At 35.0% G+C, this 144,179-nt stretch overlaps 2 protein-coding genes across 2 annotated transcripts; one reads left to right on the top strand and one right to left on the bottom strand.

Moving 5' to 3' along the window:
* Positions 1-68,379: 68,379 nt before the first annotated feature.
* Positions 68,380-135,528, bottom strand: LOC149532140 (uncharacterized). The gene is made up of 14 exons (XM_089810411.1): positions 135,276-135,528; positions 134,403-134,627; positions 132,873-134,092; positions 107,690-107,785; positions 89,223-89,458; positions 88,912-88,999; positions 88,661-88,796; positions 88,063-88,118; positions 87,931-87,987; positions 87,696-87,848; positions 69,612-69,671; positions 69,361-69,487; positions 69,138-69,251; positions 68,380-68,984 (listed from the first exon to the last, which is right to left on the bottom strand). The coding sequence occupies exons 1-14, from the start codon at positions 135,283-135,285 to the stop codon at positions 68,770-68,772; spliced, it is 2,793 nt and encodes a 930-aa protein (XP_089666537.1). The 5' UTR covers positions 135,286-135,528; the 3' UTR covers positions 68,380-68,769.
* Positions 98,309-99,101, top strand: LOC149532141 (uncharacterized). Its single transcript, XM_089810412.1, has 2 exons — positions 98,309-98,756; positions 98,891-99,101. Exons 1-2 carry the CDS (start codon positions 98,405-98,407, stop codon positions 99,073-99,075), a joined length of 537 nt encoding a protein of 178 aa, XP_089666538.1. The 5' UTR covers positions 98,309-98,404; the 3' UTR covers positions 99,076-99,101.
* Positions 135,529-144,179: the final 8,651 nt, after the last annotated feature.

The following is a 144,179-nucleotide window of genomic DNA, read 5'->3' as shown; positions in this document are numbered from 1 at the left end:
CCATCAGGTACATTATCAGTCAATGACATTGCTATAAAGAAGACTCATAACATTATGATGATTGATATGGCATCTGCCTTGAGTTATGAAGAGTTTGATGAAGTCAAGGACTGCACTACTTCCTATGAAATGTGGGAAAGACTGAAAGAGATCTATGGTGGAGATGACAATATCAGAAGAGCCAAAGCTGAAAGTCTGAGAGAACAGTTCGATCAGATGAAAATGAAAGAAGATGAAAATATTGCCAAATATGTTGAAAGAATTAAAGCATGTGTCAGTGCTATCAAAGCTTCTGGAGGAAGTATCCATGAAGAGACAGTCATAAGTAAAGTTCTTAGAACTCTACTTCCAATTTATGCCATTAGGGTATCAGCCATTCAAGAAAGAAGGTGTGAGGCCAATCACAAGATAAACCTAGAGGCCATAGTTGGAAGATTGACAGCATTTGAATTGGATAATTTTGATAATTATGTTCCAGCTGCAAAGAACATTGAGTCTGCATTTGAAGCCAAGCTTTCACTCAAGGACAAAGGCAAAAAGAAGAAGGAATCTCAGTTAGAGAGTGAAGATCAATCAGATTAGAGCTCTGACAGCGACCTCGAAGTAATTGAAGCCCTACTTGCAAAGAAATATTCAAGAGGAAGAGGTAAATACAGAGGTAAAGTACCCCTAATTTGCTTTTCATGTGAAGAAGTCGGTCATATTGCTGCAAGGTGTCCAAACAAGAAAGATAAAGATGAAAAGAAAGATAATAAATGGAACAGTAAGAAAGATTTCAAATCATTTAAGGATAAAAGTAAGAAATCATGTTTTATGGCTAAAGATTCTAATGATTCTAATGATGAAGAAGAGGATGGGATTGTTTACATTGTTGTAAAAGATGAATCTGACAATGAAGAAATGGAACTCATCTCTCACATAAGTAAGAATGATACATGGATCATTGATAGTGGCTGCTCACATCATATGACTGGAGATAAAACAAAGTTTGATCAATTTGAAGAGTATGATGGTGGCAGTGTAAGATTTGGAAACAATGAACCTTGTTGCATCAAAGGAAAAGGAAGAATCACTCTAACCCAGGAACTTGTATGTGATTATGCTTATTGGGTAGAAGGACTAAAGCATAATTTATTGAGTGTGGCACAGTTACTCAACAATGGACTCAAAGTAGAATTCATCCAAGGCAAAGCAAGACTGCTGAACGGTAAAGGAAAGCTGATTAGATCTGGTATTCAAACTAAAGGTAACTTGTTCTATCTTGAACTTGATGAACATTCATGTTTTATTGTTCAAATAGAAGAGAGTTGGTTATGGAATAAAATATTATGTCATGTGAATTTTGACAATCTGGTAAAGATAAGAAAATTCAAGAAAGTGAGAGGCATTCCTGATTTAAAGAAACCAGAGGTCGGTTTATGCAAGAATTGTCAAATTGGAAAGATGGGTAAGTCTAGTTTCAAAAGCAAAAATTATCAGTCTGAAGATTTATTAGAAATTGTGCATACTGACTTATGTGGACCTATTGAAACTGAAAGCTATACTGGTGAAAAATATTTTATTCTTTTTGTTGATGATTATTCAAGAATGATGACCATCATGTAACTAAGGAACAAATCAGAAGCATTTGAAAAGTTCAAATGGTATTTGGCAAGAGTAGAAAAAGAAACAGGGAAAAGATTGAAATGCCTAAGGTCAGACAGAGGTGGTGAATTTATTTCACATGAATTTAATAACTTTTTTATTGAAAGAGGAATCAAAAGACAGGTTTCAGCACTAGGTACACCTGAACAAAATGGCATAGCTGAAAGAAGGAACAGATCCATCATGGATTGTGCAAGAACCTTGATGATAGAAAAGAATGTTGCTATCAAATACTGGAAGGAGGCTATCAGTACAGCAGTTCATACCTTAAATCAAGTATAGTTAAAAAAGGACTCATTCAAAACTCCCTACGAAATATGGTATGGCTATAAACCCAATGTAAGTTATCTGAAAGTATTTGGAAGCAAATGTTATATCTTGAAAGAATCTAGAAAAGGTAAATTTGATGTAAAAGGTGATGAAGGTATATTTCTTGGATACTCATGCAAGAGTAAAGCATATAGATGCTTGAACTTATCTACTCACAAAGTCATAGAAAGTATACATGTGAAAGCTGATGAATTTGCAGAAAAGACTGAAGAAGAAAGTAGAAAAGAACCAGAAGATTACAAAAGATTCATCTTCAGTGATTCAGATATAATATCAACTGCATCTGAGAATCAAAAATCTTCTTCTACCGAGTCATCACTAACCGAGTTGCAGGAAACATCTACCGAGACAACGTCTACCGAGTCAGAAAATACCGAGTTAGAGATTACCGAGCCTGAGGTCACCGAGCAAGTACATATCGTGCCAGTTGATACCGAGGCAGACCAAACCAAGCAAGGAGGAGAAATGCAAGAAGATAACGACAAAATTCATCCAAAAGAAAAAGAACCTGTTCTAGCCAAATATGTCAGGAGACATCATTCAGCAGATCAGATCATTGGAAATAAATCTGATGGAACCATCACAAGAAGTAAGTTGAAAGGTACTTGTTTACTTGCTGATTTTGAACCTAGAACTGTCAAAGATGCATTAGAAAATGATAATTGGATTGAAGCAATGAATGAAGAAATAGAGCAGATAGAGAAAAACAAAACATGGACTCTTATACCCAGGCCTAAAGACAAAAATGTAATCGATACAAAGTGGGTTTTCAGAAATAAGTTGGATGAAAATGGTAAAGTATCAAGAAACAAAGCTAGATTAGTGTGCAAAGGATATTCTCAAGAAGAAGGCATAGATTATGGAGAAACTTTTGCTCCCGTTGCTAGATTGGAAGGTGTTAGAACCTTATTAGTATATGCTGCCTACAAAGGATTTAAAGTTTATCAGATGGATGTCAAGTCAGCATTTCTAAATGGTATACTGGATGAAGAGGTCTACATTGAACAACCTGAAGGTTTTATTGATCCAAATAAAAAGAACATGGTTTGCAAATTGCACAAGGCATTGTATGGTCTAAAACAAGCCCCTAGAGCATGGTATGAAAGATTGCATAGCTATCTTATTCAAATTGGATTTCAAAGAAATAATGATAACAGTAGTTTGTATATCAAGGAAGGACCAGAAAATAAGATTGTCCTGGCAGAAATATTTGTAGATGATACTATTTTTACAGGGAATGATGATCTTTGCAAAGAATTTTTAGAACAAATGAGCAAGGAATTTGAAATGTCAATGTTCAGTGAAATCAAATTCTTTGTGAGACTTCAAATTCAGCAGAACAAGAATGGCATCTACATCACTCAAGCAAAATATATCAAAGAGATATTGAAAAAGTTTGGTATGGAAGACTGTAAACCAGTTGGAACTCCCATGTGTACTGGACTAAAACTTACCAAAGAAGATGATTCAAAGGAAATAGATCAGACATTGTACAGATCTATGATTGGAAAGTTGCAATATGTAGTTCATACTAGGCCAGATATTGCTCTTGTAGTTGGAATTGTGGCAAGATTTTCAGCCAAACCAAGAGAAAATCACATGATGGAAATCAAGAGAATAATGAGATATCTGAAAGGAACTGAAGATTATGGATTATGGTATAAACTTGGAGGAAACCTAGACTTAAAAGTGTTTACTGATGGTGATTGGGTAGGAAACTTTGACGACAGAAAAAGCACAAGTGGAGGTGCATTCTTTCTTGGAAAGAGGTTGGTTTCTTGGATAAGCAAAAAGTAAAACTATATAGCTCAATCAACAGCAGAGGCAGAGTATGTTGCTGCAGCAGTAAACTGTTCTAATATTGTTTGGTTCAAGCAATTGCTACAAGGCATGAAGATGGAAATCAAGGAATCAGTCGTCATGTTTTGTGATAACACAAGTGCAATCAATATATCTAAAAATCCAGTAATGCATTCTAAGACTAAGCACATTGCAATCAAGTATCACTTTGTCAGAGAATTGGTGCAGGACAAGGAAATCAGATTGGAATATGTACATACAAAGGAACAGATTGCTGACATATTCACAAAGCCTTTACCTAAGGATGCATTTTTGTATCTCAGAGGTAAGTTAGGGGTTATTCCCCTATCTGAAGTTCACTAAAATAAGTTTTAGTGATGCATCAGCTCTTACAAAATTGAACATTCATCAGTTGATGCAGCAAATCAAGGAAATATTGCATATGAATCAGTACTAAAGGTACAATGAAATTCATTTGAAATTAGATGGTCTTTGGCATGTGTTGTCAAAGAGGGAGAGTTTTACTGTCATATCTTTTCCGAAATCCAAAATTTGATTAAGTAATTTCTTCACAGAGGGAGATTACTGTAAGAGGGAGAGTTCTCTATCTTAGAGGGAGAATTGTTAATTGTGTTGTGTTGCAGTAGACTTGCTTTCAAATTTCATTTCTGCTATGACATGTTGTGTTGCCATCAATGCCAAAGAGGGAGATTGTTGGATGCAATTAAATAATTGTGTATTGTCTTTGATGTTACACAAATGTCATATCAGTTATCAGACAGAGTCTACCGAGTTCTATCAACCAGGAAAATAGTTTACAGAGTCTATCAAGCTCAGTCGGTCAGTAAAAGCCTTTTGCAGTGTATACCGAGCGTTCCTGTATGTCACACGGTGAGTTAGTGTTAACCGAGTTCACTCGGTAAGCTAACGAAAGTTTAGTTCTTACCGAGATCACTCGGGTATCAAAGGATTTTGTAGCGAACGGTTAGTGTTAACCGAGTTTGCACGGTAAGCTAAGGAAAGCTGAGTTTTCACCGAGCTCACTCGGTAGTCGAAGACAGCTTTCACCGAGTCTAGTCAGTTTCCAAAGGAAGTGGCAGGTTTATCGAATTCCTCGGTAATTGTAGTTTTTATCGAGTTCTGCCGGTTAACACAGGAAGGAATTTTTTGTTCTGTATTGACCGAGCAGCGTCGGCCAGTGAAGAATTTTGTTTTTTAGTTCAAGCCGACTTTGGAATATGTTTCGTCAAGTTGGTTGGGCAAGCCGACTTTGGAATTATTTTGACAAGTTGGTTGGGCCGACTTGGTATTATGAATAATATATAAAGAGGTGCTCAAGATGCGAAAAAAAAAGAGGATAGAAAGTATATACGAATAGAGCAAGGAAGTGCAAGAAAGAGACTTGCGTGTGCCTAAGTAGAATTGAGCATAGGGAAATCTTGGAGCTGCAGAGTTATATTTGATCAGTAAGGATCTTGTGGAGCTAAACTGAGATCTGTATTCAGCAAGATAAGGTGCATGTATTTTTAGATCATTCATTGTTGCTTTCTAACCATTGTAACAGTGATTCCAAAATCTCCTAACAGAGTTGGTTTAACAGTCATTTCATAAATCCTTTAACAGGGTGGCAATTTAGTTGAATTGTTCAAAAGACCTCTTACAAGGCCACTCCTAACAGGGTGATTAAATCCTCTAACAGGGTCACACCTAACAGTGTGTTTTGTAACCTTTAACAGGGTTGGCTCCTAACAGGGCTCACTTCAGAAGAGTGAAAATTGGTGACTAGTTGCTGGTGGTTTTTCCCATATTGGGTTTCCACGTAAATCTGGTGTCTACTGTGTTAATGATTACTTTCTTTTGCATAGTCACTTATTTCAGTAAATGCTTCATAAATTAACTAAACATCTATCAAGTTTTAAGCAGTAATTTTTGTGTTTATCGAGTAGCAGCAGCAACTAAGTTTAAGGCATCTTTGGGACTTTTGAAAATGTTTTTGTGGTAACTGATTCACCCCTCCCCTCTCAGTTACCCCATCTTCATTTTCCAACAATAACAACTTCATATTTCCCTAAATGATATGTACACACTTTTCCTCAAAACTTTCTCACCATTTCTGACAAGCTCTCAAAAATGGGTCCAACTGTATCACCCCCTTATCTCTTCTTTCAATTACTATGATCAAAGTGTCCTTTGGGCTTGTGGGATCCAAGGGGCCAACAACTTCACTCAAATATCCCTTTCGGATTTCATTTTTCTGCCGAAGTGTTATTAGTTCCACCCCATCTTGTCCTAAGCTACAAAATACTTCCTTCATCTCTCTTGTTACCATTAACTTAGCGGTATCCAAGGTAGGCTTCCCAAGCATGACCTCCCCAATTTGATAATCTCATGGCATCATTTCTTTGATATTTGAATGTGGAGGAGGGATAGCCACATGTGCAAATAAGTCTTGGCTCTCATCACTCATGATAAAGGGTAAACCTATGCATCTTTTGGAGGTGATTCAGGCTTTGTCAGCATTTTAATCAATTCCATTCTATCCTTCTCCTTAGTGGTGAATTGTTGTTTCTTATTTCTTATTACTTCTTTTCTTAACCACCTTGGGATATGCTCCAATGGAGACTTACCTTTCAAGAATGCATTCTTCTCAACTATACTCTTCCCCTTATCATACCTTTTTGGATTCTTCTCCTTCTATGAAAGATTTGCATCAAGAATCTCTATATCTATAGAGTCCACAGTCCTCACCTTGATTTCTTGGGAAGTTTTTTGAGGATGTTCACTTATCTACCCTTCTTCTAAAACTTCCTCGATGGATACTTGTTGTGGCTCTTCTTCTTGTTTTTCTTGAATATGTTCTTCTTCATTATTAGGAGGAAAAGGAGTAGCAGATCCCTTGTCTCCATAGAGTGTGACTTGTACTAAGGATGATGGAACCACCTTAGGTCCTTTTGGTTTGGGTGTCAATTGACTCCAATCCTCCTATTGAGGTTATTTGGTTGGAGTGTTCCTTATCTTATCCCCAACCAATTTAGTACCCACAAGCATGAAATCAAAATCTATCTAAAAGACATTAGTGCCCTCTATATCCTGCTCATCTATCCATTGTTGCATTTCATCTTGTAACATTGTAGTCTAGATAGGTTGCTTAGGAATAAATGGAGGTGTGATGGTGGAGCTTCTTCTTCTTTTTGACTCTATAGATCTTATGAGATGAGTCCTCTGATTCAAAGGTATATTATCCTCTTCATCCTCATCATCCTCTTCTTCCACTTCTTCTAGAATAGGTTCAGGGACTGATGGGAAGGAAATCACTTTCTTGATCACCTTTTGCCTCCTCTTTACTAGAGTCTTAATCTTTCTTCTCCTATTAGGCATGGAGGGGAAGGATTATACCTATACTGAGGTATTTCCTATATTTCCACTTCATCTCCTCCTTTTCCTTGCTCAGCTAGTGGTACTTAAGGATTGTCTTTGGGTCTTTGTAGTTTCAAAATTTTCTAACCCTTGTAAATTTTTTTCTCCCTGTTATAGAGGTACCTAAATTTATCCCTCTTCTAGCTCAGCTTGTTGAGGAGAATTCCTCTTCCTTTTTCCTTTACCTTTTCCTTTCTGATCCTAATAATACCCAACTTGTCTATCAAGTTGGTGCACCATTTCTGGTCTTACTGGTGACTGGGCTGTAAATGTAGGCACTATGATCTTTGCTCCTTGGGCTTTAGCTAGGTGGGCTTGAGCATGGAAGATCACTATTTTAGGCTAGATCAAGTTTGAAAGGTCTCTTGATCAAATCATTTGTCAACTTAGTGATGTTCCTTTCCCTGTGATTGATATCTAAGTTCTCTTATTTGTCAATCTTAGCATTCATTATACATCAGTCACCAATCGTATCCCTATAAAACAATGGGTCAAGAAGATCCTCTATATCTTGTTGCACAATCTTTGATTCAATATTTATCTTCAAAGCCTTCTTTGACAGATACAAAGTCATCCTACTATAAGCCCTTATGAGAACATCATAGTCCTTTTTTGCATTCATCCAGTGATCTTCAATGGCATCTTCATGGTTAAATATTTTACCTGCTAAGTATTGCACTCTCCCGATGTTATCAAAATAGGGCCAAGGGGAATTATATTTATCCAAGGGATACTGATCCCATTCACACTCAAAAGATGGAATATCTTGTCTTTGATCTACCCTAAAAGGTCCTATAGTCATAGGCCATGTCCAACATATTTTATGTTACTTTCTAACTCTATCATATGTAGATAATAGTTGTCAAGAGATCTCCAGGAGAATAAGTTTGTCACTAGGATACCTCGAGAGCTTCTTAGGGTTGAGAGCTATACCTGCTACCCTTAAATATGTAAATGTTTGGAACTCGATATAATAAGCTCTGACTTCTTATATCTATACAGCTGCCTCTTTGGGTATCTTCTTCACAAAATACCCCTCTATAAACCAGATTATCTTGAATATGAAAGCATCATTTACAATCCTATATTCTTTTCTTTGCTCTGAAAGGTTCTTCTTTACTAGCTAAGGATATACAATGTAAGGCCATGCATTTTCATCCTACATTCTACCTTTCTTATATAGCCCAGGATAATCTGTCACCCTTGCAGCTAATAAGTACACCAAGTATGATGTCATGTAGAATTTTTTGTTATTCTTCATAGCTATTAGCTAATCTCCCAAGTTCTCATTGAGAATGGAGGCCTATTCAATTAATATCTTTGTTGTCTTAATAGTATCAATGAAATTGACCATCTATATGTTCAAATGCCCTAATACTAGCAAACCCATGACTCTTCTCAAAAGAATGATTGAATATCCCATATCATCATTTATATAGCCTGATTGAATATCCCATATCATCATTTATATAGCCTTATGTCATATCCACTTTTCCTAATTTTTTCCCAAGAGGAGTCTTCTCAATCAGGTATGAAGAATATATAATGTCACAAGCTTCCTCCACATGTTCCCTATACCATCTCTCAGCTTGGTGTTAAGTCAATCAAATAAACTGATCCACCCTTAGTAGATGGCATACCTTCTATAGTGTTACGTGAGAGATCTAGGACAATCTCTTTGGTTATGCTCTTAACGACCCTTTCCTTGGGAACATATTTCTTTTCTAGCATCATGATTAACTATGATGACTACATTGAAACTAGATGTGACACTGCATTGACAAGCCCTGATTGGATCAATGCAAAAATCATCAAAGACCTTTCTGTTGGTTTTTTGGACAGTGTTAAGAATGTTTCCAAATTGATGTGACCTAGTTTGGTGTCTCAGATCTCTGAATGATCATCTTAAAATCATGGTTTGGTTAGAATACCTAGGAACTTGAATACCACAGGCTTAGGAACCATCTTCTTAGAGAGGACAGACGATGAGGAAGCCATTAAATCTACACAATATGATGTCCATTAGTTTGGAGTTGAATAAATATCAATTAATTAAAACCCTACTATTGACATGAGAAAAATACAAAACCCTAATCTTCCCAACAACACAAGATAAACCTAGTCTGACTCTAGAATACAAAAAAAGGGCACACCAGCCGCACATCACAGGTGCACCTAGTGTGCCATTTTCTTAGCACAATTTTTTTAAAATAGGGTGTGTATTAGCACACCTCATGGGGTGCATTAATGCACACCCTTCTTTTACTTGGGCATTTTGTTGTATTTTTTAGGGTGGTGGACAGTAGCACACCTAATTAGGTGTGCCACTATGTACCCTAATTAGGTCATTGTTTATTTGTTTTAATAAAAACAAGTATGTATTAGCTCACTAGGGTAGGTGTAATGATGTGCACCTATTTTGGTGTTTTTTGACTTGTGTTTTGGTGAAGAAAAATAGGGAGCATAGTAGTGCATGTAGTGCACCAATATTACAGTCAAAGGAACCAGCAAATATAAATATTTTTTTTTTTTTCAATTAAAGCATTTTTATTTTATTTTATTTGTTATATTTATTTTCCTTGATCTACAATATTGATGTACATTCCTACAATACATTTAACTAACTTCACTAACCACTTTAGTTCCTTCCAACCAAAACATTATTTGAAATTATAACAAAATGTCTTTATAACCAAATGTATCAATTTCAAATGGAGACACACATTTTCTCTTAGAATCATTTTAGAAACAAAAACATAACAACTTTACTCATTTCTATATACTATAGGATAGTGCATGATATATATAAATTCCTTTAATCACTGAATGTAGCAACATATCAACAAGTACAGTCCACTTATACAATTTTCTAGCTTACAAGCTATCATAAAACACAAGATTGGGAGTTACCCAAGGGTGACTCTCCCTAATACAATAAGAATTCACTTGGAAGTATGTTTTTGTTGCACATGAAAATAAGACAACATCCTTCTTCTCTTCAAGTCTTCAATCCATAGATCACAACCTGCAGTACAACACACACAAACAAGCCCATGGTACTCTCCTCCCAACCTTAGGCCTTTTAAAGGCCACCCCCGAGCAGGGAGAACCTTGACTAGGTGGACATACATTACTAACAACCATTTACAACACAATGCTCACATTACAAAACTGTTCTCACATTTTACAGTTGACAAATAAACCACAAAAATTCTCAACCAAGGTAGACCACTTAGGATCACATGTAGATCCATCTCAAGGGGTAAGGGTGGAAAATGAATGTTGAGGAGACTCCACCTGCAACTATGCCTTCATTAGGCTATACACTTTATACACATGCCTTCACAAGGCAACCCAACACCACATACATGCCCTCACATGGCATCTTTACAATACTTATAACTCCAGCAAGGTGGCATATGGGGCCCATAACACCCATATGGCATCCCTCTCCTACTCTAGGAGAGACTCTCACCCAACACATTCCCTATGCACCCCTTACCCTCACAAGGCTCTCTTTCCCTCCCAAGAGATGAGACTCACCTTGTCACACCCAAAATAGAAAATTGCAACAAGAACATATGAATTCACAACACAAAGTAAATCACAATACACACATACACCAAAACTGAAACATGATCCCTCAAACTTACACAACACAACATTACAACACACCATATTACAACTACATTACAAAAAACTCACATGCATAACACAATAAAAATAATCTACTTGACAACAAGCTTTCATAGCAAGGGTACATAAGGTTACCAACCTGGTTTCCAAGCAAATTTGAGCTCCCTCTCTTTTTACCAGCAATCCTCCTCCTAAGCTATCTTCTTCTCCTTGTTTTTTTTTCCCTTTTCCAAAATTTTACCCCACTTAGATTCTTTTTCCAGATCTATCCAAAAATTCTCCCCCCAAGAACTCTCCAACCAACTCTCTCTAAAGAATGTTTTCTTTTGATGCTTAAGTTTCCAAATTCGGCCAACTTGGGAATCCACAATTTTTGGGTGCTCTTTTCAATGCCTAGGGAAGCTTATAATACTTAAAAATGCCCCTACCCCCTAGGTATATCATATGGGCTTTAAAATAAGACCTCAAACTACCCCTAGGGATGGTGTAAACCTCCTAAAAATTCACAAAAGGTGGGCATTCGACCTAGCATGGAAAGAATCCCTCTTGGACCCATAAATACACCTAGGGAAAAGAAATCCTACCAAACCACTCCTTGGTTCACTCAACCACCTACCATCCCACTAAGCATGCTACAAAGGAGAACATGTGTCAAGTGACACCACAATACACACAACACACTTGGCAAGCCATCAAGAAAAACAAATTTACTTTTATAGAATCACAATAATACACACAAATTGGTTTTACAAATAAAATACAAGGGTAAAAAGGTTATACCCTCCTTAGGGTTAACCTTGGTTTTTCCAAACACCTAGAAAGGTTCTCCATAAATCCATGGGCTTCTTTCCTGCACACTTATTGCAAATATCAGTAGTCCAAGAATAAGGTGATAAAATGATAATGTAAATATAAATCACATAGATTCTATCATCAATGAATAACATAACTAATATGAAATATGTATTTCCATTCATATCACATTACACACTTCACATTTCTAGCAATTCTCTAATCTAGATAGTAAAACATTATGATCATTTATTCTTACAGAAAATTATGGAAATAATCTACCTTAAGCAATGCATCAAATATAATATAAGTGTACAATTCTAGTTTATTCAAATGATACATGAATTCTTAATGTTACTCTAAATATGCTAAGACATGATAATCTAGCACCATATGGAGACCACAATTCAAAAATCAAACATTCACTTGAGTATAACATAAGCTTTAATCATGACATATGGATCATCAAGAAGGTAAGTAAGCATATCTGAATAACATCATAAAAACTACTTAGAATATTAGTGTCCTAGTAACATCATAAGGAATCATCATATAGCCTAATGATATAGGTATCAATGTCTCAATAACATAACATGAAATCAAATAGTCTAAGGATCAAAATGTCAATGTCCATAGTGGGTAATAATGTGTCATCTAGAGTCTAACTATCAAAGTCCAAAAGAAACAAAATGTCAATAGTGCTATGATGGTCGGGGCGGGACATGACAGTGCACCTAGACAGGTGTGCTGCTACACACCTTATTTGTGTTTCTTAACTTTACATTTTTTACATTTACTATGCAAGTGGGGAGATGCGAGGAGCAAACCTTGACTGATGTGTAGTTGTGGTGTGCTAGCTTGGAGGTGAGAGAGTATAGGTGAGAAAGAGAAGAGGGCCCTAATTTTTATAGACCCAAGGACCCCAAACCCCTCTTGTGTTGTGCAGGTGTGCAGCTGCACATTTGCACATAGAAAAATGCCTCTTTCTTTTGGTAGTATAGCGCACTAGCACACCTATTAAGGTGTGTTGGTGCACCTTTTGATTTTTTCAAAAGACTTATTTTATTTGAGAACTTTGATTCCATAATCCTGGTCTTCAAAGTAGGACCTGGGCATGAACTGAGACACTAGATAAAACCCTGAACAAGACTCAAACCTTGGACTATGGTTTTGGGAAGCTAAAAAATAAAGTAGGGGGTCCCCATTTCTGCTAGAAATAGAGTGTGCATTGTGGAACCACAACAAGTAGCTTCCTATTCCTATTACTCATCATCTATATTGTCATAATGTGTTTCTTCTCCATCATTATTTCCTTCTTCATCCTTGTCATCTTCCTTGTCACTGACATTAACAACAAAATCACTTTTCATATGAAGATTGAAGATGTTTTTCCATGTTTTTTTGGCATTCCTTACCACATTTTCAATATCAATAATCAATATCAAGTAAGTGTAAACTTCAAGGTAAGTTTCTCTTCATTCTATTTGATGGATTCTTTGACTCCTTTATCACTCAAGCTTGGCATAAGTTTCCTCAAAGTTTTTTCTTAAATATCTTTAGAAGTTTTCATAGCATGCTCCCATCTTGGCTTGATTTTCTCCATTAAATCACTGGGAATGTTTTGTGCAAGTTGGTTAGGAGAATATTTCCGTTTACCCATTTTAGACATAACCATGTCTTCAACTTGCTTCTTTTCCTCTATATTTCTTATCTCATATCTTAATGATTTGAAATTTTCCATGTCATCTCCTAAATTAATTTTTTTCAACTTTTCTTGGAATGTGGGTGGTGGCCATTTGAAGATCACATCTCCTCCTTGTTTCTTTCTTGATGCCCTCCTTTTAAATGCTAGAGTGGATGGCTTGGTAGGTTTGGTTATAATAACCTTACTTTTATTCTTTATAGGATCTTCTTCTTCTTACTTCTCTTCTTCTTTTGCATCATCTTCTTCTATGTCATCACCTTTACCTTCAGTCAACAGGAGAGTGGAGCTAGTTTATTTCAATTTAGCTATTCTTTTCTTCCCTTTATTGACCACCTAATGGAGTTTTATTTCAAGTTCAATTCTTGCTTTAGCTTCAACATAGGTGCTAAAATATGTAGCTTTTGTATCAACTAGCTCATTTAACAATGATTCAATGATATCTTTGGTTTCATCAATATTAACCTCATAACCTAGAGGCTTGACCCATACAATTCTTGGTCTTACTGTTTCTATATACACTTTATCACAATCAATGATGAAATAAATATCATCTTTGTAGTCTTGTACAATTTTCTTAGGGATCCTAAACATATTATTCATCTTGTCCTTAAATACATCAAAATAGTTGTCCATAATACTAACATAGTTTTCTCCTATTTATGCTATATACTCATTGATTTGGTAAAGAACAAGTACATCTTTTCTCCACACAACTGTACCTTTTGATGGGAAGAACCTTTGCACAAATAAAAATAGACAAGTTAAGAGTGAACCAAACTTACAAGGATTATTCTTTGAAGTTTTGATGCTTTTCATATTTTTGTTGAACTGATTCAACATTAACTCAGCTAGGTCAAATGACATATTATTCATGACCACTTTGTATGTGAGATCCACAACTTCACATGATACACTATTGAGTCTGATCAAGTTGTATATCTTATGTACAATGACATGTATCCCAAATTTAAATTCCATATCCATAACATAGCTTATTTTGATTCCCCTTCCATACCATTTGGCAAGGGTTTTCTTTTCTAGCTCAATCTGACTTAGGGTTTTAGTCATTTTTTCCTTGGTTAGCATTGGGATACATATGATCCTATGGATCATTTTATTTGTTATTACAATAGTTTTTCCCAACCACAATTGTCCATTATGCACATGGATGAGGGTAAATCTCATCCATTTAATTTGAAAGTCTCATGGCATGTGAGGAATGTGAGTCAAACCCTTTGCTTCAAGGTGTTGATGCTCCAGTTTTAACACACCATTCATACACAATTCTCTCAAAGATTCATTCATTATTAGAGATCCTATGTCTTGAATCTAACATCAAAAATGCATATGGATATCATTAATCAATAGTACCTTGGATGGAATTTGAGATTGTGCTCCACTTGGATCTAGGGTTTCAGAAACTGTTGCACTAAGCTTGAAATCTGATGCTTTCCATTCCACACCTTGAACCAACATTTCTAACCCTTTCTTAGCCTTGCTGCTAGAGGATGCCATTTTCTTAGTAGGGTTTGAGAGAACACAAAAATATTCAATATTAATTTTCACAAATCACTCAGATGCACTAAAAGTCACTCTGCACAAATAGCGCTCAAAAATTCACTGTAACAAATGACTTCAATTTTGACCTTTTAATCAACTTTCACCATAAATTCCTAGTATGATTGCTTCACTAGTGATAGAATATCTTCCACTTAACTTTCATTAAATACCTCAATAAGAACATCCATGACTCGATGTCCACATAACACTAAGTTACTCTCAACCTTGCTCGGTAGGATCTTACAACCCAATTTCACTTGGTAATGACTATCTTTTCTTAAATGCTCAGTGACCCCTTTGCATCTTGAATGCTGATATGGATCTTTCCATTCTACTTACTAGAACTAATGTAAGATGTCTACTTAAAAATCCTAGTTATAGTTCTCCTTGTGGAAGATCAAGTAGAAATGCTTGAGTCACCCAATCCTTGAGTGACATTTGCTTCATTACGCAAACTTGCATTCTCAAAAGATTTTGGAATCCATCATTGACTCATCTACTTTTTGATGTTATCAACTTTTGTCTTTTTTTCATCTTCAATTCTTCCAATATTCATAAATTCTTGGAAAGATGACCAAGTTTTGTACAAATGAAACATCTTATGGTAGTGTCTCTTGTCCTCATGTGATGTTTAATACAATTCATTCCAATGTGTCCATATTCTCCACAGTAATGACGTCTACACCAGGTGTTATAGTCCCAACCAAATATAGCTTTTACAGTCTATTTTGTTTGGTTCAATATCTTAGTTTTGTATTTAGAAGATTTGTGCCCATACTTTTTTCATTTATGACATTTTTCTTCAAACTTAGGTTTCTCTTTGCATTCATTACCTCTATGACCATGTTGACTACAATTGTAGCATTTTCCATTGAATTTTGCTTTACCATTGCTCCATTTTTTTAATGTATGACCTATCATACCACAGTGATTCTAAGTAGATCTTTGATTCTTTTGAGCTCCTTTCTTAGATGATTTACCTTCTTCTATATATCCAATTCCTACTTTTCCTTTCTGTCTATATTGGATTTGCTCATTTAGTTAATCCATGTCTACTGGAGATTTCATCATCCTCTCATTGGTTTTCCTTTTAGTGTTTAGGTCATTTTTCAATCTTTCATTCTCTAATCTTAGGTTCATGAGTTCTTCATTTGCATTAGTGAGTCAATTAATGAAGTCTATTGATAAAGTCTACCTATTGTAGGATAGACGTTGAATTTCATTACTCTTTTCGTCTATCTCTTCTTTTATCCTTTTTTCTCTTCCATCCCTTCATACAATCTTACTAATTGAATTTATTATTCTCTTTTTAGTTTCCTAACTTCTTCTTGAAGTGTACCATTATTTTATAATAGTTCTTTGATTGCCTCATTAGCTTCATTCAAATTACTTTCTAAATGGATGTCTTCAATTCTTTCTTCAATGTAGATTTGGTCATTCATTTGAATTGCAAGATCTTTTCTTCTTTTCAAGGATTGAGAGAGTTTCTTTTTTTCCTTATTGAGTTTCCCAATAGCCAATTCCAAATCTAGATTTTTATTGTTAATAGCCTTATCAAGTCTAAATACCTCCATAGTTTCTTGATCTTTTTTCAAGATGTTAAGCTTTTCTTTTAGAACCACAAAGCTCTAATACCAATTGTTGGAAATATATATGATAGGATCAGTTACTTAGAGGGGAGGGGTGAATCGATAACCAATAAAACTTAATCTTATTTCACCAATTAATCCTTTATATGTATTATGAACAAATTGCATGCATGAAAAACTAAAAGCATTAAAAAAATTCATAACACTTTTGAAACGCAATATGGTGACCCATAGACCTTCCAAATAAAAAGTAAAACTAGGGTGGGGATGATACTAGTGCAGAAGCACCTAGTCTTAAAGATATTGGAGATGATCCCTAGAAATATTTTAATTATCTAATGTATTTCCATATGTTTTTATGTGATATACCATGTCTTATACAGACATGTACAGCCTAGAAACCATGTAAAATCTATATATTTGGATAGAATGATGAATCCTTCTTCTCATGATTTTTTTTTGGTTCAATTTTATAAATAAATGAGTAAGTTATGAGCATTTTGGTGAAAGTGGGTATTTGCATATTTGAGATTCCTTGAATACAGTCATGTTGCAGCATGTAGTACGAACACATTTTGGAGACTCAGGACCTCTAATAATATTAGTTGGAACCTAGAGATCACTATGAGATATATAAGGATTTTTAGTCATTTAAATTCAATTATATTATGTATTGATTCATTTTGAATCCATTTGTGAAGGTGTTGACAAGAAATGTAAGTATGTGCACAATATTGCTCAAGTTGTCAAATAGGTCATGTTTAGGTTTACATGGTCAAATTTGTGTAAAAGACCCATGGAAGGGTAAAAGAATTATAAAAGGTCTTAAATATTACATTTGGATATTTATAGAGAGGTTTGACAAAGTTTTGAAGTCATTTTTCCAAAAATGTAAAAGTTGCATGAAAAGATGTAAAATGCAACATTGAGAAAGCTGCTAACATTACAAAAATGATGTAAAAAGTTATATGGTTGATCTTGGTTGTATTTAGGAAGGTTTCTAACTATCAAATGCATATGAATATCATTATATGGTTGAACCAAATCAGATTTGAGAAGAAGAATTCATCATTCTATCCAAATATATAGATTTTTTACATGGTTTTCAGGCTGTACATGTCTATACAAGAACTGGAACCAACACAAAAATTGAAAAAACAATCAAAAAAATAACTTAGATTCACTCCAAATTTGTTTAAAATGTGAATTTTTTCTTCCCCTCTTATTTTTTTTTACCATAAATAAGGTTTTATAGGCTCATTGGTGGTTTATAACTTTCCAACCAACTTTTGAACCAACTTATTACAATCTTCTAAAAGTGATGCATTTTCATGACAACATTTTATGCATTTTGCATTATAACTTTATAGTTTTGTACTTTCTTGAAAACTTTACATTTATTGCCTTTAGGAATTACCATTGATTCCATTACATGGAATATCAAATAAAAACATATGGAAATACATTAAATAATTAAAATATTTATAGGGATCATCTCCAATATCTTTAAGACTAGGTGCTTCTACACTAGATACCCACAACCTTTAGTACTACAGTATAAAGTTGGCCTATTAAGGCTTACAATGATCACTTCTGATGATCTACCCTATTAGGAGAAATAAGGGCTGCTAGGTCCACCTTGCAAAAGGATTTGCAAATATATGATGAAGTATGCACTCGGTAAAGAGATTTATAGAAGACTGTTAATTCTACCTTATGAAATGATTTAACTGATCCACTTTTTAGGATGAAGCAGCAACTAATATTTGATCAAAAACTTGATTTTCTAAATGAGATTCCTTTGAGTGTAATGATAACCTTGATGTGATAAATAAATCCTTGCTGCTCCTTATATCGTTGTAGCCTTTTTTTACTTCACACTTGTGCTCTTCATATTAACATTATACTCATGTTATATATTATTCATACATTTGGATATGATACAAAAAAATACATTTATACCAATCCAATTTACAAATCAATAAAGTCAACTATAATACAAGTTTACACAAAATACACAAAGTCGGCCCAACTGTAGGAACTTAGGTTCTAAAGACTAGCTCGGTGAGGTTCTAATACTCGGCATCCACTATCACTACTCAACATCACCATGCATTTGGTAGAAATAGAAGATAAATTCATACTAATCACTTCCAAGTAGTGTGAACTCAGTCTGCATTGGTGACTTAGTGAATACTACGAAACTTGGCATATAAATTGAGTCACTTGATTCACACTACATAGCTCATTTCATGCTATTACTACGAGCTTGGCAACCACTGCATAACTTAGTTTGCACTGAGAAACTTGGTAAACCTTATGAATCTTAGCTTACACTGATGATCACCAACATGGTAGAAACTACTCAAAGCAAACTAAATACTATTCCTTGAACTCAGTAGCAATTGTAGCACTCAGTGGAGTCTAAATTACTTGGTTAACATTGTACAATAAGCTCTATAGATAATATCTATCTAAATAAGTGTGTTTCATTAATAATAAACTTGACTAAAATGTCAACAAGCTCTATATGGTCTAAAACAAGCTCCAAGAACCTGGTATGCAAGGTTGGACAGTTACTTGGCAAAGCTTGGATTTTCTAAAGGTACGACAGACAGTAACTTGTATCTAAAAGAAATTGAAGATGGTTTATTGATCATTGTATTATTTATAGGTGACATCATTTTTGGAGGCAATGATGAAGCTAGTGATAAATTTTCTAAAGTATGAAGAATGAATTTAAAATGAGCATTATAGGAGAAATGGAGTTTTTCTTAGGATTGCAGATTGCACAAAATAGTGATGGTATATTCATCTCACAAACTAAGTACCCAAAAGACTTTTTGAAAATGTTTGGTTTGGAAAGTTTTAAACTTGTTGGTGCACCCATGATAACTGGTCATAAGTTATCTAGCAAAGATGAGACACCTGCACTAAAACAAAAGAAGTATAGATCAATGATTGGAGGTTTGTAGTATCTGACTTACACAAGATTAGATATAGCAAATGAAGTTGGGCTAGTAGCTAGATTTCAAGTTGATCCTAAAAAATATCATTTTGCAATAGTAAAAAGGCTATTTAGATATCTAAAAGGGACATTTGACTATGAAATTTGGTTTGACAAATCAAATAATTGCAAACTTTGCACATATACTTATGTTGATTGGGTAGGAAGTATGGATGAAAGAAATAGAACCAGTGGTGAAGAATTCTTTCTTGGAGGAAGATTAATTTATTGCTTAAGAAAAAAGCAAGATTTTATTTCACAAAGTACAATTGAGGAAGAGTATATTGCAACAGCAAATAACTATAATCAAGTTATGTGGATAAAGAAAATGTTGAAGGATATCAAAATTGAGATTGAAGAGCCTATTATCATATATTTTGATAACTAAACTATAGTGATTATTTCTAAGAATCCTATATTTTATTCTAAGACTAAACATATATTAATTAAGTATAATGTCCTTAGAGAAAAAGCAGTAGAAAAGGAGATCAAATTAGAGTATGTAAGTTCCAAAGATTAGATTGTAGATATCTTTACAAAACTTTTTCCTAAAGATGTTTTTGAACTTAAGAGGTATGTTTGGGGTTATTCCCTTGCCTATTTCTAAGTAGGAGATGTAGAGAGTACATTAGTCCAGTGGCGTAGAGCACTATTATTTGACTGGACTATTTGTTGATGCTTCATGAATGGGGGAGTATCTAGTATGTACTAATTCATTGATGATTCTTGGTATTTAGTATATGGTATTGAATAGTTTCTTTGGACACTCGAGCTAGTTTATGAGTTGAGCAATTGATTAATAATTGGTATTTATCAATTGGGATTGTGGTTGACACCTTTGACATTGATGTCAATGGGGGAGAGATAGGCATCAAAAACATCTCCTAGGTCATAGAGGAAAGTGTGCATAAGAATTAATCCTAAGAAATGGGGGAGAGATATCTTTTTAGAAAGATTTAGAAAGATTTATGTAAGATGCAGGAATACACAACACCAAAATTTTACTTGGTATTCTGGGAACTTAGTTTTTTATCTATGTTGTCATCAATGCCAAAGGGGGAGATTGTTAGCATGAATTCTAATGATACTACATTGGGGGAGTATCCCAAGCATTGGAGAGTATTCATATGTTGTAGTCAAGATTATGTTTATCATTGATGTCAACATAGTAGTGATTCTGTAGAGACTAGAAGAATAGCAATGAAAGATATTATGTTGCATAGTAACTGAGTAAGGGTTAAGCGATGTGAAATTATGGACATGTTCCTAAGAGCTTCTTGATGACATGGTTAAGAGGAGAAAGTTTGAATTGAAAGATGTATGATAGTTGTATATGATTTACTATGAGCAGCATAGAAACAGAGCATATGTTTGGTAGTTTTTGATGTTTGCATTATATCTTTCAGCCAAGATATAATGAGGTGGTGTGAAATCATCCAACAATAGAGGAAAATAAGGTGATGATGTTAGTGAGTGCACAAGACCTAGAGTTTTACATGTAAATTTTTTCATAAACTATGAGCCAACAATGCCATTATAGTTGTAATAAATTATATATCTTATTTTATTAATTGGGAAAGCCTTAAGGTTGCTCAAGGAATTATTATGAAGATATTTTATAAAGGAAAGATGTTTTCATTAATTGTAATGTGTGTTCAAGTATTGAGATCATTTTTGAAGTGATAATTGTGAAAAGGATTAGCGTATTGATTGAATGCATGTAAGAGATCCAAGGGATTATTGGATGTACAATTTGTGGTCTAGTACAAGATTAGAAGGAGTAGAAGTTTGGTTATGGGACATAGACAAAGGAAGGAAGTACAATTCAGTTCTATTATTTTACAAGGAATAATATAGAGATCATTTGGATAGTGAGTTCATTGGTCTTGCCCTCAAAGCTATTGGTGTAGTGGGTCCATCTATCTTCCACAACTCCTAACAGGGTTGGCACAACTCCTGATAGGGTTGGAATCTCCTAACAAGGATTCAATGTCTCCTAACAGGGACTCATATGTATTGAATATTGTAATAGACTCCTAATAGGGTCTATCCTCTAATAAGGAATATTTATATTAGTGCATCATCTTGTGGGTACCATCCCCACTGAAGTTTTACCTTTGATTAAGGGTTTCCCTAGTTAACATATATGTTGTTATTATGTATGAGTATCTTTTTGTGGTTTCAGTTTACATTACTCATATGGTTAAAATTGTTTAAATTATTTATTGGTAATATTATTGATATAATTTATTCATCAACCCCCTCTCAATTATATTAGTGGACTATATATATTATAGCAATCCTATTTATGGCCCTTGAGTCCATACATAGTCTCCATTTTCCTCCCTTTTTGGATGCCAGTACAACAAGGACTGCACATGGAATTGTGCTCTTTTTTATCAGACCTTGGTCTATTAGCTCTTGCACTTGTCTTACCACTTCCAAGTTTTGGTCTAGAATGAGCTTTTATGTTTCTTTGTTTGGTAAGGAGGCACCAGGAAAAAAGTACATTTGATGGGTTATGACTCTTCTAGGTGGTAGGGTAGTAGGAGTGTCATCACTCACAATGTCTTTATACTTCTCAAGCAATGCTTGAAATTCTATAGGTAAAGGGTCCTTGACTATCTTGTCTTCTCTCTTGGACATCAACACCATTGTACAACCTTGGCTCTCTTCATCTTTAAGATCCTTAAAAAAATCCTTCCCACTACATAATAAAACACTAGGTACCTTAGATTATGGCTCTTCTCCCTCCAACAAAGATTGAATTTTAAAAATTTTGCCTCCCTTCTTGAAAGATATTGAGTTTGCCTTGTCATCATAAACTTCCTCTCTATCATACTACCAAGGTCTACCTGAGAGTACATGGAAAGAATCCATGGGAAAAACATCACACAATAATCTATCCTTGTACCCTTCTATGGAGAACTCCACTCAGGTCTACTCATTCACTAGTGTGCTTTGACCTTTGTTGAGCCAAGTTACCTTGTATGGGTTCTCATGTGATATTGTAGTTAGCTTAAGCTTTTCAACTACCTCCTCTAATATTATATTATCAGTAGAACCTAAATCCACCACAACCTTGCAAACTTTTCCAAAGATCTTGCATCTGATCCTAAATAGAGCCCTCCTATGCTTAGATTCATCAAGATTAGGTTTTTTGATAAATACCCTTCTAAACATAAGATTCTCTCCTTTTTCTTACTCTACGTGATCCATTTATTCTCCTTGTAGCTAGATTTATCTTCTTGTGCATATTCCACTCTCTTCTCATGATTTGAAGAAGATGGCTTTTTAGGGAATCTATATGTGTGATGGCCAAGTTGACCACAATTATAACATTTCATACTAGAAAAGTATGAGTTACTCCTACCTGATCCTCTACCCCTATTTGTACCTCCTTGGTTTCCTATTCCTCTTCTATATCCTCCTCTAGGAGTGCTTTCAGTGGCTTGCTCTATCAATTGATACTCTTTTTATTTCCTCTATCTTGGTAACCTCCTCTTTATCCTCTATGATTTATGCCCTTACCTCTATCCTTGAAATTGGAATCCTGATTCATCTTATTATTTTTCTCCACCTTTAGGGCTAGTTGATGGCACATTTGAACTATAGTAGGTGTCCATAAACTAAGCTCCTCTTGGATGTTCCACTTTAAACCACCCAAGTACCTAGCCATCTTTATTGGCTCCTCCTCTTGCTTCTTGGATATAAGGCATAACCTTTAAAAATCCTATGTATAAGAGGCCACATCCAATTCCTTTTGTCTCATTCCTTGTCTCCTTTTGTGAAGTTGGATTTCAAAGTCCTTTGGTAGGAAGTTCTCTTTCAACTTGGTAACCATGGCATTCCAATTGTCTATAGGCTTCTTGCCCATGCCAATCCTCTCATCTTGGACATATTTTCACCAAGTTAAGGCTAAACCTCTGAATCTTGACTTTGCCACCTTGACCTTTTGTGCTTCTTACCAAGTCAAGGTTTAATAGGTTGTTTGAAAGAAAAGATGTTTTTCTCACCATGGAACTTCCACCAGTGCCTCCTATCAAATTTGGGGCTTCATTACACATCCTCCTAACACTTTCCAAGATTTTATTGAAGTATCATGCACAATCAATCACTCTAACACTTATGCACTTGACTGTGATCGCTAGCCATCATCTCTGCCTCACCTAGGGCATCACCATAAAATCACTTGCCTTTCTTTCCAAGGGCCTTCCTTTTCTATATAGTATGTACAAGGATTCATCTCCCAAATCCCAAGAGGTTGTATAGATCCTACAGTGGGAGAGGGAGTTATGACCCCATCTTGCTCCAAGATTGGACTTAGAACGACGAGCACACAAAAACCAAAATAATTTATACAAGCAACTAAAAATTCACAAAACAAAACTAGCACTTTACAGAATCTCACATCAACCTCTTCTAACACTTTAAGCACTAATAGTTCTCAATCTAATCCATTAAAGTTCCAAAAACTTCAAAAGCATAAAACTGTGATTATAAACTTGTTCAGTTCATACATACATAATCTTCTCAAAATCCCAACCCCACAATAAGGTCAAGGATGGTCCTATAAACACATCCCAAGTCTTCCCCTAATTATTTCAGTATTTTTAAAATAGAAACCCTATAAAGGGAAAAAAAACACTTGGGACTAACAACCCAAATATTTTACTCTTCTAAAGTGAGCTATGTTAGGATCCAACCTTGTTAAAGGTTTACATACACATTTTTAATGTGACCTAGTTAGAGGATTTATACCAAAATATCATCTAGACATTATCACTCCTTGATCCTATCTAAAGAGTGGTATTCTCTAAATGACTTACACACATCACTAATCGATGTTACCATATAGGATTTCACATACTTATTAGGTCCACTCAATTAAGATATTTTTCAGCTACAATGGTAAGAAAGTAACAATTCAAAAGATATGTTAGGTTTAGCTCTATCTTGCTTGTTTAGATATTTGTTCTTCTAGGTCTCTTTATGATATCTTCCCTCTTGCTAATTCACTCCATTTATCTTTAACTTTGCACTTAACTCTACTCTAGTCTTCCTTCTACTCTTCTTAGTTCTTCTTTCTTCTTTTAACTTCAACAAATTTGCACTTTTATTTTCTTTCTCCAACAATCAACAACCAAAAATGGTCTCATACATCTCCTTAAATAGTTGTCTCTTTGCTTCCAGATTTGGTCTCTTAACCACAATTGTCAATCTCAAATTCGTACCAACTATAATGAATCTAAACACTTAAAAAATATAACTTTTATAGATCTTTGTGTACATCCTTTTCCTTCTTCAATCTCCATCATCAAATTTTCATTGTATTTTTTGATCCATAGATCTTGTAACAAACTTTGACTTTAACCTTCTAACTTTTTCAACTTTCTTTATTTTCATCAAAAATCAGCCTCATATTTCATCTGTGTTTACTTGTTCTTCCAGTTATTACCTAATGAACATAAAATTTTACTCATTTAATACATCACTTAGTTAATTATAAACTTTCTCAGTTAACAGTAATCTTTAACTTGCTTTGTCAACTACTTGGTGACAACTATAGTCACCAAGTGAACATTGTATTCCTTCTTTTACCTTGTCACTTGGTGTAGCTTGTATAGCTCATTACATTATAAGAATACATGATTATAAAATAATCAAATCAGTATTAAATTATCACTATCCAACTTATTCAAGTGCCCATTGAATACCATACAACTCAATACTTTGTCATAAACATACTTTCTTCAAATCCTCTTCATCAACCAAATGATATGGCACTCTACTAAATTAGAATAATGTCTAATCAACTAAGACTTAACATTAATGACAACATAAAAACTAATATGACTTAAAAACATCCATAGAATTCTCAATTACATCATTAGATGGGGCTAATAGTCTTATGCTCTTCATCCATCACTTTTTCATGTTTGATATATTTTCTCTCTTTAAGATAAGATTTTTAACCTGCTAGGTTTTCTTTATTTCTTTTTAATTTGTGAGAGATACAATTTTTTAACAAGTACCTAACATATCCTAGTAGCCAAGACTCATTATAATCATTTTTTTTCATTTTTTTCTTCCTTCTTAAGTTAATGAGAGATTGGGTGAGAGGTGTCGGAATTGGCGTAGATAATGAATTTTTCCTAACCAATTTTATCCACAAGTGGTATGATTTGGTATCTATGACAATTACTTAATTGAATTCTCAATGAATACATTAATTTAAAAGTTTGAATTAAATGTATAACATTAATAAAATACTTGTACAAAACACAAATAACTATTGTGATGTAGAGCCTAATCAAACTCAAAGGTTTATTTGGCATGATTTCCCTCCTGATTATTTCTATGGGGGTTTGGGGGCAGCACCCATGTGAGGTCCTTGAGCAACACCCCAGGTGCACTCCCTATCACAATACAGGGTGGGGTTGAGGGGTAACACCCTTGAGGGGGGGAAGCCAAAAATGACCTTATATTATAAAAGGCATCGACTAGTATTTTTCTATTATTCTAGCCCTAATTTTGTAAGTAGAAAAAGCTTGTATAAAAAGTTTTAGGGTTAGGGATTTCATGATGAATGGTGATATTGTAGTTTCTTGCGGTGATATTGAGTTGTAAGAGATTATGGATTGCAATCAGGTTGTAATCACTAGATAATAATAATATTGGACTTGTTGGTGGATGTAGCCAAGGGATTGGGTGAACCACATTAAATCTTGGTGTCTTGTGTTTTCTTTTATGCGATCTACTATTTTTTGGTAATGGTTATATTTGCATGTAACTATTATTTCTATCTAAGGTTAATTCTAACAATAACATGATGAACAAAATAGAAATGGAGAAAGGAGACAGAAGAAAAAACAATTGATAATGAAGTTTGCCAATGTGGCTATGTCTCTAGGCCCTTCTCCAATGGAGTGATTGATCTAGTTATGCTGCAAAAATTAGTTACAATTTAATCAATCTATTACAAGAGTGACATATTATTGGACAATAATGAATTAAATAATAAGATCACCTTTACACATGCAAAAATCTTGACTACAAGATCTAAAAGTACAAGGATTAAACATCACTTTCAAAGTCCTTCAAAATAAATTATCTCAACATTTTTCCTCTCCAATCACCACTAAAATACTGCTACTTCAAGCTCATAACTTAGTCCCCTAAATATAATTAGATTTACATATTATGGTTATAACTAAAAGGTTTGCAAATATTTGAAAATATTCCCATATCTCCTAGAAACAACTTAATCATCCTATAAAAACCTTCATATCCTTTTTTTATAACAATGAAAATTCACTACCCATCTTATCAATTTTTAGAAGTGGATTCCACAAATATATGGCTATTAAAGACCAAGCCTTAATTATATATCCTTTAGATCAATATACTTAGGTAGTTTGTTTAAGCAAAACTCTAATTATGACTCAAAAAATAAAGGGTGTGATGATGCATTGATAGAGGGATTTAGTATGAGAGTATGTGGATTGTTAAAAATTTCATCCCAACCTTTTCTTTTGCCCTAAATATGTAAGAGGAATAATTTAAATAGAAACAATGCTAATATATAATAATAGCAATAGTCAGTGCTTTAGGAAAGATGCAAGTTTGTAAAGGAGGATACATGAGGAGATTTGAGATGTGCAATAGGCAATAGAAAGTTCCCAAAGAGGGTTGCAAGGAAAGATCATCTAACTTTTGCAACAAATATATGGTTGAAAAAAAGTAGCATTTTGAAAAATGTGCAAGTTATGAAGTTATTTATAGGCAATACGATGAAAAATTATAGGTGAACAATGAACTTTTTGAAGAGATGAGTTTGCACAAAGTGACTACTTTCTTAATGCAGATCCACCATGGAAAGGTCAACTTGGAGAAATTATAGAAGAAAAACTAATTATTTTTCTCATAGCCTCTTTCATTGTTGGCCTTGTGGATGCCATTATAATTCTGTCATTAATTAAAAGTGAATTGCTTTATTTAAATATAACATATGTCACTCATGCCTTAAATAATGTGTGTAGCACATCAGTGAGAGGAACATGTGATAAGTAGGAGCTTACAATTTTGACCCCCCACTACTCACATTTTTTTTTGAAGACCAACTAAACTAGCTACTAACTATTGACTTGTTGTCACATAAGTGTCATGTGACACACCATTTACTTTCATAGTGTCAAATGACATGTCTCGATTGAGCTACATCAAACACAAGAATGAAACATGTCATTTTTCCATTGGTAGAGTTTGACTATGCCTTCCATGTCAACATGAATGTTATATTTTGTCGATGCCATCATTTGACTTGGTCAACCTATTCTTTCTTGAAATGTTAACCAACTATAAATTTCACATACAAAGTCCATTTTCAAAACTGAACAAAATCAATGGGATGAGTACTTTCATTTTAAGCTAATTTCAAGAGCATTTGGAACACTTTTTTTTTAGTAAATATCTACTTAGATCAATGTGTTAACTTATTTAGGTTTTAGAGAATCCTTCTAAATGTCTTATTTGTCAATTAGATCTTATCTTTTGGTATTTATTACATATCTTTATGTCACTTAAAATTTATCGAGTTAGTCATCTCATTCTATAAGTTTGTGTTACATAATTTATCTCCTTTACTTAGAGGGATAATTGATTGCATACTTGTGATGGATATCATTAATAGGGGATTTTGTCTTCTCCAAATATCATTTGTTCATTTTTTCTATCTTTCTAAAGAGTTTTTGTCACATAAGGTTTCTTTTTCTTTTTTCCCTTTGTGAGACTTTTCATGTGCTAAAAAGTACCTAATGTAGCCTTGTAGTCAAGCCCCATAATAATCATCATTTTTTACATTCATTTACTTCTTCTAATGTTAAGGTGGAAGGTTGGGAGATACATGGTGCAAGAGTTCATTCAAATAATATATTTTATTTATCTAGCTCACTAGTAAGTCTAATCCACATTTTAGCTTTATTCAAGTCCTTAAAAATACTCCTAAATGTCTTAGTAGTCAATTTTATCTTATCTTTTGGTATGTACTTTATGTCCTAGGTCATTCTAAATTTATCAAGTTAGTTGTCTCATTTTATAAACATACAACACGTCACAATTGCTAATCCTACCTATCGACTTTTCCTATATAAGGAAGGCACCATATGTAAATTTTATGATATGGTATATAATTTAGTTTATTTCATCATTACACAATATTTTGGTCTTGTCTCTCTCTTGTGGAAGGAATTTGTAATCATACAAAATATAGGATTTTAGTCCATTGATACATTAATGCATCTTATCATTGATACTAAGTTAAATTTTGTAAATATCAAATATTAGCTAAGACCTAATGCCATAGTAATATCCTCAACACCATTTGAGGCATCAATTATAGAAAAATAATGTTATTACCATTAATCAAGAGATCATATAAATGTAATCCAATGAATGTAAACAAAAATACATAAATGAAATATATATATATATATATATATATATATATATATATATATATATATATATATATGTATGTATGTATGTATATATGTATCTATGTATGTATGTATGTATGTATGTATGTATGTATGTATGTATACTATTTTCATGCTGTAATAAATGCGAATTAATAGTTATGTTAAGAGATATAACATAGTAAATGCAACAAATAAGGAGTGCAACTCATACAAAATATGACAACAATTCAACATTTTTGACTCACTCTAGCATAAGCTTACAAAACTAAATCTACATAACACCCTAAAAATGAACAAAAAAGTAAACTAGAATCAATGTGTATTTCTACTAATTACAATATTCATACAATTAAAGTTTTTATGTTCAAATTTTTTCCATTTTTGTAATCATGCAAAGTAATAGCTTACAATTGTTCATTGATAATACAAGGGAAAAAATACAACTTAAATATCTTAGCAATACCCTTACACGTGTGACACTAAGCTAGTACCCTCAATTCATAATCAACTTTCCAATCTCAAAAAACTTAATTTAATCCTAAGTACTTGCATTACATGATATGCCACTAAAACAACCCATTTAATGAGAATAAATTGATGTTTGATACATCTATGGACTTTGATGTAGGAGCATCCTAGGTGTAAGGGTAATCTTGCATCACCCAAAAATATTTCAATTTCTAGTTTTTATGTTTTTAATAAGGGTTATTCTTGTACAAATTTATTATTTGAGGGAGCTTTCTAATTTTAATAAGTTGGTATTATGTGCTCATATTTTTCTAATCGCCTATGTAGATGTTCATCTTAGACATATCAACCTACCAATTGAGTTTTATTGTTATATAATATATATTGGTGCAGTCATTATAGATTTTTAGTATGAATTTTGGCTATCCAAATTTCAAGTCCATCGGTGAAGGCCTAAATGGCTCTAAAATGAGGCAAACATATGGAAATTTTCACAATTGGTTGATGTAGATCGCTAGCCTAGGATTCTAGAATGGAGTTATAATAGGCTATTGGGTCAATGGTTTTTTGGTTATGGTCTCCAAAAGTGGACCATCTGAAAATGTAATTTATAAATTGCTTTGATTCAATCTTATGTAATAAATTGTAATGAAATAATATAATATGAGGTTGGTCGGCCTCAAGGTTTAGGGCTTAGTGTCTAGAACCTTCTCGGATGGAAAAAAAGTGCCTATATAAGGAAGGCCCATATGTTATCTAGGGAAGTTCTTGGTGATAGTCACAGTTTTCTTGTAAGCTCTTGTAAGGAAGGTTCCTATGTGGGTTTTCATAATGTAATTTTGTCCTTCTATATTTGTGGTACTACAACATTTGGGGTCAAATTGCAATGGTAATCTGTGGTAATGGTGTAATTTGTGGTGATTTTCTTTTCTTTTTTTTGCAATTGTCCCCGATGTTGTCACAATACTAATGTTGGCATCATAATTGCAATGTCAGCATGATTATATACAAAAAAGAAATAAATGTGACATTAATCATTCCCATTTGATTGATTGTTGAGAGTTGTGTATGAAAGATTGTAGAGATCTCTAAATGAATGTTTTAGAGAAGTTGTGAAAGAGTGTGGAGATCTACGATTGCCTAGCTATGCCCTTTCTCTATATTTTGTCGCCCTTTCTCTACATTTTCTTGTTGTGTTATTTTGAATATAATGCATTCTCCTCATTATTTAGTCTTTCTATTATTTCACACTAACTTTGAATATCTTCCTCTCTATATGAGATCTTAAACTTAATATAATGTTTTTTTAATTTTCCATGGCATCAAATGAGCTTGATTATATTGTAATAATCTCCACTCAATCTATGGTCATGCCCTAGCTCTTTAATTTCATTGTCATTCCATGCCCTTTCCCTTTCTCTTCTCTTGTTGCATACATATTCTACAATCCAAATAATAAAATAATAAAACTCACTCAACCTATGCTTACATATTCCTAGCTAGTAGGATCAAATATAGTTTTCCAAGGTGATAAAATTGCATATGAAGATACATCACTTTCATGTCATGCATGAAGTGCATTCCCCAATTTATAATGAATGGTTGGATAAAAAGGATCCATACACTAGCCCAACAATGGAATCCAAGGATGTAACTACGCATGTATTGGCACAGTCCCCTACAAGGACGCCAAAAATATACTATTGATGTAAATTTGGGCATCACTATATGATCCAAAATGTTATGAAGTATTGAAGCTGATAGTAATTTATCCCATGTTTCCAAAAAATCTAGCATAGGTTTAGGGTCCCTTGGCTCCTAGGAGTTTGTAGTAGTTATTCTCACTGCTAAAATAATAACTTAAGTAAAGATTTAAGTGTAACGATTTGAAGAAGTTTTTCTTCTATGTAAATTCCATAGTCATGAGTTGCAAAGCCTCTACCACAATGACATTACCTCTAAACCATGCAATGGATGTTGAAGTGATTCACAACCTTGAAACACTCTTAAAAGCAATGTATACTTGGGATCATCGTAGAGAGACTATGTCAACACTTGAAACACTCTTAGAAGAAAATGTTGATGTAATACATGACAAATTGTACAACTTGTAGTCATCCTGATATTTTGACTGTAAGTTCTCAAAGACACTTTTCAAGTGATTCCAATGTCATAGTACCTACCGCAACACTTTCCTAGATTCTATCTAGTGTCTCTCCCATAATATCCTCTGTGTTGTCTAGTTGTTGTTTTTGTCATCCATCTCTTGCATATACATCTATCTAGAGGTGTGTTTGGTGGTACTTCTAAAGCATGTGTGATTTCTCCATTTAGGGTTTTGAATGTCCATTTCTCATCAACCTTTAGCCCCAAAATGGATGTAGTATTTCTTTAGCAGTGGTCTAAAGTAGGATCATATACATTCATTCTATTGTCCATCACCATTATTGTGTAGATCATATAGACCATATTTCACATGTCATTCTTGTGTAGAAAAGAGTGTTATCAAAAGAATTCCAATAGAGGAGGACTAAACAACTACCTTACCTCACTTCTTGTCTTTCATGGCCTTAGTTTTACAGTACAACTCAAATTGATCCCTTTACTAATTTTTTTGATGTGTTTTTAGTTGTGAATGAGATTATTGTGAGAGAGGTGATTAGTTATTTTGTATTTTATTCTAAAGATTAGTTTGTCATTCATTATTACTAGGAAAATGAGGTTTTAGGGTTGTGTTAGTTGGTGTTCCATAAAGTATAGTTGCATCTATTTATTGTTTTAACAATCTAATGATATTGAAATATGTCTAGGCTAGTTTAGTTTTTGTGTGTTGTTACTATATGATTTTTTTCTCTTCATCAATTTAGATATAAATTCTCACTCAATTAGGAGATTGAACCTCAAGTTTGGAATCTTTCTTCGATTGCAGTCATTTCATTCTAATTTGATCTTCTTATGTTTTAGATTAATATTTTTGACAAAATTTCAATTATATTCCTTTTCTATATAATCATCTTGACTGTGAATTATAATATTTCATCTCAATAGGTGTTCAAGGAAAAAATAACTTGCATAATTCAATTTTAAAAATGTTCAATATAATGTGTTCACTGGTCACTCATAGATTTTATGCCAGGGAAGCTAATCATTGCCAATGGAGATATTTATGAACCTTATTGCAAAATACTTAACCTATTCACTATTATCTTATTGAATCAAGCTCAATTCTAAAACATTCGCATTACTATTGAAAGATGAGGTAATGTATTCATGAATACAAATTAGTAACAGACCTCAAAGACCTTAAAATTGGCAAATTCAATATATATCCAATTTTTTTACCATTTCAATGTTCATTATAGTGAAATTTTTCCCTTGGATTCATAATTATCTCACTAGCATGGCATCAATAATGCAAATGAATATTTGTTAAATAAATATAGTTCTTGAATTAGCTCTATTTCTTCTAAAAATCTATGTATAGGTTGGAATAAAAACTAGTCTAATCAAAATAAGATAGGATTCGTAATAATAGTTTTCTATGCTTTTCCAAACTATATAATTGTAAACTAAAGAATAACAATACTTCTTCTTTTTTACATTGAGAGCTTAGGGATTATTGCAATGTATTTTAGTTTTATTTGTTAGTCCCTAGACTATAGTTTTCAAGTCAATCTAGTATATAGTTTTTTTTTTTTTTGAAAATTTCATAAAACCATTCTTATCATATGTTAAATTTTTATTTTTCTATTTAAAGGAAAATTTTGATTTTTTATTTCTTATTTTTTATTGGTTGTACTTATTTTTCTAGGAATTCTTTTATATATATATATAAATTAATAGAAAGTAAGGCCACTACAAATATGGCAAGTTGTATGTGTTTCACATGTCTCCTCAAGCTTGCATAGATGACATTGCTACCAAACACATTCCTTTCATTCAAGAGCTTAAACCCTACCAAAATATCACTCTCTTAGCAAACCCATTAAAGCATCACTTGCATTAGAAACAAAGGAACCAACAATACCATTAAGGATAGAAGCACCCAAAAAGGTAGATACAAAGGCGAAGGACCAAGAAGCTATTCATTGTGTTGACTCAATACCATTAGAAGCTACTAATTTTGTTGACACCAATACCATTAGTAATTATCCTACAATGGATCAAGATGGAGAACATAAAGCAAAAGATCTTCCTTATGTTCAAATGTTGGCAACTATTCCAATAGAGGTTGAGTTTGATTGGGAAGAAGCAAAGACATTGGATTTATTTTACCTAATTCTAATAGTTTGATATGTTGGAAATCTGATTGAAAAGCTCATTGATAAAGATCAAAGAGGAATATTGTTGTTTTCAATCATTTTTTTTCATTGATGTCAAACCTTCTATTTGAAAGAATGACATTTTCTTATAAGATCCAAGTACTATCACTTGATTGATGAAGAGGATTTGATCAACAAGATGTAACAAGAGCACCTGAGGGAAAGGTTGAGTTATGATGTTGTAATGAAGTGCAAGGATCAGTTAAGACAATGGTTAAATGATGCATTGGTAACATACTCAAAGATACAAAGGTTGGTCACACTTAGAAACATTGGAGGAAGAAGTTGTAATAGGGATGACTGCAAAGCTTAAAATAAGTTCATCAGTGAGTGTTAAGAAAGCTAGTTGAAGTCAAGCAAGTTCTCAGTTGGAGCCAAGCAATAGGAATTTCTAGTGTGTGCCAAGTGATCTTCATGTGTTGAGTAAAGTATCAGGTGTCAAGCATTAGGAAAAACATAGTTGATGCCAAGTAACATAGTGTGTGTTGTGCACCAATACTTCAATAGTGTCAAGTTGTTTCATTATTTTAAATGATGAAGATTTTCCAAACCTGAGCTGACAGAGTTGTTGTCTTGAATTTTGTGAACTAGTTGGAGGATGAGGATGATGAGCTAGTGGCACAGAATTCTATGTAAATCATTTTTTAGCAAATTCAAAAGAATTATTCAAGAAGTTTCTAAAGGAAACAAAATATGGGGCAAATACAATGAATCCTACCTAATCCATATGAATTTAAATCAAAGGAAGGAAGAATTGATCAGGAAAGGAACTCCAACACTTGAATTTAATGAGTCATAGACCAAGAAGAAAAAGCTACTGTTGATGTTGCTGCTACAAAAGTGCCAAATTGAAAAGTGGTTAGAAGGGTGTCAAGAAGAAGGCATCTAGGAGAAGGAAGAGCATAGAGGCTCTGCTTCTACAAGTGGTCAAAAAGAGATGATTGCACTAGTACATTGAGCATGGAGACTCAAGAAGACTAAGCTTGAAAGGAGGGCAAGCTGTCAAGAGTTGCATTGATTGAAGGCCAAGCAATGAGAAGAGCTAAAGAGTGATCTGAGATCTGCAAGTTCAGTTGTATGTTGTAATCGGGTCAAAATCCTTGATTGTTACTCTCTAGCAATTGTATCAGTTAGGATAGAAGGAAAATCCTATGGACTTAGGTTGGCCTAGCAGCCATTTGTAAATCCTTTAATAGGGTGGCATTCCAAGTGAATGCTCTAAATTCCTCTAACTAGGCCCACTTCTAACAGGGTGGTTAAATCCACTAACAAGGTCACATTTAATAGTGTGTTATAAGCCTTTAATAGGGCAAGTCTTTCATAGGGCATCACTTCAGAAGAGTGAGAATTGAGTAGCATGTTACTGGTGGTTTTTCCCAAATTGGGTTTCCACGTAAATCACTGTGTTATGTATTGATTTCTTATGTGTTATGCTTGCATGTTGATTTACAATAACTTGTTGATTAGAAAAGTTAATGCTTGGATGAATGAATGGTTGAATGGGCTCACTATACTTAGTGAAAAGTTTGAATAGGACATTTGGACATTGAATAACTAATTCCCCCCCTCCCAATTATTCTAGAGCATTTCCAACAATTGGTATTAGAGCCATATGCTAATTTAGTTTCAAGGTACTAAAAGCAGAAAGATCAAGATGTCCAAGAGAGAAGTTCCCAAGCTCAACAAAGACAACTTTGCTACATGGAAGAGTCTAGTGAAATTGCACCTTGGATCAATAGGTGACTATGCACAAACCTCAATTGGAATAGAACATGTAAATCCAGCGGGGCCTCTTACTGCATATGATTTGAGAAAAAGGAAGGAGCACAATCAAGCAATGCTAGAGATTGCCTCTGCACTCAATTATGCAGAATATGATGATATCAAAGATTTTGACACTACATTAAAGATGTGGAAAACCCTATCAGATATCTATGGAGGAGATCAGAATGTCCAAAGAGAAAAGAGAGAAAGCCTAAAATGAAAGTTTGATGACATGAGAATGGACGAAGGAGAAAATGTTGCTCAATATGCTAATAGGATAAAAGAAGTGGTAAGTGTAATAAAAAGTCTAGGTGGTCAATTGGAAGAAGAAACTATCATCAGCAAGTACTTAAGAACTCTATTTCCTATCTATGTTATTAGAGTTTCAACCATCCAAGAGCTAAGGTGTGTACAAGGAAATGCACTAACCTTTCAAGGAATTGTGAGAAGACTTATTGCATTTGAGCTATCTAATTTTGACAACTACAGACTTGAGAACCTTGAATCTACTTTCAAGGCCAAGATGACAATAAAAGACACTGAAGAGGAGACATCAAGCAAGAAGAGAAGAAAAGGAACACATGCATCTAGTGATAGTAGCACAGATGAGGAAGATGTGGAACAATTGGAAGCACTACCGACTAGGAGATTTCATAGAGGCAAAGGTAAATTCAAAGGTAAGCTCCCTATCATATGTTTCAATTGCAATGAAGTAAGTCATATTGCAACAAGGTGTACACAGAAGAAGCACTACAAAGAAGGAAACAAGTACAGGAACAAGAGGGAAGATGATAGCAAAGATTACAAGGAAAAAGGCAAAAGATGTTACATTGTTGAAGAAGATTCTGATGAGAATGATGATGAAGTAGTCTATGTGGCCATGAAGGATGAATTAGATAAAGATGAAGACAAAGCAATAGAATTGGCTACCTATGTGAACAAGAATGACAAGTGTATCATAGACAGTGGATGCTCACATCACATGACAGGAGACAAAAGTAAGTTCATTACCTTTACTCAATGTGATGGAAATAGTGTTGGATTTGGTAATGATGCTCCATGTCAAATCAAAGGAAAAGTTTCTATTAAACTCATAGAGAAAACTTCATGTGATAATGTAAACTATGTTGAAGGATTGAACTACAACTTGTTGAGTGTATCATAGTTAGGCAATGTAGGTAGTAAAGTTGAATTTGGAAACAAAACTGCCAAGATCTATGACACTAATGGAAATCCAATAAGAAAAGGTGAACAAACTAGGAGTAACTTGTTTTACCTAGATATGGAAGATGCAACCTATCTTGTTGTCAGACTTGATGATGTGTGGTTGTGGCATAAAAGGTTGTGTCATGTTAACTTTGATAATTTGATTAGCATTAGAAAAAAGAACAAAGTCAGAGGGTTACCAAAATTGAAGAAACCTGAAAACATAATGTGCAAACAATGTCAACTAGGGAAGATGACTAAATCTAGTTTCAAAAGAAAAACATCACTTCCAAAGAAGTACTAGAGTTAGTCCATACAGACTTATGTGGTCCAATAGAAGTACAAAGCTACCTAGGAGACAGATACATAATGCTATTTGTAGATGACTATTAAAGGATGATGACTACTATGTTTTTAAAGCAAAAATCTGATGCATTTAAAATTTTTAAGTGGTATTTGGCCAAAGTTGAGAAGGAAACAGGAAAGAATCTAAGATGCTTAAGATCAGACAAAGGAGGTGAGTTTACATCAAAGGAGTTTGAAATATTCTACAATGACAAAGGTATCAAAAGGCAAACATCAGCACCAAGGACCCCACCTCAGAATGGTATTATTGAAAGAAGAAATAGATCAATGATTGACTATGCTAGAACCTTGATGATAGAGAAAAATGTTGCACTACAGTACTAAAGAGAAGTTGTAAGTACTGCAGTCTACACACTGAATAGAGTTCAAGTCAAGAAAGGTACAAATGCAACACCTTTTGAATCATGGTATGGTCATTCACCTAATGTAAAACATTTCAAAGTATTTGATTGTAAATGCTATATTCTTAAAGATACTGGAAATCGAAAGTTTGATGCAAAAAGTGATGAAAGAATATCCTTGGATACTCCACTAGAAGAAAATTATATAAGTGTTTGAACACTAACACTAACAAGACAGTGGAGAGTGAAAATGTAAATTTTGATGAGCATGCAGAAGTTCAAGTTGAAGAGTCCAAGCAATCAGAGGATTATAGATCCTTTGTATACTTCTATGAAGGAATGACTATTGAAGACAATGTTGCCAATCAAGCTGGAAATTAGCAACAAATTCCAATATCAGCTGAGTCGCAGCCAATGAATGTTAAGCTGCATTCAGAAGCCGAGTTGCAAAATGTAGAAAATACACATTTTGACTCTAAAATTAGTATACATGATAGGAATGATGAAGTACCAGATGAAGAAGAGCAAAATGACTCTAAAGTTGAAGAATCAAACATGGAAAGAAGGATAGAACCAAGGTTAGCCAAGTATGTAAGAAGACATCACCTTGTAGAACAAATCATTGGTGACAAGGATGCCAAACCAATGACAAGGAATAGACTGAGGAATGAGTCATGTATGTTAAGCAAGGTTGAGCCCAAAATAGTGAAAGATGCACTATAAGATGATGACTGGTATAAAGCTATGGAAGAGGAGATAGATCATATTTAGAAGAATAAGACATGGACCTTAGTTCCTAGACCAGCTGATAAGAATGTAATTGGTACAAAATGGGTGTTTAGAAACAAACTTCATGAGAATCGTGAGGTACAAGAAATAAAGCCAGATTAGTTTGTAAAGGCTATGCATAAGAAGAAGGATTGGTTTATGGGGAAACATTTGCCCCTGTTGCAAGAATGGAAGGTGTAAGAACACTGCTTGCATATGCTACTTACAAAGGTTTTAAAGTCTACCAAATGGATGTCAAGTCTACTTTTTTTAATGGTATATTGGAAGAGGAAATCTACATAGAACAACCTAAGGTATTTTTCAATGACAAGAACAAAGATATGGTTTACAAACTACACAAAGCACTTTATGGATTGAAACAAGCACCTAGAGCATGGTATGAGAGACTGCACAAATATCTTGTGAAGATAGGATTTGAGAGAATAGATGACAAAAGCAGCTTGTATATCAAAGTTGAAAAACGTAAAGACATTTTGATATCAGAAATCTTTGTTAATGATATAATATTTGGAGGAAAAGATGTTCTATGCAAAGATTTTGCTGATCAAATGAAGCATGAGTTTGAGATGTCAATGTTTGGAGAAATCAAATTATTTTTTGGCTTACAAGTACATCAGTTGAAGCATGGCATATTTTTGACCCAATCAAAATACATCAAGGAGATACTCAAGACATTTGGATTAGAAGATTCAAAACCAATTAGCACACCAATGGCAATAGGACATAAGTTATCTAAGAATGATGAGTCTACTAAAGTGAATCAAACATTGTATAGATCAATGATTGGAAAGTTGCAGTATGTTGTACACGGTAGGCCAGACATTGCACTAGCTATTGGAATAGTGGCAAGATTTTTTGCAAATCTAAGAGAAAATCACTTAATGGCAATAAAGAGAATACTAAAGTACCTAAAAGGAATGGATGACTTTGGTCTGTACTACACGAGGAGTGAAAAAATTGAGCTAAAAGCCTACACTGATGTAGATTAGGGAGGTAACGTTGATGATAGAAAAATCACTAGTGGAGGAGCACTTTTATTGGGAAAAATATTGATTACATGGACTAGCAAAAAGCAAAATTGTACCTCACGGTACACTATAGAACCTGAATATGTTGCAGCTACCATAAATTGCACCAATATTGTATGGATCAAACATTTATTGCAAGGTATGAAGGAAGAGGTAATTGAGCCTATGATACTTTATTGTAATAATACAAGTGTTATCAACATATCAAAGAACCCTATAATGCATACTAAAACCAAGCATATTGCAATCAAGTATAGTTGGTGGAAGACAAACAAGTGAAGACGAAATATGTTAGCTCGAAGGAACAAATTTTTGACATCTTCACAAAAGCACTACCTAAAGATGCTTTTGAGTATCTTAGAAGTAAGTTAGGGGTGATACCCCTAGCCAAGGCTACTTGAAGCAAAAACAAGACTACCTTGCATCAAATGAGTTGATTGTTGAAGATTTTACACATTGATGTAGAGCATGTTTACTTTAGGATTCATGCCTAAAGTAATTAAACTATTGAAGTTCCAAATCAATCACAAGCAAGGTGACAGAGGAAGAAATTGAATGAATCTGCAAAAGTTACACTTGCATATTAAGATGCTAATATGTCTTTGGCATTGTTGTCAAAGAGGGAGAAGTAACAAGAAATTGATCAACAGCATGTGATCAAATGAAGATAGAGGGAGAAGTAGACAAAAATAAATAGAAGTTGATCAGAATAGCACAAGATGAGCAATACAAAGGGAGAGAAGAAAAGAAAGGTTACAGCAACTAAGAGGGAGAAGCATAAATGAAGCAATTAGAATAGTAGAAGGAAATGTGAAAATTGATGATGATGGTAATACAATTACTTTTTGGCATTTGGCTTACTATTCTAACCTAGTTAACTTGTGGTTGAATAGTTTAGTCTGATGGTTGATCAGATTGGTTTTCCATCAATGCCAAAGAGGGAGATTATTGGAAATCTGATTGAGAATCTCATTGATTAAGATCAAAGAGGAAGATTGTTGTTTTCAATCATTGTTTTTTCATTGATGTCAAACCTGTTATTTGAAGGAATGAAATTTTCTTATAAGATCCAAGTAATATCACTTAGTTAATTGATGAAAAGGATCTGATCAACAAGATGTAACAAGAGCACCTAAGGGAAAGGTTGAGTTATGATGTAGTAATGAAGTGCAAGGATCAGTTAAGGAAATGGTTAAATGATGTATTGATAACATACTCAAAGATATAGAGGTTGTTCACACTTAGAAACATTAGAGGAAGAAGTTGCAATAGGGATGACTGCAAAGCTTAAACTAAGTTCATCAGTGGGTGTTGAGAAAGCTAGTTGAAGCCAAGCAAGTTCTCAGTTGGAGCCAAGCATCAGGAAATTCTAGTGTGTGCCGAGTGATCTTCATGTGCCGAGTAAAGTATCAGGTGTCGAGCATCAGGAATAACATAGTTGATGCCAAGTAACACAGTATGTGGCATGCACCAATACTTCAATAGTGTTGAGATGCTGCAATGTTTTAAATGACAAAGATTCACCAAATCTGAGCCGATAGAGTTGTTGTCTTGAATTTTGTGAACTAGTTGGAGGATAAGGATGATGAGTTGGTGGCACAAAATTCTATGTAAACCATTTTTGAGAGAATTTAAAAGAATTATTCAAGAAGTTTCTAGAGGAAAAAAATATGGGTCAGATACAATGAATCCTACCTAATCCATATGAATTGAAATCAAAGGAAGAAAGAATCGAGCAGGAAAGGAACTCCAAGAAGCTGTTGCTACTGCAGAAGTTCCAAATTGAAAAGTAGTTAGAAGGGTGTCAAGAAGAAGGCATCTAGGAGAAGGAAGAGCACAAAGGCTCTGCTTCTACAAGTGATCAAGAGGAGATGATTGCATTGGTACATTAAGCATGAAGACTCAAGGAGACTAAGCTTGAAAGGAGGGCAAGCTGTCAAGAGTTGCGATGATTGAAGGCTAGGTAATGAGAAGAGTTGAAGAGTGATTTGAGATCTGCAAGTTCAATTGTATGTTGTAATCAATTCAAAATCCCTAATTGTTACTCTCTAGCAATTGTATTAGTTAGGATAGAAGGAAAATCCTATGGACTTAGGTTGGCCTAACAGTCATTTGTAAATCCTTTAACAGGGTGGCATTCCAAGTGAATGTTCTAAACTCCTCTAATCAGGTCCACTTCTAATAGGGTGGTTAAATCCACTAATAAGGTCACATTTAGCAGTGTGTTGTAAGTCTTTAATAGGGAAAGCCTTTCACAGGGCATCACTTCAGAAGAGTGAGAATTGAGTAGCATGTTACTGGTGGTTTTTCCCAAATTGGGTTTCCACATAAATCACTGTGTTATGTGTTGATTTAGTATGTGTTATGATTGCATGTTGATTTACAGTAACTCGTTGATTAGAAAAGTTAATGATTGGATGAATGAATGGTTGAATGGGCTCACTATACTTAGTGAAAAGTTTGAATAGGACATTTAGACCTTGAATAACTAATTTACACCCCCCCCCGCTCCCCCCCTCAGAGTTATTCTAAAGAATTTCCAACATGATAGACATAATCCCTTTTCTCATGTCCATATTCACCAGTAGTAGAAAAGACACCTAAAACTAAGACAAGGTGATGCACATGACCTATTCAGTTTCAAGGGTGTTTGCATTTTTTAGAGATTATTTGTATGAACATTTAGAATTTGAATTGTATGTAGTCATAAAATAGTTGGAGGCAGTCTTGGATGTACATTTATGGTTGATCTCATTCAAAATTATGGCTCCTACAACTAGTCCCTGATGCTTGGGATATTTCTCTTGGGAAAGGTATAGTGTTGTTTTCAATTGAAATGAAAAGAGAATTTTTTAATAATTGTAATTATTTATAAATTTGTTCCTAGGATAAGGCACTATTGAAATTTATCTCTATTCATGACTAGGTTTTAATGTAAGTGAATGTGCCTCTTGGACTCTCAATGTGTAAATGTGATGAAAATTCTTTGAAATTGTAGAGATTTTTACTTCATATTCCTAAAAAAAATTCCTAAAACAAGAAACACCCTTGTTCTATGTTGGGGTTACAGTGCAATGTCTATTTAAGCATTTTAGATATGCAAAGACCAGGAAAAAATGTGGAATATTAGATATGGGGGGCACTAGGCATATCAGTGTGAACATTTACAAGGAACTTGGGCATCATTTGACTATTATAAGTGTTGGCATTAAGGTCAATTTGACTATTAATGACTCAAAACTTAGTCAAGTGGTTGCATTGCTACCAATCTTATCATTCATCCTATAGTGTTAACCAAGTTTGTCAGTTTCTCCTAAGCCAAGTAGTCAGAATGTAGTTTGAACCAAGCACTTGAGTTAGTTTACAGTGTTTACTAAGCTTCAAAGACTATGTACAATACAAACTGAACATAGAAAAGGTTACCAATATATTCATCAAAAGTGAAGAAGATTGTAGTGTTAAACAAGCTTCGGTATGTTAATCAAGTTCTATTGTATCTACTGAGCTCACTATGATAAAAATTTGATAAAAATTTGAATCTAGTGTTGACAGAGTCATGCAATGTCAACTGACTGATTCAGTAGCTACCGAGTTTCTCATTGTTCACCAAGTCACATAGTGTTGACAAAGTTTGAGTTGCTTGGAAGTGATTAGTATGGACCAATCTTCAAGTTCAACCAAGTGCCAAATCTTGCTGAGCATTGACAATGTTTTTCATGTATCAAAACATCACCGAGTTTGTCTCATGAACCTAAGTTATAGCAGTTGAGCCAACTTTGTGAGTTATGATGAAATTGGTATTGTAGTCAACTCCAGTAAGTTGTTATTTAGATTGGTATATATGTAATGCATTATATCATATCCAAACATTTCATTGAAGAAGATTACGAAGTGCATGAGTGTGAATTAAAGAAGGCTACAAGCAATATAAGGGACAATAGAGATTTATCTATCATAGCCTAGGTGATCATTGTAATACAAGGAATCTCATTCAGCAAATCAGAGTTGCAGATCAGAGATCAGCCACTAATTCATCCTAATAGGTGCATTAGTCAAATCCTTTAACAAGGTAGACTTAAAAATCTTTTGCTAAATCTCTTAACTGAGTGCATACTTCATTGTATGTTTGTAAATCCTTTAACAAGGTGGACCTCACAGTCCTTATTACTTCTAACAGGGAAGATCACCATAAGTGGTCAATTGTAAGCATTAACAAGTTAACTTTATACTATGGTACTAAAGCTTGTGGGTATCATCCCCACCCCAATTTTACTTTCTAATTGGAAGGTTTTTGTGTCACTATATCTTGTGTCAAAGTATTATAAGTGTTGTATTGCTTTCATTCTTTCATACATGTAATTAGATTAGAATATTATATGAAGGATTAATTGGTGAAGTAAGATAAAGATTTATTGGTTCCTGATTCAACCCTCCCCTCTCAATAACCTAGCCTACATTATATTTCCAACAATAAGCTCTTACAATAAGAAAAGAAAAGAAGCGTTGAATTTCCTTGGAGCAAATGAATACCTTTTTAGCAATGATGATACCCAAAATCAAGTTTTTTTTTAACAAAAGAAGCATACCAATAATTCTCTTTGAATGATCTAATTGAGGATCAAAGGTTATTGCCCTTATTTGCTAATTTTTTGCTTGTACAAGCTTTAAATTTTTTATTGATGGTAATGTTTTATTAAAATTATGATGCTAAATCATGAAGACCATGCAAATTTTCAATCACATAATTAGCAGTAGTTTTAGTCTTTTTTATGCATATATTAAGGAAAAGTTTTATGCTTTAGCTTGTAGTTTTGCAGTGGAATAAGTAGCTAAGACTCCAACAATAAATTCATGATTTCAAATGCATATCAAACTATTTTTTATGTCCAATAAACCATGTGCAGCATGCGTAGGAGTTTCTAAGATTTTTTTTTAGGAATTTGATCCGCAGTCTATTGTTGTTTTAATTTGGGCATCACTATATGATCCAAAATGTTATGAAGTACTAAAGCTAGTGCTAACATATCCCATGTCTCCAAAAAAGTTGCATAGGTTCAGGGTCCCTTGGCTCCCTGGAATTTGTAGCAGCTATTCTCACTGTTGGAAGAATAATTTTAGTGAAGAGTTGAGTATAAGGAGTTGAAGAAGCAAGTTTTGTTTCTGTGTAAATTCCATAATCATGAGGTTCATTCCCTTGTAGAATCCTCTAACACAATGAAATTACCTCTAAACCATGCAAAGGATGTTGAAGTGGTTCCCAACCTTGACACCCTCTCATAAGCAATGGAAAAGAAAATGCAGATGCAATACATGAAAAATTGCACAACTTTTAGTCCTCTCGATATTTGGACTATAAATTCTTGAAGACACTTGCAAGTGATTCCAATGTCATAGTACCTACTACAACACTTTCATGGATTCTGTCTAGTGATCCCATAATATCCTCTATGTTTTCTAGCTATTGTTTCTAGTGTACAATCTCTTTCTAAAGCCACTCCTTCTCCTTATGTTATATTGCCATAGACTCTCTCTCATTCAATTATGGTGCATCTCAACTAGCTTATCCAATGATGCAATCACCCATCTATCTCCAGATTGTGCAAGCATTTGTTATTTTACAAAGTCTAGATAGATATTGACAGTTCCAAAGCCATAAACCTAAAGACCATCATATGTGCATCCAACTTTAGAGAAAAATTGAATGTCATGTTCTTGTGCATATGTTTTAGTCATTTCCTTGATAGCTTTCATTAATTCAGATTCAAGTTTTCAAGATTGGTCAAGATCCTACACAAAAATAATGCAGACCAAGATAAATGGGCAAAGTTTGCAAGAAATTTTACAAAAACATATCATACTAGATATTTTTAGAAAGAAACAAGCCATATCCCAGTTAAATTGGTCTAGTTGTTGATTAGTTGGGTTGATTACAAATTCCTATAGAACTATCATCAGATTAGGTACAATAAAACAAACAATCAATTGTTCCGAGCTAATAGAATCAAATACATTTTTACAAGGTGATTAAATTGCATATGCAGATGTATGTATGTATGTATACAGAGAGATATTGTAGAGTGTGGATTATAAACAAAACAAAACAAATACAACATTAATCATTCCCCATTTGTTTTGATCGATTGTGGAGATCTGCGAATGAAAGAGGGTGGAGAGTTCTGAATAGGGGTGGAGATCTTTGAACGTTGGTGGAGATTAGTGGAGATCTTGGATTTCACTGTCTTTCCCTTGTGATCATTGCATTTTGTTCTTGTGTTCTTTTGATCTCTTCCTTTTGTTGTCGTGCCCTTGTGATCTTTGTATGTATGTATACATATGTATATGTATATATACATACACACATATGTGTGTCTCTATGTATGTATGTATGTATGTATGTACGTATATAGAGTGGTCTTTTTTAAGGTGCTTATTGATCCATCTATATAAATATTCCACAATCCAAATAATAAAATAATAAAACTCATTCAACACGTAGCATGGCCATAATTGCAATGGCACCACCTATTAGTAAGTAGATTCTTGTTTTTCTCTCTCATTTTTTATGTGTTTATTTCACTTGAACTATTATTTCTTACGGGGAATTTTTAATATTGGATTCATTTTATGCAGGAAGTGATGAGGAAATTCTAGGATGTACCTATGTTAGATGTATGGGAACACTAAAAAATTGTGATGAATTTCTCATGAGCAATGAAGATGGACTTCCTTTAAGAGTATCCCAACTTCTAGGTACTTTAAAGATTGATCATTTCTTAAAGATTTTAGATGTTAACGGGGAATTTAGATGTTCCGAGGGTGGGTGGGGAAAATGAGCTTCCACCTTCACATAGTTAGCCCTAATTAGTACTAAATATTAAACTATTCTCAAAACCAAGTGAAGCTTAACATTAACCTATGATTACATGACAACTAACTAGAATCTCTTGGTTTCGGGTAATGCAGAAGGAGGTCATGGTTCAATATGAAATCTCAATTCATATGCATACAACATCAGGTGAAGCTAAAAAAATGCAATAGGTTTTCATTTTTGTTAGAGGTATACTCATATAGACCTATTAAATAAATGTAAATGTGGTTTTTTTTTAGCTCCACCTATTGTTCATGCATATAGAATGCAACTAAATGTGCATTCTTGATTCAGAATCTAACAAGTAGGATGGGCACCTACAACTTGATAAATGACTCCTCTATAGGGGAGATGGTATTATTGATAGAACCCTATAGCTTGGAAACTATATGGTCTTTTTTCTTTGCAATATGGAGACATGGAGACCAATTTAAGGATGACGTAAAAAAGAAATGGTTAAGTGTATAAATTTTCTTGAAATTATGTCAATTATTTTAATCTGAAACTTATGTCTACTTTTTTAATTATGGTGGTTTTCTAACATTAGATTATGTTGCTCTGGTGCTTACTGATGGGGACAAATGGATTGTGCTTTCCAGATAGAATGAAAAGAAGCTTACTAGGATTGCATCAAAATATGAAGTGAGGTATGTAGTATTTTGATGTAGGATCATCCTAGGCTTTCTTACAATTCTATATGTTGGATGAGTTCTAGTTTGTGGTTGTGGACTCGGTCACCAAAGAAGTGGTTCTCATATGTTGTTGGGCATAGTTTATGCTCTAGGAGTTCAACATGCTCTATGGAGCTTGGCATGTTCTGGGAGCTTTGTGTGCAAAGTGGTGCTCAACATGGTCTATGGTGCTCAGTTTTCACTACAACCTTGGTATACTTATGGTTTTACTAGTGCTCGGCATGGTTTTGTTAATGGTCTTGGTTCATGTTGGTGTCAAGTTTCCTATGAGCCAAATTTTGGCATCAAATTTATGTATGGGTATTTAATTTGTGTTGTAGTCGACTTATGGATCAACATATATTTAATGTGATGGATTTAATTTAGTTTGTAATGAATTGGGCCAGCTTGTGGCTTAGTTGGGTATAAGTTGGGGGTCTTGTAGAGTCTTTAGGCAGATTAGGAGGAGGTGATCCATCTTGGAGAAGAGAATGTGAATTTTGAAGAACTAGGGATGTAGCTACATAACCAAATGATTACTTGGTGGACTTCAGGGTACAAGTGTGGATTATTCTTTTTATTCTTATCCAATTGTGAATCTGGATGAGTTGAGATTAGGATTGAGATTGTAAGTTGGATCTTGTGTGATATTGCCAAAATAATATTGTAATTATTGTTTGTATTTGGCCCTAATCCAGAAGGCCTTAAAGTTGGGCATATTACTATTGGAAGCATGAATGTTGATGATATTCCTATGGGGGAGTATTGTAGAAACATGATTATATTTTTATCATGATGATATGCTACATCCATGACCTTGTTTGTCACTAATGTCAACATAATAGTTTTTTGTGGTATCTGATAGAAGAATAGTAGAAAGATCAAGTTGGTATGGATGGATCATTGAGTATTTTCAGTAGTGAGGTTAAAGAGAGATACTACTATGTGTCTATTATATGTAGCTAACCTTAGAAGCATGAGATATCAAGTCTAGAATAAGTTATGCAAGTTTTGGTGAAGATTGTTCTAAGATAAAGTTTACAGAAGCATGTTCTGGTAAACTTGTTATATCTCTTAGAAAATTTGTTATTCTAAGAAGTCAAAGTTATGTTAGGAATAAGGTGTATCAACCTTGTATAATTCCTATTCTTATTATTTTTTTTGTAAAATATATTTCTTGCAAATAAAGTTGATGTGTTGACATCTTGAATTGTGTGTAAGGAGATCATGACTAAAATGGTTATGATGGATTCCTATGACACGTAAGAGCTATGTTAGGAAGATTCAATGATAGGTGAAGACATGTGGCAACTAAGATATTTGAGTATTGTACACTCTACCCCAATAGTGGGGTTCAGGGCATCGCCTCGAAAAAAATTTTGGGGTTCCTATTTTCTCGAAAAATGGTAAAACCCTAATATGGTTTACCTTTGGGAGTAGCCATAAAGTGAAGTGCATGTTATAAGCATTTTTAGGGTTGTGAAGAGAAGCGATGCGAAAAGGTGTATTGTTGGTATTGCGAGTAGCTACTGGAGTCTTCTGTTGTCGATGTTGAACTTGCATTGCAAGTGTATTGTAACCTTGTGTTGAAGATAATATATTGTTCAGGTTCTGAAGGGGTGGGATTGTTTTACCGAAAGGTTTTTTCCCACCGGAAAATCCTTGTGTTATGTGTTCCTTTTCTCTATCTATTTTATGTATGCATGGTTGGCTGCAATATTGTTGTTTACATGATTTTGAAACTGTAAGTGAAGAAGATTTTAATAGGATTTGCATCATACTTTTCTTATGAGATTAGTGTAGGAAGTTGTTTCTGCACCTGAGTTTCCTTACAAGTTAAATATGCAAGGAATACATGTTGTGATGACATGGTTAAGTTTTCTCATCATAATGTTACATTTACAAAAATTTATTCAAGTTGCAAGGTGAAAGATTAGTGTTATCGCTAAGTGTAACATGTTCTTAATTCGGTTCTATAATAATTAACTAAGAAGGTGTAATAGGTGACTCAAGGAGTGGTTTTATGGATTTTATATAAAGGAAGGACATTTTCCTTTATCATAAGTATGCAAGAGAAGTGATTGTAAGAAGCACGAAGAGCAGAATGCAAAGTTGATCAATGTAGAGTGAAAGTGAAGGAAACTTCATTGTCAAGATTTTATTGTGTGATCTAAAGTTGGATACTTGGATCTGAGGTTCATGACCTAATCTACAAGGTCTGGCAGTGATTAGTCTAGTTGATAGCATAGAGGAAAGAAGTTACATTATAGTACACACAATTATTCTACAAGGAATAGTTGAGAGATCAGTTGGACAATGAGTTCAGTGATCTTACCCTAGAAGCTATTTGAACAGTGGGTCCTTCTATCTTCTACAACTCCTAACAGCGTTGGAATCTTCTAAAAAGGATTCAAAGTCTCCTAACAAAGACTCAAATGTACCAAATGTTGTAATAGACTCCTAAAACAGGGTTCATCCTCTAACAAGGAATATTTATACTAGTACATCATCTTGTGGGCATCATTCCCACCAGGGTTTTCTCTCTGATCAAGGGTTTTCCTAGTTAACATATATGGTGTAATTGTCTATGTGCATCTTGTTATGGTTGTTGTTTACTTTGGTTGAATGGATAAGATTGTTTAAAGTTGAAAAAAAAAATTAATTATTCAATAACTAATTCACCCCTCCTCCCCCTCTCACTTATCTTGGTGGACTAGTATTTCTAATAATTGGTATCAGAACATTAGGTCCTTGAAGATAAAGTTTAACAACTTTGGGAGATCCATGTAGAGCATGTTTAGGAAAGATAGTTTGAAGTTTGATGGAAAAAATTTTGATAGCTAGAAGGAAAAAATAAAGATGCATTAGTTGTGTATGGGTCTAGGATATTGGATCTTGACAAAAACATCAAAGACAATCATTTCTGAAAAAGATTTGGAAACTTGTACTGAGGAAGAAAAAGATCTTTTTATGTGTAACGTGAGAGCTAGAGAAGCACTATTGACTGCACTTCTTGAAATGAATACAATCAGGTAAAATCACTTGTTACTTCAAATTTTATTTAGAAAGCTTTGGAAACTAGTTTTGAAGGTGATGAACATTCTAAGAAATTGAGGCTACAAAGTTATATTTGTGCATTTCAAGATGCTAAAATAATGGAAGATGAATCTATAAGAACATATGTAGTTAGAATATCAAAAATTATTGCATATATTAAATCTCAAGGAGGAACCAAAGAAGATGATGAGGTTATATGGAAGATATTGAAGACCTTAACACTACCATTTAAGTCAGTGGTTCAAATGATATAGTTATTGGTATCTTGTACCAAAGATTTCACAAAGGAGAACATAAATAGCCTTCAGTGCCTTTAATATTCGACCTAGTTTATCAAGGAGCACAAGTGCTAAAGGAGACTTTGCTAGCAGCAACAGATATAATGAGGACAAAAAGATTGAAGGAGTAGCCCTTATGGTAAGAAGAGAAAAATATGGTAATAGAATCTTTAAATGTTGAACTTGCAATGAATTTGGTCATTATGTATCTAAGTGTCCTAAAAAAGAGAAAAAGTATAAGGGAAATTTCAAACGTAGAAAAGATAGAGAATGTTTGTATGCAAATGAAAAAGATGAATCTGATGAACAAGTAAGTGCTAGTGATGATGAAATAGGATTTTTAGCAATCAAAGAAGAAAGCCCAAAGAAAGTAGCTTTGGTATCATAGGTTGCAAAGAAATTTGATTAAATTATTTATAGTGGTTGTTCACATCATATGACTAGTGATATGAACAAGTTTTTTAACTTCAAAAGTTAGGATGGAGGCATTGTTAGAGTTGGAAACAATGGAGCATTTCATTTTAAAGGTATTAGATCTATAACTCTTGATGGTAAAACTAACATTGAGGATGTGTATTTTGTTGATGGTTTGAAGCATAATCTTCCAAGTGTTGGACAACTAGTGGATAAAGGGTATCAGTTGTAGTTCATAGAAAAGGCATGCATGATCAGAGAATTGGAATAGGAACCAGATCTAAAGGTAATGTATTTCAGTTGAATCCTATTGAAATGACATGTTTGGTTGCAAAGGTATATGATAGTTGGTTATGGCATAAGATATTTTTTCATATAAACTTTGACGATATTCTCAAGACTAGTAGTATGTTTGTAATTATAAATTTTCCTAAGATTAAAAAACCTACTCACACAATTTGTAAAGAGTGTGTTTTGGCAAAGTATAATAGAACTTCTTTTTCCTGCAAGAAGTTTGCTACTGCAAAAAAATTGGAGATTGTACACATAGATCTCAATGGTCCTACAAAGACTAAAGGATTCTATGGTGAAAGGTATTTCTTGATTTTAGTTTATGACTTTTCAAGAATGATGTGGGTTGCATTTCTTAAAGAAAAATTTGAGGCATTTGATGAGTTCAAGATATTCAAGAATAGAGTCGAGAATGCATCAAGCATAAAAATTAAATATTTAAGATCAGATAGAGGAGGAGAGTTTACTTCAAATGAATTTAACATGTTTTATGAAGCTAATGGAATCAAAAGACAGTTATCATTTTTGAGAACCCCTGAACAGAATGGTATAGAAAAAAGAAGAAACAAGTCAGCAACAGAAGCAGTAAAAACTATGTTAGCTAAGCATGATGCATCCAAGATTTTTTGGAAAGAAGTTATGAATACATTAGTCTACACTATGAATGGAGTACAAGTCAGGAAAGACACAAACAAGACCCCTTATTAACTGTGGTTTTGTCACTCACCTACAGTTAAGTATTTCATAATTTTTGGCAGTAAATGTTATATCAAAAGAGATGATGATATTGGTAAGTTTGATGCTAGAAGTGATGAAGGTATGTTTCTATGTTATTCATTGAAAAGAAAGGCTTATAGATGTTATAATCTAAGAACTAAGACTGTTATGGAAAGTGCAAATATGAGATTTGATGAGAAATTTAGGATACAAGAAAGAATAGTTGATTACAATTCAAATGATGATGTTGTTACTAAACCAAGGAATAATGAAGTATTCCTTGAGACTAACAATGATTTGCAGAACAAAGGAGAACCAAGGTAGGAACAATGCTCAGAAACTTTAGTAGATCCAAGAGTTGAGATAACAACTCCTACTTCAGGTAAGAATATGAAAAAGAATCATCCACCTAAGCAAACCATCGAAAGCAAAGATAAAGGTGTGATGACAAGAAGCAAAGTCAATGAAGAACTATGTTTGATATCTCAAGTTAAACCTAAGAATGCAAATGAATCATGTAAAGATGACTATTGGAAGCAAGCTATGAAAGAGTAATTGGATCATATAGTAAATAATGAGACATGGGAATTGGTCCCCAAACCAACAGACAAGAATGTGATAGGAATAAAATAGGTATTCAAAAACAAGATGAATGAACAAGGCGAAGTTGTAAGGAACAAAGCAAGATTGGTATGTAAAGGTTAGTCACAGCAAGAAGGAATAGACTATGATGAGACCTATGCTCCTATGGCTAGAATAGAAGCAGTAAGGTTATTCTTAGCATATGCAACATATAAGAAATTCAAATTATATTAGATGGATGTCAAGTTTTCATTTCTGAATAGAGAACTTAAAGAAGAGGTATACATAGAATAGATTGAAGGTTATCCTTTAATAGATGAAAAGGACATAGTATGCATACTAAAGAAATCATTGTATAGCTTGAAGCAAGCACTCAGAACCCGATATGCAAGGTTGGACAAGCATTTGACAAAGCTTGGATATAGAAAAGGTATAGCAGATCTAGTAATCTATATTGGAAAGAAATTGATGATGGACTAATGATCTTGGTAATATTTATTGATGATATCATATTTGGAGGAAATGATGATGAAAGTGACAAGTTTATAGAAGAAATGAAGAAGGAATTTTAAATAAGTATGATAGGAGAAATGAAATATTTTCTAGGATTACATATTGTGCAGGATAAAGAAGGTATCTTTATTTCTCAGACTAAGTATTTGAAGGATTTACTGAAAAGGTTTGGTTTGGAAACATGTAAACCTATTGGAACACCTATGGTGATTGGACACAAGTTATCTATGAAGGATGAAACACCTACAGTTGAGTAGAAGAAGTATAGACCTACGATTGAAGGATTACAATATCTAACTCACACAAGGCTAGATATAGAAAATGCATTTGGAATTGTTGCAAGATTCCAAGCTAATCCCAAAGAAGCACATTATGTAGCAGTCAAAAGGATATTTAGATATCTAAAAGGACTACGAGAGTTTGGATTGTGGTATGATAAGTCTAATGATTTTACTTTATGTGCTTATATTGATGCTAATTGGGCAGGCAATATGGATGACAGAAAGAGCACCAGTGGTGAAGCCTTCTTTCTTGGAGGAAGATTGGTTTCTTAGCTAAGTAAGAAGTAGGATTGTACCTCACAAACTATAGTAGAAGCAGAATATGTTGTAACAGCAAACAATTGTAATCAAGGTGTTTGGATGAAGCAGATGTTGAAGGATATAAAGATAGAATTTAGTGAACCTATTTTCATACATTGTGACAATACAAGCACAATAAATATGTCTAAGAATCCAATGTTGCATTCTAAGACCAAGCATATTTCTATCAAGTATCACATGTTTAGAGAGAAAGTTGCAGAAAAGGAAATTGGATTGTAGTATGTGAGCACTAAAGAGCATATTTTAGATATTTTTACTAAGTCTCTTCCCAAAAAGACTTTTAAGTATTTGTGAGGTATGCTAGCTGTTATGTGCCTTCCTACATCATAGTAGAAGATACAAGAGTGCATTAGTCCAGTGTAACAAAGCACTTTGCTTGTCTGGACTGAATGTTGATGCTTCCTATATAGGGGAGTATTTATGATGGACAAATTCATCTAGGACTCTTGTTGGATGTTGTTTTTGAATGATATCTTTGGAAACTTGAGCTAAGTAAGAATCAGTTGTTGCAATTTTTTATGGTTGTTGAAACCTTTGACATTGATCTCAATGAGGATGAAGTTAGCATGAAAAATAGAAAAACAGCTCGAAGAGCATGGAAAACAAGTAAAGTTGGAGAAGTACAGCATGGAAAACTAATTTGATGTAAAGCACATTGAGGTATATCAATGGGGGAAAAGAATTGATGAAGAGTATTTGAAAAAAAAGGTTAACATTCTTTTGTAGTTTGTATTCTTGGAACTAGATGTTTTTCATCTGTGTTTCCATCAATGCCAAAGGGGGAGAATTTTGGAAGCATTAATGCTAATTATATTCCTATGGGGGAGTATTGTAGAAACATTATTAGGTTGTTATCAATATGATATGTTACATTCATGATTGTGTTTTTCATTGATGTCAATATAGCAATTTTTTGTGGTATCTTACAGAAGAACAGTAGAAAGATCAAATTGGTACAAACAAATTGTTGATTACTTTCAGTAGTGAGGTTAAACAAAGATACTACTATGTGTCTAGTATATGCAACTAACCTTGGAAGCATAAGATATTAAGTCTGGAAGAAGTTATGCTAGTTTTGGTGAAGATTGTTCTGAGATAGAGTTTACAAAGGCATGTTCTAGTAAACTTGTTATATCCCTTAGCAAAGTTGTTATTCTGAGAAGCCGAAGTTAAAGATGTGAAGAAGACATGTTTTTTATGACATGGTTAAGTTCACTCATCATAATGTTATGTGTACGGAAAGTTATTCAAGTTTCAAGGTGAAAGATTAATGTTATCACTAAGTGTAATGTGTTCTTAATGTGGTCCTATAACAATTAATTGAGGTGTTGTAACAAATGACCTAGGGAATTTTTTTATGGATTTGATATAAAGGAAGGACATTTTCCTTTATCATTAGTATGCAAGAGAAGTGATTGTAAGAAGCACGAAGAGTGGAATACAAAGTTGAGCAGTGCAGAGCCGAAGTGAAGGAAACTTCATTACTAAGGTTTTATTGTGTGATCCAAAGTTGGATACTTGGATCTGAGGTTTGTGACCTGGTCTAAAAGGTATGACAGTGATTGGTTTGGTTGATAGGATAGAGGAAATAATTTACAATACAGTACACACAATTATTCTGCAAGAAATAGTTGATAGATCAGTTGGATAGTGAATTCGGTGATCTTGCCCCATAAGCTATTTGGACAGTGGGTCCTTTTGTCTTCTACAACTCATGATAGGGTTGGAATCTTCTAACAAGGATTCAAAGTCTCCTAACATGGACTCATATGTACTAAATTTTTTAATAGACTCCTAACAAGGAATATTTATATTAGTACATCATCTTGTGGGCATCATTCCCACTAGATTTTTCCCTCTGATCAAGGGTTTCCCTATTTAACATATCTGGCATGTAATTGTCTATGTGAATCTTGTTATGGTTGTTGTTTACTTTGGTTGAATGGATGAGATTGTTTAAGGTTGATAAATATTTTGATTATTGGATAACTAATTCACCCCCCCCCCCCCCCCCTCTCAGTTATTTTGGTGGACTATCGTTTCTAACAATTGCATGTAATCAGTTGTTTTATGAATAAAGAAGTTGTGATTTTGTATCAAATTTGCATTATTTTTGCTTGTGTTTTTGTTGTGTGGTTATTTGTTGGGGGTTTGGACATTTCCTTTGGGGATTATCATTCCTTGCACTCCATCATATTTGGTACTTTTCTAATCTATATAAATAATGGTCATCAATTTTTTGAAATTTTGGATGAGTTAACTTTTTTTAAATTAATAGAATTGGGCATGTGAATTTTACTATCACATTCTCATTTCAACTTTTTATGCTGAGAAAAATGATTATTCACCAGGATTAATGATTTTGGATATTTATTTTTATGGTTTCAAATGTGAAAAACTATTTATCTTGTCTTCTTGATTTTGCAATCTAGTTTCTTCAAATTTGACTTAATAATTTTAGCTTCTTTCTTAAGAATGACCCAAGTCCCAAAGTATCATCATCATCTTGCCAAACCCATACGATATCTTTGAGAGCAGGTTTAAGTTGTTGATTACAAAAAATTTCATATTATATTGTATCTCCGTTGACTTTTCTCAACTCCACTACAAAGAATGAAGGTGTCACCTCAGAAATCTTTGCAAAAGATACCAAGTTACCTTTTCTTCCATTCTTATTTCCTTGCATCTTGATTATGAAATCTATTTTCTTCATATTTAAGAGTGTTCCTATTTATCCATACACAAAATAGCATTGGATTAAAATATCTACCATATTATACTTTGCATGCCACTGATTTCAATCTTGGAGGAGAAAGCTTCGACAGATACAACTTTCACTTTGAATCTCTTGGTTTTAGGCAATGTAGAAGGAGGCTCTAGAAGAACCAACTTATCAATGTTGTATTATTTGGTTTCTTTTTTTATGTATAATTTCATTATTTGATGTGATACAGGAAAGACAGACAATTTCTAGATACACATCATTTATTTTCACAATTTTAAAATGATTATAGGCATAAAAAAGTAAATGGGTTCTATTAGAGAGAAGATGTCATTAAAATAGCACCTGAATGAATATTTATATGTAAGAAAAAGTGGGAGCTCTAAGGGACACATGTTGATAACCCAAATGAATATTTATATGAAAAAAAACATGGGAGTTTTGAGATACCATCCATGGACTATCCATGGAAGATCATGAATCTACTCCTTTTTATGTTTTTAGCCTCCTAATGAATTTATTTTTTTTATCTTCAATTGTGTGATTTACAAGAAGATGTGAAACTAATGAAGGATGCAGACTTGGATTCATATAGGTTTTCCATATCTAGGTCATGGATATTACCATGTGAGCCAATTTTTTAACCCTTAAACAAAAGTGACTAGCAATCGACAGTGCCTTTCTTTAAAAAGTTTCTTGTTTTTGGTGAGAACATATGGCACAATCAAAGGTGGAATTAACAAAGTTGGAGTGGCCTACTACAACAACCTTATCAATGAACTCTTCAAACATGGTAAAAATTAATCTTGTTTTCTATTATTCAAATCATATTTGACAAGTTCTATTTGATCCTTGAGAAGTTTTTCTCCTCAATTAGATTATTTCTTTTTAATTTTGAACTAATTACATTTTTTTATATTGAGCACAAAGCAAACTTACAAACTTTTTATTTCAATAACAAACAATGTTACTTACATTTTTGTTGTAAAGATCTGTAGTCAATCGATTTCTTGGGTCCAAGAATAGCACTCCTTGGTCCAAATGTTGCTCAAAACCCAACTATTGCAACAGCATGGCTAACAGCAGCATTTAGTTTGAGTTCATTCAGCCAAGTTGGTTTTCTTCTAAATATGCACGTAGGTCTCTTGTCTTGATTGATATAATGGTGTCTTCATTTTCAAACATATTAAAGTTGGTCTTTGTATCTTACTGAAGTATATCATTCTTCCATAGATTCAAAACTCCTTCATTTGAATTCGATGTGTGTCAATAGCTTTAAGAAACTTGAACAATGATATCATGATTTTCTCTACTTAGAAAAAACACTTTCTCAATATTTGGATTCTTCTTTCTTTGTTGTATAATCAAGATATATCACCACAGTATGCAAGAGTTCTTCATGGTATGATTGTTGATCCCTTTTTATCTTCAAGTTTCAATGCAATGGATTGATGGTTGATCCCTTGAAAATATGATTTGTTGGCAATATTATTGTAGAGGGTAGAGAATTTACGGCTAAATTGGTTGTTTCTTTGAAGAAAGGCTCATTAGAAATATATTATGATTCTACTAAGCTTGAGAAATGGTATGGGAAAAGTGCATAGAATTTAATAGTGGAATCACAATGAGTAATCCAATTGTTATGGGGAACGGACAATTCTAGGCTAGCTAAAATTAAGGTGAGTGTAATGTTGACATTTTATAAAGTAAGAGAAATGGCTCACCAAGCACAAGGCTTGAACATGTAGCCATCTCATCACAACTATCCATTCCATTCATCAGTGCCTTGATATAATTGGTCACTTCTATAACTTCTTGTTGTTTCTTTATACTTCCACTTCTCCTCCCTCTTGGCTTTGAACAAGCTTCTAGAAGAGGCTTTCTACCTCTTTTCTTCACTAAGTTACTCATGGCCTTCATAGATTGAATAAAATGGCCACCACCAAATACTCCTAAACAAAACCCAATATTAGAAATATGGCACCAAAGATAAAGAGGTATTAGACCAACAATACATCACCACAGAAATGTGTTAGCTTGCACATTATAGCACACATTTGTACATCTGATACTAACCCATAATTTGGTTTGTTAAAACAAAATAAGAAATTTGAATTGCTATAAATAAATAAATAAAATGTTCTTTGTTCACCTACTTCGCAAACAAACTGAATTGTAACAAAAGGAATTAAACAAGTTCTATGTTTACCTATTTTCCAAGCAACACACTAAATAATAACAGAAAATATGTTCTAAAATTTTTTTCTACATCACCTATTTACCAAGTCATTGGTTGAATTGTTTTAAAAACTTATTTTGTGTAATTTATTTTCCAAATAAAATGCATTATATCATATTCAATACATTTCATGCAACTGTAGTACCATTTGCAGAGATATATGATGAAAGAAAATCAAATTAAATCTCTCCAAAAGTTTCAAGATTTCTACAATCTACTACAATGTCTAATTTTTTCTGTAGCTCTCTTGAATTCTAATGACGAAATAGTCCTTTACACAATTATATTCAAAAACATTGTAGCACATTTTCAAACCAATTGAAATAGTAGCAAATGCAGATGACCAAAAAAAAGGGTTTACAAAAAATGCAAATAAAATGGGCAGCCAAGCAACATAGAGAGAAAAATACCTGGGCTAGAAAACCCTAATAACTTCATCTGGTAATTATGAGTTGTTGTTATAAATCTATTCTGCAACTTAGCTTTTGCAGCGTGCAATGTTCAAGATGGCACATTATGCTTATTTCAATGGAACGACATCTAGTAATCAAATTGAGGGGTATAACATGAATTTACTATTTTTTAATAATTCATCTAGTCATCACAATTGTGACAGTACATTCCAATGGTTAGCCATCACTTGCATCGCACAGCTATTACAAAATTGTCTCAATAACAACAGCTAGTTCTAATGGATCAATGTTGATTCCACAGCACAGTTGTTGCATGGATGTGACAATCACGATGGTGTCAACATGAACTCTTGCCCTGTCCTCCTTTCTGATTATGATAATTTTATCCATCACAATTATGACGCATTCCCTTGTCATTGCAATTTGTGATAGCAAAAGTCTGACACACATCTGATGGGAGCCAATTCGTGGTTTTGTCTCTTGGGCGATGGGTGGCCATAGCAATTGCAATGGCCTACCATCACAATTCGAGTCCAAAAGTAGTAGTGTGGCGATAATAAGAAGGTTGTATTTTGTTCTCTCAATTTGAGTGCTTCTTTGTTTATGTTGTTTGTCAAGGTATTAAGGGGAGCACCCTTCATTAAGTGGTATTAGAGTGAAATTTTTTGAGTGTGTATACAAATTTCCAACTAGGAGGCAATTTGCACTAGGACCGTGGTTTGGGCTAAGCGTGTGTACAAATCAACCGTTATATGACAGTTTGCACTAGGGTTTCAGTGGAAGTGTGAAAATGCCTCCATGAAGAGAGTGTGGTCAAAGAGTCACAGGTGTTGCACCTAATGGTTTTAGAGCCCTCTACAGACAAATGTAAGCATTCAAAGAGAAAATGCACAGAGGAATAAATCTTGTTGTAAGAGATGAAAGTGAGGATGATGAAGAAGAAGAAAATGTTGAAGAAGAGGTCATTTTGAACTTAGAAGAAGAGAGGCTTTTTAGGGCCATTTCCAAGATTGGGAAAAGAACTAAGTTGGAGGTTCCCACATTTTTGGAAAATCTTAACTGTCAGGAGTTAATCAATTCTATCAATAAATTGGAGGAATACTTTGAGTATGAAGATATTGAAGATCTAGATAGGTTCAAATTTGCAAAGGCCAAACTAAAGGGTCATGCAAAGTTCTAGTGGCATGAGATTCAGTTAGAGCGAAATAGAAGAGGGGAGGACAAAGCTACAAGATGAGAGTGGATGATAGCTTAATTGAAGCAACAATTCATTCTTGTGGATAATGAGCTTGATCTAATGAAAAATATGCAAGGGTTGAAGCAAGCGAGAAGATCCATTTAGGAGTATACCAATGGATAATGAGCTTGATCTAATGAAAAAATTGCAAGGGTTGAAGCAAGAGAGAAGATCCATTTAGGAGTATACCAAAGAAGCCAAAAGCTGATAAGGAGAAAATTGTTCATTATCTTACTGGGTTAAAGCCAAGCATTTAGTAGGAGCTTATTCTAGTTCAAATGAACAATATTGAAGAGGCATACCAATTTCCCTTAAGAATTGAGGAATAGTTGAATAGGAAGCTTAATAACAAGAATAGAGGAAGAGATCATGGTGAAAGATTTGGTGGATGGTCTTCTGGAGGCCAAAATGATGATCACAAAACAAAAACAAAAAAGATGAACTTTTAGTAGCAATCAGAACCACAGGGGAAATAATTCCAATCATTTTCATGATTATAACAATAATGATCAGAGATGAAAAGCAAGAGGACAAGGATCTAGAAGGGGAGGTTTCCATGGAAAATGTTTTCACTATGGAGAATAAGGCCATAAAGCATTTGATGTTCCTAGTGCCAAAGAAGGATAGATCAAAGAACAAAAGGTTAGGCCAGAGTTGTGCATGTTGATGAAGACTCAAAATCATCAAATTTTGAAGATATTGAAAGATATGTTCTAGTTAACAGAAGAGTCCTGTTGAATGGTGAGAAAGAACCTGATCAAAGAAGGAGCTTGTTTCCTACTAGGTGCAAATGTGAAGATAAGTGTTGTGATATGATCATTGATAGTAGAAACACTGACAATCTAGTATCATACAAAATGGTCGAGAAGTTAAATCTCAAGAGACAGAAACACCCATGTCCATACCATATTACTTGGGTGTGGGATGATCACAAGGTCATGGTCAATGAGGAATGCTTAGTAAAGTTCAAGATTGGAAGCTACTAGCATGAGGTGTTCTTTGATATCATACCTATGGACATATGTCATATGTTGTTGAGTAGGTCATGACAATTTGACAAGAATGATGTACATGATGGGTGTGCAATACCTACACTCTAACTAAGGATGGAGTGAAACATAAAGTTGAAGTCATTGAAGGATAAAGAAGAGAAGGCATGCAGTTCTGCCAGAATATGTTTTTGTTGATGGAAATGAATTTCTCAAGGGTATAAGGCATGACCATATGTATTTTTTTGTAATCCCAAAAGATGGTAAAGAAGAAGTCGAGGAGGTACCTAAAAAAGTTAGAGATTTATTGGGAGAGTTACTAAATATAGAGTTATATAATGTACCTAATGGGTTACCCCTAGTGTGGAAGAGCGGTCACCAAATGGACTTGATTCTAGGAGCCAATTTTTGAAATAAGGCAGCACACAGAATGACACCAACAAAGCGTGAGGAGTTGAATAAACAAGTTCATCAGTTGTTGTAGAAGGGGTTGATTCAAGAGAGTCTGAGTCCATGTGTTGTACTAGCAATATCAGCACCTAAGAAGAATGGAGAATGGAGGATGTGTACAAATTCTTGAGCTATCAACAAGATCGCAATCAAGTACAAATTTCCATTACCGCAGATAGATGATAGTATAGACTATTTGAGTGGAGCTTTGTATTTCACAAATATGGATTTGAAGAGTGGATACCATCATGTTTGCATCAAAGAAAGGATGAGTGGAAGATTTCCTTCAAGACAATGGAAGGATTGTATGAGTGGTTAGTCATGCCTTTTGGGCTAACCAATAAACCGAGCACTTTCATGAGGCTCATGAATGAGGTACTAGAGGAGTTCTAGGGTAAGTTTATCATTGTTTACCTAGATGATATTTTGATTTTTAGTAAGACATTGGAGGATCATTTAATGCACATTTTTAAGGTGTTTGATAAGTTGAGGGACAAAAAATTGCTGATAAATTTGAAAAAGTTCACTTTTGTGAAGGAGTTGGTGTACTTGGGATTTCTAGTATCAATAGAAGGTCTAAAAATAGACCCTAAGAAAGTTGTCCTCCAATGGCCTACTCCAAGAAGTGCAACAAAGGTAAGATTTTTTCATGGACTGCCTAGTTTTTAAAGAAATTTTATCAGAGGTTTTAGCAATATTTATGGACCTTTGACTGAAACAATGAGAGGAGATAGGAAGACTTTAAGTGGACTGTAGGTGCAGATAACAGTTTTAATCTGTTGAAACAGAAAGTTACAAAACATCATGTTTTAGCACTTCCAAATTTTAATAAGGTGTTTCAAGTAGACTGTGATGCTAGTGGCACTGCACTATGAGTTGTTTTGAGCCAAGAAGGTATACGTGTTACTTATTTTAGTGAGAAGTTGAATGATGCCAAAAGAAAGTATTATGTTTATGATTAGGAGTTTTATGTTATAGTTCAGGCATTAAAGAAGTGGAGACACAAGCTTCTTCCTAAGGAATTTGTTTTGTATATTGATCATCAAGCTTTGTAGTATTTGAATAGTCGGGAAAAATTGAACCAAATCCATTTGAAATGGATTTAGTTTTTGCAAATTTATACATTTGTTTTGAAACAGATAGAGTGGGAAGTCTAACAGAGTTGTAGATGCTCTTAGTAGAAGATAGCTTGCTGACAGAGATGCAAATTGAGGTGGTTGGGTTCAAGGAACCCAAGAATTTGTATATGGATGATCCTGATTTTGGTGAGGCTTGGAAAGCTTGTACAGAACCTGTTACACTTAACAAGACAAAATGGTTGGATTTCATAATCTAAAATGTATGTTTTTCAAGGGAAGTCATTTGTGCATTCCCAAAAGTTTCGTGAGAGAGAATCACATAAAGGAGAAGCATATTGGAGGATTGGTTGTACACTTTGGTAGAGATCAAATCATTGCATTGGTTGTTGAGAATTATTATTGACCACAGTTGCAACAAGATGTGAAGAAGTTTATGTAATGCTGCAAAGTATGTCAGATGGTGAAAGGAGTAGAGAAAAACATGGGATTGTATCATCCATTACGTATACCTGAGAAGCCATGGGAAGATGTCAACATGGATTTCATTCTAGTTTACCAAGGACACAGCGTGGGCATGATTCAATATTTGTGGTGGTTGACCAATTTTCAAAAATGACACATTTTATTCTCTACAAGAAGACTAGTGATGATGTTCATGTGAGCTATTTTTCAAAGAGGTGGTGAGACTACATGGTCTAAAAGAGTATTATTTCTAATCGGGATACTGAGGTTGGGTATTTCTAGCGTACATTGTGAAAGAAATTGAAGACAATTTTGAAGTTCAGTTCATCACATCATCCATAGATTGGTGGACAAATCAAAGTTGTGAATCAAAGTTTGAGGAAGTTGCTGAGATGTTTGGTTGGAGATAAGCCAAAAGGTTGGGATTTCATTTTACCACTGGCAAAATTTGCATACAATAATTCTGTGAACATTAGCGTTGGTCAATCACCATTCCAAATTGTATATGGGAGCAGTCCTTGAAATGCTTCTAAATTGGGGAAATTAGATAAAGGAGAGATAAGTAGTGTTGAAGTAGAAGATTTTGTTGAACATTTGAAGGACATCCATGAGGAGGTGAGGAAGCACATTACAAAGATGAATACACAGTATAAGGCTAAGGTAGATGTGAAAAGTAAATCTAAGAAATTTCAGATTGAAGATGAAGTCATGGTTCATTTGACGAAGGAGAGATTTATGGTGGGTACATATAATAAGTTGAAAATTAAGAAGTTTGGACCATGCACGATATCAAAAAAACATAATTCTGGAAATTCCTATGAAGAAGAGTTACCTGATAAACTGAATATTTTACCAGTGTTTAACTTTTTAGAATTGTCAAAATATTATGAGAAGTGATGAAGATGCAATTGTAGAAGCACAGTGGAGCATTTCAACTACACTTTTTGAGGAGATATTGGATAGTCGTAAGGGAAGAAGCACAAGGAATGAAACATATGAAGAATATTTTCTCAAATGGAAAGGGAGACCAGTGGAGGATTCATCACGGCTAACACGGGAGGATGTTGGCAGCCTTGGTTTTCCTCTAACTACCTAAGACATGACAGGGTCACTTCTCAATTTACCTCGGGTGTCTGATGCATGAGCATCTAAGCCGTAAGGGCAATCTTGCGTCACCCAAAAATATTTATATTTCCATTTTTCTAGTTTTTGTGTTTTTAATAATGCTTATTCGTGCACAGAGTTGTTATTTGAGGGAGCTTGCTAATTTTAATAAGTTGGTATTAGGTGCTCAAATTGTTCTAATCTCATATGTGGAGGCTCATATCAGACATATCAATCTATTGGTTGAGTTTTATTGTCATAGCATGTGTAACGATGCAGTCATTGCAAATTTTCAATATGAATTTTGGCTATCCAAACTTCAAGTCCAACAAGAAAGGCCTAAATGGCTCTGAAATGAGGTTGGACACTTGCAGAAAAAGCTGATGTAGATCACTAGCCAAGGATTCCAAAATGGGGTTATATTAGCTCATTAGGTCAACAATTTGCTAGTTATGGTCTCCAAGTGGACCATCCAAAAATGTATTTTGTAAATTGTCTTTAGTCAATTTTATGTAATTAAGTGTAATAAAATAATATAATATGAAGTTGGTCAGCCTCAAGGGTTAGGGCTTAGTGTCTAGAACCTTCTCGGGCAACAAAAAGTGTCTATATAAGGAAGGAAGGCACATAAGTTGTCTAGGGCAGTTTTGGGTGACAATCACATCTTTGTCTTATAAACTGTTATAAGCAAGGCACCCGTGTGGATTTGCATATTGTAATTCTGCATTTGCAATGATAATAAGAAGCTCATATTTTGTTCTCTCTTTTTGTGTTGTTTCTCTATTTTTGTTGTGCATGGTGGTATTAAGGGGAGCACCCTTCATCAAACATTCATTTACTTCCAAATGTAACTCTTCACATCCATAAAATTAATTGTGTGAAATTAAATTGTGTTGACTCTTTTAAATTGTATATGATCGATTTCTACTTCTAATGGATGAAAAATATATAATTTGTATTCTTGCCTATAAATATTATATAAGTGCACATGATGATTAAACAAATTCAGAGTTTAATATAAGTTGTAAAAAATAATTTATAGAAGCACTGTGTGTTTTTACCTCTAGTGCCATTATGTTTAATTTATGAACCATATTCTCAAATTTAACCTAAGTGCACCATTCCTTTCTTCAGAACTTCTACAACACTCTATTGCACTTGCACATGTTACTACTAAGCCACACAATCACCCTCCAACTAAAATCTATTATTAACAATAGAAGAAATTAATTGCATGCTCCTTTAGAAGGTTTGTCATTGCATTCATTTCAGTCGGTAGAAATAGTCCAAGAGATAGAAAAGGAATTGTTCTTTCATTTTATGTACTTAAATTTTACCTTTTCCAAACTAATACAAGTGTACCAAGAAAATTGTACATTCAAATTTTGAAGAATACACAAAATATACTAATTCTAAGTTGAATTTATGTATTCTATTTAAGTAATCATGGCTAAACAAAACAATAAACCTAGTGATCGAAGTTCATGTTTTGGCAGCCTATTTAAGATGTGTATTATTTGCAAGTCCCATAAGCTGCTTCAACCTCGTAGAGGTTATAATCTTTTATTCATTCATCCATGTGCTTTTCCAAAAATATGTCCAACCTAAAATTCTCTATCTTCTAGTTTATGGGATCATGTAATGACTAAAGATTGTTGACCATTAGTAATACAAACTATAAAAAAGGCAAATTATGTCAACCAACTACATTCTAATGTGTTTCTTTGATCCAATTTTGAATGAAGCATATATTGCAAAAGCTTACATATAAAAACTTTAACAATCCCAAACACATTCATAATGTGATAGATGATCGTCCCTTAAATAAGAGTAGTCTATGAAAGAAGTGTGTGCTGCAAGCTAATTAACTGAGAAGTTGCTCATCCAAGAATGATAGTAACCATTATACATGAATGATAGTAACAATCTCCTCCAATGTGTTCAACCAAGGATATCACTAAGGATGAAATCTATTTACTACCTCCAACAAAAATGGTAAACAAAAGTTGATAGTCAAGAGGTTAAAAGGACATCTCTATTCTTGTACATACGACAAAGGAAATTAAAAGGACACCTCTATTCTTGTACATTCAACATAGGAAATCAATGGTTTAAATGGGCATTTAGCATAGTAATCGCATCATACTAACACCTGTCAAAAATGAGATTATTCAAAGCCTTAGATGATTAAGAATCTCTGATACATAAGAAGGTTGTACATAAGAAAAAGTTCTAGCATTGCTCATCTTTTGAAAAATTATTCCTGAACATGTAGAATCGATTTTAGCAAGGTCAACATCACTTCAAAAAAAATATCAAGGCAAGGCAACCAAGTCTAAGCATTCAAAGAATTATAAGGAACTTTTGGAAAAAAATGAGTTTTGGAAATACAAAGTAGTGTTTTAACTTTCAAGATACCGGGGATTATTTGGTTAAATTATTAAGCAAACATTCCTAGATGCTTAGCCTTCGCTTCCTTTACATTGAGAGCAAAGCATTTGTTAGTCCTTGCCTATATAATAGGCAGGGAACTAATGTTTTCATTGGACCCCTTCAATTAATTTGGATAGGAAATAGATTATTAAAAGTCTAAGGTCTGAATGACTGTATTTATAAAATAAATTTATGAAAGATAATTACTATTTTCTTATTGGCTAGAACCAATTTTGCTGTGGTTTACTCTTATTTTTTAAAAATAAAAAATAAAAAAAATAAAGTGAAAAGATAACTATGAATTGATTAGATTGTCAATGCTTACATCATGCTCCTCCTTTTGTGAGTGTGTGGTTCACAAATCTCACAAAAAAAAGTACAAGTAGGAAGGAAAATAGTGGCACATCTTAGGCTATAGATGTCCTTACTTCCTACACAAGTTTCTTTCATCTCAGCACACCTGCAACCATCGAAAAAGCCTTGCGAAACTGCTCCAAGCTGGCATGCTTATTTATTTTAATACAAAAATTAGGGAAAAAAAGGTTCAATAATAAGGATATATTTATTACACTATCAAAAAACTTTCACAACAATTCTACAATATCTTTACCAAGTACCATGCCAAATTCTTTGGAATGATTTTTCTTTGGATTCAAGAAATGCAACGATTCAAATAGTAAGCTACGAACTTATAAAATGAAGTAAATTGTTTGATTGTACATTTTTAAAATAATTTTGATCAGTACTTTAATAATATTTTTTTTAATTAAAAATCAATTATAATGTACGTTATATTATAAACAAATATGAGTTAGATTTTTAATTTTAAAGTTAAAAAAATAATTTTTATAAATCACATTTTAAACTAATATAATTTATATTTACCTAAAATTAATTTAGAGAACACGTAAATAATTTTTTGTACACAAATATTTTTTTTTAATAGTTTTTTTTTTAATTATTATTTGTTGTGATTCATTATTTCAATTATTAGTTTAAGCTTGAGTTAATTTGAACCCAAGACCTCCCAATTAAGAGGCTCACAATTTATCATCGTGTTGTAGGCTATTGCCTTTTTTAATATTAGATTTATTATTGTTAAATTTACTATAATTATATTTTAAAGTGATCTAGAATATTCCTTAATTTTTATTATGGTTTGTATTTTACAAATTTAATTTCATACATTTTATTTATTATATTATATTACTTATATTTTCTATCCTATTACTTTCTTGATATTTTGGTATTCTAAGTTTGTAAAGATCTTGTTCTTGAACAAGAGTAAAATACTTTAGTTTCTATTGTAAACATTTTTCTTTTTAAGAAAATCTAAATTCCTTGTGATTTGGGATCTTGATGATCTTTTCACTATATAAATTTTGTATTCCACTAAGTATCACTTGTACCTCTTCAACTGTGGAGAGTTCAATCTACCTTCTACTTCTTACAAAATAGGCAGGGACTAAAGCTCTATCAGAGCTTTTGTTTGGAAGCAGTAAACAATTTAATCTAATAGTTTCGACCATTACGACGTACTCAATATCATGAAACTATTAGTTCTACTGTCCATGAATTTTTCTCTTTTCCAATGTTGCAAGTGCATGTGTAGGGATTTATAGTCACCTGAAGTAAGCCTTCAAAAGCTTGGTCTACAAGGTGCAAAAATGAAGGCTCTTGTAGGATGTGAATCCTCAAAACTTGAGTATGTTATAGGTTTGGTTATGTTGTAACATTTAAACCGCAACTAACTTGAGATTTGAAGCATAACATGATGAAACATAATAAAACTGAAATCATGTATAGCTTTTACACTTTTTTCTTCCAAGTTTTAGATTTTCCTATAAATTAAAGTATAATTTTACTGCAATGCAGAGCAAGAGAGAGATTGCATAAATACATTGACTCTGTCAAGGTTTGTTAGATTGTACCCGGTGAACCTCAGGTGCTAATTTGGATGCCTTTCACAAGAATGCATCTTTGGTGAACCACAAAGTCTAGTGCATTACGCACAGTTCAATAACCTTATTTCTATTTGTTTATAAATAAATAGTTTACATTTTATTTCCTTTTTTTCATCAGCCATATTGATACTAATAGCAATATAAAAGAAATGAGAATAACTAGGATACATTCATCGATTGTGTCAATGAATGTTAAGACTGTACATGGTGCTCCTCTGGTGTTGATTTGACTCTCTCTTGCATGCAACACTAATCTGATGTGATTTAGGAAACTGAAAAAGGGACATTTCATATACTTTGACATCAGGATTTTCATTTCTTAGGAAGGCAAGGAGATTTCTTCAGAAGTACAATATGTACTGTAGGTATTGGCAGATTGACTATGCACAAGATTTGCAAGAATGATGTATTAACAAAAGATTAAATCTAATCGGTTGAATTTCATTGTGATGTGTCATCATAACTCTGGTTTCCAAATGGTTTTTCATTATTGCATTCTGCATCTCTTTCATACAACCGATAAAGTAAAGTTGATTTAGTCATGTCCGACATCTGCTCCAGTAAAGCAATTACATCTTTTATGCATATCGTACAGAAAGGCTCTGTCCGAGTCCACCAAGAACATGGGTATTTTCTCCCTAAATTTTGTATCGTCCCTACAGAGAAGAAAATTTTCAAATTGTTGTTTTTGAAGGAATTGAATTAGAATACAAAAATATTTGACCTGAACTGAATTTATTTTATATTGATGAAAAAATAAATTTTCTAACAAATGCATGTGCAAATTGATCTATAGGAAAGAGACATACCAGTTGAGGAAGCATCTAGATGATCAAGTACATTTCCTGCCTCCAACCTCCCAGCCATATTTTTCTTACTTGCATCTCTATTAGTACAAGCGTTGAATGCTTGATACATTGCACCTAAACAAAAGATGACTTTTCAAGTTACAATTTTAAGGTGCTTAAACCATGAAATGAAATAACAGAAAACCAAAAACATAATCATTCTACAAATAAATGAGATACGCACCTTTGCGCTTTTGTCGAGCTTGCTCGGCCATCCATTGCCACTTCAATAAAATATCATCTCCTCCGATTGCAGCTCTTACTGCAGCATTTGCTGCATTTGACCTCATTCCATTGTATTCTTTATATGCCTGAAATGACAGTATTGACTGTTAATGTGAAAACACTCTACTTGATATGATTGCAATAGCAAAAAACTGAGATTTCAATATAATTATTTCTAAAGATTGCAAAACATTTGACAACAATTTTTACCCTCTGGCTTTTTGCATGCCATTCATCCTTTTCTACCTCAGTACTAGCATTGTTCTCTGTCTGATGAATTAGACAAACAAAAAATCAGTTCAACAAAATAGTAAAATACAGATCAAATTGTTAGAATTTTAACTGACATTTTACAAACAGAATGTTTCCCATTTCCTTTGAAGTGCAATTGGAATTTTCATTAGTCTACATTGTAAAGGTAGAGTGAATAAAAATGTAACACATGAATATCCTGCACAAATTTTGTAAACATAAAATATTTATTGGATTGTGAGATGCCTTAAATTTCAAGATAACAATAACTAAACAAGTGCTCCATGACTCATTGTGAGTTAGGTGGCTATCCTAGTTGGCGGGCCAAGCCTTTTGTTGTGGGGTTTTCACACAATCGTCCCATTGCAAATGGGGACCCCCTCTTCTTCTCTTGGTCTTGTCCTTTTGGCTTTAGTTCTTGGTAGTTTCAGGCTCGGTCCTCTGAGGTTCCCTTCTTTCGAATGAAAATTGGTAAAGTTGGCCAAGTTTGAAAAGTGTTGTCCATGAGGCTCCTAAAATGGAAACTGTTAGTTTGTTTGAGAATTGAATGCCTTGACATACATACTATTTTTAGCAAGTCTATTTTTAGTAAATTTCACTACCTCCCAAATTGACCTTATTTTGAATTTGGAACGACTTACTAGTTTTAAGAAGTCTATTTTTAGTAAATTTCACTGCCTCCTAGATTGACCTTATTTTGACTTTGGAACAACTTATTTTTAGAAAGTCTATTTTTGGCAGGTCTATTTTGGAAACAAGTGAACTCAGGTTGATAAGGAGACAAAAGGGTATCTATTTCTATATCCAAAAGAATGAACAAGCAATGTATTTAATCAGAAAATGGTTAAGTCTGGAATCACCTTTGAAATATCCAAAAGTGGAAAGGCATGAAAACATCAGGAAAAATGATTGTTGTGGAATTCTTCTATCATGGACAAAATCCATTACCACTCAAAAAAATCCCTCCTTAGCGAAAATTGGTTGTCGCAGAATTCTTCCATCATGGACAAAATCCATGATCACTCAAAAAAATCTTGCCTTGGAGAAAAATGGTTGTTGTGGAATTCTTCCATCATGGACAAAATTCATGATCATTTAAAAAATCATGCCTTGGAGAAAAATGGTTGTCGCAAAATTCTTCCATCATGGACAAAATCCATGATCACTCAAAAACCTTGCATTGGAGAAAAATGGTTATCGCAAAATTCTTTCATCATGGACAAAATCCATGACCACTCAAAAATCTTGCCTTGGAGAAAAATGGTTGTCGCTGATTCTTCCATCATGGACAAAATCCATGATCACTCAAAAAGTCCTGCCTTAGAGAAAAATGGCGAAGTGTTGGAAATTTCTCCTTCATGGAAGGAAAATGACAGTGTTGGAAATTTCTCCTCCATTGAAGTAAAAACGACTAAGTGTTTGAAAATTTCTCCTCCATGGAAGAAAAAACAACTAAGTGTTGGAAATATCTCCTCCATGAAAGAAAAAATGGCTTGCTAAGTGTTTGAAACATTATCCTTCATGGTAGAAAATCAAAAAACAACTAGGTATTGGAAATTTCTCCTTCGTGGAAGAAAAAATGACTTAAAGTGTTGAAAATTTCTCCTCTATGGAAGAAAAAATGACTAAGTTTTGGAAATTTTCTCCTTCGTGGAAGAAAAAATGGCTGTGTTAGAAAGTTTTTCCTCCATATCTCAAATTTCAGCCTCTTCAAGAGTGCAACCATGGTTGGAGAAATGATTGATGATGATAAAAAAAGGCAAATTCTTTGACAACATAAGAAAAGACATAACACATTACAAGAGAATGGAGAAGAAAGGTCCAATTTTATAAATTCAAGAAAGACACTTAAGTCCCAAATTCTAGTCCCAACATCAAAGACATCCAAGTATTGATTAATCTAGTCCCAAGCATTCAAAGATCAAAGTTCAAATCAAAAAATCCAAGAACATAGTGAAGTTCAATATGAGGAAATTCTAAAGTGACATAATCACCAGCAAGGGATTCCATTCCATTTCAAGGAGATAAATTTCCAAGCAAGTACATGAAAAATGGGAATGGTTGAGGAGTTCAAAATGATGCAATGGGAAAGGACTCAAGCTTGCATGGTCTCCATCATGATTTCATGGCACCCAATTATCTTTGCTAATGAGTTAAGGTCTCCAAATCAAACTTCTCCACATTCAAAGAATGGAATCAAGAATAATCTATTCAAGGAAGACTGAACATTTATTAAGTAATGGACAAGTATCATGGACATTTAATGTACACCTCTCTTCTTGAACGTGCATGCATAGTGGGCATTTATTACCCACTATACTAGTGGATTCCTTGTTGCATTAATGTAGATTCTTTTTTTTTTCCCTAACCCTAATTAGGGTTGATGTGGCACGATATGGGCCATCGATTATTGTTTTCATCCGAGCCAACTACTGTAATCAAGGACCTATATAAAGGCCTCACTTCTCATCTGTAAAGGGAGGAGTGTTGCTATGAGCTACTATGAAAATAGAGTTTTCATTGAAGCTTGTGAATACTTGATGTGTCTTGGTGCTTGTTTGTTCTCTTAAATTCTCTCATTTAGATTAAGTTTAGATTAGTTAAAGTGTTGTGATTGAAAAGGAGAATATGATGGTGTATTATGAATTCCTTTGGTTCATACTTCTGACATTTTAGTGATTATAAATCATTGTGAAAAGTTAGCCTGAACCCATTTTATGCATATGTTAAAATTATATCATTCATATACATTGTTCTCTGTGACGGTGTATGTGGTGGATTGAAAATCTTTCAGCATAACCCTTGAAGATTGCACCAGTTTACACATAGTTGTACTATAACTTGGTGTAATGTCCCATTTTTAGCATTTTTAGCATGATGTTGTTAAGTCTATTTCCCCACGGTCCCGTAGGCTAACTAGAACATTAAAGGGGCTTAGAGGCCATTTGGCCTAGATAGTTTCAGCTGCAGGTATTTCTGTGAGGTTTTGAGGCAACTTTGGGCATACTTACTATTTATAGTAAGTCATCTTGGATATGGTCGGACATCCAGTGGTAGCAGTATGTCAATGGTAATTGTTTAAAATCGACAAGAAGACTTGTTTATCATTGATAAGATTTGTTATGCATTGATAAAGCTATTTTATAAAGTTAAATTTAAATATTTAACTTTAGATAGATAGATAGATAGATAAAATTTTAACGTCCACGAGGCCAAAAATAGCCTATGGGACAGCAAGACAACTCAAGCAGACTTAAGTAGCGCTGTTCGCCTCTTGTGTAGAATAATGATGAGCCCCCCCAATTGCTCAATGTACTCTTCGTTGAACAGGTTATGCCAAGAACTGTCACATATAGTATCCGCAAACTTATCCCTGCTATCCTTGTAGGCCTCACATTCTAGAATAAAGTGTTGTTCAGTTTCCACTTTCCCAGAATTGCAAAATCTGCAAATTCTCTCTTCCCAAGCCTCCTTTGGCCTCTTCCAACGCCCGGTCTCACAACGAAGTTGGTGAGAGTTGGTTCTCAGCTGAGCAATAAGAATTTTAGCTCTCCAAGAAATGTTGGCTTCTATGTACACTTTTTCGAGTTGATCACAAGTGGGGTTGAACTCATTTATATAATATAGTTTCTTCCTCCCAATCTCACTTCCCCAATTTCTCTTGTAGAATTTCTCCATAACAAAGACCTTTATTTCTTTATTACTTGTGGGGCACATATTGAAATGAATATTCCATTTACTCATCCACTTGATGTTTTGTTGCATCCATGTCCTTTTTCGCTTACATAGTGTGTCACTAAAGACAACTTTCGGCCATCTATCCTCTTCCATTTTTTCGATTCTTTTTAGATAGCTTAAAAGGCGAACCATAGCAAGTGCCTCAATAGGCGCAGCCCCCATTTCACTTAGCATGATGTCATATGGAACAGTGCTTTTAATTTTAAACTTGCTTGTAATCAAGCGCTTTTGGATTCCTTCGATTTGTTTCCATTGTGCTATAGTAGTGTTGCTGGCCCATAATTCACACCCATAAAGAACAACTGGCAGCACAAGAAGACCAAACAAGGTTTGAATAGTTTTCCAATCCCACAACTCCGCTTCACGGCACCTATTCTGAAGAGCGTAGAAAGCCTTCCATCCACCTAACGTCCTTTTATACCTGCAGCTAGACCAGCTTAGTTTTTTGTTGAAATCGATGCCAAGGTATTTATATTCCGCAACTTCTTCGAGAACACTTCCATTGTAATAAAATTCATGTTGATGCTGTTTTTTATTATTAGAGAAAATCATAACCTTGGTTTTGCTGATATTGACTTGCATCCCCACCATTCTACAAAAGCGCTCAAGAGAAGATAGATGGTCTTGCAAACCACAAGCAGACTATAGTTTGTGGGAAATATTTAAATTAAAAGAGTCCTTTTTGTTTTATAACACATTGGAGACATAAGTTACATAAAGGGAGTGATGTTTTATCCCACATGGAGAAAACGAAGGATTGAGCTCTTGTGAGAACACTATAAAAAAAAGGGAAGAGCTTCTTTTTAGTATGCTTGGAAATATCAAAGAAATTGGGAAATTTTCTGGAGATTGTCTCAATAGTTTGAAGGACGAAATCCCTTCATCTAGAAATCTTGACGCCATTGAAAGATATGGTCTTGAGATTTAACATGGTAGCAGTCCGAAAAAGCAGATACGAAAAAGCAGTCCGAAAAAGCGGAACCGAAAAAGCAAGCTGAAAAAGCAGTCCGTAAAAGCAGTCCGAAAAAGCAGAACCGAAAAAGCAAGCTGAAAAAGCAATTCAAAAAGCCGATCCGAAAAAGCAGTTCGAAAAAGCAAATCAAAAAAGCAAAGCAGAAGGGGCAGCATTGAAGGAAATTATTACAGACATCTACAACCAGTTTCCCTTGTTAGTATTGTTTTTTAGAGTATTATAAGTTTCAGCTGTAAGTGTGCATTATACCAACATTATCATTTTGTAATCCATGTAAATGCCAAAAGTCTTGGCCATATTTCATGAGCATTGTATTAGAAATTTCATTGAAAATAAAGAAGATAATAGTTACTGGTGTCATTTGAGCAATTCAATATCATTATTTATCAGCTAGTTAGTTTGCATACCAACTGTTTGTAAAAATACCAGTTGGCTGTAGGTGTTCATTTCTCATGCTTAGATCATATATATGCACTGAATATTGACAAAATTAGTTGCACATTCATGTTAGGTCATTGTTTAGACAATCTAGAGTCTTTTGTAAGCATTCTCTTTGATGCAAATTGAAACAAGAGTTATTGCAGCAATCTGAAAAGTTATATCAGTCATATGACCCCTTGTATGCAAAGTGTTTGACAAAATTCTTCGAGCCTTCAATCAGCATTTTAAGATCGGATTTGAGTAGGGTCATTACAGTGGTATCAGAACTTGCTTGCAAAGTGTTTGACGAAATGTCAAACCACTGAAGTATAAAGATTTTTGGTGTTTGAAGAAGTTATAACCTGTTGGGGTTATTACACTTGGCGAAGTGAAGCTCGGTAAATTGAGGAATTTGTCCACCAAAATATTATTTGTTGCCATCACTTCCCTTAGGATTAGAATAGAGTTCCCAAACCCTATCCCATTTCATTTCCGCATAATTTGTGAAAATCCAAAAAAGTAATTCATTGCAAAACCTTTAGATAGTTCCCACATCCAATATGGCTTGAAATGAATCTAAGTAAACATACGCAAGGCCCCTTGAGATTATCAAAAAATCACATCAACCACCGAGCTTATCCACGGCCAAGACTTGACATTGAAGGAACCTTGAAATCATCATATGATCTTCTAGCAATCTTAGCATACACGAGACTTTATTCAAGAGAGGATAAGATATTTCGGTATTGTGTTCTACTATTTGGTGGGCCATAAAACATGGACATCAACACCTTTCTTAGCAGGTCATTCTGACCCTGAACCCTAACTCAGAGTGTCAGACCATCTGAGTCAATGGGTCAGTAGTTGACTTGTCAAATTTGTGGTCCCTAACCCAGCCAACATCAATGTAAAATAAATATTAAAAATTTTGCTTTTATTCACTTATTTCCCCTTAAAGCATTCAATTTGAGATGCAAAAATCACATCCAAGAATTGAATTTGTAATGTATCCTCTTGGTCTCTAATTATAAAAGTCAAGTTTATTAAATGGTTCTTATATGTATATGTATATGTATATGTATATGTATATGTATATGTATATGTGTGTGTATATATATATATAAAACTTGAGAGAAATTACATTCCAACACATAAATATATGTATGTTTTTTTTTAAAAGTGGGGTGAAACAGACAAATTGAAGAGCTATGTGGAGGAAAGAAGGCAAGAAGTTCAGGATTAAGTTACTTTGTGGACAAAAGATTATAAAAGAGGAAATCGACAGTCAGAAGGGGAGGAAGTGATTTCGAAAATAGAATATTGAATTAGACTAACATATGCATTGGCCCGACTACTGTGTGTGACAAAGTCTCCTCAAAGAAGGAATCACTAACTTCCCTATAGAAATACATACCCATGATAGTTCGGTCGCGTGTTGAAAAGAAGCAATTTAATCAGAAATTGGAAAGACGCAGAGGGTAGGAGGAATAAACAGGTGTTTTTGAAGTCCCTGCAGACAAGGAATCAAACCATTCTATTGAAGAAGAATCAATACTTGCTAGAATTGGGCAGAGGAAATCACCCAGCTACTGCTGCTGAGTAGGAATTGTCAGTGAGACGTTTAGCTTCTCATGGTAAGAAACTTGACCTTGGCATTGAGGAGTAGTTACCAAGTTTGGTGCTAGTGAAGTTAAATTTGTGGAGCTAAGAACTTTGTAGTAAAGGGAATAATACCGAAAAGTCACTGGGATACATAGAAGGAGTCAGAACTAATATGGAAAACAAGATGTCTATGTTGTGACAAGGGAGACAAGCTGAGTAGTGACATTTCCGGAAGAGCATAGGTGGGACTTACAACATTGTGCAGGTAGTGTAGGCTCCAGTAACTCCATGCCAGAGGCCATGACAGTAACTCGCTAATGGAATTCAGGGTAGGATGATGTTTTATGAAAACTACAAGAAAGACAATGATGGATTGCTAGAAATCGGGTTAGACCCATGAGGCATCGACAATAGTCTCTCACATGCCAAGGAAGGATTTCAGCCGAGTTGCATAGAATATTGGAGGAGTTTTTGAAAGAATAACATTCTGTGACATAGCAGAGGTTGATACTGTCATGCATGGGATCCCAGGAGGTGCATCAAACTATTGAGGAAGTCTCCAACAATCAGTTGTTTCTTGCTCAGTAAGTTGTCATGGTTTGTGTCAAGCTCATGGGTTTGAGCTATGAATATGAAAAAAAACAGTAATTAAGGATGAGGCCATGGATTTTTAATTTTTTGGGGGAATAATTATTAGTGTTGTTCATCTATTCATTGTTCTTACTCGTAAGAGATCAGAGTACTAAGTGATAGGAAATAGTTACTGGTAAACTGTGTTTGTCTTTGAAAATATATTCTAGGTGATCTTTCCAAACAGCATTATCAAGATATTGAAATTGCAGAACGAATTGTGATATTGAGTTGTATTTTTTGAAAATATTGTAATGGGCATATCTTGGTAACATTGAGTCAGTTAACCAACTTGAGTGGTTCATTTTAGTAGTATCAAAGCTTGTCTGAGCTCTTGAGTGACTGGGTGTTATGCATCTATTAACACATCACTATTATCTTCCAAGGAATAGGTTAAATCCTAATTTGGACCAGCAACAGGAAATTGAACAAGTTGCTTTTCAAACAAGTGCAATGGACAAGGATGCTCATCATATTGGTGGAATTGAAAAAAATTTATGTAATGTCTCCCACTTGAGAAAGTAATGGCTATTGGTCATTAGCACATACTTACTGGTCTTGGGGGCTAACTTGGTCTAGCAAAGAGATCCTTGTGATTTTCAACCTAGGCACATTTAACCAAATTTAATTACTAAGATATTTTATGATGAAAGTTGTGCTTAACAAGTGACCTCTTAGGTGACATTTGTATAATTTATACAAGGTCACTTATTAGGTTATTGAACATATAGAAAAATGGCCTCCAAATTGAAAAAAGAAAAAGAAAAAACATTAAATATATTCCTATGTTGTAATCACGACAAGTAATGGAAGAACGATGATGAAACAATGTAAATATAAAATCAAGAATTACACGCATGAATATTGCCTTATAATGTGGCATTTTGACGTTTACTCAGGTGAAGTGTTACAGAAGAGGAAGAGATGCTTGATCAGGAAGGAAAAACAAACCTAAAAGCAGACCAAAGGAATGGAGGGGATCATCGAATAAAGGTTTTTGAAGAGCACTATTGCAAGTTTCGACATAGTTGTGTTGAGCATTACTAACGAGCTTAAGGGACAGAACCACCTTGAAGCTGACAGTCTTGACACCGCTAGCTGGGTGGTCTTAAGGCTTAAAGAACAAAGATAAATTGAGCACAAGGAGTGCATGATAAAGGGAAGTCAGAAGTCTATCGAGCAAGGAATTTTCTACCACAGTATTGGGCAGGAGTTGGACAGAGACTTTGTCTATAACGGAGCTTAAGGAAAGCATCCATACATATGCATTGAGCTCACACAGTTGGTCTAACATTATCACAGAGGGTTGACTTGGATGGAGGGAGTACAGAAGGCTGTCTATGTAGGAGTAACAGGTAGTGTCCATTCCCGTTAGTAACAGTATTCATTAGCATCTGCAGTTTGGAGGCACACATTGGAGTTAGCCAAGTATCTGAGATTTGTTGGAGTTGCCACGCAGGTTCTCTGGAAGGATTAGTGGGAGCAAACATTACATCTTGCAGGTTAATTGCCAAATTGCAACCAATGTAATCTTTTCTTCTTGTATGTTACCTTGGCCATTAATTTAATAAGAGAAACAGTTCTACTTTCCTCTTATTATGCTTTACTTTGATCTTCCGGTAATAAGATAAACTATTGCACTATACTGTGAGACCGATCAAAAATCTGAATGCAAACAACAAAGAAATAACATTATGATCTTTCCAAGCCAATTGTTGCAAGAGTAACTTAGTGGGCAGAGATTGGAGGGAACGACTATCAGACGGGCTGGGCCATTTCATTTTAGGAAAGTTGACAAGAACCCAAAAAGAAATGATGAATATTTTGATGCAATCTTAGCAAAAAATGGGTCAGATGCTAACTCAATTAGTGCAACAGAATGGTAACAGGTGAAACAACAGGAATCAAGGTCAAGGAAACAATGGGAATAACGACAACACTATGAACCAAGAATACAATAGAAATCAAGGACAGAGTTCAGCTACAAATGAACATGAACAACAAGAAGCTTCCAGGTCTGCAATCCATTCAAGGTCATTAATGCCTACATTTTGCAATGCCAACAACCTCCCAGCAGAGAATGAGCAAACAAATCAAGAATTTCATAGATAGGTCTAAGTGGATTGGCAAGCTTTAGGAGCAGATTTTCAAGATCAAATGCCTTTACTGGATTACATTTCTTTCAGGGAGAGAAATAGACCACTAAGGGATAATTGTGGAAGATTTCAGAGTCATGAGTTGCAGCGAAGAGTTGGTAAGGTCATAGTTGGACTACTAGCAGACTACTCGATGCAGAGTTTTTTTTGACCAGTGATTTTTTCAGCCTAGAACTCGTGACTTGTCCTTGCAAAAAACCGTTGAGTTTTTCCAAAAAACTTGCCAAGTAATCACCAAGTTTTTGGCAAAAACTCACCCGCATTTGCATACCAGCACTTAAAGGGAAACAATGACATTTTATTCTTACCAATTTGTGTTGCAGTGTTTGGAGGCTATAGTAATGTAGAGAAAAAGCTTCCAAGCCCTTGTTAGGTGATTGCAAGCTATTGAAGGTAGATTTAAGTTGATTTCACGAGGATTTCAACCAGTTTTGGAAGAGAAATCTTTTTCCCAAGTAGGTTTGCTGAGTTCATTTTTATACTTTTAAAAAATGTTCTACTATTTTTGTGTTGCATGTACAAAATTCAAGTTCATTCCTAAGTAGATAGAAATGATTTTGAATCATTTCAAAGTATTTCAACACCATGTTTGATAGAAAATTATGAATCTATCGCTATTTTTTGAATAACATGTAAATATTTTAAAAACAAACCCTAGCAGTTTGTGTAGTTAATGTTTAACTTTGAATGATGTCAAAAAATAAACAAACTGATTTACTTGTTTCTATTTCTAAGTTCTAACTTTGATTAATTATTTTTCTATAAATTTTATTGTGTTTTAAATTTCTATCTGTAGGGCAGCAGTCAAGCATTAAATAAGCATGGCAAGTTCAGAGGAAGTGTGGCCACTAACACCATGCACATCTAGATATATAGGTCATTTGGCCTAGAAATGCAATAGATAAGGCATGGAGGTATGCCTATGAAGCTCTAGAGAAGCCTAGAAAGGTGATATGCATTCAATGTGAAAAGGTAATTTCTAGAGGCATAAACCGCCTCAAATACCACCACGCAGGCATAAGGAAACATGATTCAAATCCTTGTGACATAGCAACCAGAGAAATAAAAAGATTCACTACCCCTACTTGCAATTGGTGAAGAGAAATAATTAAATTGGGAGAGGGGACGATTAGCTATAAAGGCAGCCATAGCTGAATATCAAGGTGTTGCTATTGATGTTGAAGAAGCATCAGTACTTCAGAACATCGTGGGATCTTGTCATGGTCCATCGATCCACAAACAAATTGCCTCTTTTACCGCTTCCACTTCCTCTTCTAGAGCACCTAGTTCTTCATCACTATCAACATCAAGGATAGGCAGCTATTTTGTGCCCAAGAACACACTTGGAGCACAACCATCATTAGAGGCCACTGGACCGAACAAGGAGGTGCATTAGCAAAGCGATATTGCATGTGCAATTTTTTTATTTTTCAACAATGTCTCAATGAACGTGGAAGATAGTCCCTATTGGTTGAATTTAGTGACCATGTTGACAGTTTCGGGTAAAGGGTACAAGGCCCCTTCTTGCAAGGATTTGAGTGGAAAGTTAGTAAATTATCAAAATCCACTTGTTCAATTCTACATTTTAAGTTTTAATTGTTATTTCCTAGTTACTACTAACACTTGATTTCACTTTGATTTTGTAGGTTGCTTGACAATGAGGTAAATAGGGCAAGAGCAATAGTGGAAGAGCTAAAAAAAGGGAGGAAGAAATATGGTTGCACCATTCAATCTAATTGGTGGACACATGGAAAAATAGAACCATTATTAATTTTTTGGTTGCTTGCAAAGATGATATGGTGTTTTGGAAATTTGTTGATGCCTCTAATAAAGTGAAAAATGAACACACACTAGCATTAATGTTGGAGAATGTTATCATGGAGGTAAGAATAGAGAATGTGGTGCAAATCATCACAAATAATGCAGCAACATATGTGGCAGCAGGTAATTTAAATTTTTATGTTGCATATGAATAATGAGTCCAATTCTATGGTATTATTCAATTTCACTTTGATGTAAACTATGGAAAGTTGGCAACTAATTATTGATTTTTTACTAATATGCCAAGTAGAATCACCCATGTGTTCTAAATTAGATGAGAGGGTTCACTCAAAACAAATATTTGGTGAGACCGGTTGTCACAAGGTTTGCAACGGTTTTCTTGACTTTGCAAAATATTATCAACACAATATTGCCTTTGAAACACGTTTATGTGTCCTAGTCTTCACCTTACTCAAATAAGGTTAAAGGAGAGGTTGTGGCGTGCATAGTCTTTCACTAAAGGTTTTTGAAAAGGCTATTGATATTGTGAAGGTAACTTCAAAATATTAATTATTTAATTGTTCTTGAAAGTTGATTCAAGTCTCATTATTAATTTGTAACTTACTATGTTAGTAACACAATCAAATAATCTTTTTGTAAACTAGTTTGTATTTTTCAAATTTCAATTGTAGATGTCTGAACCCCAAGTTAGAGTCTTGCGCTTAGTTGGTGGGCAACAATCCCCAATAGGATGTCTTTGTGAGGCTATGGATAGAGCCAACGAGTTTGTTAGAAATTTCTACCTTGGGGACAAGCTCAAATTTTATTCCATTTGGGGAATAATTGATAGGTGGAACAATATGCTCCACCAACCCATTCATGCAGCAGCCTACTTCCTCAACCCCTGTTTCAAGTACCATGAGTATGATTCTTCTTCAGAATTTAGTAAAAATCATTTTACTAAGACTTCATTTTACTTTATTTTTTAGGTTGTGTACTAAGACTTGATTTCACTTTCTATTTGTTTTAGGCATGATGATTCCTATTCAGATCCTAATGGAGAGGTCATGGGGGGTTTCTTTATATCCATTGAGAGGAAGCTATCCGATGTTGCGCATAGAGACCTTGATGTGACCGAACAACAAATCTATGTGGAATCAAAGGGCAATTTGTTCTCTACTGAGCTAGCAAAGAGAGAAGGCACTCAAACCCAAGGTAAACCATAAAAGTTTAAAACTTTAAAACATTTGCAATTTGATAATTTATGTTTTCTCTTTTTTCATTAGTTTATAACTTATTATATTTTACTTTCCGGACGTCTAATGACAGCTTGGGGTGGCAATACCCCCAATTTGAAGAAATCCGCTATCAGAATCTTCTGTCAACCCTGTAGCGCATCCCATTGTGAGCGCAAGTGGAGCTTAGTCAAGTCCATCCACACAAGAAAAAGAAACAAAATAACTAAAAAACAGCTCAATGACCTTGTTTATGTGCAATATAATCTCAAGTTGTGCATGAAAAAGGCACAGTGTTCAATACCTAGTCCACTTTTTCCCTACAACACTTGAGATGAGGATGCACCCAAGACAGGGGACAGTGTTCCCACATCCCCAGTGGCACCACTATTGGCCTGCCATCTTGCCGGGGACGAGGGGATGTCCCTATGTCCCCTATTGGGATAGGGGAACAAGGATACATCCCTTGACCCCTCCAAGGGACAGACGGATGTCCCCCATTTTGGGAGACACAAAGTGAAAAAATAAAAAGTTTTTGAGTATTTTTTTTTTAAATGATTCTTAGCCCTAGGGCATGTGGAGCCCATTTAGAGGTTGAAATCTCATAAAACCTCTATGTTTAGTCATTTCTATTCATTTCATGATTTTCCAATTTTTGCAACAACAACAAAAAGATTGAAGAGCTCATAAAAGGGTGTTTGTTCGAGTGGAGAGAGTAATTGGAAGGCAAGGAGGGGTGACAAAGAGCAAGAAGAAGAGGAGGAAGATTTTTCAAGCAAAAGGTAGGATTTTTTATGATTTTTTTTCTTTTTCTGATTTTTCAAGTCAAGTTCATTGTTTTTAGTTTCTAGTTTGTAGTTTTTAGTTCCTAGTTTAATTTCATTTCTAGATTTTAGTAGATGGTTCTTGTTTCATTTCTAAATTTTTGTTGCTTAAATTTTGATTAAAAGAATTGTGGTTTTTTGAAGGGCATAGGTTGAAAGCGCGTATTTATTTTATTTTTCATTTTGTGAAATGCAGTGTGAAAATGTACTCCCAATGTCATGACTCAAGTGGGTTGAATCACAGTGATGATGAGATAGAATCAGAGGCCCATTCTCAAAGCAGCCAAGAAGATTATATCCATGAGGCTGAGCATGATGAAGAGAATGAAGAAATTGAATCTCAAACAGTAGATAATTGGCCACCTAGTCCAGCAGCTACAAATTGTCCCTTCACTCTTTTGGAAAAGTGGGCTGGGGGTAGTTATGATCCTAAATCTCCTCACAAACAGTTTGCACCAAGAATAACTGCATGAACAGCATTAGGTAGTGGTACAAGAAACTGGAAATGCAGCATTTGTGGGACATGGTTTGGCAGCATCACTAGAGTGAATCCACACTTCCTCTTTTGGATAGGAAATGGTGTGTGTGCATGTAAATTATTGATGAAATCAAAAAATTCGCATTATATAATTGAGTTCAACAAGCTTTGGGGTGTTCTAGATGACTTGGGAGTCAAGGTACCTACCACCTTAACTAGTAGGCAACAAATTCAATCTCTTCAGCAAGCTCATGAGTAGGGGCAGCCACATAATTCTACTAATAGAGCTACATCAATTGGAGGGATGGCCTCGGGTCCTACATATAGTGCTATGGCTGAAGCGCAATCTAGTAAGGGGTAAAGAAAGGTGTCATTTGAAAGTAACACCATAGTTGATTTATTTAACACCCACATGAGAGAGGTGATAGAGGATGTCATTGGTAGATTTCTTTTTGCAAATGACATACCTCTTCATGCGACATAGTCTCCTTACTATAAGGAGAGGATGCAACTAGTGGAAAGGGGAGGACAACCATCATTTGTGCCACCAAGTGAGCACAAATTGCATACTACAATCTTGGATAAAAAGTATGCCAAGATTGGTGCAGAAATGGTGAAAATGAGGATGGGTGGGCGAACATTAGGGACCGTCCACTCATCCATATCATAATTACATGCACAAAGGGGCCAATTTTTTTCAAGATTATTGACTGCTCACGGCTTCAAAAGGATGTTGATTTTCAATTTGACATCCTTTGAGCAGCTATTGAGGAGGTTGGGCCACAAAATGTGGTCCAAGTAGTGACAGATGCAGCACCTATGTATAAAGTTGCAAGGAGACTTGTTGAGGCCACATAAAGACATGTTTGGTGGACTCCATGTTGTGTGCATGCCATGAACAATGCACTAAAGGTCATCAGGAAGATTGTCTGAATTAAGAGAGTAGTAAGCGATGCTAGAGACGTGCAAATGTTTATCTGCAATCACCACACACCACATGCCCTTTTCAGAAGCTTCACAAAGGAGTTCCTAAAATCAGTTAAGACCCGATATGCATCCTATTTCATTCTTTTGGAGAGAATGTTTGAGTTGTAGGAGCCATTACAACTCATGGTTATGATGAATGAGTGGAATAGGTGGGATAGGTCGAGGACAGAGCAAGGGATGAGGGTGAAGGAGATACTGAAGAGCAATGTATTTTGGAGTGATGTAATATACATAGTTTCTATCATCACTCTAGTTTTCCAGGTCATCAAATATGGGGATGGGGATGCACGTAGCCTTGGAGAAGTGTCCAAGTGCATTGATGTTATGCTTGGCCAGATGAGGGCAGTTTTGCGAGAGAGAGACCCCAATTTGGCATTCTACAATGAGCACATTTGGCCTATTATTTATCGTAGATAGGACAGCCTCAACACTCCCTTACACATGGTTGCTTTTGCATTGAATCCAAAGTGGTGCATGCCTAAGTCTGGGAGATTTACACCACTGAACAACGGTGAGGTAATCTATTATCAACTTAATAATTTAATAAATTTATCAATTATCATGTTATCATGCTACTCATTGTAATCCTAATCATCTTTATGTCTTAGAACTTAGAAGTTAGAAGTTAGTGCACTTACACTTATGAATATTTAATTTTTTGATTTACTGATTTTTAAATTTGAAATTCTGGTGAAGAAAGGGTTCTTCAAGTGCATTGATAGGATGTATGACATTGAGACAACAGGGAAGGTTTGCAATGAGTTGACCAAATTTGTTACTCTTAGGGGTTATCCAACTAGAGAAAAGATGGACGTAAAAACAATGACATAGGAGGATCCTATTTTGTGGTGGAATTGTTATCGACTCAAATCAACAACTACTACACTAGCCATTCATCTCCTATCTCAAGTTTCTTTTTCTTCAACTTTAAAACCTAAATTCTAATTATTAAAATTATATGGTTTCACTTTCAATTTCACTTTTAGTTATGAATTTCAATTTTCCCGATTCTCATACTAGTCATTTGATTGCTATCTTAGGTATACAGTTCTTCAGCTTCTGAGAGGAACTAGTCCACATATAGCTTCATCCATTTGCTTAAGAGGAACAGAATTACTAATAAGATAACAAAGAAGCTAGTGATTGTGCATTGTGCCTTGCGTATCAAAGATTGCAAGACACGTATGTACAAGGAAAGTCCTATAGCACGATGGGATGTAGATCCAGAGGACCCATCATAGGTTTGTCGGTGTTCCTCTAGCAGTTCTTACCCTTGGAGAGCCTGAGAATTCGGATGATCAGTTTGTTGAGCCTAAGCCTCAGGATGACATGGATGATTAGAGGCCGCTAGGCTCTACTGCATTTTGGTGGCCCTTGGGCCTTGACATTTTGATTTTCAAGTTTGTACCTTTTTAGTCTTAACACTAGGATATGTGAACCATTGAACATTGTGATCATATCAAGCTTGATGCTATTTGATGTAATTATGATTTATGATGTCTCTTTACGATGACATTGATGAGACAGTGATACTCAAACTTTTGAATTTGAATCTTCAATCTATGATTATTTAATTTATTTGATAAGAGTTAGAACTTAGAACTTATATCTCTTTTATCATTCAACATTCAATGCAATGTAAAACTAAACTAACAACAGCGGTCATGATGAACTTCATATTTTTGTCTTATATTGTTATACATCTTTTCACAATTAGCATTTTAAGTAGCATATGTATAACCCACCCCCCCCCCCCCCTGTTCGTACGCCACCATCATACCCAAATTCAAGCCCCTTTGACCCCCCTATACTGGAAACTTGTCCTCCTGTCCCCCAAGGCAGTGTAACTGTGAGTTAGGCAAGGAGTCATTACCAATGCCACAGGCAAGAGGAGATACATCCAGGCAGAGAGTGAGTCAATAGGGATACTGAGGGAGGAGGCATAGACTTCACAATCCCACCTAGTGTAGGGTTCCTCTTCTAGGCCTAGACCCTCTCCCTTCTAGGCCAATCATCACTTAGTTACAGTTTGAACAAGATTTTTCCCCTATTGCTTGCATTTCTAACTTGGTCATACCACCTTGATGTGGTGCTCAAACTTAATCATTTCATCCTCATTGCTTAAGTGCACTTCACTTATTGTCACTCCTTTTGTGAAATTCTTAACTGGAAAAGCCACTTGAAGATTCCACCCAATCAGCTGATTATGCCCTTGTCTTGACTACTTATGGTTTAATAGTGGTTTTACCACCATTGGCACCTTTTTTGAAGTGTTGCCACCTAAATTGTGTTTCAATCTCACTTAGACTTCCCTTTTACGTTGGTGGAGTTTTCCCTCGGCGTTGCCATGTGAAATGTGCCCACTAAGACTTATCTTTGATTCACTTTATTCCAATGTCACTTGAGTTGAGTGCAAGACAAGGTTTATAAACCACTCACCAAATTTCTCTTTGGATTCAAACCTTTCACATCTTTTATCCTTGTTTTAATGCTTTAACATCTGACAGCCAGAAATTTCTTCGCTTTTTGCTTGACATTGTAAAACCTTGGGAAAACTACAGGAATGTTAGTTGAAAGTTCAAAACAAGACAACTTTGGAAAGAAGACCTCATATAAAGCTACAAATGTAAAGGTGCCAACAAAGTTTTGCCCTATACGGATGAGATCAATCAACAGAAGTCATTGGAGGAAATGACTATGAAATGCAACCCACTGATTTAATATGAAATGTAGTGGCAAGAATACACATGCTTGAGATTGGGTTTCTTTGTCCATCTAACATCATAGGTCATTCAACGCATAAAACTTTTAACTAAGAACCCCAATTTTTATCACGTTCCCATTTTACAATGTCAAAAAATTAAAAACCTTTCTGTAATGAAATTAAAAAGACATGCCACAAAAAGTTGCACTTTTCTTGTGTTGGCAAGAAACATATGGTGGAATGCTACTAGATTGAAATCATCCCTAGTCTAGAGAATTTTGAACAACCTCCAAGGTAGGTACACACGAGAGTAGTTTTGTAACTTATCTAGGACAAACTCATAATAATGATGAGGCAAAAAGGTATTGTCTCTAAAAATGCTAAGAACTATGAAACCTTATCACAGTTGCAAGAAATGATGTCTACTACATTGAAGTTGCAATTTGTAAGGCATACAAAACCAATATGAGACCAATTCTAGTAAAGAGCATTGCAAACATTAAAAAAAGAAATTAAATTAGTCCTAAAATTTACCATGCTTGTCCTGTATAATTTCTGTAGCTTTTCTTCCTCTTCTGCTTGTTTCTTCTCCAAATCAACCTTTACTTTTTTATTCAGCGCTAGAATCTGGTGTTGTACATCTGATGTTTGAACAACATTATGGCTGGCCCTCTCAAGATCAACCCGCTGCAAACAAACAAACAAGATAAGGAAAAAGTGTGACTTTCTCACAGATCAGTCAATTAAGAATATATGCCAAGGCAACCACCTGTTTAGACAATCTGATCAACTGGCCTACCACAGCTCGTAAATGTTCCTCAACACACTGCAAAGTACACATAATATCAAATCTAGAGAGCATGGAACAAAACCACAATAAAAGTCTAAGAATATATGTTACCAGTGACAAGCAGTGCTCACTGTCAGGGCTAACATATTTGATACCATACTTTTCCACTGCCAAAAAGAAAGAAACATATTTAGAATATGCCAGTTCATCTTATTCTCAACTTTCAAGCATTAAACAGTCAAGTTAAGCATGATGGAACAGAAAAAAAAAAATTGATTGAATAGCATTGTTTGGTAAATAATTGTATTTTATAATTGTAGTGCTTAAAACAGATATGTGGGACAAGATGGAACTGGAGAAAATTTGATCTAATTGTTTTCTAAATAAAAGAATGCATTTTATATTAGTATCACTTGAAAGTTGAAACAAATAATTACGTCAACTCAACAACAAGGTTAGAACCATTTGATTTTACTTCTAAAAAGACTCAAATCACCTAGCCCGAAAGGGGACTATTCCTCACAAAAAAACTTACATCTTGATTTCTCCACAAATCAAATAGCAGTCAACATAAATACGGCCATACGAATTTTCAGAATTGCCTAACAACAATTTCATATTGAATGCCAAAATTTCTGCTACCAAGGATATATTTATGCAATAACCATTACAGTCTAACTTGTCAACATAAACTGAACATAGAAATTACTGATTCCAGCTATTTTTGCACGCAGAGGTCCCTTTTCTATAAAAAAATTCCTCTCCTCTTCTTGTACAGCATTTCTCATTGCCCCTGCCACACAGCTTTTATTTTTAGATCCAGAAAATAGGTTCTCTTCCTCTTCCTGAACACACAGAATGCAGGTTATTATCAAGTTCAACACATCTTGATAAGTTCAACTTTGAATTAGCCATCCAAGTTTTTCCTCCGTTACAAGAACTGAGCAGTGGTAAGATTACCCTTAGATTTATTCCACTGAAACCAGTAACATCATTAAGTGGGTCAATTCTTTGATCCAAGTAATCTCCTGACACCTTTTGTTTTTTCCTGCATTACAAAAGAACAGCTAATCATTATATACACCAGAAATTAATCATGAAAACTTCTGCATAGTGAGTCACAGGAATATCTCTCTTCTTGAAAATTGATTAAAATAATTGAATAAACATAAATTCAATTAATAATATAATCTAGAAATGAAAATAATGAATCTCAAGATGACTTTGATACACAGTGGACCATTAAAAATGAAGGAAGATAAAATACTGACCTTGGTAGGTGATTTAAAGGACACATAGCCTCATAACAATTGTTTTGTCCAAACAATGGTACTTTTGCAGATGTATTTATCTCAGAACCAACTGCCGAGGAAGGTGGTAGTGAAGGCATCTGAATGCACATTTGCCCCTGTAACAGATTTCCCGAGGAATGACCACCTGAAATAGGTCCACCAAATGCAGACAATGTGTGATGCAATGTTGCAGTTGAAGAAGTTGCTAACGTTTCCTTCCCAACATGCAAGAGTAATTTCAGCAAAACTGATGTAATTGATAGCATTAATAAACAATACATAAAACTGAAAATAAAATACCAACTGAATTAAAACTACATATCTTCCTTTGATTTTACACTTCTATAATTTTCCCAAATGTGAATTTTGAGTTTTATACTAATACCAACCTTAATTCAGTAATACCAAAAACAAAATATACGTGAATTCTAAGGATGTTTGTATTAGCATTATAATTTGTTCTTTCCAGGGCAACACAAAAATGGAACTACATTTAAGGATATACCTTCGAATATGAAGGGCAAGCTTCCTTTTAAATATTTAAGCAAATGTTAATATTCCCTTAAAAAAGCTAAAATAAACCTAGAACTGCTAAAGCTTCTTTTAGTATGAAATACAAACTTATGTAAAATCTATCATTTTGTTCTTAGGTTAGGCCACAAGCTATTAAGAATTTCCTTACAAAGCAAGAGGTTCTATTACTTCTTGTCAGATATAGAAAAACAACTAGCATACACTCGCTCTTTTTAGTTAAAAGCAGAAACTGAAAAAGCTTGAATACAACACAAAGATACCATAAGATTAATTTTATCGTTAAACACACAAAAGATAGTACAAATTGAAAAAGGAAGAGATTTGCATATAAAGCTACAAAATCCCAGTCAAAAGTACTGCGCTATAGAACTTACAATAAATATTGATAATGTTCAATTCAAAATATAGCAGAATCTGACAAGTATGCTTTGAACAGCAAGTTCCCATTACTAAATCTAAGTGCTGATGTCATTGATTTATAATTTTTCTAACTGCATGTGAATTATTCATTGTTGGACCAACCAGCTGTATTTCTCATATTGCATCCTCAACTGCAACTGTGTGGCCCAGCACTTCTCCCACTGTGCAACAGAATGTGATGTAAGGAATACCATTTGAAGTGTATAATTCTGCCAGCTTACTTGATATCCATTGGGGCATTATGAATCTCTTTTGAAATAAATGAAGCTAATACCAATAAATGCTCAAGTATTTGAGTCTTTGCATCTAATCCCAAGGCTTGGCATATAGCAAAGTAGGTCTTGATAACATGGTCCTCAAAGGTATTGTAATTGGAATGTTCAATTTTATCTCTTCAAAATTTCATCATTTCCAAAATTTTCCCTTCCTTTTATGATAAGGAAGCAATTTCACTTCATCACTACCTTGATCCCTAGCATACTCACTTCTTTATGACCCAAAGTTCATAAGGAATTCAGCATTTATGTTCAAGATGAAAACCTCGCATAGAGAACCTCTGTCCAATCCGACAAGAAGAAAAACTCATTCATAATAGATAGCTCTTAGATAGTTCTTTTATCAAGGTTTGTAATTTTTGGATACTTATCTCAGGCACTCAACACTAATGACTACATTAGGGGCAACTAATTTTTCTAAATCTCATCTCCAAGTATTATTATTCATTGGCTTAGGAGCCATACTCTTGTTTTATGCATATCTGAAACAGATTCCATCCATCACTGGAGTATAGCATCAAGGTAAACATATTCTCTATCTGCCAGCCTATTAGATAATATTTTTGAACCCTGGCCAAGCTTTGCCCATTTTAAGGAGCCAAGCGATGGTGCGAGAAATTCATCATCCAAACACCTCTCGTTAATCCTTTTGAGATTTCTGCCATTGTCAGCAGACCAATAGCAGGAGGAAAAACCAGCACATTAGCACCTCGGCCAATACCCTTTTTTAACATAAAAAAAATCAACCTAAGAAACATAGCAAGTAGATAAACTAAACTAATAAACAAGGAAAAACAGCAGAACTAGAAAGTACCAATGTTCAGAAAGCTACTGCAAGTTCTTAAAAAACTATTGCTGCAAACGTCAACCATAGTAGTCATAATGTATAAGTTTTTAGATGCCACGCAGGGCAGCAAGACCAACTTAACAAAACGGAAAATAATAGAACCCGAGGGCAGCCTCTCATTTCCCCTTAGCTCTTGGGGACAACAGCTTCAACAAAAGCACCTATAGCCAATCATCAGCGAGGAACCTATATAGACACTTGGAGTTGCTCTCATCTCCATCATTCGTGCCTTTCTCCTTCTTCTGCTGGAGAACTGAAGAGTGGTAGCAACAGAATGCATCACCTTGACAGAGAACTCAGCAAGGGAAATGAAACTCCTATCCAGCTCTGTGATCATGCAACTCATCTTTGCAACCTCCTTTCTTAGGCTCTTCAGATCCTCAGCCAGCGGTCTGCAATCCTAAAATTTAACAGTGCCCTTCATGGTAGGCACATCTTGCACAAACAGGGGGTTAGAAGAATCATCAACAATTATCTTGCCTGTGATGGTGAGGTTACTGGGAGAGGAGGTGGAGGTATCCTTGGCCACCTAGGCAAGGGGGGAGGTGGCAGTCATGGGGGAGGTACCCATCAGGTTCTCAACATCCTTACTGATAGTTAGGTCCACCTTGTCCATTATGAAACTGGCCAAGACGTGGGTTGTCTCCTTGTTACAAGCAGGGGAATCAACATTCGGGGTGGTTTTACCAGTCTCCGAATCCGTCAAATCCTCTTCCTCCTCAACATAATTTTTCCTAACCAATCTGTTTCTCCCTACAATTACTCCCCTTCCTCCTCTCACTCTCTTTGGACTCGAAGCGCAACTCCACTTCTTCCAAATCAAACTGCCATACCGCCATCTGTTTTCTCATAGGGTTGGAGGCAATTTTATTGGTGCGTTTCCACCCACCTCCTAGCTCCGTATCCAAGTCACCCAAATCAATAGGAGGTTCTAGCTTAAGTTTCTTTTTGGAGGTTGGTTGGGCAGGGATTAGCTTATTTTTCTTACCACTGACAAAAGGAGTATCGTTGGACACCTGGGGGGTAGGGTTATCATCGATAGAGATGATAGCAGGATTGGTGCCAATCACAGGGGCTTGCAAGAGGACAACAATACAAAGGGCAGAGGGCACAGTGCAAGTTGTGAAGACAGTAGATCAAAACCTGATGCAAGATAATGTAGTTTTTCCCCAACTATCTATCCTCAGGAACCTCCATACCCGAGGCTTCAAGGTCAAGAAGGAAGAAAAACAGAATGGAAATATGATGCAAGATAACATAGTTTTTCCCCAATTGTCTATCACGTTTCACTAGGGCTTAAATCTATTAAAAACTAGGCTTCCCAAGAAATGTTGAAAATTCTTCTCCTTCAAATATTTTCCTTTCAACAATTAAATGCTAGAGGACCACGAAAACAATTTGAAGAAAGAAAAATTGACAAGAGACCATTAATTTCTACTCGTTACTCATATAGCTTGAAATTTTAGGATTCTTCTCAAGGCTCCTTTTTTTACCTCAAAGAACTCAATTGGATGCAATTAATGCAATGCCATTGGAATCGTCTTTCATGTTCATCTTGAGGTTTGATATAATCCAATACTATTAACTTTAAATAACAACAAGTCAATTTATTTTAAAAGGGACTATGTAAAAGCCAAATATTTTTCAAAATAGTATTTTATTTAAAAGTGACTAGGGGGAAAAATCAAATGAAAGCATTCGCAGAAAAAATAGCAGAACAGCATTTGTGGAAAAATAGCGAAAAATCATTCAAAAAAAACTAGAAGGAAAAACATTTGCAAAAAGTTAGCAAAAAAGGATTACCAGAAAATAAGGTAAAAAGCATCCTCTAAAAAAGGGAAAAGGGAATAAAGGTGCTTGTCTTAAAAGCAATTGAAAGCTACAAAAAAAGGATTGGGGCTCTCAGTTTGGAATGTTGAAGAATTGGATATTGTTATACTTTTGATTTCCAAAGGAGTTGCAACTTCTTGGTTTTGAGGACAATATCCCTTGCAAACATCATTTCCCCCACTAAACCAATTTGTTATCTTTAAAAGTTTTTGTAAATGTGGATTTGAGTTACATGCATGTCATATGTAGCCAACCCTAAGCACTAAGTTGTATTTTGTTACATTTGCTTCAAAGCAAAAAAAACAACTTGGGTGGTTATTAGAATTATGTTGGTATTTGATGTGAGAATGGTAGATATCATTGGAAACTACCATTAAAACCCATACACGCAGACTATTTGTTCACAACTAGTCATTCTTGCAACTTTGGATTCGATTCGTAGATCATCATCAATTAGAACACATCAAAAGTTGTTGTGGCCAATCAGATTTGAGAAAGAATTGTCTTTGATGTTGTGACTAGACACCTCGTGATAAGAGAATGGGACACATGGACTTAGAGACGCAGCCAGATCTCACTCTCACGATCTTGAGATGACTCAGCCTTCCAAAGACTACACCATAGACAACCCAATCCAATACAAACTCACATGCACTAGCTAGCTAAAGAATATCCAATGAAGACACCTAGCACAATCTCACATGCTCATAGCTTGAAGCTTGAAACTTCTATTTGATCATGTGATGTGAAGAGAGAGTGTGGAACAAACATGGATTGTTGGAATGGGTTGACATGTCTCGACATCACGCAAAATCGCAAATTTAGAGCCACCTTTGAAGAAGAAACTTGTGATCCAAATGAGATGTGTGATGCAATAAGAACTCACCATGCAGTGCCAATGGAGAGTTGTTCTGCGAGAATCTCCTAGCCGAAGAACAAAGGAACTTCGGGTCCTACTTTGACCAAAAGGGACACACGTCAATTTTTTGTGTACTAGCAGTTTCAGATTCTTTGACAATGTTTTGTGGTAACATAATGCAATAGCAAGGTGACTTGTCGAACAGCATGACAAAGGATTACATCATTGAGCACAAAGGGGAAAACACCTGATAAATATGGGATCTACTAACAGATGCAACATGTCACCTGATCACAAATCATTGTGGGTTGAAAAACTTTAGGTTTCATGACACGTGATAGTTAAGCATTGAGTGACACAATAGCAAAGTTACACTTGGCCTATGCTCAAGTAAAGGATGTGTTGGTTCCAAGTTTCCAGCTGATTGCTCAAGAAACTAAATGAATTAGCAAAGTTTGATTACTAACTCCTTGGTTAGTGGCCAATTAACAAGAACAAATCACAAGATTGTTATCTTTTGCTCTTCCAGTCCCTACAAAACATTGGTCGATATCCCTTAACAATATCCATTGATGTTATCTTATTGTGATTAGATATTGTGAATTGCAGATGGGTTCTCAAAATGACAATATACCAAGGAAATGTGAGATTCTCTTAAGTTGGCTTCATTATTGGAAACCAAACAATTAGTAGCTTTGATAATAATTATAACATAGCCCGCTCTTAGTAGCTTTGAGAATAATTTTAACATAGCCCGCTCGTAAAACAACATGAAAATTTAAAAGGAATTGATATTTAATGATTGTTTTTGAATCAAAGTATCAGTTTCTTCATTGGTCGCTGCCTACCCTAGGGTCACAAAGTCAAAACATAGAAAATGAATGTATCCTTCTACGAAATTAACTCAAACCAAAGATATTTACACTAATGCTTTACATTAATGAACCTTAACACTGAAATTGCAAAATTATTCTCTAGATATGTAATATAAACACAAAACTACTATGAATTATTTAAAGCATTTGACTCTCTCCATTAAAGAAAGCTATAAACAAAACATACATCCCAGAAACACTGAAATGACAGATCCAGAATATCCTTGATACTTTTTATTCATAAAAACTTTGAATGTACATCATGGAAACAATTCTACAATAACATTTTCTATGGCATTCATAATCTGATTTGATATTTTTTATACATATTTGAATAATTGTAGACTGAAACTATCCTCTCTGGACTCTAGGCTCAAGACAATATGAAAAATGCCTACCCAAAATGAAATTCAAAACCCTTTCAGACCTTTCTATAGGAACAAGGGAGCAACATGCTTCAGCCCTGTACATGTGTCATATATTCATCAGAAAAACGCAGAAAAAAGGCTAAAAGCATTTTTGAGAAACAAAACAAAAGAAAGTTTTCGCAGAGTCAATGAGAATGTTCCAACTCTAGAAATTGTTGGAGAAAGTTCTAAAACTCAAGGAAGGTGGTACCCCTTTCCAAAGCTGACTTGGGTTGATGTAATAAACCTTGTCCCGGCTATAACTGAACAAATTTATTGTGTCAACGTTCATTTCCTTACCTTATCAAAAGATTGTCATTTTAACAAACATTTGGCAAGCAATGCTAGCTATCCCTGTATATCATGCTAAATACTTGAGCAATTAATAAGGTATGCAACCAGCTTCTCACTAAATCTATCTTTATGTGTTTTGCACATAGTTCCAAAAATCGCCATGAAATCGCCGAAATTGCGATAAGATTCATGGCTCCCGATTTTTTTGGAATCGAAAATCGCTGGTGGCGATTTTTCCTTGTGAATCGTCTGAATCACCAAAATCTCCAGAAATCGGCGATTCATGGCAAAAATCGCCAAAATCTCCAGAAATCGGCCACGGCAGCAAGGATAGAAAGTTCAATTTTAAAAAAAAACACATGTTTTATTTGCTTTCTAAGTTGACTTTCCTCTTTGTTATAACCCTAAAGAGCCTTCTATTTGCTTAGTATGAGTAGAAGAGAGGAAGAGTGAGAGAGAAGAAGAGAAAAGAGAATCCATAGGTTTCCAACCGGCAAGAAGGAAGAGCACCAAAGAGATCAAAAGTCCATTTGGGGAGGCCATAAATTGCATTGGGAGCATTAAGGAATCAATATCAACACTCCTCAACTCATTTGCAAGAGGTAAGTGTTGGTTTTTTTTTTGCATGTTAGTGTAGTATGCATTTTTTGTTAAATTTTTTTAGTGTTCATTTGCAAATCTTGAATGTTTTTTATTTTTACTAAATTGCAAACTAGGGTTTGTTGTTTTGTAGTTTTTGTTTATTAGTTGCAAACTTTGATTTTTTACATGAATTTTTTTATTGCAGCAGCCCTTTGCTTTCATTTTCCAATTTCCACAATGGGTAAAAAAGATGAATGCTGGAAATATAATGAAGAGTTTCCTGAGAGAACCAAATATCAAACAAAATGTATATTTTGCAAAGAAAAAATAAATTCGAGAGGTATCTATAGATTGAAATACCACATTGCTGGCATACCTGGCCATGATGTCACAGTTTGCACTCATCAAACCGCTGAGGCAAAACGCTCTTATTTAGTGGCATTAGAAAAAATTGAACAAGACAAGTTGACTAAGAAAATGCAACTTGAAGGGTTAAGAGGTATTGGCTCCCGTGCTCCCACATCCGCAACCGCATCTACATCTGCAAGTGCATCTGCATCAGCTTCCGCATCCGTAGGTTGTGTTGGAGAGGGTTCTTCTAGGCCTCCTTTTCATCCTAGTGCTAGTGCTCATGTGAGTGTTAGTGGTAGTCGGTCTCATACTGAGACAGAGTCCAACACCAACCTATTGCGGCCTAGAGTGCGGAAAAGCAGAATGGATAGTTACTTTGTGCCCCGCACTACTCCTGGCTCCCAACCCACGCTTGAAGGCATGGGTTTGAACAAAGAGATTCATGATGCTGCCAGAAAAGATATTTGCAAATTTTGGTACTTTTGCAACATTCCATTTATTGCAGCCAGGTAATTGATTCTTTTTTCTTTGTTATCTTCAAAGTTAAAGTTAAAAGTAAAAGTAAAACTTTAATTATATCTACTTGTTTTATGATTTTAGTTTTTGACATCTAAATTTCTAATCAATATCATTATCTATTTGTGACAGGACTCCTTATTGGCAGAACATGATAGATGCAGTTACTATTTGTGGTCCGGGGTTTAAAGCCCCAACTGAGGCTGAGTTGAGTGGATACCTCCTGGAGGAAATGGTTGAGGATATTAGGCATGAGCTTGAGGACAACCGAAAGGAGTGGATCGAAAAGGGTTGCACCATCATGACTGATGGTTGGACAGATAGGAGGGGAAGAACACTCCTCAATTTTCTTGTATCCTGTGGAGGTGATTGATCATTCTACTTTCCTACATACATAATTTTGAATCGTGATTGACTATTTCAAATTTTGATTTGTTGATTGCTAATAGTAATTATAATTCGTTTTTTTGTTACTTGTAGGATATACCATGTTCCTCAAATCCATTGATGCTTCTGCTCATGTAAAAAACGCCACATACTTATGTGAGGTTATTGAGGAAGTTATAGCAGAGGTGGGGGAACAACATGTGGTGCAAGTGGTGACGGATAATGCAGCAAGTTATGTTGCTGCAGGTAAACTTTTAACTTTTTAAGTTTTGAAAATAAATTTATTTGAATTTTGAACTTTTTCTAATTCTAACTTAGAATTTCTAAGTTTCCTAAGTTCTAACATGTTTGAAATTTTAATTTCTAATTATCTTAAAATTGTTGTAGGCAAACTTTTGATGGAGAGGCACCCCACCATATTTTGGTCCCCTTGTGCAGCACACTGCCTTGACCTCATTTTGGAGGAAATTGGCAAATTTGAGTGGGTCAAGTCATGTGTGGAAAGGGCAAAAAACATATGCAAGTTTATTTATAATCATTCATTTGTCCTTAGCACAATGAGGAAGTACACAGGAGACAAAGAGTTAGCTCGTCCAGGGATCACGATGTTTGCCTCGAATTTCATCACCTTGCAGTCCTTGTTGACATCAAGGGATGATTTGAGGAGCATGTTTGTTGGGCGGGAGTGGATTTCATCTTCCTATGCTACGACCACTGCAGGGATAGATGTGGTGGATTGCATATTTGATGATGATGGTTTTTGGAAACCTGCTAGAGAAATTCTTAAGGTAATTTTATTGCAATTTAACATTTAATATTTTACAGTTTACTATGCTAATTGTTTAATGATTTAGTTTTACCTTAAGTTATATTATTGAATTATTCTATGTTTAAGTTTTGACTCAAATTTTTGTTTTACTTTATATGTAGGCCACTGAGCCTCTTGTATCTCTCCTACGAACTGCTGATGGGGAGAAGCCCTCTATGGGCTACATATATGAGGGCATGGATAGGGCCAAGGAGGCCATTAGAGCTCAGTATGCAGGAGTGCAGGAGAAGTATGCCCCTATTTGGGACATCATTGATAGGAGATGGCAGAATCAGCTCCACAGACCCATCCATGCAGCAGCTTACTTTTTGAATTCGGCATTTCATTTCCGTCCTGACTTCAAGGCGGATGAGGAGGTTCTCACCGAATTATATACAGTGATCCAGAGGTTGAGTACTGATGAGGATAGCAGTGCTGCAATTATTGAGCTTGATAAGTTCAATAATAAAGAAGGGCCACTTTTCTCTAGCAGGGTAGCCATAGATGCTCGGGAAACAATACAGCCAGGTAAAAATTAAATAATATATTCAATGTTCATGAATCTAGATTCTAAACTTAAAGTTGATTATGTAATTTTAGAGTTAACTTGTAATTTGTAATTTGTAAATGAGACTAATTATTTTTATTTTCCCTTATTTCAGATAGATGGTGGCAAATGTTTGGGGCCACAACCCCAAAACTTCAAAAAATTGCCATTCGTATTCTGAGTCAGCCAAAAAGCGCTTCTGGATGTGAGCGCAGTTGGTCCATGTTCGAGCACATCCACTCGAAGAGGAGAAACAGGTTGACAGTGCAGAGGTTGAATGATCTTGTCTTCGTTCATTAAAACCTCCGTCTTAGGATCAGACAGATTTTGGGCACTGTCTCCTCTCCGATCATTCTGGAGGAGATTGATCCAGAATCAGAGTGGCTCACAGAGGTTGTAGATCCAGTCTTCACTGAGGAAGACCGTGCGTGGATTGACCAGGTGGATATAGAGGCTGAGGCAGCTAGAGCACGTTCTTCAGGCATTGGTAGACGCACACGTGCACGCACAAACACAGGCCCTAGCGACATTCATGAGCCCATCTTATATGCGGGAGATATGGTTCGACAGTCCTCTAGGACCTACATTAGACGCCTTGCTACTAGGCAGACTGGATACTCAGAGGCTGAGGCTGAGGCTGTAGCCGAGCTTGAGGATGATGTTGAGGATGATGATGACTATGAGCCTGAGGCTTGAGCTGGAGCCTTGTTTTTATATTTTGTTTACAGATATTGATACTGAATCATTGATAGACATATGTTTCAAACTTTCATGGATCTTCATCTTAGATTCTTACATAAATTTATGATTTGATGTCTTATGGATCATCTTACATACATTCTATGATTTAAATCATTATGATCATTTGATTTCTATTTACTTCAGCTAGCCTACAATTTACATTTTAGATAACATAGTTACGTATGTGATGGATTTTATGTTCCATGTTTATGTATGTTAAGTTTTAACTTCTATTTGATGATGTTATAGTGTGCTTAAGTTATATTCAATAAAGGGTGCATGAAATAAGTTTCAAATTGTTAAAATCTTTAAATTTAAAGGGTTTTTTCAAATTTGCCGATTCATCGCCGATTCATTGCCGATTCACGATTCAATTCGGCCTTGCCGATTCCGATCCGATTCCGGTTCACGTTTCTTTGGAACTTCAACTTTTGCATGAGTGAATCGGTAAACATTTCAACTAAAATTCTGAATTCATTCATTGCTTATCCAAACTGAAATTTATTCGCATACTGATATTTTAGAGTCAATCATGGACCAATACTCCAGTCTATTTATTAATTTGGTAAAATTCAGAGCCAACTGTACCATTCAAACTAGATGGCATAGATTGAAATTTCATTTAATAAATTAACTTATCTTAATCACAATTGGACCCTGGTGATTTTGCTGAACATGACATTCATAAATTGCAAGTAATGCTCTAGTGATCACAGATCATTCCCTACAGCACTCACGATGGGCAGAATAACATGTCTGTTGCTTGCAGCTCATACCAGTAACAGATTTAGTAGCCACGATAGCCAAAAATGATGCATGTATGGCCCACAAAACTGATCACAGCCTTCTTTAGCTGGTGCGTAGACTTCCAGCAGGTGACGTGGCTTCTTAATGCAAATTGCAGACCTCCTATATTGGAACACAGTCCCTTGTGACTGTACACAGACCTCCCAGAATGGATACAGACCTCTTCACAAGCAAAAACAACCTTGGAAATGTCCAACCTCTGCCATAGACTGAATCGGCAGCCTCTTAAATGCATATACAAATTCTCCCAATTAAAAACAACTGATATATGCAAAACACTGCCTCCCAGGAAGTGACGGCAGCCTTAGTGTGCAAAAACAACTCCCGAAAAACACAGATTGCAAGTAGGAGAATCACAGATACTCTCCACAAATTCTCAAAACAATTAATTATCTCCTTGCAGATCACAACTTCTCACAGTAAAGAAATTGAGGCAAATTGTTATAATTCAGCAACAATTTGCAAGTCAATCTTCGGGACGATAAAAATCAGAACTCCAAACCCTTATACTTCAGCAAGGGCATCAAACTTCAAGACCTCAGAAAAAGCCACAAAGGCAACAAAAAAAAATATATATCTAGGCATGTTTTTCCCAATGAAATGAGTTTTCATTTATAATCTTTCATTGGCCAAAGTTTCCTAAAAAACTCCACTTCAGAAATTGTGGAAGTTTCCCAAAAGAACTCAACGATTGAAATTTTCCAACATACTTTTTAGAAATATCTCTTAATATCATTATTATAATAATATAAATATCATTATAATAATGCAACTTAATAATTATTGAATAAATAAGAGCCTGTGCAATTATTGAACTTATTTACTCCAAGTGATGACCAACTACCAAAGCCACCCACTACATTGCCAAAAATAGACTTACTAAAAATATTAAGTCCACAACTGGGACCAATAAAAGACCTTGTCAGCTCACGAGGGTCACTATGATGAGCTAACTCCATCAATTATGTACACTTGCCAAAAACTGGGACATTACAATTGATGTAAAACTGTTACAACGACATGGACAAAGAACACACTTGCGGAATGATCAAGCGGCATGAGATCTGAATGTGATGATCGAATGAAATGTCAATTATTCACATCTTCATTTCATTTCATTTCCAAAACTGAGAAGCCCTTGACTAGATGACATGGCAAAATTTGCCCACCATGTGAAAATTTTGAAAATGCAAACCAAATTTGTGTTTGCTTCATTTTATCAAAATTTCAAACAACACCATTTGTGTTCAAAATCATTTATCAAAAAGATTTTATCCCTAACTATTATTCAAGATAGTGAACTTCTCAGCTCAATTACAGATACAAGGACTGTAAGGATGAGTTATATAAATATCATTCCCTCTTACTTCGTGAGGTAAGAAAGATTTCTTTCAAGACTATTTATTGCTCTATTTAACAATCTCGATAACACAAGGAACCTCTTTCAGCACTTCAGTACAAAAAGCCATACTGTTAGTTATACCTTCATTACCTAGTAAATGATCTGGAAACCACGAGAATTGATATAGAAGATTGATTTATCAACTTTGATTATTGATATTTGTAACGTCCATATGGCCAAGCCATTCAAGAATGAAAGTAATTCTTTGTCAAGAAAAATTCATAGCACACTATTGCAACCTTCACTTCAAGACCAAAATCTAATACCACGGATAGGAAAGAAAATTCCTCTGAAAATCTTATATTTGAATGAGGTACACAATGTGAGGATAATAAAAAGAGAATATAAATTCATTCTTTAAAAATGAAGATAACAAGTTAAACCTTGGAGATCTATCATGCTTCTAATCATCTTCACAATATAGAGTTCACCTTTGCTTTTGTCAAAGAGATATCCATAGTACCAACCAATGAAGCTTCTTACAATTACTATTGATGAGAAAAAAACTTGCTTTAAAATTACAAACCTTGCAAATTTCCAATCATTGGTTGAGATAACTCTATTTCAATATGCCTTGAGATGATATCAGAATAATGCAGAAGAAGCTAATTATATCCCATGAAGGATCCAAGGATGAAAATATCCGAGGGTTTGTTTAGCAACTATCACCTTGTATACTTAGAAAGTTGAAATTGCTTGAGGGCAAGCAACTCAGGAATGGTGGATTGTAATGCCCCTGCTTAAGCAATATCAATAACTAGCCAACAAACTACAGAAGATTGTCTTATTTATAAGTTTGAGATGGATAATGGGCAGCGATTCCCTATTTAAGAGAGCAATCAGAATCCTTATGAACAGCAAGGACAGTGATTACACAATTGAGATTAAACAGTAACCAAAAGGTAATGATCATGAAGGATTAATTAAAAGAAGAAATTAAGGAGGCACTCTGGAGGATTTAAGACTTGCTTAGAAACAGCAATTAGAATAAGTGAAGAGGCATGCAAAAGAGACACCATCCTTTGAAAAGGAAGGGTAACTGCCTGAGGGACATAACCGTCCAGCAAGATAGAAGGGTATTAAAGATGAAGAAAAGCATTATCCCAAGGCATTCATCGAACCATCAGAAAGCCAAATCACAATGGATCCAATAAAGGCAAAAAATGACAGGTTCAGAAATTTGTCTTATTAATAAGACAACAATTTTCTATATCAAGGAAAGCAATTCAATAAGCATCAGCAAATAGAAGTAAGAACGTCACAGAAAGCAAAAGAATAACTTCCAGATTGAGCATTGTGACAGCATCTGATCGATTCAAACTGTTATTACCAGCATCTAATAATCCTAATAGTCACCCTTGTGGTATAAATATTGTTTGCACATTATTTGTCAGCGATCATCTTTTTTATATATACATGTATATTATTAGATATAACATGCATATGTCTGGATAAATCTGTTTGTAGAGCCCCATCATTTATAGAAGGAAGGTGTAAGGAAGAAGGGATTATGAGGTTGCTAGATAAGTAATCCTAATAGTCACCCTTGTGGCATAAATATTGTTTTCACATTATTTGTCAGCGATCATCTTTTTTATATATACATGTATATTATTAGATATAACATGCATATGTCTGGATAAATCTGTTTGTAGAGCCCCATCATTTATAGAAGGAAGGTGTAAGGAAGAAGGGATTATGAGGTTGCTAGATAAGTAGCCGAACAGATGTCCATGTTACCTGCCCCTGGGGCCAAGAGGGCAAAGATCTGCTTTTCGGCTTAGATACAAGCCCCCATTACAATCACCTCTCCAACACTTCAATGATGGCTATTGAGTTTAAGTAGATGGGGCATGGATGAGAGAAGCAGATACAAGCACCCCTCTAAGTAGACCACCCCAAGTGGATGCTCGTGTTGACTTCCACTAGGGCCAAAAGAGTGAGTGTCCACGCTTGGGCTTAGTGAGGACTGCATTTGGGAGGACATAAATTTTTCTTCCCCCAAACTCTAATCTATTTAAATAGTAATATAAATATTGTACAAATATTGTGCTATTATTCAACCTAAGTGTGTATATGTGTGTGCGTGTTTCCTTGGCTATGGTCACAGGATCTTAATCCAAGGTCATATTGTTTTAAGGAGATATTTCAATTGGTAAAGATGTAACCCATCCCTATCTTGTACCAATTGTGATTCTAAGGTGAATTCTACGGAAAATTTGGAAGGGGACATTACATGGTCTTTATATTTGACAACTGGGTTGATTCACTATGCGCTTAGACTCCAACTTGCAAGTGTTCATGTTGTCTTATTTGTGAATTCTGAGCTGGTGCCTTAGCCTTTCTTGGTGAAAGAGAATGGGATTTTGACCCAAAAAAATCAGAGATGCAGCAAGTAGTGTATATGCTACTTTAGTATGTTAGAAACAATAAATTAAAACAATCAAAAGCATTTGCATACTAATTTAACATAACTTCATGAGAAACAAAGTGAAGTCCTCAAATGAAAATATGAGCCATGGATAGGCTCTCTCAATGAGGATGATCACTTGATGTAGAGGTGTGTCTAATAGCTAAGATGGCTTGATTATGTATGTACGCTCAAATGCTCAAATGGACTTCAATGGAGGATTTTTGATAGATTTTGGTGAATGGATTTGATGTAAAAATGGCTTCTCAAAATGGCATTATGCCTTTACTTTCTAGATTGTGTTGTTTTTGCAAAGAGGAAAGATCCAATTTATAGGCAAGAGGCTTGATGGATGGAGGGCTAAGATGGAAGGAAAGGAGAAAGCTTATGGAGGGCTCAGATTGAATGAGAGGAGAGCACATGGATTGTGCTTCCTTACAGCCAATCAGGAAGTGACACATATCACAGGGTGAGAGGATGGAGGAAAGGGCAAGGATGAGTCAACAAAGGAGGCTCAAGGGATAATATCTTCATAAAGACCCTTCATAAGTGCTTTGTAAGAGCATTGAAAGAGAGTGTAAGAGATATTTGAGGGTCATTTATGTTGGAGGGTGAGGAATTTCGACTTGGGTTGGATTAGAAAGGTTTTAAGCGTGCTTAGGATTGTGCAAATGATTAGAGGATGGATTAGGACGGTTTAGGATTAACTTAGGGATAGGCAAGTGGATGGCAATAAATGAGGGTGGGTGAAGGAGGAGATATTTGTTAACTTTGGCTAGGGTTAGCAAGTCATAACCCATGTTTAGGGAATGTGACAAGGTTTAGGAGGGGATTAGGATTGACATCTTCTAGAAGAGTCTAGGCTTTGGATGAGAATGAAGACTTTCTAAAAGAATTTAGAACTTCCTAGGATGAGGATAAAAAAGGGTTTTTAGAAAATAAATAAAGTTTTATTTATTTCAAGGGTTTTGGCTGAGGAGATATTTATTAAAACATTTTTAATAAACATGAGGATTAATATTTAATCTATAATGGGCACCTCTGAATGTCCCAAAAAACTGAACCAAATTGCTGAAAGGAATTATGTCAAACAGTTTGCATTCAACCTCTTATTTCTCCGTTTAATGTTTTAAACCCCTTATAACTCCGGAAATCAAACGTTTATTTGTTTGTTGTGTTTTGTGCATGGAATTGGTATCATACAACATAAACAAGAAAGAAACTACAATAATATGCAAAGTGGAAATGAACTGCTGCCAATAAAATGTTTTTTTCAGAATTCATAAAACCAAATACATGGCAGATTTATCAACTCACTAATTACTTCAGCATTATTGACATAATACTCTAGCCCATGCTTTCGAACTGGCTGCTACAGTGCCGTATGAATAGTGCTGCTACAGTACTTTGTCCTTCAATCAGTCCACTACTTTCGTAATATCATTCCCTCAAAGCGGCATAAGCGTCGAACAAGTAGTGAAGAAGATATGAGCAAAATACCAAATCTGCCTGTAGCTGGAAATGCAACTAAACTGCCTGATAATGAAGCCGATAACAAAGAATTCCAAAGGCCAAACCCCAAGGGAATGACGTCTGGAATGTTACAAGAGAGGATAAACATCCTCAAATGCCAAGAACGGAGCTGCAACTCACACACCAATTTCTTCTCATATTCAACCTGTCTAATGAAGCCACAAATGCTTACTTTTATTCTATTTCCAAGGGTCCGCTCAACTCATATGGGCAATGTGGGATAAAAGATGTGTAATATATAAAACATATATTAAAATACCCCTTATGTCTCCTTTGGGTACACATCTCCATAAAATAAATATTAAAGTAACACTTTAATATTTCACAATTAAATTAAACGTTACTTTAATAAAACTTCAAACATTAAAATGTATTAGCAATCGGACTTCGAATAATGCGAGTGATAGCTCATCGGAAAGCTCTCACCGAGGAGTATCAAATCCAATCACCAAAATTGACCTGCACTGTGTCCTACCAACTTACTAAAAATAGTAAGTATGCCTGAATGAGTAAATCAACTTCGTTTTGGCCCAAACTGGAAATGACTAGGCCAAAACACTCCAGGATCCCATTAAACCCTTCGTTAGCCCTCGGGACCATGTAGAACAAGGCTAACGCGCACACACTTGGTCAACTGCTAAATGGGGACATTACATAATCTTAATTAAATATTTTGAGTTGGGATTAGGGGTAGGAAATGATGGGATTAGCCTTTAATCGAAATTTAAGAAGGATTAGAAGATTTTGGAAGAGGTTAGTGGTCTTAAGGAAATTGGCCAAGTTTTGAGCAAAAAATAAATTATTTATTTATTTTGGGATTTTTGGTCAATTTATTAATTAAATAATTAATAAATAAAGAAATAATGTTTAAATAAGATTTAAACATTTTTGGGAGGGATTCCTTAATTAAATATTTTTAATTAAGATAAAAGGATTTAATGGCATAAAAAATTAATTAATTAATAAATAATGATGTCATCAGAGACTTTTTTTAAAAATAAAAATACTTTATTTTCTAAAGGATTTTAGGTGTCTACAAGTAGGTGACAATGGATCTCCTAGATGTGGTTTCCACAGCTGGACAGTGAGAAACCAATTATAGTCCTATCTCCCTCATGCTTGACCTGATGCAATGTAAGGTTGATATTTGGCTCAGATGTGGGCTAGGGATCCCTGGAAAGCGATCTCCTGCATGCTTTGACTCATGAAGCTTGTTACCTGAAGGTGTGTGAGGTGTCACTGGGGACTTTGGTTCTGGAATCTGGAAATGTGCTGGAGAATCAAAACTTGTCTGTGTTTGTATATTCCCCCTATCAAATATGCTGAAATGGATTTTGTTCAATTAATTGGTGTCTATGAAGGCTTTGTTCAGGCAACAATAAATGAGAAGGCTAGAGATCCCTGGAAAGCGATCTCCTGCATGCTTTGACTCATGAAGCTTGTTACCTGAAGGTGTGTGAGGCGTCACTGGGGACTTTGGTTCTGGAATCTGGGAATGTGCTGGAGAATCAAAACTTGTCTGTGTTTGTATATTCCCCCTATCAAATATGCTGAAATGGATTTTGTTCAATTAATTGGTGTCTATGAAGGCTTTGTTCAGGCAACAATAAATGAGAAGGCTAGAGATCCCTGGAAAGCAATCTCCTGCATGCTTTGACTCATGAAGCTTGTTACCTGAAGGTGTGTGAGGTGTCACTGGGGACTTTGGTTCTGGAATCTGGAAATGTGCTGGAGAATCAAAACTTGTCTGTGTTTGTATGTTCCCCCTATCAAAAATGCTAAATTGGATTTTGTTCAATTAATTGGTGTCTATGAAGGCTTTGTTCAGGCAACAATAAATGAGAATCCTAATTATATTATTGTTTTGCTGCAGCTGATTTAGTTGTTAGCTTGATACTGATTGTGATTCTTTGTTGTACTTCATGGATAATACCACATAAATGTGATTCTCAAACACCATTGAAACATTCTAATAATATGGTACAAGAGAAAAGAAAAACACTTGTAGTAAATAAAATTACCTTTTTCTGGATTTGCTTAACTGTTTGCACAAGTATGTGATCTCCAACCACTTTCCGTGTGCCCCTTACAAAATCGTCCTTAGTTATCTCGTTCCTCTGTTAAATGCAAACATAGGGCGCATAAATTCCATGTAAAAATAAGCATTAAAATTTCTCAAGCATTTGCTTGTAGTTTCTCTTAACACACTGCCCGTATATAACTCATTATTCAGAACTTCTGGTTAAACAATTCCATGTAATAGTACCATGAGCACACATATTATACTACTGGTAAGTATATATGCGATTAATCAGCTATAACAAAATTTATATATTCAGACTTGCTAAAGAGAAACCAGAAGAGAATAGATCTTGGTTATCATTCTGCCGAACATGTCAAAGAGTTATAAGGCCCCCACTGTGTCTAGACCAGGTAAGACTACGTAAGAGAGTTTATATGTGACACAGAGAACAGATAAAATTGAAAAAAACAAATCTGAATGTTTGATTTTCTAGATATCACTCTCCTGCCCTCAAGAAAAGGATTGCCTGGTCGAAAGAAGGTGCTTTTATCTGTACATATGATTGGATGAATTTAATGTATGGACAACAGATAAATGGGTAATAGCAAGTAGAGAAGGAAACCAAAAGAAAATTCCATTTTACTCTGTATTTAGAAGGGATTTTAATGCAACTTGTACCCCAAAAACTAACAACCATTTGAGGGAAGGCTACACTTTGTAGGGAAAAAAAATGTTAGTTAGCGAGACATTCAACATCAGAGTTTAATGTTCTGCATGCAGGCAATAGTGGAGACTTTGCAATAAGAAATTCAATGAGGTATTCTTAAGAAAATATGTTAGCTGTTAAAGTACTATCAGTAAATTGCTAAAAACACTCTAAGAAAGCCAAAAGAGTGGAGCCCATATTTCTGAAAATTGTTTCATCATGGAGCAAACAATACTTTATACTGCAGAGCATAGTTGAGAAACTCCAACTCAGCAAAAACTCACCAGGGCCCAAAAATAAATTTGGAGAAAACTAAGCCAAAACTTGGCCAAAAATTCAGCTGCTTAAAACATTTCTTAAATTTGATTAGAAATGCTTTTCTTTGCAAAAATTTAATGAAATAAGATAAGATAAAGATAAATTTATTAAAGATGCATCGAAGGAGTCAGTAAAGGAGGAAACAAATTAAACAAGCTGAGTTTAGATATATTAAAGTGTAAATCGGGTACAAAATGCCATGATCATGTGGAATGCTAATGGTTGGTAACTTGATAGTCTAAAGTAAAATTTAAAATAGTAAGTTGTATTTGTAAAACAATTTACATCTTCCTCTTCCCAACTCTAGTAAAAACTAGAAGAGTTATAGATTCGAGTCCTGAAGTCCACTATGGTTGCCTCCTAGCTCGACGGAACAATTTGTGGCTCGACCTCCATCCTAGAGAAAATGGTGTTAAATCTTGTTCATTAGACTCGAAAGCAATTTAGAGTACTTAGGAAATGTCATTTTTGAGTTTCTAGAAACCTAGATACAACATAAGGAGATAAAACAGTGTCCCACCGCTCATTGGGGATGGGGCCATGGGCGGACGTTGAGGACAGGGGGCAACTCAATAAAGTGGATATAAAAACATCAACTTGATTCGATGTGATTTCCCCATCAATTTCTTTTATTGTTTTAAAATTCAAAATAGGGGTATAGGACCAGGCAGCCCCTAGTGGGGTCAAGGGACAACCCCCCTTGCAGGTCCCAAGACACATTTTTCCTCTTGCCTAGCCTTTGGATTCTTCCATTTTGAAGCATCCCTCCCAAAATTAACATGTTTGAACTCCCTTGAAAACCCACTTCAAATCAACTAAAATGCTTCCAAATGACCTTGCATAAACTTGGAAGAGTGTTTTGTTGCTTGAGCAGCAAACAAGAACTCGAAAAAAAAATCAAATGAAACTTAATGTTTGACGTCAAAATCCTTACACATTGCTGCGGCTGGATATTTGGCTTCAACTCAGCAACTTTTCCATATGTTTTCTGGGAGGTTTTTTTTGGCAAGAAAGATTCGTAAAAACCTGCCAAGCAGAAAAAATCGCAAGTTTTTCTCTACTCAGAGAGCTCTCTGCGAGTTTTTGATCTAAGCTACAAAGTATTACAAAAGTAGATACATTTCTTTTATGTCAACATAATATTTGGTTCTTTACATATGAAATCCTGCAAATTATATAGTTTGTATTAAATTAAAGTATTCCTGAAATTGCTCAAAGCATAAGATAAATGATCAGCCAAAAATTGATCTTCCCATCTAAGCTTATCAATTTGGATATTTCCAAATGAGCATATGGTACACATGATAAGACAGTGAGAAACTTCAAAAATAGAAGAAGACTGGGAAGGAAGAAGAAGAGAGATAGATCAAGTGCCAGATGTTCAAGAAGGAACTTCATCATAACGAAGACTTATGACAAGCAGCCCTAAAATTTGGTGGGTATTTCAAATGGTTATCTAAAGAGGACAGGTAAAAGAAATGGGTAAACCCAATGCAGTCAATGATAGGAGGTCAAGTTAATGGGAGCCTTGTCCACAGAGCCATGTCCCCAGTTCATTCATCAGACACATAACATTGTATTATTAAGGCATTTGGCATTTCTCTATTACCCAGATTATCGCAGAATGCATTCAGATGGCATAAAACACCATACTATATGTTCTTCATGCACTAAATAGTCCAGACAGACCTGCTACGACACCAACATTAGATATTATAATCTGTTGAAAGCAAAAAATGCTCCAAACAGATTTACACAATTCCAGTCATTTCAACGCCTTGCACTATCCTCTCTGTCACAAACTGACCTCGGACCTCCACTCAAAATCCTTTTCTTTCTGTTCAAATTTCTCCGGCTTCCTGGCCAAACAAGCACCTATATTATTAATGTAAAACCAATTTAACTATTAGCTTCCCAGCATGTGATTTCCACAGCAGCGCTGATGATTTGAATTTGCACTCACTCTTGGCAGTCTTCCATTACTTGGGTTGAAAGTGAAACTGATACAATGCTTCAAGATCTTCCGTAAAGATAATGTAACTGTTATAAAATGAATATGTCGAGTCACTTGACTTAATGATTCATTCTATAGGTGTTTCAAATCCAATGGAAGAAGCTTGCTGCATCTTTCTACACTTACAAATGCACCCCCCCCCCCTCCCCCAACAAATAAAGAGAATAGGTTTTGTGTATATTTGAGCCTAATCGTCATGGGGATTCATGCAACTTCTTTGTCCCCCTGGATATTTTGTGTGCAAGTCTTAAAGGTACATCTAACAATGTCTATTAAACAACTTCTTCAAACACATAATTACTAAAATTTAATTCTTTTTATTTCTTCATGACCTTGTCAATCAATTACTATCCCCAAAGTCTTTCAGAGTTACTAGAATATGGAATCCGACACCATGAGAAGCTAAGTCACAAGGTTCGAGTTCGGGAACTATAAAATTCGGATGAAGTTCGACAAGGATAAAAATTCGAAAAAAAATTCAATATTAAATTCACCTTTTATATATATATATAAAATAGTATATCCAATAATTTATTTTTGTTCTTTATTCTGGTTTCTAAAAATTAAAATAATAGTAGTTTTTATTTTATAAAACATTAAACTTCGTAAACAAACTAAAATGAAATAGTATATCCAATAATTTATTTTTGTTCTTTATTTTGGTTTCTAAAAATTAAAATAATAGTAGTTTTTATTTTATAAAACATTAAACTTTGTAAACAAACTAAAATGAAAAATAATAAATAATCAAATTTTAAATTTATTGACACATTAATGTAATAATAAATAAATTATATACTGGATATTAATATTGTATTTACACTTAATAAAGATAAATTTTATAATAATAAATAAACTTAAATCTTCTAATGTTAATAAGTAAATAAAAATAATAATAACATAAAATCAAATGTATCTTAAACATCCGAAAAAACCTAATATATTATTCTTCCCGTGAATAGCTCGAATGTTTTTTGCTGGATCGTTGTCTGCAACCAAAGTGAAGAAATAGCACATTACTGTGACGAAGGAGCACATTATTTACTGCCGTCAGAAGTTATTGTGGTCTGCGTGCGAAGAGACGACAATAGTGGCGACGGCAGCCCAAGCGGAGAAGACAATACTGGCGACGGCAGCCCAAGTCGAGAAGAGATAATAGATGCGACAACAGCTCACGCGGAAAACAGATAACAACAGTGGCGACGAAGCTCAGGCAATGAAACTGATGGATATGTATTTCGGCGAACCAGAAGTTTTTTCCTGGCTGTACGAACTTAATCCGAATTTATACGATTTTTTCTAATTTTTTCAAGGTTCGCCGAATTTCGAATCTAAAGCCGAAAATTCGGCGAACCTTGTGACTTAGATGAGAAGCATGTTCAAAATAGACCACATCTTCTCTTGCATACCCTGTCTCAACCAATAGGAAGAATTGGCTCCCCAATCCCTATTGTTAAATAATAGCTGAGTCTCAAACAATAGGAAGAATTGGCTCCCCAATCCCTATTGTTAAATAATAGCTGAGTCCCTATGAATGTCCACTTAGCGTAGATAACTTGCAGCTTTGATTGGTCAATGCCAAACACAGATGCATACATGTGCAGCAAGGATAAAGAAAAACATTCGGAATATAAAATTTGCCACCACTTCCGAGAACTAGGGCATGGAGCAAATAATGCTAATAGGACGAAAACACCAACAAAACAGCCATTATTGTGTAAAGCAATCCAAGAGCATTGCATTGATGTGCAAAAGTTGGTCATCCACCCACCCTAATAATCGCAAAAGCCTCTACATCAATATACCAAAAGAAAAGCCCTAGGAATGGAATTTACCAATTGTAAATAAGCCTTTTAAACCTAAGTTGAATTGTCGCCATTAATGCAAGAGCTTATGACAAACAATGATATAGCATGTAGTTTGACGAAAAGTGGTTTACTTTTGGAATCGCCAATTGGCCTAACATACATACCAATGGATGAAGACCATGCATTTCTACTTAATATGACATTGAAAATTTGTTGCCTAATGGGAAGGAAGAAACCTATGAAGAACGGGGACTCACTAACACCAAGTAGGATCCACATGGCAACCACTAATTCACCACAAAGAGATGCAAATGCCAAAGATGGTTGGGCCCACCACCACCGAAGGCAACACATGGTAACCACACATTTGTTGTAGAATTCAAATTATCATAGACAAACCCTACATAAATTATAAGTCTAAAACTGAAAGAGAGATGCCCTCAAGCTAACATCACACATGTCACATGACACTATATAATACTGCATAGTGTCTCCACATAGAACCCATGTGTCAATAGATCTCGCAAGCCAATGAGGCTATGCTTCATGGAAGATAATCACTACCTAAATGCCATGTGAAGTGGTTGCAAAGCCAAACACGTGGAAGATTGTATTGTGACCATTTTCACGCAATGCCTCATTGCAAATGGGGACCCCTTACTTTTTAGTCACTTGGTCTTTTTGGCTTTCATTCAAGGGGGGCTTTGGCTCAGTCTCCTGAGATTCCTCTTGTTTCAAGTGAATCTTGTTGAAACTTTCTAAGTCTGGATATGAAATGAAATCTGCTCTCAAGAAATTTTGGTGAAAATAGTTAAGTTTAAAGACATCTCTAAAAAAGCACCCAAGAGTGAAAATGTATCAAAAAACAGCTAGGCATAGATCAGAGAAGAATGAAAATGAAGCATGAAATTTCACAAAGTCTATAAAGAAATCCATGGCATCCCCTAACTGGCACCCAATTTGGAAGGGAAGGAAAGTGTAATGTCCCCCTTTTAGCCAATGTCAGTGGTTGAGTTGTTAGTCCATCATTGCAACCCTCATGAGCTAAAGCCATGGTTTGAGGGCCATAGTTTGAGTTGTTACTTGAGCAGTGGTAACAGTACTTCTCTTCAATGATATTTGGGATCAAGACCTTGCCTTTGCATTTACTATTTGGTTCATTTTGAGGGACTTACTATTCATAGTAAGCCAATTTTGGTTAGTTATCACTTTTGGCAGGGCACTTGGGTGTTTCGCTTTGGCATGAATGTTTGCATTCAAATATGACCACTGAAAGAAATTTATTAAGCTAATCCCATGTTATTTAGTTATTATTTAAGTTCTACTTAATTAATAATATATTAATGGCTTGTTATAAAGTTTTGTGGCACCAAGTTCATTTACTGAATATATTATGTGTTTGAACTATGACACCTAGCATTGGAGGGAGTTATAATTTAATAATATATTCAAGATTCATCAAAAGAAAAATATTTTCAAGTTATGTGAGGAGTGAAGCTGGAGACTCTAAATCAGCTTGATATGGAGAAATATATAAAAGCCAAAAGCCTAAAATCAAACCATCTCGTGCATTTTGTTGAAGCTAGCTTTAGGAGGCTTACATATCCAATTTACAATGATGTCTCAAATAATACAAAGTATTATTTCAGACATTAATTAATTAATTAATTAATTATTAATCTAATCATGACTTATCCAATATCTCTCTATTAAAATAATACAAAATTACAACTTGGTTTCAGAGCAGATACATTCCTGAGCTTATCATGGTGATTGGACTGAGCTAGACATCTTGGATAAGTGGCTCATATAGTAATTTGAAGACTAATATTTAAGGGCAGAACTAATCAGATGTGAGATCTAGGTTGTAATGAAATGTTTTTGAGGGTCTATAATCTGCGTCTGGGTATCAGGGGCAATGGAAAAAGTGCATTTGATTATGACAGGGTTGCTGGTGAATAAATTCCAGAATGCCATCTGCACTGAATATTTCTGTGGTCAAATGCAGAACTACTCGGCAGACCAAATGCCAAACAGTTTTTTGTCACAAATCACCACAGATTTTAAATAGCAGGAGTTCATTCAAAGCGAGTATTAGAGAAGTTGTGTGTAATGTCCCCAATTTAGCAGGTCTTTGGAGTGTGGATTTGTCAGCTCATTATCGTGACCCTCGTCAGCTGATGACTGGATTTGGGGGTCTTTATCATGAGTTTTCTATTTTTGGACTTACTATTTTCAGTAAGTCTCTTTTGGTCAGTTGCTATTTTTGGATTGAGCAGTTCAGGCAGGATGGTTCTCCAATTCTGGATGTTTGATCTCTCTTGAATTCTATATTGAAGTTCTTTATCGTCACGCTTATTAACTTAATGGTGATTGAATTCACGGGTAATAAGCATAGAACTTTATATTATAAAGTGTTATAACTTTATTAAGTTGCTTTTTAAACGGAAGGTGTGAAAGTGAAGCTGGATGGCTCAATTTGTGTTATAAATACAGCATTTTGTTGAGGAGAGATCATCTTGAATATTATAACTGTTTATATAAATTATCTGGCTGAGGGTTTCTAAGGATTTTTGGGAATTCTGAAGTTTGGTGATAGCAAATTATGCTGAGGTATATAGTTTGCCTTCCTTTTCTACTGTGATATCTGTGACTGTGAAGCGTTGCATTCTGGAGTTGGTATTTTAATCTTAAAGGCAAATCGATTAGAAATTCCCATCGCAATATTAATAGTCTCTGGAAATTGTGATTCACATAATAGGGAATCTCTACTATTGCACATGAACCCGCATGGAGACAAGGGGCTGTGAGAGCTTGTGAGAAGTCTGAATAATATTTATCTTTTACTGGCGGCTTGCTGATTCCATTCCATCTGCATTCAGAGGTCTGCGATTTCATTACTCTCTCCAGCATTATTGACTATTGGCTGCAGCTGACATCTAGCCTGCGATTTATAATTGTGGCCGACTGTATTGTGGATCGATTTGCATTCAGAGAGGGACTGAAGTTAATTGATGAGGGCTGTGATTTGGAATCTGGTATCAATCTTGACTACAGGCTGTAGGAGTGTTGGTAAGAGCAGCGTCTAACCCAAGGGAGAAGAAACTGTATGGCCGGCTTGCAGGGAAATAGTCAAATTCAGGTGCCAATATTATAAATTGTAATTCCGAACTCTATTTTGTCAAATGAGATTGCAGAGTGGATTTCCAAATTCATAGTTATATTTTATTTCAATATTTCTTTAAGTCGATATTTATCTTTGCCAAGGAGAAAATTCAAAAAAATATATATATAACTCCAAAAAAATTCAAAAAAAAGTCTGAAAACTTAAAAATTGCAAAAAGAGCTTTATTTCCATCAGTTATTTTCAGTTAGAGATAAGTAAGGTTACTTACATTGAGCCCATTTTGCATATGAGCTGTAATTTTTTTTCAAATGATTATCTAATTTACCATAGATTATCCAAATCTATTTTTATGCAGCATTTGTTTTGTTCGTTAGTGCTAAGGCAGAATGGCATAACGCAAAGGAAATGTGAGAGAAGCAGAGTTTAAAAGTATGCTTGGCATGGCAAACAATACGTTGGTGTAGAAGCCCCATAGCAACCTCACCTATTTCACTCCACACCCAAGCCAGATGCACTCAAAACAAGAATGCCTAGAATTCACAATGGATTAAGGAGAAGCTATGATAGCATTGCACTGAAAATTACAAGAAGGAGCAGTACATAGAGATATTGTACAACATTACTGTTATAAAAAGGCATTGGATATGATTCTTGTATAAGTAGGGTGAAGCATCGAACATCATTTTAACTTTCTAAAGATGGCTGTTCTTTGTTTTTTTTTATCAGATATCAGTTTTAGTCATGATACAGCCATCTGCACATATGACTAAGCATTTTTTTGGTTAATTCTGTTATTGTATATATTGCCACTTTTGTTAAAAAATAGAAGATGAAAAGAAAAGAAAAAAACAGTGTATCATGAATTGCAACATATAGATAATGGCAGCCACTTCCAAAGCTAAGTATTTAAGCATAACAGAGGACCACTATAAGAGGGTACTACTGGGCTCTAGTGTACATACAGCAGAACAAACAGTAGGTATATCAATCTAATATTCTGCATGAGATACATTGTTATTAAAATATGACATTAGACGAGACTGTAACATATTGGGCTACTCTTCTTGCATTGGGATTATTACAAAGTTGAAAAGATTAATGGCACTCATATTCATTTGCGCAAGCTCTAAGTTCTCAGATATTTGCATCGAGAATTTAAGGCAGTGTTTCTGACTTGGATGGAGCACTGTGAAGACCTCAATGCTAACCTTTAATTACTCATGGTTCCAAGGGCATAAGGTGTGCAAGAGCTTCTAGAGACAGTTGTAGTGACGGTTGTTGCTCACAGTAGTTTTCAAGGTCCATTGTCGAGTCACTCCAAGCTTAATGTAAATCTCCTCATTACTGCCGAATTTCCTTGTAACAGAGTTGTTGATTGAGTCATCATTTGTGAATGTATGTGGGGCATATGCATTGTATAGCTGTATGGATATTTGAGGTTGCCTCATAGTCAAGGTGCCTACCATAGCATTTCTTAAAGCTATTTTCTTGCAGCCAACTTCAATATACGCTGGGTATAATCAGGATACAAGATGAACACATGTTCCCAATTCCAAGGTGAAATACATAGCTACAGCAAAATATGGTACAATATTAGGCAACTATCAGAAGTGAGAGAAACCTGCAAACAAAACAAATAAATAAGAAAATATTTCTGGTTGATTCATGATTTCTCTTATGCCTGAGAGGCTTATGTATCACTATGGCCTATGCTGGAGGTGAGAGATGTAAGGCATCATCTCAATGAGAATCAACTGAATTACAGAACAGAAATTTCAAAAAAGTGGCAGATACTCTGGTCAATGTTGGACCAGATCTTCTTTCTAGAACTCCGAATTCTCCTCATTCCTGTGATGGACAGTGGACAGTCCCCAAAATTTAAATTTGAATAACACAACATATGAAGCAATACCAACATTTCTGGTGATCATCCCTTCATAGAGAACAAAAAAATAATTGTAGTTCCCAGGATAGATGAGACAGAATTGGACCCCAATATTCAGTTTTCATCAATGACAAAAATAGACTCTAAAAGCCCTTTGATGAGTTATTGTTTTCCTAATTGGGCATAATTGGTTCTGCTTTCGTGATGCCAAGCTTAAGATCAAATAATATCCGATTGTTGAATCTGGTACCGAGTATATTATCACTCATGGAGAAATTGATTTCAGCAATTTTCATATTTCAAATAAAAAAATTAAAAGAAACATAAAACAAAATGAAAAAAGAAGTAGGTTGTTTAGCAATTTCTAGAAGACTCCAAGTACTGAAATATGTAAGCCCAGAAAAATATCTGTAATGACTGATGACTATAGCAGCATATAAGTCCAATCTGATACGACATGTATAATAAATGACATTCATTCTGGAGTGTCTATACCACTTGCTAGACACATGGATAGTTACTGTTCATGGTATTAATTCTCCTTAGTTGATGATATAAATGAGGACTGTATCAGAAGTTCTATTCCTGCTCTTGTTGGAATGGAAGATTCAAACAGTACCTAATTAAAATAGGTACTCAACATGATGTCAACCACACTCAACTCAAAACCAAAAGCAGCAATGGCTACTCCATGAACAATGGACTAGTACATAAAACAAAGCAATATTTTTGGTCGATGCAAGATTGCTCATTGACCCAAGATGCTTCTGAATCAAACGCCTGGGGTAAATAAAGAACTGATGTCCACATCAAGGAACCTTGACATTCTAACTTGAATCATAAAGATCCAACTCAACTTGTGTTATCCACGAATTGTCTTCGACTGGTTAATCCTTCCACTGAACTAGATACTCCATGTAGTCTTTTCCTTTGGTACTCTTACTTACTCTGCAATCCAAGACCTTCTCAATGTTGTTTGTCTTCCTTTTGGGATAATCTAGGTTATTTTTTTGTTCCTCACCTAATGCAAAATACTGAAAGATGTCTACAATATTGAATATTGGTGAAATATCTATGTCCTCTGGTGATTCAACTTCAAAAGCATTTCCATTGTTAAACTTCCTTAGGATCTTACAAGGACCATGTAATGTCCCCATTTTTGCCAGCATCAGAGTTTCGGGGATTACCCTATTATTGTGATCCTCGTAGGCTAATTATTGTGGATAGAGGATCTTCAGTAAGCAACAGGTTGGCCTTCGTTTGGCTCAATTTGGACTTCATTTGGCTTAGATTGGACTTCATTTGGGCTTAGTTTTGTGTACTTACTATTTGTGGTAAGTTGGATGTTGATTGAGATGGACCTTTTATATTTTTGGAAAGTGTAGTTGGTCACATGAAAAAATAATAGGTATAACTCCTATTTTAGACAACATATTTAAATAATGAGTATTTTGGGAGTTATTATATTTTTAGTGGCCAAATTATTATTAAATAATTAAATAGCTTATTATAAAATTATAATTTAACTTTATAATTTCACTTAAGTTGAAAGTTGGGTTATCAATGGAAAGTATCATTTATTAATTAGTTAAGCCAAGTCAAGTGAGAGAATCTAATCAAAGCTTTTTAATTGATGTCGGGTAGTGAAGCTTCCTAAGTGAAGTTACATTTTGGCAACAAAAGGGAATTTGGAGGTTATAAATACAAGCCCATTTGTTGAGAAAAGCATGCTTGAATATTTATTTGCTTTTGTTGCCTTTGTGATTTTTTTGAGTTCTTATTTTTGTGCCCTTGCTGAAGTATAAGGGTCTGAATTTTGAGCTGTTCCATTGGATCTATAGCTGAAGTATTGTAGATTCAAATCTGAGATTTCGTTCTAAGTGGGCATTGGCAATTGTGTTGAGGCATACAATTGGCCATTTCTCCTACTGTTTTACTATAGCTAAGGAGAGTTTTGTGTTGAGGAGTTTCACTGGCATTGGGAAAAATTATTAAATTTGTACTTGCATTTTTGTTCAAAGGGATTGGCTGATTATTGAAGTCTATAGGCAACATTTGATTAGGTGAGTTTCAGATTTGCAGAATTGGTAGGCTGCGATTCATTTGGTTGTGATAAGATTAGAATTTGAAAAGATTGGCATCCATCCTGGCATTAAATTCCAAGTTGCGTTTGATGAGGAAGTTGGTTAGTTATTGTATATTTCATTTCCAGATTTATTGTCTACCTACAACACTATTGTGTCATGTCTAATAGATGAAATCGTGCTAAGGCATTTAATAAAGTGGGGAGTTGCTCATTAATTGTTTGCCAATATTCTGATATCAATTTCCAGTCAATTGTGAATATATCAGATTATTGAAAGAGTGGAGAATCAATTCTCATATTGGTATTATATATAGTTATATGCATCTATCCATCTCCAGTTCATTCGCTTGAGTTTCGAGTTCACTTGCCAAGTGTTTGACAAATTGTGAAACATCTAAATAATTGATGTATTTTGAAGTTATAACCAGCTAGGGTTATTACAGACCAAACTTCTTCATCTTTAGCTTATTGTAGGTACCAACTAGAAATATATTCTTCTTCAAATGAACCATAACTTCATCACCAACCCTAAAATAGTTATGCCTCCTTCCTTAATCTGCTCTCTATTTGTATTCAAGATTACTATTTTCCAAATTCTTCTTTACTTCCTCATGTAGAGTCTTCATGAAATCTGCAAATTCTTTTGCTTCAACACTTCTCTTCATTTCCATATTCAAAGCTCTTAACTCAATAGTCCCTTTTGGATTCAATCCATTAAAAATCTCAAACGGTGTCTTCTTGATACTTCTATTTATGGACTTGTTTTAGGCGAACTCTGCTTATGCCAAAATCAAATCCCAATTAGCAAGCTTATCTCCAACCAAAGATCTAAACAAGCTATCCAAACTTCTATTCATAAATTTTGTTTGTCCATTTGTTTGTGGATGAAATGAAGAACTAAACTTCAGCTCTGTATCCAATTTCTTCCTAAGTGTCCTCCAAAAATAACTCGTAAACTTAATATCTCTATCTAAAACAATAGTTTTAGGCAAACCATGCAATCTCACCACCTCTTTAAAGAATAATTCAGCCACATGTACTGCATCAGATGTCTTCTTACAAGGTATAAAATGAGCCATTTTTGAAAATTTGTCAACCACTACCAGAATAGAATCATTACCTCTTTGAGTTCTAGGCAAACCAAGAACAAAATCCATACTGATATCTTCCCAAGGCTTATTTGGTAGAGGCAATGGTGAATGCAACCCCAAATTTTGACTAGTTTCTTTTGTTATTTGACAAATTCTGCAACGTTTAACCATCCTTTGTACATCATTGTAAATATGAGGCCAATAATACCTATCAGAAATCAACTTTAATGTTTTATCAATCCAGTGTCGAGCAAGTCCACTATGTTTCTTCTTCATGATGTTATCCTCATAGATCCTCTAGGAACGCACAATTGAATTCCTTTGAACATGTCTTCCAGAATGAAAAAATCAATCCACTTATCTTGCTCTTTTATCAATTGATTCTTACAAATCAAGATCAGTTTCATACAACTGTTTCAAATCATCAAAACCAAGTACCTCAACTCTCATTTCTACCAAAAAATTCCTTCTTCGGCTCAAAGCCTCAGCAATCTTGTTTGATTCTCTACTCTTATGTTTCAACAGAAAGGAAAAGTTATGCAAATACTCTATCCACTTCATGTCTCTTTGATTCAACTTATTATGACTTCCCAAATACTCTAAAGCTTTGTGGTCAATGTACAACACAAAATCTTTAGGCATCAAATAATGTCTCTACTTCTTCAGGGCTTGAACAATAGCATAAAATTCTTGATCATAAATTGAATACTTTTTCTTAGCATCATTCAACTTCTCACAAAAGAAAGTTACAAATCTTCCTTCTTGACTCGGAACAGCTCTAATGGTACTTCCACTAGCATCACAATCAACTTGAAAAACCTTATTGAAATCAGGTAAAGCAAGCACAAGTATTTATAATTTTATACAATTGTTTGTTTCAACGTTTCAAAACGCTTATGTGCTCCATGTGTCAAATTCAAATCCTTTTTATCTCCCCTCATAGTCTCAGTCATGCCATTACATACTAAACTGAAATTTTTTGATGAACTTCCTATAGAAACTTGCCAATCCATGAGATGATCTAACTTCTCCAACATTCTTAGGTATAGGTCAATCAAGAATAACTTTCGCCTTTTCAGGATCCATCTTCAAACCATCAGCTGAAATCACAAAACCAAGGTACACAATTTCTTCCTTAAAGAATGAACATTTCTTCAAGTTAATCAGCGGCTTTTCTTTTTTCAATCTCTACAATACTTGTCTAACATGCTCAAGGTGTTCTTCCTTACTCTTACTGAAAATCAAGATGTCATCAAAATACACAATCACAAACTTACCCAGGAATTTCTTCAAAACCTCATTCATCAGCCTCATGAAAGTACTAGGTTCATTAGTTAAACCAAAAAGCATAACCAACCACTCATACAAACCTTCATTAGTCTTAAAAGTAGTTTTTCATTTATCTTCTTCTCTAATTCTGATTTGATGATAGCAACTTTTCAAATCAATCTTGGTAAAATATTTTTCTCCACTCAAACAATCCATTCTAGGCAAAGGAAACCTATACTTCACTATTATTTTATCTATAGCTCTAGAATGCACATTCTCCATTCTTTGTTCTTCTTAGGTGCTAATACAGCACAAGGACTGAAAAATTCTCTAATTAAACCCTTTTCAAGCAATTCTTACAGTTGTCTGTTTAATTCAGCAAGTGTCAACCTATGTGGTGCTTTATTAGGAAAACTAGCTCTAGGTATCAGAGCCATACAATGACTAATACTTCTCACAGGAGGTAAACCATCAAGTACATTATCAAAAATAATATCTTGAAATTCAACCAACAAAGATTCAATCTCAAGTGCATGCTCAAGTTCATCTTGTTTCTCAGTCTTCCTAGGAATCAAGGAAAAACAAACATTATGCTCCTTTACATCTTTAGCAAAGTGATTTCCTTCAACCAAACATATTCTTATTGTGGTACAATGATTCTCATCAAGTTTATCTCTCAAAGGCAACAATACTTGTTTCTTTCCATCAACCCAAATAGTATAAAGATTCAATCTACCATCATGCAAAGCTGGTCTATCATACTGCCAAGGTCTACCCAATAGAATATAACAACAATCCAGAGGCATAATATCACACAAAACTTCATCATAATAATTTCCAATCTTGAATTTAACAAGGCATTGCTCACTTACTAGCAACTTATGTTCCTTATGGGTCCCAGCAACATGATAAAGCTTAGGATGTCTCAACCTCTGCAACTACAATTGTTAACCAAATATTTCCATCGACCTTACATCCAGTTTTGAATAAACTCCTCAAAACATGTTCTTCATCAATTTCCTCATTCCACAAGCTTCGTCTCAACATCATTTTCTCACCATGCTCTGATTTATTAGGTGATTCAGCAACTTCTTCACAAACCAAAGTATTTATGCTACTACCACCAATTTTCTTTCCAAAATTAGTGCATTCAAAGGCCATATGTCCTTCTGCACACTTGAAACAAATGCCCTTAAACCAAGTGCTTTCTTCTCTTTTATCACCACTATTATTCCTAAAGTAAACAGTGTAGGTGCCTCTCGTTATTACCTCTCTTACCAATAGGCTCTTTTTTCCATTTGGCCTTCCCTTTATCTTGCATTGCATTGTCAGATCTGCTACTTTCTCCATAGGTTTTGCCTCTACTTCTTTGAAATCTACCACCTCTTCCTCTTTATCTTTGATCATGTTTCTTTGCCAATCTCTCTTTAGATTTCAAGGCATATTGATATGCTTCTTCCACGCTATCCATCTTAACATAGCTAATCTCATCTTGAATTGATGTCCTCAAGCTATTCAAGTATTTAGCCACCTTCTCAACTTCATCATCCACATGTCCAGATCTAATATCCAATGTGTAGAATTCCTCAGCATATTCTTTCCCAGTCATGTTTCTTTGTTTCAAATTTTGCATTCTCCTTAACAAATTAACCTAGTAATCTGTAGGAACTTTTTTCTTCATCTTGCCAATCATCTTTGCCCATGTTTTGCTCTTTTCTTTTCGTCTTTTTTGCCTTTCAATTTGCAAATGATCCCACCAAAGTAAAGCATGACCCTTCAACTTGGTGCCTTCTATCTTAACCTTCCTATTATTAGGAGTGCTTTCATACTCAAAGAACTTATCCATCTCAAAGATCCAATCCAATAAAACAATAGTCTCAATTCTTCCATCATAGCAAGCAACTTCAACAGCAAGCCTAGAGTTAGCCCTAGACAAAACTCTCAAAAGCTTTTCCTCATCTTGTTTTATGTCAGGTTTAGGATTAGGATTAGGTATTGCTTCTTCATCATCACTAACATCCTCAAGATGTACTTCTCTTCTCTGGGCGGTCTCAATAGCTTTAAGTCTTGTTACAATCTGCCTCAACATATCCATTAATGCATCATTTGCATTTCCTCTAACTCGAACCATCTTGACAATAGTTCCTGCAAGATCGTAACCTTCTGCAAGTTATAGGTCAAATTCCAGATCGACCACCCTAAAACTAATCCAAACTAAGGTTCTCCACAATCCCAAACTCACAAGGAAAGAAAACCTTGCTCTGATACAGCCTAATGCAAGGCTAGTAGGGAAAGGAAACCAATCTGAGATCATATCCGATCACCTAACAACTTGCCAAGAGTACATATGGAAGCAAACACAAAATTGCAGCAAAGAGACGATAGACTTCATACATTTATTGATGATAAAATATGCCATCAACTAGCAACTAACATGCCCAGTTGTAAGGTCTTATGGGTTGCCGCCATAAGGTCTTATGGGTTGCCGCCATAACAATGAATTTACAACATCAAAGCTTGAAGCTCGCAATCTTTATCCTTTCTGCTATCTATCCTCTATCCTCTAACCTCATGCTACTCTCATCCTCATTTCCTACATCAAATCCAAGTTCTTAAATAGCTAGCTAGACCAAAAGTCATCTAGTCAAGCATTTAATACAATATAGATCCTGCCTTGGAGGTGTAAACCATAACTCAAGCAATGGGCATCAATTGTCCATGCACTCTCGAAGATAGATTCAATCACAATCAAGGAGTCGGGCCCCAACTGCGCAAGACACCACATCATCATAGGAAACCGTACCAAAAGAAATAACACACCATCCTAAATGAAATCACTAGAAACTGCAACTGAAGAAAACGGTCTATAACTCAAAGCACACAACACATGAAATGCGCTCTTAGGACAAGGATCCAAAATAGGTCCTCAACATAACATCAACCACACTCAACTCAAAATCAAAAGCAGCAACGGCTACTCCATGAACAACGAGCTGGTACAGAAAACAAAGCAATGTTTTTGGTTGATGCAAAATTGCTCATGGACACAAGATGCTCCTGCATTAACAACAGTTGCATGATTGTAGTAGAGAAGCTTCCCTCTTTGTCATTTTTATACCATCCACCTACTCCTCAAACTATAAGGATATTCCTTAACTAGTTTATCAACAATAGATATTTGCTAGCCTTGTATTGTTTGTTAGAACAAACAAATTGAAATATTTAATCCATTTACATGAAGAACAAGAAGCAATATGAGAGATTCAAGCATAAAAGAAAGTAAGATACCCTAGAGAAAACTCCTTTTAGAAAGAACTCCAAAAACAATCTCAACTAACAACTACATTTATAAGGCCAATTAAACCGAAAAATCAATCCCAAAATGCCATTTAAGTTGACAACAATTGTTTGAAGATGTTCGATGCCATCCCAAACCTTTTCTCACAAACACGAAGTTGTACTTAGTTCCAAAAAAATGCCAAAGCACACAATACCAAAAACATTTTTGGTATCAACGTCCCACCCTAGATATACTCACAAACATTTCTTGACCTTGCCTTTCACATTATACTACCTTAGAAGGCCTTCATTTGAACTCAAACATTGTTGTCGGGTAATTAGCATTTGTTAGTTAAGGCAGTGTTGTCGAAAGGTTGTTGTTGAGGGATCGACAATTGCCACAGGTAAGCACTTGACACCTCTCTATATATGCATTATATTTACCTTCAGGGGAAGTTATGGGATGTTATATTATGGTGTGGTCATAATACTACATCTCGGATCTGTTGTAATGATTCTGAGATTAATAAATATACAATCTTGAGTTTTCTCAAATGCATTGTATATGTTTACTTCTATGTTTTACATGCAATCTATTATGTTCTACACATAGACCGCATGAGGCAAACATTTGGTACCATTGCCTATACGAATTTGGTACTAAACTCCCTGGGGGAACGGTAGGCATAGGATATGTGGGGAGAATCACATAATGGGCCAACAAGTGAGGAAGAAGGCACCAGTAATAGTAATGAAGAATTTTTCAAAGAAGGGAGCATTGACAGAGTATAGTGCAAATATATTGCAAGCATCCGTCGAGAATTGTGTGCAAAGGGGGGCAAAATGAGAAGAAGTTCTCGAGAGTGTGGTGTGGAATTCACTTGAGGTAAGTTTGGCAATCGACCGTCTTATGTCCTACCTACCAAGGCTCTTGGCATAACACTTCATTGCTCTTCATAACTTGCGAGAAAAAGAAAACAAAGAAGATTGTCATCAACAAATAATACAATGATACCAAGAGAATACCTGAAGAGATGAGGGGCATAAAGAAAGTTGTTGATGGCAATGCATCCTCAATCCCTACAAAGTGGGTAACTAAGGCCCTGAACAAGGATAGAAAGCATTTCTTGAAAGGGAAAGAAGACAAATATGAGGCAATCCAGAGAGCACTAAAGTTGGAAGAACAAGCAAAGAGAAGACAACAATTGCAGAAAATTGTTGAAGTGTTACCTAAATTAATCAAGAAAGTGTTGAAGGCGATACTAAAGGGTACGAAGTGAACAAGGGTGTTGAAGGCGATGCGTATGCTGAAGGAAGATTAGTGGAAGGTGATGACATATTTGAATTTCTTGAAAATACTAGACACCAGTTGAGACACCTTACTTGTACACTGCAAGGAAGTAGGCATTGTTAAGCGGTAGAAGAATCCTCGTACCGAAGGGAGTCAAGGGGATCAGAGGGTGGAAGAATACATAGTGTTGAGCACATAGAAAAAGACAGACATGTAGGGGATACAATTGCAGCCAAAGGTGTTAAGCGTACATAGGGAGCCATAGTTAAAACAGTTTGTTTGTGGATCAAGTGTACAAAACTCGAGAGCAATTCCAACAGGACCTAGTACTCAAGGCAGTACGCAAAGCTGGTTACAAAGAGCAACTAAAATGTCTAAAAATTAGAAGTTTTCAAAGTTTACACGCAATGGGTGAAAGGATCCCGTACAGTATTGTAGAAAATGTCACGAAGAGCAACAACAATGTCTAAAAAATAGAAGTTTTTGAAGTTTACAGGAGATGGAAGAAAGGATCTCATACGGCATTGTAGGAAATGTGAAACAATCTAGTCAGCCAATGGGTTGACCAACCAAGATGATTGGGGAGTGCAATTTCTAGCCACGCTACGTATATTACCAACTGATTGGTTCTCAGAAGTCAACAAAACCAAGGTAAGCACATGGGCGATATTGAATAAGGTACTTGAGGCCAAATTTAAACTGCTTGGGACAATTATTAAATTGTTGCCGACATATATAGTATGAAGTAGAGTAAGCATGAAAGTGTGAGAACATATAATCAATGTCTCAAGAAGCTAATAAGGAAAATGAAGACAAATAATCAACTAGTAGATGGATTGAAGAAAAGTTGGATCGTGGAGGGACTAAAATCCTCCTTGAGGAAAAAGATGAAAGTTGTCCCGCCAGCACCATTTGTTGACACTTACAACAGAGCCATGGACATAGAAAGTGAGGAAGACCTCACAGAAGAAGAACTAGTCAAATGATGCTAACTCATCCGAAGGGAGAAATAGCGATGAGGAGTCAAGTAAGAAGGTGCAAGCCCTACAAAAAGGAATGAACCGAATGATGATGGAGTTTAAAGCTATGAAGGGGAGTAGTAACAAGGGTGAAAGGGAAATATGGTGCGTAGATTGTAATGAAGAAGGTGTAAGGGGAAGAGGAACCATGGGGACCACCATCTAGGTGTAGACCCTGGATGGATGTTCGTGTTGCTTGCCACTGAGGCTAAGAAGGCCAAAATTCCACCCTTGGGATTAGATAGGATAATCAAGAAATCTCCATTACAAACTTCCCTCCAACTCTATTATTATGGATGCTAAATTTTAGGAGATGAAACATGGATAGGGAAAATAGATACAAGCACCCCACGAGGTAGGGACCCAAGTGGATGTCCATGTTGCCTGCCACCATGGCAAAGAGGGCCAAAGTTCTACTCTTGGGCTTAGTGTGGCTCTATCTCTAATTTTTTTGCAATTAAGCTATAAATATCTATGAATCCCATGTACTAACCGTAATAATGGTTGTATATATTATACATGTGTGTCTGTTTCTTATGCTATGATTGCAGGATTCAAATCTACAATTGAACTATTTGAGGAAATATTTTACTTGGTAAGATGTGACCCTAACCCTTTTTTGTTGCCACTGTGATTTCTAGTGCAAATTTGAGGGGAGGCTAGGAAGGGACCATCACAACCTATCTACACACTGAGATTAGTCTGCAAAATCTGATATGGACTTGTCAAAAGTTTTATTGAGAATTAATAAATGGAATACTGTGCTGTGTGCTCTTGGTTCTAGAATCTATTCCAATTCTGAAAGCTTTCATCTGAAGGTAACTGTATTATGCAATGGTATTTGATCAGAGCAATTGGTCATTTTTCCATAGAATTGTAACTGCATCACCATAACATTTCAAATGAAAATGACTATTTAATTAGAAGCGGCGTAAAGTAAGTATTACGGGGAATTGTAAAACCTCATTCTTATATGAACTGTATACTAAAACAAAATAAGGATACAATCTCTTTTCTGCGATTCACATTGCCATTATAGGCAAGGCACTATAATTTCTTTCACTAAAGAATTTCAATTAAATTATATTACTTTTCAAAGGAAAAATAGTCAGACATGAACACTTTGATTCATAAAGCTGTTGGAATTTCCAGCTAACGTGTATTCAACAGGAATATTTTACTAATGATACAATTACACACGTTTAGAGTTAATTCATTGACGATGAGAAATATATTGGTTTAGAGGCAATTAACCCTAAGTTACCAGATTCGCACCCTGGAGCTCGAGTCCGGGTCCGGATTCGTTCGGGTCCGGATTCGTTCGGGTCCGAATCCGAGCCCGGGTCTGCGACCGGTCCGGGCAGGGTCCGCATTTTGGCCTGCAGGTCCTCCCGGGTCGCACGGACCCGGGAGGACCCGCAGGCCAAAATGCGGACCCTGCCCGGACCGGTCGTGGACCCGGGTGAATCCGGGCGGACCCGCAACAGGTGGGGCCAACAAGTGGCCCAAAAAAGCAATAAAATTATTTTTTTTCATTATTTTTTTTGCCAAACCATAAAGTAAGGCCTATTAGATGCATTTCATTCATCTAATCTCTCATTTGCTTTGTCATTTTGCTCTCTCATTTTGGTGTGGCCATTTTGCAAGTTTGAAGAGAAGGTTGTAGAGATTGTTTGTGGAGTCTCAAATCCTTCAAATAATTAGTGTTGAGTGTTCCAGGTATGCATTTGATCCTTCCTTTTGCTTCTTTCATAGTTTGTTTTTAATTTTTTAAATTTTTTATATTTATTGTTCTAAATTTTTATCAAGTTTTGTATAAGTTTTGAAATATTTTTTTAAATTTGTTTTTATAGATTGCAAGAATCCAAGAATGAGTAGTTAGGGTTCAGTGGGTGGGATGGGATCCCAAAGATTTAAAATTGATAAAGGCTCTCATTTGTGGAAGTATACAACAAGAATTGAGCAATGTGCTGGTGGGGGAGGGTATATATGGAAATGCAATTTTTGCCAAAACCAATATAGAAGCTCCTATTTCCGGGTTAAACATCATTTGATAGGTCCACCAGGTCAAGGGATTTCCATGTGTGAGGGCCCCCCAGAAGGAGGTAAAAAAAGGTTGTCGGCTCCTCAAATAGCAAGCATGTTAAAAGAACAAGAAGAGGTTGATAGGTTAGTGTCAAAGGCAAAAAAAGATAAGTCAAAGCAAATACCACCAACACCACCCTCTCAAACAATTAGTAAACCACATCCCTTCTTACCTACCCCATCTATGGATGAAGATGAAATAGAAACACCCGCATCCCGCAAGAGAGGCCCATTAGATACGGCATTTGAAAATGACAAGAGAGAAATTGCTGACATAAAGGTTGGGCGTTGCCTCATTACAAATGGTGTTTCATTCAATCTAGTGAGATCCCCTTATTGGAGAGAGATGGTGAAAGCAATAAATGATGCACCTCATGGTTACCAATCCCCTGGATATGAAAAGTTGAGAACCACCATATTGCATAAGGAGAGAAAAAATGTAGAAAGCCTCCTCAAACCAATAAGAGATTCTTGGATCCAAACGGAGGTGAGCATTGTCTCTGATGGATGGAAAGATTGCAAAAACCGTCCATTAATAAATGTGATTGTTGTTTGCCCCAAGGAGGCAATGTTTTTGAAGGCGGTTGATTGTGAAGGGCAAGTAAAGGATGCAAATTTTATTGCCCAACTTCTCATTGAATCCATAGAGTCCGTGGGAGTTGACAATGTTGTCCAAGTAATAACGGACAATGCTAAAGTTTGTAAGGTTGCAGGTGCTTTGGTAGAAGCACAATATGAGCATATCTTTTGGACACCATGCACTGTCCACACCTTGAACTTGGTGATGAAAACAATGGGCAGCCAAATTGAATGGATGAAAAATGTGTATGAGGAGGGTGAGCAGATCCAAATGTTTGTGACAAACCACCATATGTCACAAGCAATTTTCAGAACTTTCTCCCGCTTGGAATTATTGAAGGTAAATTTTAAACTTTATTTAGCTTCATTTATCATATTAATTTTTGTGTCATACTTTACAAAATTTAATACATATTCTTAAATTTTTGTGTTATCAACTTATCATATTAACTTACAATTTGAATTAACATGGTAATAGATTGTTGAAACAAGGTTTGCTTCACACACAATCGTCCTTAGACGACTTGTGAGGGTGAAAGAGGCATTGGGTCAAATGGTTATTAGCAACAAATGGGGTGGATGGAAGCAAGCTGATACAGAAAAGGCCAAAATTGTAAAGGATTTGATCTTGAGTGATAATTTTTGGAATAGGGTGGAATATGCATTAGAACTCACCGAGCCCATCATGTCTATGCTTCGGTATGCCGACACGGATGAGCTTTGTTTGGGGAATATATATGATGCCATGGACTCTATGCTAGAAAGAATGAAATCAGTAAGTTTAAATTTTTATACAATACTTTATCCTTGTTTATTGAGAGATTTTGATTTTTGATTTTAATTAAGTTATTAACACTAAATCAAGATAACTTACATGTACATCATTTGACATCGCAAGTCATTCAGAGGAGAGAGCAGGATCCTGATACCTTGTACACTAAGGTGGAGAAAATTGTTCTACATCGTTGGAACAAGATGACTACACCTTTACACCTCTTGGCATATGCACTTTCTCCTAGATATTATAGCAGTGAGATACTTGCTATTCCTGGTACAGTGGCACCATATAGAGATCCTGAAGTTGCTGCTGGGTATAAGAGAGCACTTAACAGGCTCTTTAGTGATCCTGATGTGGCATCAAATGTTAGGAGAGAGTTTGTTGATTTTGTCTCAAGCAAAATGCAGAGCCTGATGCAATCAATGACCAAAGTAAATTGGATGCCATTGGATGGTGGTACTTACATGGGGAAAGTTACATGTACCTCCAACCTCTTGCCATTAAGATCTTGTCACAAGTATGTATTTAAGTTTTTTTTCCTTTTCTTATGGCCACTTAGCTTGTCGAATTAGCACTCTTAAATTCCTATTGTATTGTAAAATTACTTAGCTAATTTTTTAAAATTTGTTGGTTGTCTCTCTAGGTTGCAAGCTCTTCTGCTATTGTGTGGAATTGGAGTACATACTCTTTTATCCACTCAGTGAAGCGTAACCGATTGGGTTCAAAGAAAGCAGAGGACTTGGTATTTATTCACAACAACTGGCGCCTCTTATCACGCAAGGATCCAGGATATAAGAAGGGACTAGAGAAGTTGTGGGATGTACTACCTGAGACTTCTAACTTGGATATGACTATCCAAGATATATCTAGAATTACCTTGCTAGATGTTGAGGAGGACAAGGAGGATGTGGCTGCATCTGGGGCTAGTGGAACCGGTTTGGGTTCCAATGATGTGAAAAATGTCAATGATATAGATGAGGATGAAGCCATTGATCCCTCGTATTTTGATGACCCATTTGACCCTTGAAGGGCATTTGCATCTTTGATAAACTATGTTTAAACATTTGTCATTGACTCATTGAGTCATTTATGATTTATCACTATGTTTCACAATTTCAAACTTTATTAAGTCATAATTTATTATCTATCAATCTGATGAAGTAGTCTATGTTTTGAAATTCCATTTTGCATTTTAGTAATTCAATGTATGATTTTATTTACAAAATTAGCACAGATTAATGAGTGAGTATTTAATGTTTATCTTTGACATTTGGCATTGATCAATAATCAAGTAACATTGATATATTCATACTATGGAATGACTTAGTTTTACTTTTACAACTATATGAGTTTATAATTTTTTTTGCATATATATATATATATATATATATATATATATATATATATATATATATATATATATATATATACATATATATATATATATATATATACATATATATATATATATATATATACATATATATATATATATATATATATATATATATATATATACACACACACACTAACGAACCCACCCACGAACCCAAATGGGGAAAAAAAAAATTGCCCGAACCCACGAACCGAACCCCGAACCCGAACCCATCCCTGAACCCGAATCGGCAACTTAGAATTAACCATGTTGGTTTTTCTAAATAATGATGATAGTTCTTAGAATGCATTACTACTCACCAAGCCACACAAAAAAAGCAGGAGAAACAGAAAAATGTTGGGATTTCCAGCCAAAAAGTGTTCATCCAAAAACATTACTCAGGATATATATGAAACTACCATACCAAACTTGAAAGAAAAACAGAACAAACAGAAGAATGCTGTTACTTACTTTAAACTCTGATAATCTTGCAGAAACCCATTCTGCCTGTTCTCTTGGAAGATGGGGCAAAATCATTTCAACCAAATATGAAAAACTAATGGGACGAGAGGTGTTTTGTCCACTGGCGGCCTGCAATGACTGTTGATGATTGAATGGCTGCTGTTGCACCTGAGGCTGGAGCTGTTGCTGTTGTATCTGCTGATGAGTTTGCAAGGACTGCTGCATATATTGTTGCTTATCTTCATGTTCATGCTGCTCTTGCTCTTCTTTCTGTTGCTTCTGACAAGTTTGCAAGGACTGCTGCACATATTGTTGCTTCTCTTCATGTTCATGCTGCTCTTCCTCTTCTTTCTGTTGGTTCTGACGAGTTTGCAAGGACTGCTGCATACATTGCTGTTTCTCTTCATGTTGATGCTGATCTTGCTCTTCTTTCTGTTGCTGCTGATGAGCTTGCAAGGGCTGCTGCATATATTGCCGTTTGTCTTCATGTTGATGCTGCTCTTGCTCTTCTTTCTGTTGCTGCTGATGACTTTGCAAGAGCTGCTGCATATATTGCTGTTTCTCTTCATGTTGACGCTGCTCTTGCTCTTCTTTCTGTTGCTGCTGATGAGTTTGCAACAGCTGCTGCATATATTGCCGTTTATCTTCATGTTGATGCTGCTCTTGCTCTTCTTTCTGTTGCTGCTGATGAGTTTGCAAGGACTGCTGCATATATTGCTGATTCTCTTCATGTTGATGCTGCTCTTGCTCTTCTTTCTGTTGCCGCTGATGAGTATGAAACGGCTGCTGCATATATTGCTGTTTCTCTTCATGTTGATGCTGCTCTTGCTCTTCTTTCTGTTGTTGCTGATGATTTTGCAAGTACTGCTGCATATATTGTTGTTTCTCTTCATGTTGATCCTGCTCATGCTCTTCTTTATGTTGCTGCTGTAGTACCTGAAGGGTTTCTGGCCACAGATGATCACTCTGTTCATCAAAATTTGGCTGACCCTGCTCTGGATGCTGGGCTTGACTTTGTTGAAAAAGTTCTTGCTGATTTGAATGATCTTCCTGCTGATTTTGCTGTTGTTCCAGCTCTCCCTTCAATTGTCGCTTTTTCTGTTCCTGATGTTGTTCATGTTTATTATCTTTCGGCCAATCACTTCGATTTTCCCCTTGCGGTTGAGAAGTAAATTGTTGCAAATGTAGAACAAATGAGTTTGACTCCGCAGAGGTTCCTATGTCTACCACTGAACATTAAAATCCATGAAAAGATCAAAAATGATTCCTAAGTTATTTTATACATTCATATAATAATATTTCAAGACTTTGAGTAAATACTCACAGCGACAGGAGAAGCAAAGCTAAAAAATTCATCCTGAGTTTCAATGATAGCATTCAAGCAATTTTTGTTAAGTTATCTAAAAACAATCTCACATTCATTTGGCGTTGAAAAGGCATGTTAGACAGCTTTTTCTACGCATGCAAATTTCCATGATTTTGTTTCCAAAGTTCGCTGATATTACGCTGAAACATTAATGTCTATATGCGGACGCTTACTCTGCTCATCAACATGTTGCTGACGCTGTTCTGGATGCTTGGGCTGATTTTGCTCAAGCTCTTCTTGCTGACTTAAATGACTGTCCCACCGCTGCTGATGCCTTCCGTGCATAATCTGTTGTTTTTGCTGCTGCCGTTCATCATTGTCAGCTAGCTTGAATTGAGATGTTGGTCGTTGCAAATCTATAACAGGCGTGTTTGACTGTGCGGAGGCTCCTGGGGATCCTTTTTAAAATAAAAATGAAAGAAAGTGTCAGTTCTGCAAGATAATTTAGGTAAAACACGTTCAAACACTTTTGTTTCACTGCCAGAGGAAAATGCTCAGAATACAAACAAGGTCAAGCTCTAAAATGCAAACTACATTTTCTTTCAGAACATTCAAACAATTTTGCGTTAGTAATTTAAAGAACTATCAAAGCCGTGTCATTTTGACAAGACATTCAGAATTTTGTCTTGACTTCTTTTCTAGGGTTTGTAAAAGATGAGATGAAATTGAGAAAAAGAGTCAGTCCTATTGCTTATATTGACGAGTCGGCATGGCATAAGGTAGGCGCCGGCGATCTTTATACTATAAGGTTTGTTGAAAAGCATGAGCAGGATAGTACTAAAACCTAGGAACTTCTATCTCCATGCCGGGTTGCTCAATGATTGAGCTTACCATCAGGAATTTTGTGAACTATTCCGAAGCAATTACAAGAACAAAAGTATCAATTTTAAATTTTAAATTCAAAAGACATGCAATGAGGTTGCCGTGTAATGATTAAGGAATTCATTATTAAACTCTGTAAACATGTGATTCAGCGGATGCTGCATAGCCCAGGATTTCAAATTCAAACAAATACAAAAAGAAACGGTAAAAGACAGATTGACTACCTGGTTCCATTGTAATCTATCGAAGCTCAAGGAATTGCAAGATTAACCGCATAATTTAATGGTTTCACTAAGCAGAGTCGTCATTCTTAGAAGAGAAGCTCACGTTGAACCCAATAATAGCAGATGACAGACAGGATTTACTATAATTTGAAAGGTCTGCAGCGAAATAGAAAGACGTCGCTTGAAATTTAACTTCACTCCTTAAATTTCAACCAAATTTTCTGGCAGAGCAAAAATTCGGACATTTACTTCTATCGTGTTTCTGCCAAAATACGAATAAATCAAGCTCTTGGGTGGCTTCCCAGTTTTTAACCGACTCAATTTGAATTCGTGATTGTGACATTTACAAGCATGGCGGCAAAAAAGTACCCATCGTCATCTTCTCTCTCGTATCATAGAACCTTTTGACATGTAAGAGTTGTATGCAGTTGATTTTATAATTAATGCAGGGTAAATAAGAAGAAACTTTTTGTTCTTTTAGGGCCTGTTTGGGTACTAAATACAACCAGAATAGGAATGGAGAATTCAATTATGATTTTTATTTTTTGTTTGGTGCATGGAATAGGAATGAAGAATAGGATTATATATTCTTATTTTAGTCTAAAATTAGCTTTTGTCCATTTCAAAAAATAGTTGTATTTGGAATGGGCCATTTCCATTCCCAATTTGATTTTTTCAAATTATAATAAAAATTTAAATTTGTGGCTATGCATATGTGTAGTTTTTGTCGAAGCCGACTGCAATTTGACGCCAAGACAAGGATAGTATAGAGCTTTGGTTGCAGCCGTTCACCATATCTACATCAAAGAGCAAGAGCATCAGAGTCTAGACATACTCGGTGCTCAACAAATAAATTCTCATACTCATATGTGACTTTCAGTTTGCTTTTGTGTATTCGTTTTTTCTCAGTATCAAAAACCTAACGACTGCCAGGAGAGTGGTATTGACAAGGCACAATAGTCTTACCCGCTTCCTGAACTTTGTATCGATGCATTTAGAGAAAAGGGTATCGTAAATGAATTTCAGTTCCATATCTAAAATTCTGAATACCTCCTCTACCGATTCAAGTCAGCTAGCGAGCAAATGAAGGCAATTTGTGTATCATTTCTTTTGTTCCATATGATGCGACTGAGAATGTGTGATCAAATGTGTGGAGACTATTGTCACACATGACGAGGCCATGATTTTGCCTTTGCCATCTTCTTCATTGATCAATTACAAAAGGATGTGTGTATGTTTATTTACATTGCTTCAAATATCCAGTTATACACAGTCAGATGATATGGAATGAAAACATATGAATTGAATCAATGCGTGAAATAAATGGAACAAATAACATTTATGTTCTTTCCATTTGTGAATTCGATTTGTTTATAAATGAGATTTGCCTTCAAGTTGATGAAAGGGTTTGATTTGTAGGCCATAGTAGGTTTGAATTTGTTGAATTTTCTAAATAATGTGAACCAAACAATTGACATATTCCCAATCAGTTCAAGGTGAACCAAACATGACTAGAATTGCTATTTTATATTTCCATTCTCATTCTTATTTTGTTTTCTAATTTTCAATTCCTATGCCAGCAACCAAACGGGCCCTAAGGTTCGTTTGGTTCCTGGAAGATGACAAGAATTGGCTTTTTCAAAATCCGGATTTGAAAATTTTTGCGTTTGTTTCAAAATTGGCAAAATGGAATTAGCATATTGGGCTTTCAATTTTGCCTCAATACCAGGTTTTCCAACTTCCTACTAGCAAGTAGGAATTGAAAATCAAAACCTCGTTATGTTTTTTAAGGAGTGTAAAAATAATAGATTGGACTATTTTTTGAAATTTTCTTTCAATTCCAAGCTTATGCATAAAAATGCGTCTTCATATGCATCTTCCGAGTGAAACAAACGGCTTTAAGTAAAATCTCAAAAAACGAAATGAAAATTAGCAAAACCTTGATTTGGCTAAACCAAAGTTTGTAGAAATCCTGATTTTTTAAATTCCACAAACCAAATGGACCCTTAATGGATAGATATTTTACGGAGAGTCTTAAATTCATAATTGAAACAAGTGTCATCTAGTGGCCACTACTTGGAATACAAAAAATATTAGTTTTTGAATGAAAAGGTTTTAAAAAAATTTAAAATTGATTATTTAGTTGATAAATTATTGATTTTTATTAAAGTATTATAAAAAGGATTAATTGATTGTTTATTGTAATTTTAAAATCAAAATTTTATTTTAAGTGAAATATTTTATTCAAATTGTAATAAGGGATGTTGTTGTTGCTAACGATTGGGTTCCTCTTGAGCCAACCAATAACGCTGAGGACTTCTGAGGTTCTTATGACAAAGACCCTCCTTTGGCGGGCACTGCTCTTGTAGTCTGAAGGTTTTATGTTTTTGCTTTTATATGTTTTTTGATGAATAGTTGATCTTTGGCCTTGGGCCATTTGAACTTGCAGGGTGATCTTATATCCCCCAGCCTCTTTTTTGTGAATATGTATCTTTAAATTTTAATTAGTGAAAAAGGTTTATTCATTATATATATATATATATATATATATATATATATATATATATATATATATATATATATATATATATATATAGTTCTTTTTATGTTATGAGATAATTAATGTTTTAAAATTTAGATTTAAAAATGTAAATGTTGTTAATTAATTAATTTTCCATAATCTATAAGATTAACATTGTTATATTTTTTATGAAGTGTACTCCCCTTAATACCTTAAGCACATAATAGAAACAAATGGGCTTCTTATTATTGCCGCAAATGCGGAATTACATAATTTAGAATTACAATATGTTAACCCACATGGACCCCTTCATTAAATTAATTTGCAAGACAAAGCTATGAACTATCACCTAGAGTTGTCTTAGACAATGTATGGGCATTTCTTAAATAGGCAATTTTATGCCACCCGAGAAGGTTCTAGACACTCAAACTTAGTACCTAGAGATGTCAAACGCTAACTATACATATAGAGTCAGTCAAATACACCTTTGACATTTATTTTGGAAGTTTTGATTGGACCAACTTCAGAATGCCATAACTTTTAAACTGTTGGTCTGATTAGCTATTATAACCACTTTTTGGAATCCTTAACTTTTGATCTAAATCTCAAATAAGTAGAAGTTGTCATCCATCAAGTTTTCTAGCCTCATCCAGGCATGTTTTAGACCTTCAATGGTGAGCCTAAAGCTTTTATACCAAAATTGTACACCAAAAATCTACAATAAATCCACAAATACTCATGATATGACATTGAGCCTCAACTAGAAGGTTGATATATCCAAGATGAACATCCACCTCTTAAATTAAAACATTTTGAGCTCATATGACTGACTTACTGAGTAGCAAGCCTCTATAGACAACAACTCTATATTAAGACAACCCTTATTCAAACAACTAAAATGAAATATTTTTGGTTGATGCAAGATTGCTCTTACGCCCAAGATACTCCTACATCATACACCCAAAGTAATTTGAGAAGTGACCCCATCATGTCTCAAGTATTCAGAGGAAAACCAAAACGATTAACCTCCTCCCTTGCTAGCCATGATGAATCTTCTATTGGTCTCCCTTTCCATTTAACCAAGTATTCTTCATAAGTTATGTTCCTTGTACTTTTGCCAACACGATTGTCCAATATCTCCTCAATCTCCTTGTAGCCAAACTAGTTGTTGGAATACTCCACTTCGCTTCTACAACTTCATCTCCATCACCTCCTTCATAATAATCTATCAAATCTGAAATGTTAAATACTAGTGAAATATTTAGTTCAATAAGCAACTCCACTTCATCTAGGCATTTACAGAATCATGCCTTTTCACTATCTTGCACAATCCAAACTTCTTCATTTTCAATTTATTATATGCACCTAGTGGAAAACACTCCTTTCTCAAATGAACCATGACTTCATCTCCAATCTGAAATTCCTTGTACCTCCTTTTCACATTTTCCTTATCCTTATACTATGTATCCATCTTTATAATGTGCTTCCTCACCTCCTCATGGATATTCTTCAAATGTTTGGAAAATTCTTCTACTTCAACACTACTTATCTCTCCTTTATCTAGTTGCCTCAATTCAGAAGCATTTATGGGACTACTCCCATATACAATCTGGAATGGTGATTTACCTATACTCCTACTGACAGAATTATTATATGCAAATTCTACCTATAGTAAAATTAGATCTCATCATTTTGGTTTATCTCCAACCAAACACCTCAACAAATTTCTCAAACTATGATTCAAAACTTCAGTTTAACCATCAATCTATGGATTATGTGATAAATTGAACTTTAAGTCTGTCTTCAATTTCTTCCATAATGTATGCCAGAAATATCCAAAAAAATTGGTATCTCAACTTGAAACTATATTCTTTGGCAAACCATGTAGTCTCAACACTTTTCTAAAAAATAACTCTGCCATATAAACATCATCACTAGCCTTCTTGTAGGGAATGAAATGTGCCATCTTTGAAAACTTGTCAACCACCATAAAAATAAAATCACACCCTCACTGAGTCCTTGGTAATCCAAGAACGAAGTCCATGCTAAGATCCTCCCATGACTTATTTGGTACAGTTAATGACTAATACAACCTCGTATTCTGCTTCACTCCTTCTGTCATGTAACGTACTCTACAACTCTACTCAAACTTCTTCACATCTTACTGCAACTGTGGCTAGTAATAATTCTCAACAACCAAAGTAATGGTTCTACCAAAATGTCCAATCAATCTTCCACTATGATTCTCCTTGATGAGATTCTTTCTCATTGAACTTCTTGAAATGCACAATTGGATTTCTTTGAACAACATATCTTTTGGATTATAAAATCCAACCACTTCATCCCGTCAAGTGTAACAGGTTTTGTACAAGTCTTCCACGCTTCACCAAAATCAAGATCCTCTGGATACAAATTACTAAATTCCTTGAACCCAATCACCTCAATCTACATCTCTGTTAGCAAAATTTGTCTTCTACCAATAGCATATGCAACTTCGTTAGAATTTCCACTCCTGTGTTTCAAAACAAATGTATAACTCTAGAAAAACTCAACCCACTTTAAATGCCTTTGGTTCAATTTTCCTTGACTATTCAAATATTGCAAAGCTTGATGATCACTATACAAAACAAACTCCTTAGGAAGAAGATAGTGTCTCCACTTTTTCAGTGCCTAAACTATAGCATAAAATTTCTTATCATAAATATAATATTTTCTTTTGGTATCATTCAACTTCTCACTGAAATAAGCAATAGATCTACCTTCTTGGTTCAAAATAACTCCTATTGCAATACCACTACCATCACAATCTACTTGAAACACCTTGTTAAAATCTAGAAGTGTTAAAACAGGTTTCTCTGTAACTTTATGTTTCAAATATTAAAACTCTTATCTACTCCTACAATCCACTTAAATTCTTTCTTAACCCCTCTCATTGTTTCAATCAGGGTCCACGAATATTGCTAAATTCTCTTACAAAGTTTCTGTAAAAACTAGCCAATCCACGAAAAGATCTTACCTCTGTAGCACTCTTTGGAATAGGTCATTCAAGGATAGCCTTGAATTTTTTTGGATCCATTTTTAGACCTATTGGATACAATTGTTCAATTGTGTGTTGTCTTTGATGTTACACAAATGTCATATCAGTTATCAGACAGAGTCTATTGAGCTTAGTTGGTTAGCAAAGCAAATTACAAAGTCTATCGAGCGTTACTAAAAGTTACTCTATGGAAACAGTTTCTACCGAGCTCACTCAGGCATCGAAGGTTTCTGTGGCAGAAGTCAGTTTCTACTAAGCTCACAAGGTCAGCGAAGGAAAGTTAGTGTTTACCGAGTTCACTCGGTCTCCAAAGGATTTTGCAGAGATCGTAGTGTTTACCGAGCTTCAGTTGGTTGACACTGGAAATCATTTCTAGAGCAGTGTTTACCGAGCAGGGTTTGCCAATGAATAATTTCATTATTTTGGGGAATAAAGATTAATTGTTTTATGTAATGATTGTAGCTGACTGATGTAATGATTATTGGTAATTGTAACATGTAAATGAGCCATCTAAATAATTTGTAAGGTATAAATAAAAGGTCAAGTTGTGAATTCAAATGAATGAATGGATGGATGAATGAGCGAGCATGCAAGTGTGAAGAGGAAAGTGTGAGCGAAGTTTGAAGAAGGATCAGATATCCTTAAGGAGTAGCAAAGTTGTATTTGATCAGAGAGGATCTAATGAAGCAGAACAGAGATCTGTATCAACAAAGTTCAATTGCATCTCATTCAGGTCACTTCATTGTTACTTTCTCATCATTGTAGTAGTGATTTTCAAATCTCTTAACAGAGTTGGTTTAACAACCATTTTGTAAATCCTCTAACAAGGTGGACAGTTCTATTGAATTGTTTTAAAGTCCTTTAGCAAGGCCACTCCTAGCAGGGTGATTAAATCCTTTAACAAGGTCACACCTCATAGTGTATTTTGTAACCTTTAACAAGGTTAGCTCCTAACAGGGCTCACTTCATAAGAGTGAAAATTGGTAACTAGTTACTTGGTGGTTTTTCCCATATTGGATTTCCACATTAAATTTGGTGTCTCTTGTGTTCATGTTATTTCTTTTATGCATGCATGTTAAATCTTTGTGAATGCTTAAAGATCAGTAATTAACTCATATACCAAGTTACAACATTTTTTTGTGTAGCTATGGAGTGACAACAATAACTAGTTTTTAAGATATCCAAGGGATATGTGGATTTTTTTTTGTGGTAACTGATTCACACCCCCCTCACTTACTCCATCTATATTTCCAACAAGACCTTCTACTGAGACTACAAATCTCAGGTACACCAACTCTTTCACAAAATTGCACTTCTTCAGATTTATCAACAACTATTCTTCCCTCAACATATCAAACACCTTTCAAATATGCATCAAATACTCCTCCAATGTCTCACTAAAGATCAATATATCATCTGGGTAAATAATGACAAACTTACCCAAAAAATCATTTAGTATCTCATTCACAAACCTCATGAAAGTACTCGATGCATTGATTAGCCCAAAAGACATGACTAACCACTTGTATAGTCCTTCCCTTATCTTGAAGGCAGTCTTCCACCCATCTTCTTCTCTGATACGAATCCAATGGTACCCACTCTTTAGATCTATCTTTGTAAAATACATAACTCTACTCAAATAGACCATAATATCATCCATCCTTAGCAATTCAAATTTGTACTTGATTGTGATCTTGTTGATAGCCTGCGAATGTGTTCACATCCTACATTATCCATTCTTTGGTGTTAATATTGTCGGTACAACACATGGACTCATACTCTCTCGTATCAACCCCTTCTACAACAACTCATGAACTTGTATATTCAATTCTTCACTTTCTACCAATGTTATTATGTGTGTTGCCTTGTTTGAAAAATTGGCTCCTGGAATTAAATCCATCTAGTGATTGATCTTTGCAGGTATCTCTTTTACTTCTTCTCTGCCATCTTTTGGAATTATCGCAAAATACATATGCTCAAAACTCATACCCTCTAGGAACTTCTTTACATCAACAAAACATATTATGGTAGCACTACATACCTTTTCTTCTTTCTCCTTCAATTATTTCAACTTACATTTCACCCCATCCTTTGTCAAAGTGTAGGTATTTGCTCACCCATCATGTACAACATGCATGTCAAACTACCACAACCTACACATCAAATATGACATATGTCCATAGGTATGATATCACACAACACCTCATTCTGGTAGCTCCCAATCTCGAACTTCACTAAGCATTGCTTAATGACCATGACCTTCTGGTCATCTTGCACCCAGGTGTTTCTGTCTCTTCAACTTCAACTTTGTGACCATCTTTTCTAACACCATATTGTCAGTACTTCCACCATCAATGATCACAATACAACACTTATCTTCAAATTTGCATCTTGTGTGAAATAAGCTCCTTCTTTGACTAGGTTCATTCTCACCACTTAGCATGACTCATCTATTAACTATAACTTCTCCTCTTTCAACATCTTCATCAACATGCACAACTCTAGTCTGGCCTTCAGTTCTTCTATTATTCATTCCTTGTTGTTGGGAGCATTCATATGATCTATGCCCTTGTTCTCCACAATGAAAATATTTTCCACGAAAACATCCTCTTCCAAATCCTTGCCCTCTTCCTCTTCCTCTTTGATCTCTACTTTTTTGGTCTTGAAAATGATTGGAATTGTTTCCCCTTTGATTTCGATTGCTATTGCTCACCTCATCTTTGTTCTTCTGATCATCATTTCAGCCTCCATACAACTGTTCGCCAGACCTTCCAACACAACCTCTTCCACTATTCTTGTTATCAAATTTTTTGCTTAGCTTCTCCTCGACTCTTAGGGAAAATTGGTACACCTCCTCAATACCAGTCATTCAAACTAGACTCAACTCCTCTTAAATGCTTGGCATTAACCCATTAAGATAATAGGAAACTTTCTCCTTATAACTTTTGCATGGTCAGTTATAATGAGAACTTGGTTGAACTCCTCAGTATACTCTTGAATAGGTCTTTCTAATTGCTTCAACCCTTGCATTTTCTTATGTAGATCCAACTCATAGTCCACAAGAATGAATTGTCTCTTCAATTTAGCTATCATCTAGTCCCATATGGTGATTTTGTCCTTTCCTCTTCTATTTCGCTCAAACTAAATCTCCTGCCACCAGATCTTTGCATGTCCCTTCAATTTTTCTTTCTCAAACTTGACCATATAAGGACCCTCAATATCTTCATACTCAATGCATTCCTCCAATTCATTGTTCCAATTGATCAACTCCTTTGGGTCAAGACTTCCAAAAATTTAGGAACCTCAAACTTAGCTCTTTTTCCAATCTTAGAGATAACCTTAAAAA

This window comes from Cupressus sempervirens, chromosome 11, assembly GCF_028749045.1.
Source record: "Cupressus sempervirens isolate cs-2001-9-10 chromosome 11, ASM2874904v1, whole genome shotgun sequence".
In the NCBI taxonomy this organism is placed as follows: domain Eukaryota; kingdom Viridiplantae; phylum Streptophyta; class Pinopsida; order Cupressales; family Cupressaceae; genus Cupressus; species Cupressus sempervirens.
The sequence above is the reverse complement of the archived record's forward strand: the minus strand, read 5'-3'. Positions and strand labels throughout refer to the sequence as shown.

Bases quoted from the DNA above. Each gene is read 5' to 3' on its own strand.
- LOC149532141 (XM_089810412.1), top strand. From the start codon at position 98,405: ATGGGCTACATATATGAGGGCATGGATAGGGCCAAGGAGGCCATTAGA. The intron at 98,757-98,890 runs GTAAAAATTAAA...CCCTTATTTCAG, and splicing joins TCGGGAAACAATACAGCCAG to ATAGATGGTGGCAAATGTTT.
- LOC149532140 (XM_089810411.1), bottom strand. The intron at 107,786-132,872 runs GTAAGTAACAGC...TGCATTTAACAG, and splicing joins CAAGATTATCAGAGTTTAAA to AGGAACGAGATAACTAAGGA. The intron at 69,252-69,360 runs GTGCGTATCTCA...TCTTTTGTTTAG, and splicing joins AGCTCGACAAAAGCGCAAAG to GTGCAATGTATCAAGCATTC.